Here is a 134516-nt window from a genome sequence, read left to right as displayed (position 1 = left end):
ACTTTATGCATTCAACTTACAGGTATTTTTATTTTAAACACCTGCTATATTCCAAATACTATTTGAGACACCTTGTACCGCTTTGAATTTTTGCTTTCATTCTGTGTTAAGGCACCAGTGTGCAGACCTGTGATTAAGAGCTCGAGTGCCAGAGCCAGAATACTTCGTTCAAATCCTAGCATTACTGCTGACTCCAGGACAAAGATTTCCCAGCTAAAAGCAGAGCTTATGGGTAGAAAGATGGCTGGGGCCTGGGTCCCCACCTCCTTGTCCTTCCATCTCTGGGCAGTGGCCCTTGAGGGGTTGTTACAGAACCCGGGTTTCTGGAAAGATCAGTTTGTAAACAACTACATCACCCCCTTTGCTTGTTCACAGGAGGAGTATGTGGCCTATTGAAGATTGGTGACATACCCAAGATCATACAACAAAGGCCCAGCTGGACTGTAAAACTGGGTCTCTTCACATCCAGGGGAATATTTGTTCCAGTGGGTCACAGCTTCCATGGAGCGAAGCAAGGAGGGAGAAAGGATCTAAACTATCCTTTAGTGAACTGAGCAGAGTTCACTAGCAGTGAACTTGCTCCTTCATTCACTTGTTGCATGTATGTAACAGTTCCTAAGATGTAAGTGTGGTGCTGGGTACTGGGGATGCAGCAGTGGCAACACACATGATCCCTGCTTACAGTCTAGTGTGGAGATGGAAGATAAACAATTATTCACTCATGCATATATGTTTACATAGACTGGGGTAAGTCTTTTGAAGAACAGGAACAGGGCGAGGGGTGAGGACACCTGCCATGACCCTGCTGCCCTCTTCTTCCCTCTTGTGGGAGGTGCTCTGTACTCAGTGGCTCTGGGGATGGTGCTGGGGCTGGGGTGGGGTTGGGAACCACTCGCGGCTACCAAGAACATGAGCACCAGGCCCGAAGGAGTGCAGAGGAGAAGCCACCAGCTCACACTCCACTCAGGTCTGGGTGGTGGAACAAGGTGGAATCTAAGAAAGAAAGGTATAGGACACAACCATCATACACATTCAGGGACATGTCACCAGAAAGCTAATTTTGAGCTCCAATATAGGAATTTCATGAGCTCTATGGTGACTGTATGATTTCAGGTCCATAATTAATTACTCCATATGCAGGGCAGTCCTGAGAATTTGGGCCAGGCCTGGATATGAGCAAGGCAGTTGGGAGCGTTGACAGTGGCATGGGCAGAAATCAGGGGATGCAGAAGGAAGCTGGTACCAGAGAGAGGCCCTGTGGTCTCTTTGAAGGGTCTACGATGCAGCAGGTGCCAGAAGAGACTCCGTGTGTACAAAGGGTTGGCAGAGATGATGTTCTCCAGGATCTCCACCCTAGAAGGATACACAGTGAGGACTTTTTGCTGGAGAGTGGTAGACTTCCACCTAATATCTGACCTTTGGCTTTGCCTTCTGATTATGGCAACTGCCAAGTTCAGAGGCTTCAGGTTTTCTTCTGATCTCCCAGCCTTACCTTAAAGCTAAAAATGGAGGTCAATGTCTTCATTCACAGATTTTCTTTTCTTTTTTCTTTTCTTTTCTCTTCTTTTTAAAAAGGTTTTATTTATTTACTCATGAGAGGCACAGAGAGAGAGACAGAGACAGATACATAGGCAGAGGGAGAAGCAGGCTCCCCGCAGGGAACGTGATGTGGGACTCAATCCTAGGACCCTGGGATCATGCCCTGAGCGGAAGGCAGGCAGTCAACCCCTGAGCCACCCAGGTGCCCCTCTAGATTTTATTTTTTATGGATAACTATTGAGCAACTACTTGGCACCCAGCCAGGCAATGGACATACAAAGATGGGGTCCCTGTCCTTGAGAATGTTCCTACTCAGTGAGGGGACAAAAGGCACCCTGACATTTTCTGTTTGGGGCAACAAAGGGGTTGCAGTGAAGAAGCAAGTGAGTCATCCAAGGCCTAAGAAATACCATGGGTCTGGGAGCCCTTTTAAATACACTCTTTTTAAGTTGTTAATTCACCCCATGACAGGGGTAACCAAACTCTTAGTTTCTTTGCTTTGGCTGCAATTAAATCATAAATGAGGGATGTCAGATGCTTAGATTGGCTGTTGATTACATCCTAGGCATTTTGGGAATATGATTAGCAGACCAAACACATGATAGTTATGGGTCCCAGAGTGAGCATATCTGATTGGAGGTCACACACATACACATACACACACACATGCGCATGCACACACACAACCTTGATGAAGAAGAAGTGGGGAAATGTATTTGTTATTGCTCAACAAGTGCAGTTTGTTTGTTAGACGAAATCTTTCAAAACATGAAGTCCAAAGGGAAAAATTATGAAAGGGTCCCTTGAGAGTAAAAAGTGTGGGAATTGCGGTAGTCGTCTGCTAACAAATGATTCTTCATATCTTCACCAAGTGATTGGTCTCTGCTTGCCTCTCTCCAAGTGACATGGAGCTCACTACTCTCTGAAGCAGGGCAGATGTCTCACCTGAGCTCAGGCCCCCAGTCTCACCACCCCCACTACCCACCCCCACCCCATTTTGCGTTCCCAGTTTCCTTCCCAGCCCTGTTGCTAAATGGCTGTGTGCTTTAGGCTACTTAGTCCCATGTTTTGATTAGAAAAATCATCATCTTCATGATGAAGGGATTAGACCATGTTGGGGTGTGGTGGAGAATGCTAAAGTTCACTGACATCCAGTTTCCTTCTCCTCTCTGGCACATGAATAAGCCACACTTCCCACCCTCTTTCACATCTAAGGGTTGCCATATGACTTATTTTGCCTCATGGAGCGTAGGTGGAAGTGATCTATGACATTTCCAGGCCTGGCTGTTTACACTAGAAAACATCCTGCAGCATTGATCTTCCAGGCTTTCCTCATCTCTCAGGGCTGGAAGATTCCGGGTTGACTTGGAAGACACATAATGGTGGCAACACAATATGGAAGCAAACCGGGTCCCCAAGTTCCCCTTGTATGGCAGAGTCGCTTGACCAGAAACACCATCATTGTACTTTGTGAAATGAGAAATATCACTTTTGTAGTGGTAAGATGGTGAGATTTGGGGGTCATTCATAACAGCTGTCAGCCTTAATTATCCCGAGGAGCCCCAAATAACTTATTCCTTCACTTCTTGATCTCTGAATGCAGAACCAAAAGACAGATGGAGATAAAAATATGGATTTTTCTACAGATAAAAGTGAGCTTGAAAGATGTGGCATGGGTATGTGATCATAGTGAATGAAATTCATATGCTGCTTCCCAGAGTTACACAGACTTGATCACCCCATCAATGGATACTCTGGACATCTCAGGGTTCCCTCTCATGATCCTACTGGTAGACTTTAAGGCAAATCCTAAAGAAAGAGAACCTGGAAGTGCTTATCTGTTTCTTTTCTCAAATTCATTGATCAGATTAGTGGCTCCACCTCTCATGAGGAGTGAGCCTTGTGGGGAAATGAGGCAGGAAGTGTTACGCTGGATAAGATCCCTCCACATGGAAATATGAGGCCAGGAAACCAAGGTTGTTTGTGAGAACCTGTGAGTGTAAGCTCTTTGAGGACAGTAGCCACATTTTTGTCCTCACTGTGCCTCCCCACACAGTCCACACGGCTCCTGGCACCATGCTGGCTCAGACGTGAGGCTGAGATAATGCTTGATGATTGACCGGTGACAGCTCACGAACATCTGTGACATTTCCCCCACTGGATCACTCCAGAAGGAGTAGAAGTTGCTGTGGTTTGACCCCTCACACTGCCAGTCCTTGCCTAACCCAATAATTTGGGAGTGTGAAAGCCAAGCTGATGACCCAATCCTTCCTTGGGGAGATACCAGTGCTCTCCTTCTGCCCACCAAATCCCACACCGGGCAAAACACTTGACTCTGGTCAGCCTCTTGCCCTGAGGGTCACTGAGTGTGTCTGAAATCCATTGTTGGTAGTACGTTTCTGGAGTCACAGACTCAATTGTACTTAGAGTATCGGTTAAGTTCAGCGGGTAGTAACTGAAAGAAGTCAGTGAGGTAAGAAGATACGCCTAGAATGACAGGTGCATGACATCACTGATGTCCTAGTTTCCTTTTATCTGTTTATTTTACCATCTTTAGCTCATGGCTCCTATCCTTAAGATTGACTTATGGTTGTAAAATGGCCATGGCAGTCCCAGCTCTTATGTCCACTATCCAGATAGCAAGAAAGAGAAGGAAGAAAGAAATCCCAACTAAATCTACTCATCCTCCAACTAAGGTCCTCCAACTAAGTCTACTCATCCTTTTTAGGTATTTTCCTGGAAGCAAGAGAAAACAAAAAATTCCTATCCTACAAGAGGCCAGAATATAGCCAAATGATCATCTCTCTCTATAAGGATACCTGGGAAATGGAGGTTTTTAGCTGGTCCCACTGCTTCCCCTAAAAAATCAGGATTGTGTTATTAAGGGAGAAAGGAAGGGTAGATAATAGGAGGCAATCCAAAATCTCTGTCTCATCTATCTCCATCCCCTGCAGCACTGACCTTGCAGCAGGCATGTACACGTTTCATTCATTCACTCACTCATTAATTCATTCTTTCAAAAAATATTCAAAATCTATTCAGGTATCTCTCTATATACCTGAAGGGAGGAGGATAAACAATACAAAATAAGCTAATAAAAGTATAATATAATGTTAGGTAAAGATACACTCTAAGAAGCAAGATAAAGCAGGGCAGGGGTTAGGATGGAGAACAATGTTAGATTGGGTGGTCACAGGTGGCCTTACAGCTGAATCAATCAGAATGAAGCAAGGAAGTAAGGCATGCAGGGTCCTGGGGGAAGGATGCTCCCAGAAGAAGACCTGGTGTGGAACATGCTTGGTAGGTTCTAGAGCAGATGGTGAGGCTGGAGATGTAGTTGGGATCTAGATCATGTTTGACTTTGTAGGCCGTGATAGGAACTTTGTAATTTCCCCACAAATGAGAGACATTATTGAAGATTTTGAGCAAGGGGTTGATGTGGTCAAATACAACTGCTTTCTTAATCTCTTTCATTGCTTCTTGTGGCCACCAAATTAGACACACGTTAGACCCCTCGTTCTATCTACCATGTCTGTTTGTTTCTCTTGGAAGTGCAGCCTGGTTAATTTCTTTAGATTTGTTTTCACTAATTTTCCCTTTAGATGTGTCAATATTTTGTTTAAGTAGTCCACTGGGCTTCTAATTTTAATTATTACCCCTTCTTACTTCTAGAAGTTCTATTCGGTTCTTTTTCAAAAATGCCTACTTGGTTTCTAAAACCTTTATTGTGTGTTCGGTTCTTTCTGTTATTTCCTTACCTGCATTAAGCATGATTGATTTACATGTTGTATCTGTCAATTCCAATATGTGCAGAGTTTATAAGGTTGATGCCATACTTTGTTGATCCTGCTTCCTCTCGCTTAGGAGGATTTGTTTATTTGTGTGCTTATGATTCTCAATTGTGAGCTTATCCCTGGAACAATATTGTGGTAAGTCTTTGAGGCTTAGCTTTAAAATGTACACCTCCAGGGAATACTTGCAGTATTTTTACTAGGTGCTAGGTCTATTTGGATTGTTTTAGGCCACATAGGAGATGTAAATAATGACCCCAAACACTGAATTTGGACTTGTGGTTAGGTGTTTCTAGGAAATAGTCTTTTCTTTTTCTTTGTGTAGACTTCATTCAGAGCTGAAGCCTAGACCAGCAAGTTTTGTTCTGTGGAGTGAGTCTTGGTTCTTTATTCATCCACCAAGGTTGCCATTTTATTATTATTTTTGCAAGAACCTGTCCTATTTTATGTTTATTTTTTAATTTAAATTTAATTTGCCAACATGTGGTATAACACCCAGTGCTCATTTCATCATGTGGCCTCCTTAATGCCTGTCACCCAGTTACCCTACCATTTACATTGACGTAGAGGTTGCCATTTTTGAGGATACTTTTTAATGGGAATCTCCAATTTAACCTCCCACCTTGCTAGGGTCCCAGGCCTTGTCTCTTGTTCCCCACCATACCTTCTCCTACCCCTGTGTATAAGATCCATTATGATTTCCTTTCTGCCTGGGGATCATGCATGCCTCAGGCACACGTCAACCCCACTGTTTGCTCACCGCTATGGATTCAAGCTTCCTTGTTGTTTCTGGCCTTTAAGAGATTACCTTTTCTGTCTATTAGCTCAGGCATTTATTAAGGAATTATATATATATATATATATATATTTTTTTTTTTTAACCCATTTCTCCCTTTCACCTTCCCTCTGATAATCATCAATTTGTTCTCTAAGAGTCTGCTTCTTGATTTCTTTCTCTCTTTCTTTTTCCCTTTGCTCATTTGTTTGGTTTCTTAAATTCCACATGAGTGAAATCATATGGTATTTGTCTTTCCCTGACTGACTTATTTCACTTAGCATAATACTCTCTGGCTCCATCCATGTTGTTGCAAATAGCAAGATTTCATTCTTTTTATGGCTAAGTAATATTCATATGTATAATATACTATGCCTGTGTATAGTATATATATACTATATGTATATCTATACATGTATATATGTATATAGTATATATATATATATGTATATACACATTTTCTTTATCCATTCATTAGTTGATGGACACTTGGGCTGATTCCATGTCTTGGCTATTGTAGATAATACTGCTATAAACATAGGGGTGCATGTATCCCTTTGAATTAGTGTTTTTGTATTCTTTGGCTGAATACCCAGTAGTGCAATTGCTGGATTCTAGGGAGTTCTGTTTTTAACTTTTTGAAAAATCTCCATACTGATTTCCAGAGTGGTTGTGCCAGCTTGCATTCCCACCAACAGTGTAAGAGGGTTGCCCTTTCTCGGCATCCTTGCTAACACCTATTCTTTCTTGTGTTGTTGACTTTAGCCATTCTGACAGATGTGAGGTGATATTCATTGCAATTTTGATTTGCAGTTCCCCGTTGTTAAGTGATGATGAACATCTTTTCATTGGTCTGTTGGCCACCTGGAAGTCTTCTTTGGAGAAACATCTGTTCATGTCTTCTGCCCATTTTAAGTCAGATTATTTGTTTTTTTTGGGTATTGAGTTGTGTAAGTTCTTTATATATTTTGGATACTAAACTTTAATCAGATATATCATTTGCAAATATCTTCTCCCATTCTGTAGGTTGCTTTTTATTTTTGTGGATTGTTTCCTTAGCCACACAGAAGACTTTTATTTTGATGTAGTCCCAATAGTTTATTTTTGCTTCAGTTTTCCTTGCCTCAGGAAACATATCTAGAAAAAAGTTTTTTCGGCCGATGTCAAAGAAGTTACTGGCTGTGTTCTCTTCTAGGATTTTCATGGTTTCAGGTCTTATATTTAGGCATTTAAGCCATTTTGAATTTATTGTTGTGTCTGGTGTAAGAAAGTGGTCTAGTTCCTCTTTTGCATGTTGCTGTCCAGTTTTTCCAACCCTATTTGTTGAAGACGCTGTCTTTTTCTCATTGGATATTTTTTCCTGCTTTGTCAAATTTTAATTGATCATATAGTTGTGGGTTTATTTCTGGAATAGGTTTTAAAAAAAACTCATCCATCACTTTTATTGTGTTAACCCAGGCAAGTTTTGCCATATTCTAGGAAACTCACATGACTACATTTACATTTTAGAAGGACATTCTGGCTCTGGGGAGAAGAAAGATTGTAAGAAGGAAAATCTCATACCAGGAGATAGATCATTTAGGACACTGTTGCCATAGCCCTGGCACAAGATATAGTGGCTTGGGCTAGGGTGGTAGTGGTGCAGTGAAAGAAGGTTGGGTTGAGTTGTAGTTTGAAGTGGCTGATGACAAGATTTGCTGATGCTTGGATATGGGAAGTAAAAGAAAGAGAGGAGTTGGAGGTAACTCCGGAGTTTTTGGTCAGAGTATCTGAGTTCAGGGTATATCTCAGCAAGTGAGGGAATGAACAAAGATGGTGGCCATGAATGTAGGTGGATGGATTGTCTTTTCTAGGGTCTGGTCATTCCCAGGTATGTTGAACAATGGGTTTCTAGACCCTCAGAGAAGACAATCAAATCTTGAAGTGTAGGGAGGCTTCCCAGGCCTGAAAAATCATTCTCCATCATATTACCATGTTCCTCCTCAGTTAAGTCTGCTCTTTTCTTGTCATCCAGGATTAAATAGAAACCATAGGATAAAGTCCTGGGGAGGATAGGGAGTGAGTACCCCATTACTTAAGCATGTGCACACACAGGATCAGTGGTGCTAGGTTTTTGGATTATGGTGACATGTAAAATTAAACCAAGCACCATCAATAGATGAATGGATAAACAAAATGTGGCATATCCATACAGTGTAATATTATTCAGTCTTGAAAAGAAGGGGAATTCCAACACATGCTAAAATATGAATGAAACTTGAGGAAATTAGGTCAAATGAAATAAACCAATACAAAAGAACAAATACTATTTGATTCTACTTATAGCAGTATTTACAGTAGACAAATTCTTAGTGACAGAAGGTAGAATGAGGTTACCAGGGGCTGAGGGTGGGGGAGTCATTGTTTAATGTAAACAAAGTTTCAGCTTGAGATGATGGAAAAGTTCTGGACATTCATAGTGGTGAAGGTTGCAAACAGTGTGAATGTACTTAATACCACTGACCTGGGGGCGCCTGGGTGGCTCAGTGGTTGAGCACCTGCCTTTGGCTCAGGGCATGATCCCCGGGTCCTGGGAGTGAGTTCTGCATCAGGGTCCCTGTAGGGAGCCTGCTTCTCCCTCTGTCTATGTCTCTGTCTCTGTCTTTCTCTCTGTGTCTCTCATGAATAAATAAATAAAATCTTTAAAAAAGAAACACTGATCTGTATACTAAAAAATGGTTTTAAAAAAAAAAGCCAACGAAACTAACATCGTAAAGTCGTCACCTTTTAATTTTGTCCACTGAAGGCATTAAAAGTTAAACTTCAATTTGTCATAGCCTTCATGTAATCCGAAAAAATAATATTTTTAAACTTTAAGAAAGCAAGAAAGACATGTTCTCAAGGCACAGGCCCTAATTCTTCAAATGGATAGTATTGGTTTCACAAAAAGCCAAATAATAAAAATGCATTGCTCTAATTTCTTTTACATTCCCTAGTGGACAGTGTGATCAGTGTCTGTTAAACCCTGAAGTGGCTCAGTGACCCTTTGTTGGGGAGAATGAAGAGGACTCAAGGATCCTACAGTAAAGTTGGATTCCAATTCTTTGAACATATTTGCTCTGGGCGCTGGGTGGGTGGTTGGAAGGCGGGCTACAGCTAGGGTGACACACGAGACATTTGTACTTGGTGCTCATTGCAATTATTAATAATGCACCTGGCCATGCTTAGCATGGCTCCGCTTTGGATGCTGGATGGTATGGTCACGCTGCCTCTTGCCTCCTGTGCAAGACAAGCACCTGGGCAGGGGCCGCTCTGCCGGGAACATCTGCTTTGTGAGAATCTCAGTGTGACACTGTGTTTGTAAAGAGCTTTCCTAGGACTTGGCAAGTAGCGGGTTCTTAATAAATGGCAGTTATTTTTATCCAGGCTGTCTAGAAAAAGCACTGGCTTCTGAGTCTTCAGATTTTGGATCGAATCCCTGTTTACTAGGGCTTTGACCTTCAGTGAGTTACTTAATTTTCTGAGTTTCAGTTTCTTATCTATAAAGTGGAGTCAATGAAACCTTTCTCACAGGGTGGTTTGGAGCAGCAATTAAATATGACAGTAGTTAATAATGTGTGTAAAGGAGGTAGTTTGGTGCCAGGCACATAGTAGGTGCTTGAAAAATATCCACCCTTCCTTCTTAATTTCCTTTTTTCCATCTTCCATTTTTTCCGCAGCCCCATCCTTTCCTTCTTTCTGTTCTGCCTTTCTGCCATCTACAGATAAATAGCATGTCTGAGCTTCTATGCCTGATCCCAATCTCTTAAGTGTCTCCCCAGACGCAGCGAGGGGGAACCATCTAGACTGTCCAGGAGAGATTCAGCTCTGTCCAGGTGTCTACCCTTCCTGTTTAGAATGGCTTCTGTGTGGGCTGCTATAGCAAAATGTCATAGATTGAGTAGTTTATAAAAAACATTTATTTCTCATAGTTCTGGAAGCTGGGGAGCCCAAGGTCATGGTGCCAGCAGATTCTGTGAGGTGGTTATTGAGGGATCACTTCCTGATTCATGGATGGGGCCTCTTGCTGTGTCTTCCCATGGTAGAAGGGACTGGGTATTATTCTGGGCCTCTTTTATAAGGCACTGATTCCATTCACGAGCATTCCACCCTCATGACCTAAGCATCTCCCAGAGGCCTACCTCCAATACGATCAACTTTGGGAGTTAGGATTTCAACATTTGGATTTTGAGGAGACACAACATTCAGACTATAGCAAGTATATTCTGTGCTATAGATGGCCCTGCTGAGAAGTTAAGTATGAGCATCGTGGTGGAGATGTGTGGCTACCCAGACTCAGAAAACACAAACCCTCTCTTCTCAAGGGCCTTGGAGCTAGCTTGCCTGGGTTCAAACACTGGCTCACACTTGAAGCAATCCGCGATCCTTTTCAACTGGCATTCTCAGGGAGGATAAACTTTCTCTTCATCCCTAATGCTATCTCTAGTTTCCTATGAACTTCTAAATATGACCAGTTGGGCACCCAACTGAGGACAGGAACACTGCTTCTCTTCTTGGAGCCTAGTACCAGCTGGGGGAGTCTCTTAGGGCTCTTACCTCCTCTAAGCTACTCTTGGCCCTCTACAAATGACTTTTGGTTGGTTTAATGAAAAGAGCAAACTAAGGTCATGGGTCCAGAGGAGATGGTGAGTTAAGGACTGGTGGAAATCGGAAAATGGTTCCTTCCAGGACAGACTTCTGAGCTGGCATTTGAAAGGCTGGCAGGCAGGAGGGTGGGAACAGAGCTGGGCTGGAATCCCCCTGCATCTGGCGCACTGTCCCTGGCCAGCTTTGGCGTTCTTCCCGGGGCCCAGCAGGCGCTTCACAAACACGAGCGAAGCAGAGCTCACTCTTCAAGGCCTGGCTCACAGTTCACCTCTTCGGAATCCTCCTGGGATTGTCCAGACAGAACAGTCACTCCTCCTCCCGGCTCCCGGAACTCTGGCGTTGTGGCATCTGTTATACTGTATTATAATTCTCTGTGGGCTCTGGGGAGAGCAGTCCTTGAGGGCAGAGGCCGTGTCACTGCACTTCTTGCCCAGGCTCCTGCTAGTCACAGGGGCTCAGCACATGCCGAGTGGCTGAGAAACACGGGTCAGCCTGTCTGGCACTGGGAATGGTCAGGAGGGTCCTGAGGATTTAGGGGCTGGCTGCCTACCAAGGGCCACTGAGTATCAGGCTCCAGAGCTATGATCTGCTTGGCAATAACTCTATTCCACATTTTCCAGAGATTGTTCTCGTAATACACAGGCAGCATGCCCAAGCCAGGCTCTGACTAGTTCCTAAAACAAGTTAAATCTTTCCTTTTGGGACAATTCCATCAGCGGGCAGATGAGCATGCTTCTCTGACAACTGTGGCTTTCACGGTCCCGACTGTTGGGCCATTTCCCACTGGGTTCCTCACGGCCCCTAGCAGCAGCCTATTATGCTTGGCTGGGCTTCTGGCTGGTGAGGAGATGAGCTCTGTCTTCCAGATCTTGGGGTGGAAGAGAATTACATCCACACCCCCACCCACAGCCGCCTGTGCATGGCTGTGATGGAAATTGGCTCCTCATCCAACAGATCTCAGTGGAGATTGGAAGTGCTCGTTGGAGGAGGGTGTTGTGTCATTGTTGGTACATGGAGGGAAGCCAGGCTACAAATGAGACCATAGTCTTCCTATCACCCTTACTTTCCACTCCCGTGGAAGGACAATGCCAGCTGCAGAGAGCCTGGGCACTATCAACCTCAGATGGCCAAGTTTCATCAGATGAGGGTCATGGAAGTAGGGTGGCCAGATAGTGGAAGGTGGGAATATCTGTGGAGAAGTCATACTCCTGGGCAGTTCCCATCTGCAAGATGGTGCATATTAACCCTTCAAGTCCCACTCAACATAGCTGGGGTGTGAGCATGATTTCTGGCATGTGCATCTGTAAATTAGCTTCAACCTGAGTCATATCAACAATCTCCACCCTGCACATGTTCCGCAAGAGCCTGAGATTTGAACCTTGAGAGTCCTTTCTGTTGAATCCTTTAATGAGGCGACATACAAGGGTCTTCCTGTAATATGTATGTTTGAAGGGATTGCACAGATAATTTTTATCTCTCCCTGAAAACAGAAACACAGATTTATTTTAAGCAGGTTAGAGGGGTGTGGAAGGATCACTGGATCAGGGGTCAGTTCCAACTAACATCTATCCAGTTCTGTGGAACTTGGGCCAGTCATATCTCTGTCTTCTGCTTTGTTTCTAAAATTCATTTAACAATGAATAATATAGTATTTAAATAAGTGTAATGAATTATTTTATGTGCTTTACAAACACTAACTCATTTAATCTTTGTAATAGTCTATGATGTAGGTATAATAATTAAACTCACTTTATAGATGAGGAAAGTGAAGGACAAAAATGTTAGGTAATTTGCCCAAGGTCACAGCTTGTAAGTGGTGGAGTAAGTCTGAGCTCTCCTGGATCTCAGAATCATAATCTTTTTTTTTAAATAAATTAATTTTTATTGGTGTTCAATTTACCAACATACAGAAAAACACCCAGTGCTCATCCCGTCAAGTGTCCCCCTCAGTGCCCGTCACCCATTCCCCCCCACCCCCTGCCCTCCTCCCCTTCCACCACCCCTAGTTCGTTTCCCAGAGTTAGGAGTCTTTATGTTCTGTCTCCCTTCCTGATATTTCCCACACGTTTCTTCTCCCTTCCCTTATATTCCCTTTCACTATTATTTATATTCCCCAAATGAATGAGAACATACACTGTCCTTTTCCAATTGACTTACTTCACTCAGCATTATACCCTCCAGTTCCATCCATGTTGAAGCAAATGGTGGGTATTTGTCGTTTCTAATGGCTGAGGAATATTCCATTGTATACATAGACCACATCTTCTTTATCCATTCATCTTTCGATGGACACCGAGGCTCCTTCCACAGTTTGGCTATTGTGGACATTGCTGCTAGAAACATCGGGGTGCAGGTGTCCCGGCGTTTCATTGCATCTGAGTCTTTGGGGTAAATCTCCAACAGTGGAACTGCTGGGTCTAGGGCAGGTCTATTTTTAACTCTTTGAGGAACCTCCACACAGTTTTCCAGAGTGGCTGCACCAGTTCACATTCCCACCAACAGTGTAAGAGGGTTCCCTTTTCTCTGCATCAGAATCATAATCTATAATGGTGATAAACTGTTACCTCGACCATCTCAACATTTAGTTCTTTTATGTTTCCACAGAGCTTCACGTGCACCTCTGTGATCATTGGAATAAAATAAAATAGCCTTAAGATGTAAGTAGGATGAGGGCTTGGTTCACTAGCACAAATGGGTGGCACGGTCCCTGATGTGTGTAGTGGGCACTCAATAGGTATCAGATGAATGAACAATTGACCCCATTCTTCATGCTGTGCTGAAAGGGGACCCAGCTCATCCCAAAACATGGTTTTCTGATGGCACGGACTGTGTCTTATTTGTCTCTGGGTCTTTAGACTGTTCCTGGGGGATAGATGCTCACACTGAATGAAGGAAGCCACATTACTGCCCTTTGCCTTAGGTAGTTAGTCATCCCTAATCACAAAGGTATGAGCACACTTAAATGCCATAAGCCAATGGACATTGACACCTGTGAGTTATGGAGTAATCTTTGGTGGTGAAGAAAAGATAAGGTGGAGGAAATGGGGTTCTTTCAATTGCCATGTAACAAATTACTCCAACGTGTAGTGGTTTAAAATAACAAGGATTTATTATTCCTCCCCCAGGTTGGGCAGTTTTCTGTTCCATGTGAAGTAGCCAGGGATAGTCAAGTAGCTGCACTTGGCTGGGAGCTTGCCAGGGCCGGGACATCCAAGATGGGTTCTCATTCGGACCTTTCTTCTCCATGTGGTTCACCGTCATTTGTGGTCTAGCAGCTGGCTCCTAAGAAACTGGAGATGGGGCTCTGCACTCTCTTAAGGCCATGCTCAGGTGTCACAGGACATCATTGCTACCACACTGGTTGGGCAAAGTAAATCACAAAGCCAGATCAGATTCAAGGGTAGAGAAAATAGACTCTAGCTCCTGCTGGGAGGGGCAGGATGTACGAACCGAAATGGGAGAAACCATTGGCAGCCCTATTGGACACTCTACCCCAGGGGTGGACGAGGACTCATGACAGGAACCTCGGATTATCTGCGTGCAAATGAAAAGCTGGTGAGAGTTAGGCTGTGGTTTGCCTGCCAGAAAGTTACTGGTCTTCCACTCAGGTGATCCCCTAGGATGTTCAAGCTTCTCACCTGTCCTGGGAGGTCTGAGCTGAGCAGGTTCTTGGAAAATATCAAGTTTTTTTCTTCCTCTTTTCCAGGTGAAGAAACAGAAGCATCAAGAGAAGTGATATGTGAGCATCATACTGCAAGTCAGGGTAGGGTGAGGGCTGCTATTGCCACGTGGTTAAGAGTGTGGATGTTGGGTTCAAATGTTGGTTTTGCCGCCAAAATGACTGAATGACTCATATAATCTGCCGGACCTCTACCTCTTCATTTATTTGGTGTGGATAATAATGTTTACTTTATAGGGCAGGATAGATGGTGGTAAAGAGCATGGGTTCTTGGGCAGCCCAGGTGGCTCAGTGGTTTAGTGCCGCCTTCAGCCCAGGGTGTGATCCTGGAGTTCCGGGATCGAGTCCCACATCGGGCTCCCTGCATGGAGCCTGCTTCTCTCACTGCCTGTGTCTCTGCCCCTCTCTCTTTCTTTCTCTCTCTCTGTGTCCCTTATGAATAAATAAATTAAATCTAAAAAAAAAAAAAAAAAAAGAAGAGCATGAGTTCTTGAGCCAGACTGCCAGAGTTCAAATCCAGGGTCTTCCATTTGTCACCCATATGATCTTTGGCTAAATCCTTAATTGTCCTATGCCTCAGTCTCCTTTTCTGTAAAATGGGGATAATAATACTACTTATTGTATAGAGTTGCTATAAGCATCCAATGAATTTAAACATATAGAAGCATCTAGAACAATGCCTGGCACGTGATTCACAATCGGTGGATATTATCGGTGATTATGAGAGTATTTCTTTTTTTTTAATACTAAATTTATTTTTTATTGGTGTTCAATTTACCAACATACAGAATAACACCCAGTGCTCATCCTGTCAAGTGCCCCCCTCAGTGCCCGTCACCCATTTCTCTGAAAATTACAAGGAGTTACAGCTTACAGAAGCCTTGGATATGCCGTGCCCATGATGAGAGGGACGTGAGCCTTTCAATCCATTCCGCGTCTTACCATGCTCACATTTGGGGAAGTTTAGAGCAAATAATCCCAATTTCTCTCTAATTGTTGTGCAAGCAGCCAGTGTCTTATTTCATTTGTTACAGTTTGCTGTTCCCCGTGCTGCTGTTTCCTAGTGGACACGGAGACTCTGCCTCTTATCAAATAGGAAAAAGCGAGTCATTCCTCCCTGCCTGTGCTCACTTCCTGCCTACATGGGGAAGTCCACTCCAGAAGAGTCCTCCCGCTGGAGGAGGCATATCTTTCTCCCTCTCTGTCCCAGCCTCACCTCTGACCCGGTAGATAAGTCCCAGATAAATTTGGGATTCAACCCCTGCTTCAACCATTACTGGTTTGTCATTATTGGATCTCAAGTGTCCTGAGTTCTAGGGGCTGTAATGAACCCATTCTCTCCCTATCTTCTACCAAAGTAACAGCTGCTCCTTGGCCTCACACAACCCTTTGGGATGCCCTTTTTGGGATTCCTTTATCTCTTTCAGCCTGCTCGGGCTGTTTCTCTCCGTTTGGCCTCCTGGATAGTCATCCTTGGCAGGCTCCCCAGGCCATTCTCCCCAGAGAATGCTAGAGCACCCTACAGTTGTCTAGCTTTGGGCCCCCTCACCACTCTGCCTCGTTTCCCTCTGCTGGAAAACGCTGTTCTCACTGCTTTGCTCGGTGTCGTGGGATTAAACAGGATCATATGTGTCAAAGTGCCTGGCAGACAGTAGGCCCTTCCCAAACATAATTACTATCCTCTGGCTATGCCCTGAGATTTACTGCACATGTCACAGGTGTGCTAATAGGAGGTGCCCTGCTGGAGATTTAACTGGGGTTTTTGTTCTCTACTTTCATGAGAAGGTTACCAGTCACATCAGGGTGCAGGCAGGAGAAGAAAGGAACCAAGGCCAGCTTCCCAGAGACGGGCAGGTGCAGAGCAAGTAGCCCTCACACTCTGCAGAGAAGGATACGAAAAGGTGTTTCTCACTCCGGATATTTAAAAGCGTGTTCCCTGTCAGCGCTCACAGGCCAGGGAAAAGGGATTTGTCTGGGGTGGAAAGTAGAATCGGTCCTGCTTGTGGGCTCCTGCTGTGGTCTTGTGCCCTGGGAAATAACGAAGTATGAGAAAATGAATGAGAAGAGTCATGCTTTCAGAGCTCTGCACGGGGCCCCTGGCTGCCAGGCAGGGGCTTGGTTTCCTCCTTTCTATGGATCCAAGAAATTGTGCAGGCATGAGTTTCAACAGTGACACTGTGTGGTAGCAGGAATTCGTGGCAGAGAGAATCCTTGGCAGTTCTAAACCGAACAGACTCCAGTTCCTCTCTGCCTGGTATGTGCGAGGCTCATTTTTGTTTTTACTTGGCCTGTCCCCAGGGCTTTGGGACAATTTGTTGGAAGGGAGGGGAACCTCCAGAGGGAGATGCTGGACTTTCTGCTTTTAATGTAGATGTGTGCTTAAGAGATTAATTGGAAAAATAAGTGGAATGTGACCATATTTGTGCTCTGACTTTACGAAGCAGTTCATACCAGTTATATTAATTATCCCAGAGGGCATTGTGAAATGCTAAGAGAGATTTGGTCTTAATTAACTTTTGTTTTTGGGATTGCGAGATGAATAGTTCTTTTGAGGGCAGAAGAGAGTCTGTTTCCTGGGCATGGAAATGGTGGAGAAAAAGGTATGTTTGGGATCCAGTCAGAGTCTAGTAAGTCTGGGTGTTGGTGTCTGTCAAAGAGAGTAGTTGGAGAAGATGGAAATGCAGGTTACTTCTGGACTGTGGAAGGCCCCGGGTCTGGAGTAGCCCTTGGCACTTTGGAAGGAGTAGTTCCATCTGGCTATAACCCTAAGGGTCTTGAGGACTGAAAACCTGTCCCCTGAGGGCTGATGGCCACCCACCAAGGAGTCCTAGCGCCCTCAGCCCTCAAACTCCTTATCCACAGTCCATGCTCAGAAAACAGCCAACGCGGCAGCTCCGGGTGGCCAGGATTGCGACACCAATGTGTTTGTTCCCCGTGTTTGTGAAATACCTCAGAGGCACTGTTCCAGTCCCACCTGACTAGTTTTCTTATTGCCACATGGCCCTGGCTCTATCTGCCAATACTCAACCAGGGCTGACTAGTCAGAGATTTTGAGATGTTTATGGGTTCAGAACTTAAGACACCTCATTTCTCTCTGCCTGAGTGAAGAGACTTTACTTTCCAGATGCTTCTGAATATCTAGGACTCTGGAGTGAGTAGGGTGACCTTGGGCCAGTCACTTGACCTCTCCAAGCTTTTGTCCCTTTAAATGCATGATGAGGATAATTATTCCTATTTTTTGCAAGATCATGACCCACAGGTATACCACCAGATGGAAGGTCAGGTACCAGGTCACTTCCTAGGCTTCCTTTCCTTAAAGGTCACTGAAAGCAAAGTTGGCCTCGAATTTCTGAGTCATTAAAATTCAGTCTTGCATTTAATTCTTGCAAATGAATTGCTGTCAATCTTTGACTGAAATCAGAGAGAAGAGGCCTAGCTAATATATAACATAATGGGAACTCAGAAGCCTCTGGAAATTGGCTTAAGAATATGGTCAGTGGTCTGAAACCATAAAAATTAGAAGAGAACACAGGTAGTAATTTCTCTGACATCAGCCATGGCAACATTTTTCTAGATAGGTCTCTTGAGGCAAGAGAAACAAAACCAAAAACAAACTATTGGGACGACATCAAAATAAAAAGCTCTTGCACGGCGAAGAAAATAATCAACAAAACTAAGAGGCAACCTGCAGAATGGGAGAGATATTTGCAAATGGCATATCTGATAAAGGGTTAGTATCCAAAATATATAAGGAACTTACACAACTCAACACCCAAAAAACAAATAATCTGATTTAAAAATGGGCAGAGGACATGAACAGACATTTCTCCAAAGAAGACATCCACATGGCCACCAGACACATGAAAAGATGTCCATCATCACTTAACAACAGGGAAATGCAAATCAAAATTACAATGAGGTATCACCTCACACCTGTTAGAATGGCTAAAATGAACAACACAAGAAACAACATGTGTTGGCCAGGAGGTGGAGGAAAAAGAACCCTCTTGCACTGTTGGTGGGAATGCAAACTGGTGCAACCACTCTGGAAATCAGTATAGAGGTTTTTCAAAAAGTTAAAAACAGAACTCCCCTAGAATCCAGCAATTGCACTACTGGATATTTAGCCAAAGAATACAAAAACACTAATTCAAAGGGATACATGCACCCCTATGTTTATAGCAGCATTATTTACAGTAGCCAAATTATGAAATCAGCCTAAGTGTCCATCAATAGATGAAAGGATAAGGAAAATGTTGCTGCCATATATACATATATAATGGAATATTACACAGCCATAAAAAGTATGAAATCTTGCCATTTGCAAGAGCATGGACAGAGCTAGAGAGTATAATGTGAAGTGAAATAAGTCAGAGAAAGACCAATACCATATCATTTCACTCATGTGGAATTCAAGAAAACAAAACAAAGGGGAAAAAAAGAGACAAACCAACAAACAGATTCTTAACTATAGAGAACAAGCAGATGGTCACCTGAGGGGAGGTCCGTGGGGGGATGGGGAGCATAGATGATGGGGGTTAAGAGTACACTTACCATGAGGAGCACTGGGTCATGTACAGTATTGCTGAATCACTGTATCGTACACCTGAAACTAGTATAACACTGTATGTTAACTGTACTGGAATTAAAATTTAAAAATAAAAAGGAATATGGTCAGTGGAATTCAGCCCAAGGATGGCAGCTGTAGGAGACGTGATCTTATGCCTCATTTCCTTCATCAACCTCTTTCTACTCAAGGGTATAAAAACGGAATTTGGGGAGGTGTAGGGCTAACGCTTATTGGGCTTCTATTACGTGTCAAGCATCGAGAGTATGAGGGTAGTTATGCATGTGTTTTCTCATTTTGTCGTTTCCTCAACCCAAAGAAATGGGCAGCATTATCCTTAAATAACAATTGCTCATTGAATCAATACTTATCGAGTGATTATTACATACCAGGCATGGCTTTGGGAGTTAGGATAAGTGAGAAAATAGGCCCAGTGTGATGAGGTGCCTTGCTCAAGGTCATCCAGCTGGTAAGCAGCGGATCAGGATAAGATCCCTCCTTTACTGAGGCTTGATTCCAGAGCTGTTCTCAATCTGAGATGCTGCACAAGCAGACAAATATGCACACATGTGCACACTTGCATGCACTCTCACACGCAAACGTACATACCATGCAAATGCACACATTATCACATATGCACTTGTGCACCCCCACAAACACACACACGCACAAATACACCCACAGGTGCGCACACACGCACCATTCTAGCACACACTCAGGGTATGTATCTGCTTGCTTCACACACATCAATCTATTCAATGGGGAAATTTTTTCAAACGGCTGGAAGCTCTGGATATTTCAGATCAGAAACATTACAGATACCATCTCCAAGGTTTCATTCTGTTGGCTTCCCTCCCTTCCCGCCTCCCTCCTCACCTCCGTTTTCCTCTGCTCCCTCCCCGCTCTGTGAGCAGAACTCTCTTCCTGATTTTCCTGGCAGTGACGTCTTAGGGAATTATTAGGACTACCAGGCTCAGGCTGGAATACTCAACTAGAAAGGAAAGACTCTCTAATGTCACCAAAGGCTGAATCTATTGGCCAAATTTGGTCTCGGTTGGGCTTTCCCCCAGGCAGCTACGCTAATCTCCCGAAGTCCCCTTCCCGCCCCATCCTCTGCCTCTCCACCACTGGGCACGGTATGCTCAAGTTCAAGTGCAGCCAGGGTGTCCTCAGCCCCAGCACCCACCTCCCTTGCTCTCTCAGGCATGTGCCAAATGCCTGTGAAGGCCTCTTCCAAGTGTTTCATCACGCCTCGGGGTGGGGATGCATCTAGTTTTGTTTCAACACTGTGCTTCCACCTGGCATTTCGTTTGCTAACTAATAAGTGAAGGACCTCCTCCCCCATGCTGGCTGGTGGCCCTGGAGGAGGGGAGCTGTGCTCTGGTCTGTGAAGTGCCAGTGGGGGCACCACGGGTCCCACCCATCATCCTTTGTGATCACCTTCGAGGTAGGTTGGGGTGCTGGGTTTAGCTCAGCTCACCAGTATAAGCAATTCAGACTCTTCAGAGTATTTCATCATCCAGGCAGCTCAAGGTGGGGGTGATAGGATCTGAGAAGCTTTGGCAACTTTCGTGTCTCAGTCCCCGAGGAGTGCCAAGAGCCACCTTACCCGACTCATCTATCGCCCTACGGTTTCAGGGATCTCTCTTCATATATATGCCTAAAGCACCTTTGCCTTCACCATTAAAGGATCTTGAAAGTGTGCTTACAAACTCCAAATACTCATTGAAACCTTTGGACTCCAGGGGTGAGCATTTACCCTCCCCATTGGCCGTTTGGCCACATTGCCCAACTGGGTGAACTTGCTGGAGGCAAGCTGTTGAGTGCAAGCACTCATAAATAATTCCAAGGCACGGGAGGCAGCGAATTCTGCAGACAGCTCAGGATTGGTTTTGGCAACATGCACTTGGTCTGGGGCAGGCTCACTGTAACTCTCTCTCTCCACCAGAGGAGATAAAAAACGAAAAATGCAAATAGGAGATCCAGCGGGGACGTGAACACCTCTCAGTGAGAAAGGGAACCGAACACCCAGGTGCTCATGGGCGTGGGGCCAGATTTGGGGATTATTCCCTGATAAAGACGTGGAGTTCCGGAGGTGGGGTTCTCTTGGCACTTAGCTGATAGTCTTCTATGGTGATTGCTTGTGATCAGGTCTTATGTTGCAACGCGATCATAAGGTCTTAGCACCCCGGGATCGGAGCGTCAGCTTCTTTCCTGTGTAGGGAGTGTTTGATCAGTGCAGAAAAGGAAAGCAGGCGAGGCTACATTTATAGGATGCGATGTCATGTTCAAAACCCTTTACAGTGAGTCATCCCCTTCTGGTGGCTGAGCTCACTTTCAGGCATGTGCACCCCTCACCTCCCTTCTCTGCTGCCCATTTTTGTGTATAGCAGCGTCGGGACTTGGTGAGCTGGCTTGTATCGGGGTGGGGGCAGGTTTTCACAGAGCAGAGCGTGATCATGAGGATTTTCTGCAGCCTCGGGATATTCAGACAATGTGTCCTACGGTGGACATTTAAGAGGAGCCTCCCCTTGTGTTATAGATCCCAAGGACACCTTCTCGAAGCTGGTGGGGCCAAGGCGGGCTGTGGGCAAGAAGGGAGGGGATGGTCCAGGCAAGAGGAATCTACAAGCTAAAGTACGACGCAGGGTTTGCACACGCTTTCATTTGCTCAGTCGTTCTCTTGTTTACTCACTCATTCACCCCCAAAATGACTTCATGAGCCCCACTCCGTGCCAGGCACTGTTTCAGCCTTGGGGAGCAGAGCGGGGAACAAATCCGGCTTCGGCAGCTGTGAGGAGCCAGATCACGACCAGATTATTAGCAAGAAAAGCATCGGCTGGGGAAGACCAGAGTGTCATGGGAGTGGGGGACAGGCAGGGGGGCGGCAGGAGGGTCAGCGAGGGCTGAACCCTAAAGGATAAGGAGGGGGTGGTCACAAGAAAAGAGAGCCAGGCGCCGGTGAGACACTCAGTCAAGTCCTGTGTGGCCAGAGTATAAGAAGTCAGGGTGCGGAGGGGAGCAGAGCACGGAGCGAGTCAATGAGACAGGGGTGGGGAGGTGAGGAGCAGACCCAGAACCTTCTGAGCCAGGAGAGGCATTTTGGACCTCATCTAACGCCATCTCAGCAAGGGATGCTACTGACTTGCTTGAGGGCGCTGGAAGCCTAACGGGGTGGCAGCCTGGCAAATTATGCAGGAGGGGAACCCGAAGATTTCCTTTTTCCCGTGAGGTTGTTCCCAGCTTGGCCCTTTGCGATGCACTCTGTGCTGGGCTGGGCTGCCTGTGGGGGCTTTGGCTCTCCCTGGGGGGCGGCCTGCTCCCCGCAGTGGGGAGGGGCACCCACCTATTGCAGCCTTATCCCCCATTGCCCTCTCCAAGTGGTTGATGCACCCCATTCACCTCGGGTCCCCCAGTTACCCCATCACTTTACCCCAAGGAGCCTGTGGCTCCTCCTCCCCTCTGACTAAGTTCCCCTTCTAGCCTCAAAAAAAGTTCTTATATGGCATTAAACCCTAGGGTGCCTGTGAGCCTGCTTTTCCCCCTCCTTGCTGGGCAGCCTGTGTGTCCCTGACCCCAGGGGTCTTCAGTAGAGAGAGGGTGGTAACAGGGCCTCCTAGGTGGGGCGGCCCTGAGGGTTTACAAAGCTGTTACTGGGAAAGCGCCTTGCCCTGGCCTGGCTCACTGAGGGTTCTGGAAATGCTGCCGGTTGGTATCCTCATGGTAGACCAGGCCCTTCTGGATCACCACTCCACGTCAGCATCGTTTCTCTCCCTTCCTCCCAAGTGCCTCACCTCCCCGGCCACAGTGGACTCCCCCCGACCCCAGCCTGCCCCAGAACACTGATTTCTTTCTTGCTCATGCTTTTCCCTCAGCCGGCAATGCCCTTCCTTCTCTAAGTACCCTGAGGCCTAGCTCCTGTCTTGTTCCCTCTGGAGGACCTTCCTGGGCATGCTCCTGCCAGTCCTATTCTAAGGCAGATTGAAGTCTTCTGTTGAGTCTCCCCAGCTCTTGGGGGCATTGCTTCACTACAGCACACGTTGGTAGAGATTTCTGTGGTTGTTTGGAGGGTCTGTCTCCCCTCATAGGTGAGTTTCCTTGGGTGGGGACATGTGTCATTCACCTGCCTTTCCCAGAGCCCAAGGCTCAGAGCCAACTGGGTGAATGAATGAATGGGCCCAGTGCACTTACCTACTTCAGCAGCAGGACTGTGTCTAACTGATCGTTGCCCGCCCCCCCCCCCCCGCCCCAATGCCTGGCACCCAGTGGTTCACTCATTCTCCTTGCCCACTAAGCAGTCGGGCAGGTGTGGGTAAATGTGGGAAGCAGAGACAGGTGTGGAGGGCCGAGAGGAAGGGCAGTTTGGGGGATAGGATCGGGGACCAAGAGATGGTTCCAAACTTCTTTGAGGAAGACCTGGGGCTGAGGAGCTGGAGTGGGAAGGGAGGCTCGGCCTCTTTCCCCTGGGCTGGACCCTTGCCTAGCCCTGTGGGAGGGATGACACCCCACCCAAGCCAAAGGGGAGTATTCACATGTCAGAATGACTCGCAGAATATTTCCCGGTCTTATCTGTTAATAATAAAAATGAAATTATATTAAAAAATATAACCATGTGTGGGTTGCAGAACGAGTTAATGATTCCTCATGTAGTTAGATGCGTACCCCTTTAATTGAGGCAGGTAATGACCGTGGTAATAATACCCTGGATCTGTTTATGGGTTCTTTCTTCCGAGAGGCTCAAAGCACTTTCTCTTCCTATCTCATCTCTCTCCCCAACTTCCCAGGGAAGTGTATCTTATTATCCCCATCGCTTAGGTGTCTGTGTGCTGTGACTCACTCTGTGGCTCTGAAGCTCACCTCCTTGTCCCCCAGCCTGGGTGGGGCCCCCGTGCCTCTCTCCTCCCTGGTTCTGGGCCTGGAGCACCCCATTTCCAGGACAACCAAGAAGGCTGGGCTCGCTGTGCGGGGCCAAGGGGGATGCTGAGGCACCAAAGGGAGCAGAGAGATGGGGACTGGGGAAGAGGGAGGGAGGACCTGAGGGATTTCTGGCAGAGAAAATGGGAGATTCAGAGAAGGCAACGTGCTGACTCCCAGCATCGTGAGGGCAAGGACCGTGTCCTATGTATCTTTCTTTCTTCTGGATCAGACGTAGAACTTGGCACATGGTGTGATAGGTACCAGTACCTATGGTATCATTCAAAACCTAGCTCAATCGTCACCTCTTCCGAGAAGCTTTCCTCGGTTGCCCCCCCTCCCCGTGTCCCCATCACACACTGCTGGGCTCTCATAGCCCTTGGAACCTCTGTTTATCCTTCTCAGGCAGCTTTGTGCGTAAGTTAACTGCTTATGTATCAGCCACCCCCACTCAGGTGTGAGCTCCTAGACCAGGCACGGGTCTGACTCATCCTCTTCCCCTGGGCTCTGGTAGCGCAGGGCTCTCACACAGTAGGACTGCACATAAAGGGTGCAGGCAAGTGTGGGCTTTGAGATCAGAAAGACCGGATTCAAACCCTGGTTCTGCTTCGCACCAACTGGGTGTCTCGGGAAGCCCCTTGACCTCTTGAAGCTTTCCCTTCCTTTCAGAAAGTGGAGTTGAGAAAGCCCACTTTGCTGAGTTGTGGCAAAATTAGCCACAGTGACACGGCTTGGCACCTAGTAGGTGCTCATTATTCATTTCCTATGATTAATTTTAGATTTGGTGGTTCCCAGTCCTGGCTCTACATCGGAACCACCCTTCTCAGGAAGAGACATGCTTGGAAGCCCCCTGGGAAATTCTTAGCCTGTGGGTCTGGGGTGGGGCCAAGGCAACCGCCTTTCAAAAAAGCTTCTTTGGTTCTTCTGCTGTCCAGGGTCTTAATGCTTGTCAAGTGGAACATATGATTCAAGGTAAATAGTATAGGAGTCGTTGACTTCTCTGATGTCCAGGGTCCAGAGAAGGGATAGTAAGCGGCAAAAATGGGACCACAGGTGGGTTGCCTGTGGAGGCAGGTAGGGTGCAGGGGCGAAGGTCACCCTGACTTTACTTCACACTAGCTCTGTGTGTGACCCCAGTAAGCTGTTCATCTTCTCTGAACTTTATCCTGCTGCTTTTTGGGGGGTGGAGTCCCAAGGGCTGATTTCTTCAGCTAGTATTATTCTCCTTGGCTTTATATCTGTGGACAGGATCTGGTGCACAAGAGAACCCTGGAGGTGCCATGACCATCAGTCAGTGGGGTCATGAGGTATTGTGTGGTCTTTGCTAAACTTTGCCAAGTGTGTGAATTAGAGGTGGAAATAAAAGTCCATAACCACTTATAGCTGGTTAGCAGCGGAGAGACCCCTAAGGGACTTTTGTGCAGCCTGGGCAGCGGCGCCGGAGGGGGAGGGGCAGCTGAACCTTCTCTCTGAACGGGGGCCTGGTACATTCTAGCCCTGGGAGATGATGACCCTGTAAAGGACAGGGGTCAATGCTGCAGAGAAAGCCCACGCTCTCAGCCCTCGAGACATGAGCCAACAATGAGAAAGTCTATCTCTGGGGCTTATAATCCTGAGAAAGAATTTGACGTAAAGGCAAAAGACATTTGTCCCAGGGATGATGGATGAAATGCCGGCAATGGAAGTCCGGAAAGACCTACCCCTGATGGTTCAAGGCAGGAGTCAAGGGGCACTGGGGATGCCAGTGGGCGTGAGGCTCATGGGAGGCTGCAGGATCACGTGATGAAGTGGCAGCTGAAGATGGGCAATGGGGTTTGGACAGAGTGCCAGGCATTTTCTAGGTGCTGATTTCTCCAGGTTTTTTTTTTTTATTTCTCCAATTTTCATACAATCCTGAGAGGCGTTACTGCGTCCGTATTCAGCACTCCTGATAACCAGCTCTGTTTTACAGATGAGAACACAGAGGCTCAAGCAACTTGGTGGTGTCAGAATTTGAAGCCACATCTGTTCGACTCTGATATCCGTTCGTTTTTCCCCACCACACCTTACTATGGGGATGGTAACCCCCACAGCATTTGGGTTTATGTAGATACTCTAAATAAACTGGGGAAACATCTGGGGAACCATTCCAGAGAGTATCTAAATCAACCCATCCTGGGAACAGGCCACTCTCAGGGCTGGGAAGGTGGCGAGGCATTTGGTGAAAGCCATCACCATGCAGGCTTCCTGTCATTATGGGTGGGAGGTGGGGCTGGTCCTCAGGATCTGGGGTGGGGACTGAAAGCATCTCTCTGCAGGCAAGACCTGGGGGAAGGCCCAGGGCACCGATTGCTGAGCAGGACCCCGGACAGGTTTGAAGTCTTAAAAAGGCACACATTTCCAGACTGGGTATCACCCAGGAGACCCCAAGGACAGGGGTGCACAAAGTTGACCTTGATCTGGGCCCAGAAAATAAGAAAGTCTGTGTCTTTTCCGTGAAAGGTGAATGAATCACTTTTCTGAGAAGCCAACCCATCCTTGGTCCACCGCGCCCCTCACGCAGGTCCAGAGTGGTACCCTACGGGGGCAGGGTGGAGCTGGGAAGATGGGGAGGTGCCAGTGCTATCAGGCCTATCCTCCGTTTTCCCTTTCTCCACTGAGAGCAAGGAGGTCAGAGGATGGGACTGGGAATGGACCCCTTGTGGTGGCTGAAATTCCCACCCCTGACGTCTCCTGCTGTCGAGCGTGGCTGGGGGGTGGGGAGCTAGGCTGAAAGTGCAAAAAACGGGGAGGGGGGGCGGTGCATAAAAGCCACAGAAGCCCTGGCACAACTGAAGGGCAGAGAAAAGCCTCTGTCCCCCAATCCCGTCTTCCCTGCCTGTTGTCAACAGGCTGCGAAGTCAGAAACCTCACTTTGAATCCTTGCTCTCCCCTTACATTCCCTCCTCTGCTGCCCTCAGATCTCACAAATTACACAGCAACCTCGAGCAAGTCATTCTGACTTTCCTGAGTCTTAGCTTTCTCGTCTGTGTAATGGGGATAACACTGCCTGCTTTGCAGAGTTGAGAAAATTAAGCAGAAGGAGTGGCCTGGGTGTAAATCATAATCTGGGCCTCAGGCCTGACTCTCTGGGCAATCCTTACTCTCTCCAACGCTCAAGCTGCAAATCCATAAAATACAGCCCTGCCGGGAGTTGTTTTAAGGATCAAACGGGACAACGCTCCTGGCATATACAAGGTGCCCGGGAAAAGTATTCGTTGTCTTCTCCTTCCATGCTCATTCTTTCATAATTTTGCCAAGAAGCGATATTTGGATCTGAAGATGTCAAATTATTCCAGGAGTCGATCTTTTCTGGGTCCCTCATTCATAAAGTGAGATAGGAATAGGGCATGTCTCATAGAGCTGTTGTAGGGCCGAGGTGATGAAAGTACCATGCTAGAACAGCTCCGTCTACACAGGAAGTAGCCCATAAAGGTCAGCTTCGTGGCTGGCTCTAGATCATTCTTCCTGCTAGTGTTGGAACCCTGGCTGGTGCCTTGGTCTCAGCGGTCAGGTAGGGCAGAGCTGACTCAACCGGAAGTGACAGGTTCGGGCAGTGACAGCCCAGCCTGGTTGAGTGGGAGCAGCTGGGCTCCTCAGTGAGCCCCCAGGAACAACTCAGCTATTATTTTGTAATAGAGATTGCCTTTGGCCTTGACCAGTCCTAGAGATGGTGGGAAAGAGGGATGGCCATGACCATTGGAGGCTTCTACATTTTCTCATGGCTAAGGAAGCAGATGAGGGCAGTGGCAGGGTGGGCTGTGATCTTTTTACTGGATGCTGACCTGGTAGGAGGCCACACAACTGACGGCAGTTGGAGGGGCACCCTTCCATGTATGGGGCAGTGAGTACTGGCCAGGGTCCCAGAACCTGTTTCTGACCAAGTCAGACAAGATGTGTTTCTTTCTCAGGAGCTTGGAGGAGGTAGGCTGGGTGGTTTTTTAGGCTTTCAGCCCATGTTTCTAGACTCTAAGTCCAGTGCTCTTTCCATGGTATTGTATATGTCCAGTATCACAGACCCTGACCCTGAGAGCTCAGCCATGGATTTGTGGCAGATGGCCAGCTGGATGCTCAGGGAGCAGAGAAGAAGAACAGAGATTCAGAGAAAGTTTGTGGAGGAGGTGACATTTGAGCCAGACTTTTTAGGGGGAGATGAGGGAGAAAGCAGTGGCCTTACTTCCTCATCTCCCACTCATTTCTCCAGCTCTACCCATTGCAATCTGGCTTCTCCCATAACATGGAACTGCTCTCACCGAGGTCATCAGTGACCTTCTTGTGGCAAATCCAGTGGATGTCTCATAGCCCTTCTCCTAACTAATGTGGGGGTCACATTAGACACTGAGCTCACTTCTCCTTTGACTTGTGGTTCTCCTCCTACCTCCCTTGCTGTCGCTTCCCAGTTTCTCTTGTGATCTCATCTTCCTTTGCAACCTATCTGCCATCCATCCAAACTATCTATCCATCATCCAACCATCCATCCATCCATCCATCCATCCATCCATCCATCCACCCATCCACCCATCCACCCATCTACTCCCCCACTCGTCCCTCCACCCACTCACCCATTCATCTAACTCATCCATTCATCTACCCATCCACTTATCTATCTGTCTATCTATCTATCTATCTATCTATCTATCTATCTATCTATCACCCCTCCATCCAGTCCATCCATCTCTCATCCATCCAATCTATCCATGTATCCATCATCTATCTATCTATCTATCTATCTATCTATCTATCTATCTATCATCTATCTATCTATCATCTATCTATCATCTATCTATCTATCATCTATCTATCTATCTATCTATCTATCTATCTATCTATCTATCACCTGATTAAGGAGAGTATTATGAAGGCATTCTTTAAAAAGTATGGAAGAATTAAGAGAATGTACCAGGAAATGGTGCAGCACTCTAGCATGAATAATATCAGGGAGCCATTACCCACTCTAGGCCCAATGGGAAGGCCAAGTGGTTATCGGAACCCAGAGAGTGTAGCTACAGGAGGGGCACGGCCAACCAGGGGCATAAATACCCCTGACTCTCCTCCTGCCCTCTGATGCAGTTCACACGGGCCAGCTTCCCATACTCTTTATCCTCTGATGTCAACCTGCTTTGCTGCATGAGCCCCTTCCCCCTTTCTCTGTGTCCTCACTCTGAGGACTCCTCTGCTTCACTGGCTGATGCCCCTAAATTGCTGTCGCCTGACCACCTGGTCACCCAATGTCTACCTCCTAGACATCTCTAGGTATCCTTCTGGCATCACAGACTCAGCATGACTGCAGAGGACCTCATCACCTTCTCCTAAACTGTTTACCTTCTCATATTTTCTTCCTGCATGGATGGCATCTCCACTCACCTCACCATCCAAGTCAGGGCCTGGGATTCATTTCTGACTCCTGCCCTTCCTTTCCTCTCTACACCCCTCTCCAAGTTCTGCCAAATCCATACCCAGGCGTTTGGCATGCACAGTTCCTCTTCATCCACCCCTGCCGTTCCCCTTGCTTGGATCCTCCTCATCTCTCCCTGGATTATGACAACTGCTTCTGAATTAACCTCCTGGCTCTGCCTCATATCCTTGTGACAGGGGCTGATGGCTGCCTCTCAAGGTCCATTCTCTCTCCCTTCTTAGCTATAGGGTGCCTACTTTTAGTTAGATACATGGCCAATGAGCTAAAAGACAACATTTGCCAGCCTCTCTTGCAGCTAGGAATGACTCTGTGCCTAAGCTCTGGCCAAGAAGATATAAGTGAAGTGTCATGTGGACGTGCTAGACAGTTTCCTTAAAATGCAGAGCACGCATTCCTCTTTCTCCTGGCTCTATTCTGCTTCCTGGAACTTGGTTCTGATGGTTGGTGCTCTAGCAGCTACCTTGGGCCATTTGGAGAATGGCCTTTGGAGAATGCCCTTCAGGAAGTACACCAGCCATAAGCCACTATTTCTGGACGTCTTTAATGCAAGGATGAATTAAAAATCTAACTTGATTCAGCTACTATTGATTTTGTTTTTCTGTTAATTGCAACAGAAGGTAATTGTCACGGATGTATCTTATACTCAAGGGGATAGTTGCAGATGTTTCTGTGTCCCCCACACCTTCCTTAGACCACCTGACCTCAGCACAGCAGTGAGGATGGTTTCATGCACACTGTAACTGTCCTATTTCACACATGCTGGGCTTGTTCAAAACCACAGTCAGTGGAAAGCCAGTCAGTGTCTGTGCTTGGAAGAGCAATGTGTGGAGAGAGAATGAGTGTCTCCTGAGGCAGCCTTTAAATGGCAGGGAATGGGGATGCCTAGCTGGCTCAGTGGTTGAGTGTCTGCCTTTAGCTCAGGGTATGATCCTGTGGTCCTGGGATTGAGTCTGCTTCTACCTCTGCCTAAGTCTCTGCCTTTCTCTCTGTGTCTCTCATGAATAAATAGATAACATCTTTAAAAAAAATAAATGGTGGGAACTGAAAGTTGGAGACAATGTCAAGGTCATTCATTAATGGTTTCTCAGAGGGTCCCCAATGGGACTGAGTTCTGCTGTTCACAGGAGTAACCAGTTCAGTAACCCCACCCCTTCTAGTCTTACCCCCATCCCCAATTCACTCTCCTCATTCTGTCACTGCTGCTTCCTGGGGTCACCTCACAAACCACTGCCAGTCACTTTCGTGTCTCAGGCTCTGATGTGGCGGAACCAACAGGGTTTGCTCTAAAATGTAGCTCTGTTTGTGCCCTTCCCCTCCCAAAGTCCATCTCTGGAGCCCATTAGCTCCTGAATAATAGTACAATTCCTTGTCCTGCTCCACAGGGCCCCACCAGCTCTGGCTACTTCCTCCCCCAAAGCCCTATCCCTTGCCTCTTGGCCTCTATATGCCCTTTGCTCCAGCCATGCCAGGCTACATTTCACGCTCTGGTGCCTACTCACAGACTGGAACATTCCTCACCTTACCCTATTGCGAAGGCTCAGGTGCCCTTCATCACTGTGCTCACATGTCCCATCTTCTGGAAAGCCCTCCCTGACCTCCCGTGTTCAGCTGGAGCTGCTCCATGTCCAGGGTCTCATTCTTTCTTTACACCACTCTCGAAGCGGCTCATTAGTTGCCCCCTCTCCCTCTCAACTTTGTGCTTGCTTCTAGAGCAGAGACTATGTATATCCTATCCAGTTTTGTATCCCGGGCCTAGTGCTGAGCTGGAACAGAGTCAAAACGTGGCAGCGTGAGCTGCCAGGACAGGACCAGAATAAGCAAGGCCCAGCGAGGGGCACATGCATGGTGCATTCCTGGACTAAGTGCTCTGCATCCCTGAGGCCTGTTTCCCCAGCATCCCACTTCGCCAAGATTTGGTCTCTTGTCCTTTCAGCCTCTGGTTCTACAACCTCCCCTTCTGCTCAGAGCCTTAGCCACACCCAGTATCTGCCCAACACCATGGGCTCTTCAGCCACCCTGACCCTACTCATGATTCTCCCTTTACTTGGATTTCTACAGAGCTTCCCCTATGCCCCAGGAATTTCTCCCTAACCTTCAAGGCCCTTATCAAGTTCACCTGTAACCATGAGCCTTTCCTGCCAGGAACTGTGCTTTACACATCGCAGGTTCTTGAGAACGCTTGTCGTTGTTGTGTTGGGTGTGTTGGGTAGAGTGGAGAGCACGTATATATGAATTTAACAAATACTTACGTAGGACTTAATATATGCAGGCACTACTCTGTGTGCTGTACACATATGAGTGAATTTAATATACAAAATTCTATAAGGAAAGTCTTGCTATCACACCACCACCAACCCCCAGAGAGGCTATTTAACTTTTGTGCAATTGCATAGCTAGAAGAGGCTAGAGAAAGTATTTGAACCCAAGCAGTTGGGGGAGGACCAACTTTCTTTTGCAGGCATGTGAAACTGTGGAGGCCTTTGGGTTGTCCCAGTGTAGAAGCACTGAGGGTTGCTCTGAAGAGGCCTGGACTAGACAGACGTGAGCTGCCCTGGCCTGGCCTCTGCAAGCTTAAAGTGGATATAGGACAAGGGGTGCAGGTGCTGCTCCACAGGCCTCCAGGGCAATGGCGGTGGCTCTCAGGTCCTGGGAGGCATGTGGGGTGGCAAGAGGGCCCTTTAAGTGGACACTCTCTGAACTGGAAGGAGAAAAATCAAATGCTTGATATTTTAATCAAATACCCCTTCTGGGAGCTCTGAGGTCAAGTTGAGTGACCAGGGCATTTTGTGCACCCCTCACAGGTGGCTGGGAGCAACTTTAGAAACTTGGCCTTCACTGAGCAGGACCAGGGAGGAGAGTGACTGGCAGGAAATCTGCTCCTGTCTCCCATCAGCCTACCTTCTGCTCTGCAGGTGAGAGGGGTTCTCAAAACAGCAAAAATGGTGTTTATAAATGGGTGTGGGGGTCACAGGAAGACTCGTGGGCCAGTAGTCGGAAGCTTTGACATAATTTGCTGGATGATTTTAGTGGCAAGCTATTTTCCCTCTATAAGGTTCAGTGTTCCCATTTGTGAAATGCAAAGTTTGGGCTGGAAGCCCATGAAGGGCTCTTCCAGACTGATCTTAAATGATTCTAGCTGCATGTAGGTTACCTTGGGAAGCAGGAAGGAGGGAAATTGAGGTCTGTTATGGCCTGAATTGTGTCCCACCCCACCCCCCAATCCAGATGTTGAAGTCTTAACTTCAGAATGTGACTGTTTTTGAAGATAGGGCCTTTAAAGAGGTCATTAAAGTAAAATGAAGTCATCAGGATGGGTCCCAATCCAACCTGACTAATGTCCTTATATGAAGAGGAGTCTAGGACACAGACACACACAGAAGGAAAACCATGGAGACACCAGAAGATGGCATCTAAAGCCAAGGAGGGAGGCCTCAGAGGAAACCCTCCTGCCAACACCTTGATCTTGGACTTCTAACCTCTAGAAGTGTGAGAAAATAAATTTCTGTTGCTTACGCCATCCAGTCTGTGATCCTTTGTTGTGACAGTCCTGGTAAACTGATACAGGGTGACACCATTGGTGGATGCAATGGCCATGTCTCCCAGCCATGGTATCTGGGCTCCTCTGGGGTTAGGCTAACCCCAATATGCAAGAAGTGCAGGCAGGACAAGGGGAGGGATTCAGAGTAGGCCACCTTGGACAGCGTGTATTAAGCCTGCTGTGTTGTCAGGATTAAATGAGTAAGCCCTAGCTCTGCCCTCAGGGAGTTTCTAGTCCCATGGGGGAGACAAACACACAGTGCAGTGCTTGTTCAATGGGAGGCTTGCAATGATGAGACATACATGCTACGCAGATGTAGGAAGCCCAGGATGACTTCACAGAGGGGATATCTTGAAGGGTCAGTTCCAGTACTCGCCAATCAGGATCTTAGAGAGGTCAGAATATACAAGGGTGCAGAGGCACACATGATCCCATGAAGAGGGGGAGACATGATGCCGGCAAGCAGGGCTGGACTTCCTCCTGATTGTGCTGGGGAGCCTGTGAAGGGTTAGGAGGAGGCTGACCATGCATTTCAGCATAAGGGGTCTGGAGCCAGACCGCCTGGGTCTCAGCGGTGCCACTTTCCAGCTGGTCAACCCTGAGCAGGATGAATGACATTCATCCTCTTGGAACCTCTGCCCTCACCTACAGAATGATGATAATAGCACATACCTTATGGGTTCGCCACAAAGATTAAGTAGGTGCTCGCCTACCGCAGGCTTTCAACAGTGCCTGGCATGTTGATGGCTCTTAAGATGCTCTGGCTGTCAGCTCAGCCTTGGTTTTCACACCTGCTCCGCCACATTGGGGCTGAAATGATGATTTCATCAACCCTTTCCATTTGGTGAAGTGGAGAATGAGGTCAGTGTAGGAAATCAGTCGTCACAAAGTAGAACCAGGAACTGAGAGGTACAGGGGCTTCTGGAAATGCAAGGAGAACTTGCTAGGACGCATTTCTGTATGGTTCTAGGAGTCTTGGGCCCCAACGGGGCATCGTCTGAGGCCTTATAGGTTTGTGACGCACGTGGGGGAAGGAACTGAAAAGGGGACCTGAAAGATGTGTTTTCTCAGAAACAGGCAAAGGGGGCAATGGAGTTGATGTGGGGCCTGGGGGCAGAGTTGCTGCCCATCAGGACCGAGAGGTGCCCAGAGGTTATCTGGTCTGCGGAGGCTAAAATGCCAGCCACTGGATTAGCCCTGGCTTGAAGACCCGCTGTGTTTAACTTTATGGTGTTTGAAAGTTTGAAATAGTTATCTTTTTTAAAAAAATACATAATTTAAAAATAATTTAAGTTGTTGCTGTGTTTTTTTTTTTTTAAACAAAAATTCCAGATGTCTAGCTTCTGTTGAAAATCAGAAAACCTGGTAAAAGTAAGTCCATGTTCCCATCTGGCACTGTCAGCAGCAACTGAATGGTAGACACTTTGACATTAGGTTCCCTTGGCTCATTTTTATTTTATACTCGCCCCATTCCTTTAGGCATTTGCTGGGAAGATCGGCTAGTAGTATCATTTTACAGATGAGGAAACTGAGACCCAGGGTGGGGTTAGGAGCCATCCAATTTTACACAAATCAGTGATCGGGTTCAGAAAGGACCCCAGGTCTCAGCACACTCAGCCACTTTCCACATTCTGGATTTTCTCCTTTGCCTCAGTACTCTGGGGGAAGTGTTGGGGAGCAAGGGGACACAGTCTACTTTTAGCTTTAATCAACAATAATCTTCATAATAATAGTAGCCATCTACTAATGGCCTTCAGAATATCAGGGGCTTCATACGCATTTAATCCTCATAACAAACCTGGAAAATAAATGTTGTTCTCCATGTTTTTCAGATAAGGAAGCTGAGGCTCAGAAAGCTACAAAAAGCTTGCCTCGGGTCACCAGACCACTGTGTGGTGGAGCTGGCACTTGACACTAAACACACCTTCATTGCAGACCTATTATTGAGTGCTAGGTTAGGCTCCGGAAGATGCAAATCTTGGAAAGCTCCGGAAGCCACAGTCTGAATGGTTTACCAGTGGGCAATTTGGACAACTGAGGGCATGTCACAGGAGGTTTTCAGTTGCTGGGTGTCCCATGAGCTTCATAAGGCAGGGGTGACCTTATCCCCACCTCCCTGGGTCTGTCCACCTCTGTCCTCTCAAGAGGTCCTCATCCTGGGGAGGGGGGGCCTGGAAAGGAATGAGGGCACCTGGCTGGGGCTTCTGTTTGTGAATATAGAAATCCTGCTTGTCTTCGAGAGTCCCAACGTCCCTATGCTGGGTTAATAGTCCCAGCTGAGGGCTCCCCAGCACTGTGAGCTGACCTTGAACATGGCAGTTGTCTCTTGATGTGAAGGTTTCCTGTAGTCTGTCTGTCTCCTTCTTTATATTTGATCTTAGACAAGAGGCCAAGAAGGGATTGTCTCCCTCTTTAGATGGTCTTCTCCCTCTGGCCAAGGGCCCCATCCTATTTATGTCTATATCTCCACCGCATAGCACGGGCCAGGATTCACGATGGGCACAACTCTGTGCTTCTAGAGTGAGCGAATGAATGAATGAACAATGAGGGAACTGTTTCTTCTTTTCAGGCTTAATCTTGAGGATTTTTTAAAAATAATTTTTAAAAAAGATTTTATTTATTTATTCATGATAGAGAAAGAGAGAGGCAGAGACACAGGCAGAGGGAACAGCAGGCTCCATGCAGGGAGCCCGACATGGGACTCGATCCCGGGACTCCAGGATCATACCCTGGGCTGAAGGTGGCGCTAAACCGCTGAGCCACCCCGGGCTCCCCAGTCTTGGGGATTTGTATCTTGTCTCTACACTTACTAAGTGACTTGGATAAATTATCTAACCTCTCTGGACCTCAGTCTCTACATTCCTAGAATGAACATGATAATCATGCTTAGCTCATTGCTCTTTGTTAGTATTAATTTATTACCCCTCAAGTACTTAGCACAATACCTTGTACTGTGCCGTCTAATACAGCACCCTCTGGTCGCATGTGGCTATTTAAATGAACTTAAACTAAAAAATTCAGTTCATCAGTCGCACTAGCCACATTGCAAATGCACACATGGGGCTAGTGGCTGGTGTATTGGACAGCACAGATTATACGATGTTTCCAGCATCACGGAAAACTCTATTGGATGGAGCTGGTCTAGAACATAGTAAGTTACTATTGTCCTCACTGTTGCTGTTACTCTCTCAGCTCAAGATGGAGCAGAGCCCCAGGGCTCTCTTTTGCACTAAGTGGGGAGATTCGCCCTCACGCCGGAGCAGGCCAAGACTGGACCTTGCGTGCATCCTCTTCCTGGAGGGCCTCCTCCCCGACCATCCCCTGGTGATGTTCTACTGGTGCCAATGCTTGGGCGTCAGGCTTTAAGAAGTCTTCTAAAGGGAGGGGCTAGGCTCCTCTATGAGGCTAGGCTCCCTTCAAGGGCAGAGATGGGTCTCATTCATGCCTGTGTCTCCAGTGCTCGGCTTTCCAGCAAGCAGTCAAGATAAGCTCACCAGGGAAATGGACTGGCTGTGCCTGCAGGTTCCCAGGGATCTAAGGTTTGCTCAGCTTTGTGACTGTGTCAAAGAGTTTCCAAAACCATCTGCCTGACCGTATAGAAGAGAGCGGGCTAGACAGCGGGCTGGCTCGGTGGATGGGAAGCCAGAGCCTGGGAAATCCCAGCAGCGTGAGGAGCCCTCGATGGAGGCCACTAGGGATGTGACCGGGGCACAAGGTGAGTGGCAAAGGGAAGGTGAATGACATGAGTGGATGAAGGGGAGCACTGTCTTGTGCACAGGAAGCGTGCCAAGGCCTCCTTGAATCTGAGAGTGGGGGGACGGAGGCTTCGACTGGCCCTGGTGGGGTCTAGTTTCCAGACCATGACTGTGACCCCATTGGTCTTCACTTTGGTCCTGCCTGATGGGGCTCAGGGAAATGAAAGTTAACCAGATACACAGATTTTCTAGTCTGCAATCATATAGACTCTTTAGTTTGGCTTCTCTCATCACCGGAGCTGGTTTCTTTTATGGGCGTGTTTTCTCTGCCAAGTCTGTATTGTTTCAAGGAGAAGCGGGACATCTGAGGTAAACTGTTATATTTAACTTATGGTGGTCAGGCCCAGTTTTCTGTAATCAACCCACAGATCTAGAGGCCCAGCTTAGGGGTAGAGATGTGTCTTTTGCTCCCTGCGGTCACTGGAAGCCACCACTGCCTGCAGGTCCTCTCCTGCTCACATCTGCCCCTGGTCCTCCCTGCCTTAAAGGCCCCTCGTGCCTCCCTGGATTTATTTCCCTTTGACCTCAGGATAAGCCTCAACTCTGCACGGGGGCAGGAGGGCACATGGCCCTGTGGCATCCGGCCCCGCTGTCTGTCCACCTTCACCGCTCACCCTCTCCTCACACCCCGCCTGCCACACCAGCCTCACTCAACTTTCTGTTTTCCCAACCATCCTGTTCTCCATCATTACTGGGACTTTGTATGTGCTCTTGCTGTTTGGTTCACTCTGCCCCTGCCTCGTCATCTGGCTAACTCCTGCTCATTTGTGAGAGCTCAGCATAGGTTTCATTTCTCTAGACCTTGCCCTCTGCATCCTGGGACTCCTATAGCAGGCTGGCCCACACCTGCCACCTGCCACTTGCCATCCATATTGCAATTATCACTTGGGGCCTGAGTGTCATCCAGATGGTAAGCTCTGAGCAGGCAAGGCCCTGACTGTCTTACTAATGATTGTCTACTCAGTGTCCAGCCAAAGGCATAGAGGGTGCTTGGTAATACCTGTTGAATGAGTCAGGAAGATGAATTAATCAATGTCGCCGTCAATTTCATAAGCCACTCTCTGGTTACCGGTTCTGACAGTCTTGACGATGCCTTTCAAGTTGAATGGCGAAATGACTTACTCATCACAAGAGCTTACTCATTTACTTACCCCCAAAAGAAAATAAAATCATACCAATGGTTTTATGTCCCTTTGCGTTTACAGCTTAGATGTTAATGGCATGGACTTTGGGGCCAGACTGCCTGGATTTGAATTCCAGCCCTGCCCCTCAGAAGCTGTGGGACGTCCTGCAAATGACTCAATTTTTCTGTGCTTCAGTTTCCCCATCTGTCACATGGGGATCGTAATAATACTTATCTAACATGGTTGTTTGGGAGGATTAAATGAGTTTACATATGTAAAGACACAGCCCCTCCTGACCCAGAAATGTGTTATATAAAATTTGTTAGATAATATAAATAAAGATAAATCCCAGACACAGTATGGAGGTCTCTTTGATGATAACCTCCTTTCAGAGTAAATCTCTGGCATGGTCCCAGCACAGAGTAAATTCATGACAGAGGTGAAGTTCATTTTCAGTGTGTGACAATCCTGTTCCTACCCCTTTCCCACCCTTTGGTATTTTGCTCCACTTGTAACTCCCAGAAGTCTTGTTCTTTCCACCTTCTCCATCTAGCAACTGCTTTCAGATCTGTTAAAAAAAAAAAGGCCAATTCATCCTCCAGTGTAAATGACTTCTAGGGTTGAAGGTATCTCCTCTCCAAAATATTGACTTAACATAAAGTGTCCTAATTCCAGGAATCCAGGAGGGTAGAAAACCCATGTTATACACACGAAACACATCTAAGGGCGGCAGACTTTGGCCAACTTTATTTATAACATCTCCCAGAATAAGGAATTGAGAGTGGGAGGAGGGTTATACCCATGGAGCTTAACATTGAGAATCTTGGAGACTCATTGGGAAGAAAGAGAAAAATGTACCACTGGGCATAGAATAACAACGGATGAGTTTAAAATAGAAAATCTGAGTTCTAGCTGGCCCGTACTTCACTTCAAGGCTACGGAGCCCTCAGATGCCACGTGACCCAACCTCAGAGGAGAGCTGCGGTTTCAGGGTCAGAATGGCAGCAGCCAATGATTTGGACAGCAGAGCTCACCATGGGACCCATGGCGGGAGGCCGCCTGGAGCCTGTAAATGACGCCATTGTTTGAAGTTGCATGCAATCAAAGAAAAAAAAATCAAGAAAAAGAAAGAAAAAAATCAAACCACTTAAAATTTTTGGGAAACATCCCTTGCCAAACTTTTTTTTTTTTTTTTTTTTTTAAAGAAAAAAACCAACCTGAAGCCAGTGAAGCGAAAAGGAAAGTGGCGTCTGGGCTTGGTCTGAAGGCAGATGCAGCCTCTTGAGTTTCAACGTGAGTCGATCACTGCACAAACAAGCTGGCCTCTGGGCAAGGGTGGTCCACTCCACTGGAGCTAGCCCCTCATTGAGCGCTGAGCTTTTGGTGTCATGTTCATTCAGCTGGAAGTGCTTTGTCCCATAGCCCTTTCGACTTAGGCATTGCTGGGTAACTTGCCATGTGTGGTCATGTTGGTCTTATTCCCTGTGATGATCTGTTAGGGTGGCATGAATTATCAGACCCATTTTATGGAAAGAGTAATCACTGAGTTCCAGAAAGGTGACCTTGCTTGTTCAAGGTCAAGGGGTGAAGAAGTAGCAGAGGCAAGCATGGGACATGGGTCTCTCTTTTGCCATTTGGCCAGGCACACACAGACAGGAAGGGAAGAGGAAGGCGTGCCTGACCTTGGGGAGCCCTGAGAGCCTTAATAGTAATCTCCCCTGGAGTTTGTTGAGCGTGCCGAGTAATAACAAGCATAGGCTCTGGAACAAAAGAGGGAACTCAAATTCCAGATCCATGTCCTGCTAGCTGTGCAAACTTGGGCAAGTTATTAAATATTTCTGAGCTTCTGCTTCCTCATCTGTAAACTGGGGATAATAGCAGTGCCTGACTTCTGAGGTCATGGTGGGGAGTGGATGAGCTGTACAGCATGTAAAATGTGTCCCAACACACCATGAGTGGCAGGTCTCATTACAACATCCTTTACATAAACTCTTTGATTTTGAGTTTTATATTTATGATAAGAGGGAGTTATTTGTTTTTATTTCTATCTTGTGGATGATGAAATGAGGCATGGAAAGGTTAAGCTATCTGTAAAGTAAGGAGGCAGAGCTGGGTGTTGATTTCAATGCTAATGCCATGTTGCTTCTGGCTGGCCATGTGGGTTCTCTGTAAGTTCTTGAACTTTCCTACCACTGTTGATCTCAGGTGTCCTGATAGGACCTGCACCAGGTCCAAACACTGAGCAGAGTCATGACTAGAGCACCAGCATCCTCAAACTTCCTTTTCTGCCCTATTTCCCTGTATTAATAGAGGCCTCCAACTCTCCCTCCCAAGTGCTTGGTGTTCTTCTGCACTTGCCTTGTTTTCTGGCTCCAATGGATATAAACTCTTTCCCAATGTCTAGTAAATGTTAACCATCTCTCCCTACCCCCAGCAGTCAGAGTCAGGAGGCAGTGGCAGTGGGCCAGGTGGGAGCTGACAATACCTTGGACCAGAGGGGAGGTGATGACAGAGATGGATGGGTTTGAGGGCTCTTAAGGTGAAATAGATGTGTTCCAAGCCCTGTGATACAAACTGGAAACACAAAGATGAATAAGATATGGAAACCCATCTCTAAGGGGCCTATAGTCCAAAGAGAGGGAGACATGTATATAACACATACAGGTGCACCTATGGTTGAAATAGTCACAATTCCTTGGTTCATGCTGTAGTCACACTCTTGGTGATGTGAGTTTCTAGTTTCTCCTCTTAAGAAGCTGAAGCTATTTTCTTACCCCTGGGACCTGGGCTTGTCTTGTGATATGCTTTGTCAAATGAAATGTGGTGGAAGTAGTGGTGTGCCAATTCTGAACTTAGGCCTCAACTGACCTTGTGTGCTTCCCCCATCTCTAGGGATTTTGCAGAGCTTCTAGGAGGACAAACCCAGGATAGCTTCCTTGATGACAAGAGACTCATGGCTCAGTCATCTCTATTACCTTTGCTGATAGCAGGCCAACTACCAGGTATGCATATGAGCATCTAAACCAACTAACCCCCTGGGCATCTGGACAGCTGAACACAGATGCATGATGAGCTCAGGCAAGATCAGCTGAGCCTGGCCCAAATGAGTAGATTGGTTTGGCCAACTCATAGACTCATGAACAATGATAAACACTTATTGCTCAAAGCATGGATTAGCCAGTTATGGCTTGTGGCCCAGCAAGCTACCACTTTTTGTAAAAAAGTTTTATTAGAATATAGATGTACCCATTTAGTTATGTATTGTTTACAGTTTCTTTGAGCTATAAAGACAGCTGAGTAGTTGTGACAAGAGACTAAGGCTTTGAAGAAAATGTTTTCTGATCCCTGATTTGAAGCCATTGAGTTTGGGAATGGTTTGTTACACAGTGATAGCTGACTGATGCGTAGGTGCTGGGACAGAGATGCTGGTGGGAGCACAAAGGAAGGATTGGTTAGCTGTCAACTATAACATGGAGTGGTCAGGAGCAGTTCTACAGAGGAGGTGATGTTAAATGTGCCTTGAGCTAAGTGTACACTTACAGGGAAATGATGAGGAAATCAAGAACCAGAGTGATTATGACCAGGCCAAAGTCACATGGCATTTCTCCTGGTTCCTGTTTGGAGAATTTTTCTCTTATTCAATTAGGAAATTCAACTCTTTGGGTAACAGAAAGGGCCATGTGGCCAAGCAGAATTGAGTTTGGATTCTACTTCTACAATTTCTGAGATGTGTGATCTTGGGCAACTTAATTTTTCTCTACTTAAATTTCCTTATTCATCAAATGGGGACAATGATACTGATCTCATAGAGTTGATATGAAATTAATTGGATGATGGACACAGGTCCTGCTGGAATAGAACCTTTATGATTATAAAGAAAGCTGTAGAAATAAAGATAACTTAGAAGTACTTGCCCTAGGGCTTTCCTGGAACCACCCATGAAACCTCAACCACACAGGGTCACCTGCTTCCCTCCTGGAATCATCTTGCCCTGGGGAGTCCCACCACTGACAGCTTCTTGAGGCCCCCATCTGGGCTGCTTGCTCTCTGTTTCTCACCCAACACCTGGGGGGGTTAGGGAACTCAGTCACTTTGTACTTATCTCTAGGCTCCTGTTTTCTCTGAGCCCAGGTTGTTCCAATTCACGTGCCCATTTAGAGGATGAAGGTGAATGAAGGGTATTGAGCCAGCTTCTACAAAGTACTCCTCTGTGCACCGATAATACACCCTTCCCTGTGCTGGGCTCTGGGCATCAGGATGAAACCAGACGTGGTTCCTCTGTCTTCCCAGAACTCAGAACTAAGAGGTAGACCAGAGGGCAGATGTTCTCAACACAAGGTGGTGAAGGTCAGGGCAGAGGGAAGCTTGGAGGTTCCAAGGGGGTGCTGTGTAGCTTGGGGCTTGGGAAATGATGCTCAGTGTGAGTGTAGCATAAGGAGGATCTTACTGGATAAAACCTGAGGGAGAAAGGTATCCCAGAAATAGAAAATACTGTGAGCCAAAGGTAGAACAGCCTACGGAAAGCATAGCAGGAGCCTGGTGCTGCCCAACATAGAGTCTGAGTGCAGGAGCATCAGGCGAGGCTAGCAGAGTAAGCAGGAGCTCATACCCTGTGATTACCGAAAGGATGGAAGCCCAGGGGGGCCTGGTAGATTGGTGATGGGCAAATTCTCATGCAGCCTAAGGCATCAGAGGGAACCCTGCTGCTGGGCAGCCATAAGGGGTGACAGTTTCGGCTTTCTTGGTCTCCAAGGGCAGGGAGTAAGGAAGTGTCCAGCTTCAGCATGTTCCCGTTCAGTTCTGAAGCCCATTAAGGTTTCACCATCGGGTTACATTCTATTTCTTACCAAATCTAACAGGAGATTTTATCATGTTGCTTCATAACGTATGGTGGGATGTGGAGGGTGCTGATAAACTGTGCAGGGTGCGTGAGTAGGGGTCAGGGGAGAGGAAGAGGAGGTGGAGACATCCCATCTTGTGCCACACGGTTGTAAAAAGTGACAGGGTCTGGGGACAGGCCAGTCTTTGGTGCTCGGAAGAGACATTCTGTAAGCATTTGGAAATCCTCTCTGCTCTTCCAGATGAATGAAGAAGTGAATCCAAACCTAGAAGTGGAAATTAAAAAAAAAAAAGTCCCATCATCACTTTGGGAGCTGAGATGTCCAAGTGTCACAAAAGAGAATTTCTCAATGAGGAACTGGCCAGCAAAGGAGAAAAATACCCTTTAAAAATACTTCCTGCTAGAAGTCAAATGGTAGGCAAACAAGAGTTGCACCATCAAGGCAGTGTTCTTTCTGGGTTCATTTTCTGAATTTGGAGTAGGTGGGTTTCCACAAATCCTGCGCTCTGCCTGGGTTGCCAGTCTCCCTCCAAGGTGCGGACACAGAAGTAAAGCACTTGCCGCTGATGAGCTTGTGCGGCCCCGGGTAGGTGCTGACGGGCTCCCCCCGGCTCAGCACGCAGTCACCGTGACCCAGGGCAGCAGGAGGCCTGTTCTCCACTCCTCAGCCCTCCCACAGGCTTGTCTCAGGGCAATCCCATTTTACCCTGAGTGATTCTGGATTGGAGACACAGGGTGTTCAGAGCCAGGCTCCTAACCATTGACCCCCACGTGGAGACGCAGGGCGAGTTCCCTGTGTGGCCTCTAGTCACTGACCTCTCCGCCCTGCAAACCTGAGCTGGGCTCAGACACCCGAGCACCATGTCTGTTGGGAGGCAGGGGGTTTGCATTCGGCTCTGCCCCTCACGACTTGAGTTCTCTTGGGAAAAGCTGTCAACCTTTCGGGGTCTCATTTTTCATATCTGAAGAACAGGGACACCCATGCCCACTTCATGGGGAGACAGTGACACCATGAGTGTAAAGGCCCTCAGATGTGCGCAGCACATAGTGGGCGCTCAGGAGGAGCGGCCTCCCGTGCCACCCCCATCATTGCACTCACATGCCAAGTTCGTATTAACACATCCAACAATAACGAGCCGCGGCCCCTGCCCTCGGGTTGCTCCCAGTCTGGGGAGAGAGAGACAAGGGCGAGGTTACTCATGGGGTGTTCTGAGAACGTAGTGAACACAGGCTATGAGCCCACGCTCAGCTGTGTGGGTCTGTTTGTGGAGGTGTGGATGTGTCTCGTGTGTGAGGATGCATACAGATGTGCATGTCTGTGCATTTGTGTGTCTGTGTGTGTGAAGGTGCACATGTGTTGTGTGACCATGTGAGAGTGTGCGTAGTAGGTGTGTGAATGTTCATGTGTATCTGTGAGGGTGCGCCCCTGAGCACGAGTGTGTGTCATATGCGTGCGTGAGACTGAGCATATACGCGTGTATAGGTGTGTGTGCGCGTGTGAGTGTGTCGGTGTACGTGTGAGAGTTGTGTATGTGCTGTATGTGTGTGTGCGTGAGAGTTGCACAGGAGCTTGTGTATGTGTGGATGAAGGCTTTTCTTTTTCTTTTTTTAAAATTTTTTATTTTTATTTTATTTTTGATGAAAGCTTTTCCTACGCATACCAAGGCTTTGGTGCTTGTGGGGAGCATTGGAGACTGAGAAGTTTGCAGAGGATGCTGGGTGTTGGGCTGGGGACACCTGGCAACCTTCAGCGAATAGGGACCGAGGGCCTTGTCTGTGGCCTGCTCCCCGCCAAGGGCTGCCCCTTCTCCGCGGTTCACAGAGTATGTCCCTGACCGCCTCCGTGCCCTACCGGCTGACCCTGCCGACCGCGTCCCCTGCTCCCTTGTCCTGGCTTCTGGTGGAGCTCAGCCACAGAGGGTCCTGGCAGGGACCAGTGGGCAGGAGAGGCTCGCCTCTTTGGCTCTGCTCCTCCATGGACTCTTCCCATCACCCTTTCAGTGTCTCCTCCCCGTGTTCCAGGAGCTTCGGCAGCAGCCCCCCCATCTCTAAGCGGCCCTGTCTTCATTTACACCCTCTGGGGTAAACCCCATAAGTCCATAAGGGTGAGTACACCCACTGTTCTGCTTATCATCAATACCCTGGTAGGCCCGAGTTTCCTTTCCTTGGGATGAACTTCTCGTCCCCTCCTTTGTTTCATCTTTTTTGTCCTAAATAAAGCAGCGGGTCAGCAAACCAAGACTCGAGGGTTTGCTTCAACCCTGAAGACTCTAGGTTTGGCTTTCAGTTCTCTTAGCCAGCTCTGGGGCTGGGCTCAGCTCTCGGTGGCTCTGGGGTACTCTTGCACTTTGGGGAGGAGAAGGGGGAAGATGAGCATATGCACCCAGCTGTGCCCTGCTAGGGGCACCCACGGGCAGCTGTCAGCAGCCCGGGCAGTTCCTCCTTCAGAATGGCTCTGCTCCCCCTCTGCTCCCCTTCCCACTTTGCCCAGCTTGCTGCTTTCTCTGCCCGGGATGCAGAGGAGCCGAGGAGATCATTCTCTGGTGCAACAAATATGCACAGAGCGCCTACTGTGTGCCTGGCCCCATTCTCAGCAGTGGGGCTCCAGCAGCAAATGCTCATATTCCAAGGGAAAGAGACAAGACGATAAGCCAAGTGATGCATCATCCTGATTGGTCAGGTGGGGGTGCTTGTTTAGACGGGCAATCGAACCGGATGAGGACACAGAATGTGCTATCTTATAAAGGGTGGTCGTGGAGGAGCGTGAGACTAGAGCAGAGACTGGGAGGAGGCGAGGAAGGGGTCCCTGCTGATGTATGGGGGACAGTGCACTGCACAGACAGGAGAGCAAGAGCAAAGGCCCTGAGGTGGGAGCTCACGGGTGGATCCCAGGAGAGGAGGCTGGAGCCTTGTGGCCAACGAGGCGGCTGAGCTGGTCTTATACGGCATTGAGGGCCTCAGAATTGGCTTTGGATTTTCTCTGAGGGAAACTGGAAGCATGGGGAAGTGCACAGGGGTGATCAAGATTTAAGGATTACTCTGGCTATTGAAAGGGACCACGGCGATGACAATCAAGCCCAGTCCAGTGCCACCACTAGCACATCCGAGACACAGGACAGCTTATAGAATTTGCCCAAGGGCCACACGGGGAGTTGCTTGCTATAGTTCTCAGCAGTAGCGGCGGCAGCAGCAGCATGACCCCACCAGCTGTGCAAGCTAATAGGAATAGGGTTTTTGCCTGAGGTTCAGTTCCTCATTTCTAAAATGGGGACCACACTATCTACCTTTTAAGGCTGTTGTGAGGATTGTATCATCCTCATAGAGAGTGAATAGATAAACAGGACTATCATCCCATGTCAGGGAGGCAGAAACAGAGACTCAGATGCTTAACTGAGGCTGTAACCTACCCACCTGATTCTAAACACTTAGGCCTGGGAAAAGGAACAGCCTCAAATCTTGGGCCTAAGGTAGGGATGCCTCAGGTCTGTACCACGTGCCCCCTTGGGGCCGAGGTGACCTCATAACCTTATTCTCCTTGTCCAATGAGATTCTAGGCTCCTCCGCCCTCAAGCCAATGAAATCCCGGGTTCCCATTCTCCTTGACTGCCACACGTCATAAGTCTTTCTTATTGGCTCTGAGGTAGTGCTCATCACATCCAGAGGGCCGATCCGCCTTCCCTGTGGTCTGTTCTTCCAATGGGCGTCATGGTGTAGGAGTAGCCTGTGTAATGATAGCTTCTATTCCATGTTTCCTGGGTGTCAGGCACAATGCAAGGGCTTTTATATCATTCAAATCCCCCACAACCCTATAGGATTACCACTCTCATCTGTACAGGTGGAGAAAGGTAGAGTGATTTTCCCAAGATCGTGTCTTCATGGGAGAACCAGAGCTTGAATCCAATGCTTCATAGCTTCAAAGTCTGTGCTCTTTCCATCGATCTCCTCTGTTTATTATTCTACGGAGTAGCCTGACTTGGTCAGACTCTTCGTACATGGATTAGTTAATTAATCAGTTAATTAGTGAAGGTGTTCAGTTGCATGCATAAACTTTGCTGACTTGGTGTCACTCTTGGGAGAATGGAATAGAGCCAGGAGTGAATGCCAGATGGAAATGAGCTAGGGCTGGCAGGGATCGGGGCTCCTGTACCTGTTAGCGACGGGGTCCCAGGCAAAGGTGGCCGCCAGGAGGAAGGCCTGCCAAGACGACCACCCTTAAATCCCTGGAACCTGTGAGGGTATTACCCTATGTGGGGAAAGGGACAGGATTGCAGACACGATCAAGACTATGACATTTGAGATGAGGAGACTACCCTGGATTATCCTGATGGGCCCAATCTCTCCATATGAGCTCTTAAAAGTGAAAGACCTTTCCCGGCTGTGGCTGGAGGGAGAGCTGTCAAGAGAGAAGAAGGATCAGAGATGTGCAATGTGAGAAGGATCTGGCTTTGGACCTGGAGGAAGGGGCCATGAGCCAAGGAATGGGAAAGCCACAAGCAGCTGGAAAAGGGTGAGAAGACGGATTCTCCCCTGGAGCCTCCAGAAAGGATTGCAGCTCTGCTGACACCTCGAATTTAACTCCATGAGATCCGGGTTGCTCTTCCCCTGAGCGGCCTGAGGTGACCTCTGGAGATGGTTCGCTACTTGCTGGACCCAGAAAACCCTACAAAATCACGCAAGTCGAGAGGTCCAAATCTTCGTGTTCACTTTAAGAACACGCGTGAAACTTCCCAGGCCATCAAGGGTATGCATATCCGAAGAGCCACCAAGTATCTGAAAGATGTCACTTTGCAGAAGCAGCGTGTGCCATTCCATCGCTACAATGGTGGAGTTGGTAGGTGTGCGCAGGCCAAACAGTGGGGCTGGACGCAGGGTCGGTGGCCCAAGAAGAGTGCTGAATTTTTACTACACGTGCTTAAAAATGCGGAGAGTAATGCTGAACATAAGGGTTTAGATGTAGATTCTCTGGTCACTGAGCACATCCAGGTGGTCAAAGCCCCCAAGATGCGACATAGAACCTATAGGGCTCATGGCCGGATTAATCCACACATGAGCTCTCCCTGCCACAGCGAGATGATTCTTACTGAAAAAGAGCAGATTGTTCCTAAACCAGAAGGGGAGGTTACACAGAAGAAAAAGATATCCCAGAAGAAACTGAAGAAACAAAAACTTATGGCCCGGTAGTAAATTCTGCATAGAATAAATGCAAAAAATAAAAATTAAAAAAAAAAATAAAAAGAGCCGGGTCAGACTTTTGGATCTACAAAATGATAAGATAATAGAATTTATGTGCTGTAAGCTACCGAGGTTGTGGTACTTTCTAAAGGCCACAAGAGAAAACACATACGGCCCCTTATTTCAGGCCTCAGAGCTTCTGTTCTCTCCTTGGCAATAGGAGGACCACAGACCCTGCACCCTTGCCTGGTTGTAGGGATCATGGGAGTCTGAGTGTGGAAGTTATCTGACACGGAGCCGGGCACACAGTAGGCGCATAGGGACTGCTACCTAAACCGCAGTTTGAACCACGAGAGGATGAGACAGACGCTGAGCCTTTCTGGAACCAGCCGGTGATTGACAGGTGCCCATGAGGACACGGACAGCAAGCCCTAGAGTTGCCCAGAGAAGCTGGGAGGGCTCAATGGACAGGCTGGTCAGAGAAGGTCCCTCAGAGGGGGTGAGATGGAGACACAAGCTGCAGGGACATCGCAGGAGGACTGTCCTGCGGCTTGGAAGACTGTTCAAATCTGTGTTAAATCCAAGTATTAGAGCTAAGGTCTCCCACATGTGGGGTGGGTGGCACTGGGTCAGCAGTGGGAGTCAGGCATCACTGCCTTTGGGTCCTCACCGAGCTACTTACCAGCTTGTCCTTACCTTCTCTGAAAAGTCTTTAAAAATAAGGAAAGCAGCACCTACCATAGGATAAAATCAGGCGAGCTGTTGATGATAAATGTGCTTCAGGGGCAGGACTGCAAGGTGCATGAGCCAATCACAGTTATTTTTTTCCCCATTTGCTCATGGACAGGCATCTTGCACTGCCGTGACCATTAGCAGTGTTCATGGGGTCGTTTGATTTGGGATCATTTTTCCCACCGGCTGGCTCTCCTCTGCTCTCCGGAAATCGGAATGCCTGCCCACTTCCTGCCATTCCCACGCCTCTGTCTAGAGACCCACTTCCTCCCCGGGAGCCTGTGCAATCAGAGAAGGGTGCAGTCAGAGAAGGGTTACCCATTTTTTTTCTGCACCTCACAGAGTGAAGTTTGTTCCTTCCTTTCACCTCTCACTTGCCATGCGACCTAAGGAAAAGGACTTTTTCCCCCACCCGGGCCTCGTTTCTTTGTCAGCAAAATAAAGATATTCCTGTGGACCCTTTTCAAACTCTAAGAGCTGATGAGGCTATGTGTTTCCACAAAAACAAAAACTGAACTAAACTAAAAAAAAAAAAAACAAAAAAAACAAAAAAACAACCCAAAACTAAACTAAACTAAAAAAAAAAAAACTAAACTAAAAGCAAAAACACAGACATCACCGTTGTAAGACTAGAATGATCAGGGCTAAACTGTACTTGCTAGAAGCTGGACATGGTTCACCTAACTGTTCATGTAATCCTCACAAGAATTCTAGAAGGTTGGTGGTGCTGTTCTTATTCGCAGGCACAGAGAGGTGAGGTGTCTTGTCTCAGACCCCAAGCATGCACCAGGTGTGACTGGGCTTTGCCCTCAGTGGTTCTCCTGCACCGGCTGTGCTAGAAACCAAGAGCCTTGGACCACTTCCATTCTCTTCTCCACTGTTTTGGGGTCATCATGAATCACTACCTAGATCTGGTCATGTCTTCCTTACACCCCATCTTTTCTTGTCTGGGTTTTCCTAGTATAGTTAGATTATATTTTGCTGTCCCCCCAGAAATTTGGGGCTAATCAAGAACAATGTTCTGAGATGTTTAATAACCGAGTCTTCGTGCTGTTGGATAATATGTGAGCCTTACCTTCTAAATAATGGATATTTATTGGGCCCCTACTGTATATAGAGATCCGTTCCAAGGATTTTATGTATTTTAAGTTCTCACATCCGCCCTATTGAGGTAGGTCCTCTTATCATCCACATTTTCCAGATGAGGAAATGAAAGCACAGAGCATGGGTAGAGTGGCGTGCTTATGTCACACAGAGAGTGAGGGGCACTGCTGGGATCCAGACCCAGGCTGTCTGGCCGCAGACACCAGGCTCTTACCCACTTCACTTTATTTAGTCTTTCTCAAGCTCACCTCCTCTGGAAAGGAATTCTATAGTCTGTTTTTAGAAATTCTGTAATAATAGGATTATATAAAATGAAACAAGCTTGCTTTACTTCTGGATTCCTCACAGTCTTAAATAACCAGGATCTTTAAAGGCAGGACAGAGCAAGTATACTTGTTAAATTCTTTTAATTATGGGGACTCTTTACTTCTGGTGGATCAGCTCAAGGCCCATAGTTTGTGAAAATCAGCTCAGGAGGCATTGCAGATGGTTTTTTGGGGGAGGAGTCAAGTTCTACATTCTCAGTAGCCCTCCCTATTCCGTTTCTCCCCAAATATTCCATCTTCACTCCACCTCACTGACTTTGTAGTGCACCTGACATGTGTTCTGGGAAAAACAAACTTATGTATCGAGTTTCTGAAAATTAAGGTGCACTTTCAATGTTCCATGTTGGTAATTTGCCAATTAAAGAGTCTTTTTTTTTTTTTTTTAAAGTAAATGATTTCTGGTAAAGTAAATCATTACTCCTAACTGATTTATACTCTTGGTAAACCTGGATTTTTATGAAATAAGTTGTAAAGCAAGGCACATTTGGCTTTCCCTGTGGATGGGAGGAAAAAGTTGAATGGGGAGAGAAGGACAGAAGAGGGTGTGGAAGCCATAGGAGTCAAAGCTGTGGTTTTCCCCAAAAGTTGCACAAGATAATAATATGACTTCTGTTTTTCATCTACTCTGGATGACAACTGGGGAATCCGGCAACTGGGGAATCTTGCTTGAGAGGACACAGCTAGTTAAGTTGAAGGGCAGTCTAATTGTTAAATCTTAGAAGGTCTGGTTGTCTAACCTGTTGGCCTTTCTTCGAAGCACCTGCTGACGTCTCGTCAACGTGCTTCCACTCTGGGATGCAAGAGTTTCTCTTCACACTGCCATTTTGTTAACTTCCACATTCAATTCCATTCTGTCCGTAGTTGCCGAGCACCCACTAAGGCTTGCTATGAGCCAGGCACAAGGGGTTTAGTACCCCTTTAATCCACACATGAACTCCAGGCCCTGGAGATAGAAAGTTGACCAAAGCATCATCTCTGCTTTGGAGGAAAACTCATTAAACCAATAAGCCAAACACACAGCCCATTATAACTTTTGGCAGAACCCAAGGGTCAACAGAGATGGCCAAACAGAAGTTTGAAAGATCATAGCTAGGTGGTGTGTGTGTGTGGTGGTGGTGGGGGATTCTGGAAAGTTCTCTTGCTGGGGCAGCAGTGGAGCTGGACTTTGAAAGACAGATAGGTTGTAGCTACACAGAGAAGTTGGTGGGAAAGAACTTCTCAGGGAGACAACAGCTTAAACATGGAGAAGAATTCGTCCAGGGGGTGTTATTAGCTTGCCAGCAGCAAAGTGACACTGGATTTGAGTTCTTTTGCTGTTTCTATGACAACTGCTGACTGCTCACCTGTCAGATGCCCCCCAGGGCTGAGGGGCGGCGGGGGGGGGGGGGGGCGGATGATGGAAAGCTTTCCCGATGGTTTCTGCAGGGACCAGGTAAGTTATTTCACTCTTGGTACTCCCGTATGTTTTCATCAGCAGAATGGGTATAAAGTTATCACCTCGTGAGGTTAGTTTAAGGTAAAGATGAAGAGGAAACGATGCGCACAAAGCTTTGGAACTGTGGGTGGCACCTAATAACTGCTCATAAAAATAATAGAATTTATTATTATTATCGAATGCTTGAATTTTTCCACAAATAGCTTTACCATGAGATCTCTGGGGGCAAGCACATTTAATTACTTCTGTCTTTGCTGCATTTACCAGTTTGTGAGCTGGGGATAATGCCTTCCAGATAACTTGAACGGTTGAATGAAGAAATATGAGAAAAATACCCCTTTTCCTGAGATGAATAACATACCATTTGCCTCTCACCCTTGAGGCTCCAGACGCCAGACCCCAGCCTGGGTGGGAAGACACCCCCCCCCCCCCCCACTCCCAGGCCAGCGCTTTCTCTTCATGTGCATCTTCTGTGAGTTACTCTGGGGTAAAGAAAAACATTTGACCCCAGTTTAGAAAGATTGCCTTTCACAATCTCCCAGTTCCCTAGATGGGAATTGCTGAGCTGTTAGAATGTACAGAGAAGATCTAACTATTTTTAGGATGAGCTAGAAAGATTAGAACTTTGCTCTCTCCTCGAGTATCAAACCTGCAATCGGTAGGAATCCAAACAGGAATTATTGGGGCGTTGGATAAAGGGAGCTATCCATTGCACTCTCACGGCTTCAAATTCCTACAGAAAACATGCTACGGGGCCGTTGATATTGGAGCGCCTGCCTTGTGTCCCGCACCATGTAGCACGTGGTTGAGTTCTGATAGCAACCTCCTGAGATTGACTGACTTCTTCCTATCTTGCAGATAGGAAAACTGAGGCATAGCGATGTAAGGTATCTGGAGCAAAGCCACAGAGAGAGGGTTCGTGGGGCTGAAATTCCATCCCTGGTCTGTCCGGCTTCCCGACCCATGATCTCTAGGAGGACGAAGATAACAACCACACAGATCAGAGCAGAGAGGAGAAAATGAGCTGGTGTTGCAGGCTGAAGGATGAAGTCACTCCAGTTGGGGTGGATTTGGTGAGCACATCATTTGGCTGGGAAGAGGGGCAGATTCACAGATGGGAAAGTCAGGGGATTCGGTACTTCTGGGGAGCTCACACCCTAATAGGGGAATCGTAAGAGGACTGTTAGTCATCTGCCCAGACAGACCCTGCATTTCCTTTTTGGGGTCCCCCCTTCCCTCACTGCATGCCACACTGGGGCCTTGCATGTCAAGTCTCCTGCATTCTCCCCTTCAAGGGGTGGCTGTTTGTCTCAAACTGGAAAACGGGACATTGGGAAATGAATTGTGACCCAAGAACTAAAAGTGGCAGGAGCTGAGTGATTCAGGGAGCAGCACCTGATGGTAACTGCCTGTTAGTTCCTGCCATCTGGCTACTCAGCTTTTCCTTCTTTCTGAGGGATTCTGGGGGGTAGGTACTCTAGGTTAGTTCACTCAACACACATGCCAACGCTCTTCAGGCTGTGCTTTCTCTATTCTAGGAAGCAGAAGGCTCAGAGCTTACCTGCCAGACTCCTTTGCAGTTAGGGTGGCCATGTGGCTTAGCCAATGAGATGTGAGTGTCCACCTGCCGCAGGTCTCTCTCCTTTCTCCCCCTTCCTGCTGGGATGTGGACGTGATGGTTGGGGCTGTGGCAGAAACCTTGTGGGCATGAGGAAAAGTTTAAAAGCACTTGGGACGCTTGGGTGGCTTAGCAGGTGAGCGTGTACCTTTGGCCCAGGACGTGATCCCGGATTCCCCGGTTCGAGTCCCACATCGGGCTCCCTGCATGGAGCCTGCTTCTCCTTCTGCCTGTGTCTCTGCCTCTCTCTCTCTCTCTCTCTCTCTGTGTGTGTGTGTCTCTCATGAATAAATAAATAAAATGTTTTTTAAAAATGAAAGCACTGTGCAGATGTCAGCCCTGCTTGGTGACATCAAGCAGCAGCTTCCCTTTGGACTTCTCGCTCAGAATCCTTTATGCTTTAAACTGCTTTGTTGGGAAGTTCCCTTACTTGCAACCAAATGCGCCTCTTCATTGCTACCCAATCTATTTCTTTCCTTTGCACTTTTTTCTTATAGGGAGGGTGCTTGAGGAAAGCAGAATTTCTTTATGCAACCCAAACACCATCCTCATAGATGCAAGGAAGAGAGGAAGGCACACAGCGAACCACCAATGTCAACCAGAACGAAACATGCTCCTGCAGGGAAGAGCAGTCACGATACAGATTTGTGTTGACATAGTCTGTTACGTTTTTCCAAGGGTTTTCTCACGCACTGTTTCCTTTGGCTCTCTCAGCCACCTTGTAAAGTAAGAATTATTATTATTATACCTGTCTTATAGGTAAAAACAAAATGAAACAAAACAACTTGGTGTTTGACTACTATGGAAGTGAAGGAAAGGAAGTGATTCATTCTAGCTGGAGAAACTGTGGCAGCCTCATGAAAGCGGTGGCTTTGAATGGGGGTTTGAAGGATGAACGGCCTTTTAATTAGTAGAAGAGGCAGCGGGAAATGTGTTCCTGGCTAAAGCAGGAACTATAAAGCCTAGATGCATGAGAGGGCTGGATGACTGTGGCAAAGGTGACTGGTGCTTGGGGTTGGGGCCTGGGGGACTTGGGAAGCATATGGAAGAGATAGGGTTGGAAAAGTCAGCAGGGGCCAGATTGTAAAAAGGTCCGATGTGTTGGCAGCCTCTTTGGGCTGCAGGGGTGTTCAGGTAACTTCAACTAATGAAGTAATTGTGAGGATACGCGTGGGAATAAAAGAGCTCCCAGAATCAGGGCCAAGCTTCTTGGAGATCCAGTCATATACCATAACAAGCATCGCAGGATGAAAGAGATCCTCGGGACAGTCAGGCCTCATGGAGGTTGGAAGGTACTTTGACAACATATAATTGTTCAGGATGGAACCTAATTTTTTTAAAAGATTTTATTTATTTGTTTATTTGTTTGTTTATTTATTTATTTATTTGATAGAGAGAGAGCAAGAGAGCATGAGCCAGGGTAGGGAGGAGTAAGGGGAGAGGGAGAAGCAGGCTCCCCACTGAGCAGAGAGCCCCACATGGGACTCAATCCCAGGACCCAAGGATCATGACCTGAGCCAAAGGCAGATGCTTAACTGACTTGGCCACCCAGGCACCCCGAACCTACTTTTTGTAACTGAATTATTTCATCTTCTGCAGCAAAACTCATTGGTTGCCAACCTAGAGCTTTGACATTACCATGATACCCTCTTGTGCATCTTCAGTCAAATTCCTGAGGGCGTATTGGTTAGGATCCGTTAGGCTCTGCTGTGCTAACAGATAGTCCTCGAAGCCCTGGTGGCTTTATACAATTACACAAAGTGTCCCCTGGAACATGTGGCCTCCAGAGTCTCTCATGGCAAGGGAGAGAGGGACAAAGGAGGCCCACTAGTTCTTAATCTTCTTGCTGCTTGTCTTCACAATCCATTGGTCAGAAGTAGCCAGATGGCCCCACCTAACTGCCAGGGAGGTTGGGAGAAGTAGGCGAGTGCCCAGATGAACTGCCCCCCCCCCCCGGAGGGTCTGATGGATCTGGGTGCTCACCTTCATCTCCATTGACAAAGTACTCATGCCAGGTGTCTTAGTTATGGCCGCTGTAACAAAAGGACCTCAGACTGGAGGCTTAAACAGCAAGCATGTATTTCTCAGTTTGGAGCCTGGGGTGTCTAAGATCAGGGTAGTAGTAGACCTGGTGTCTGGTGAAGGGCTTTCTGGTTCTCAACCATTTTCTCCCACATGAGGGAGGGCAGGAGAGCAAAGGCCCCACTTCCAGAAGCCATCACACTGGGGGTGAGAATTTCAATATGGGAGTTCTGGGGGGTCCACACACCACAGTCACTTGGGAGGCCCCTTTCCAGCGATGGATTGGCTGTTCTGTGGTCAGGTGCCTTCCCGTGGTGCCATGAGCTGGTGGGGAAGAGGAGGCCATGGTCTCTCTGGTGTAAGCAGGATAGTCCATGTAAGGACTTACTGGATGGAGCCACTTCAGTATATTATGTGAAGGCTGAGAGCTTATTTTGAGGCCCTGGGGAGCCCCTGAGGGTGTGAACAGGGCCGTGAGAGATTGTTGCCCATTTGCATTTTGCACAGGTCCCTCTGGGGCTGCATTGAGCATGATGATAGCAGGCACCGGATGGATTGGAGGGAGAGAGACTGGCTGTGCAGCTGCTGGGCTCGTCCAAAGAAGACACCTGATAGGAGAGTGGAGTTGAAGCAGACGATAAATCGAAAACTCTGCAGACAGGAAGTTAGAGTCCCAGGATAACACACAGAGTATCTCACATGCATTGTGGGAGAAGTAAATGAGATCCTGTCTGTAGAATTCTTAGCACAGATTTAGCACCTGCTATTATTCTTCTCTACTCAGAATGTTTGGAGAGGGCCAGTCAGCCTCTGCTTGAATGCTTCCAGAGATGGGAAGCTCACCACTTTCACAGGCAAATAACACTCACCTGGCTCGATATAGCAGCTGAGACATGGCCTAGGAAGGAGCTTTATTACCATAAACAGCTAAATCATTATATCATGCTTCACAACTAGCAGAGGGTAGGATCAGGAATCTTTTGGTTGAAAGTAGTAAAACCTAGTTCAAGCTGACCTCTACATAATAAAGAAAATTTATTGGTTTATATAAATAAAAAAGTCTAGAATGTGTGCTTCAGGCCATGCTTGATCCAGCAGCTCAAAGATGCCTCTGAGGACTTGGTTTTTCTCTGTTTCTTCACTCGGCCTCCTATGATGTCAACGTCATTTAAAGCTGGTTCTCTTGTGGGTTGTGAGGCGGCTTCCTGCACTTCCTTGGTTATGTACTTTGTTGATATCCAGAAAGTGACAGAAAATGATTTCTCTCCTATGTTTTCAGCAAACACCCTGAAATTCACTCCCGTCTTGGACCAATCACTGTTTGCAGATAGATGGACCTCAGTGATGGGCTTAGCCAAGGTCCCATTGCTGGAGCGGGAGGTAGTCAGCTTCTTCGGAACCCGGCAGATGGAAATCAGCAGGAAGGAATGCAGGAATGAGCACTGAGGGCCACCACGCTTGCCCTTGTCCTGCCTTCCCTCATCGTCCTCTTATTCCTTTGTCTTCTATGCCTGCTTTGATAATGAGAAATCTCAAGGTGTTGGGGTGGGACCCTGAAAGCTTGATCTTTGTTCCGTTAAAGAAGGGCTCCGAAGAATTGTTCTTTTGGAGGCCTGCTCGGCTCTGGGGGACCAAGGCTGGACTTATACCCTGTAGAAGCAGAGTGTCAGCTAGAAGGGACTTAACAGTGGCATTGTCCTAGGGTGGGAACTGAGCTCGGAGAGGAGAGTCCCTGGTCCTGAGCCACAGAGTCACGGAGCCCAATTTCTTTGATGCATGCGTTGACATCCCTGTCCAGCATTTATCCTCTCGAGGACTCTGCCTGTCTGTCTGTCTGTCTGTCTGTCTTTGGAAAACAAAGTGCCTTCTTTGGCTCCGTGTTCTGTGGTGAAGCAAGCATGAGTTAGCCAGAGAGCTTGTCCCAAACACACTGCCCTGCTCACTTGGACACTCTGACGTGACTGAAGGAAAGCACGGGGGGTGTATGCATGTTGAACGAGCTTCTCAGTTAATGCTGAACCCTGGCCTCTTGCTTTGCGTCAGGTGCCTCCCACTCTGGCCCCAAGACCTCTGAACTTGGCCTCAGTCTGAGGGCCCCAGGACTAAGAGAAAGGGAAAGGCAATGGATGACCCCAGGGGAACCTGCCTCCTTTGACTCACACATAGAGGGAAGACAAGAGGCTTGGGTGTGCTGGAGGCCGAAGGCCAGTCCAAGAACTCACAAGGGTGCCGCTGGCTGGGCCTTGCTGTTCTGCTGCCCCAGGCAATGCCGTCATGCCACGAGGCCTCAGGCCTGCCAGCGCCCTTTGGCTGACCGGGGAGTCTGCAAGGCAAGGGGCATTGTGTTCCTGCCCTCCAACGCTCCCCCCACCCCCTTAGAGGGCTCAGGTTACTGGATGTTTCTAGAAAGAAAGGCTTTTAGAAGGAGGGCTGGAGGTAGAGTGACAACCCTCAGGTGCTTCTTGGGTGCTCTGTGGCCCCCAGCACCCGTGGGCTAAGGGCCTCTGTCCACCTTCTTCCCTAAGACACGAGATCGGAAAAGCAGGGAAGCCATGTAGCGAAAGGAGCAGGTGCACAGTGCACCTGTTGGAAGATCGGAGCACCTGTTGTTCGAGAGAACAGTCCGCTCCGACGTTGGAACCAGAGGCTCCTGTGGAAGCAGCGGCCGCCAGGTAGCCACTGCGTTCAGATCAAGCCGAAGACGCAGGATGCAGAGGGGAAGAGCCACTCCTGAAGGCTTCTGCCTGTGGCATCTTTGTCACCTCCCCCACCCCCCCACCCCCCTGCAAGTCCTGCAGGGAATCTGGGAGGCTTCCAACCCGGTAGGAGAATTTATACCACCGAGGCACCTGTCGTCACCTCCAGAGAGATAGTGACCAGAGGTGGGGAGAGCAGAGGGTGCCTAGAGGCGGTGGCTGTCCTCCCGCCCCCGCCTTACCTGTGCTCCTCCTCTCCCTCCTCCTCTTCCTCCTCCTTGCAGGGGACTCTCATCAGCTCTCTGCTCCTCAGTCTCCTGATTGCCTTTTTTTTTTTTTCCTAAGATTTTATTTATTTATTCATGAGGCACAGAGAACGAGGCAGAGACACAGGCAGAGGGAGAAGCAGGCTCCATGCAGGGAGCCTGATGTGGGACTCGATCTCGGGACCCCAGGATCACACCCTGAGTCAAAGGCAGACGCTCAACTGCTGAGCCACCCAGGTGTCCCCGTCTCCTGATTTCCTGACGCTCAAGTGCTTCCGCACCACGTTGGCCCCCTACATCTCCCATCTGTAAGCTGGCTTTCTGGATGTTCGAGATGAAGTCAACCCCCCTTTTTTTTCATCCTTAAATCAATGTCTTTAACAGGAATGGGGTCATAAACGTAAACCCAACTCCCTTGTGACATAAGGCAAACTGCTGTAAGTGTAAGGGCACAGTGATTAAGGTAATAAAGGGCACATCCTGACACAAGTGATCTCAGGCCCTTCCAGTGGTTTCTGCATTGGACAGTGGAGAGCTCTGAGGCAGCAGAGGCCATCATGCGTTGGGAGCATGTGCGGGTGTCGAGTCCTGCACAGAGTGTTAATGTTCGTGGGCCAGTTGACTCCGATTTAACCTCAGCCGTGGGGCCATTTTGCAGATGAAGCAGCCAAGGAACAGGAACCCATCAAGGGACTTCCCCAAGGTTCTCAGGCAGGAAACGGTAGGATTGGGGACCAAAGTGCACCCATGGACCCTAATCCCGACATATTTGGCATTTTCGACAGCATTTAGCACAATGCTTGACACAGAAATGACTGAGAGGGAGCCTTTGAATGAGGGAGGTAATGTCAGGGAGGTGGGGTGCTATAGTTGAATGGACAAAGGATTTGAACATAGACCTAGATGTTCTAGAATGTTTGTTTGGATCCGCAGTTCTCCATCAGTGCTCGTAATCCCTCTCCTTCCCTCTTGAGGGTAGGTTGAGGAGCTGAGCTTGTGGGTGTTCAGTTTTTCTACTTTTCCTTCATCAAGAGCAGGTCCTTTTCATATTATGATTTTGAGTTTGATTTCATTAGGGGAAAGAAAGAAAAAACAGATTCCTTTGCTAAAAACAGGTTGAAGAGGGACACCTGGGTGGCTCAGTGCCTGAGCATCTCCCAGAGGCTCAGGTCGTGATACCGGGGTCCTGGGATCAAGTTCTATATCAGCCTCCCTGCAGGGAGCCTGCTTCTCTGCCTCTCTCTCATGAATAAATAGAAAAATCTTAAAAAAATAAAAATAAAAACAGGTTGAAGAATTCTGTTTCAGGTGGCCTTTGAGGTCTTCTCAAAACCTCATTATCTCTGATTTTAAGATTTGAGTGTGGGCTCTGCTGCTTCCTGATTGTGTGGTGGTGGATAAGTTCGCATCTTCGTCTTTAAAATGAGCGTAAGGAGAGAAACGCTGCGGAGTCCTCAGGGTTATCATGTGGAGGAAGCGTGTGGCTGGGCCCTGAGATGAGCCGAGGACCCTGCAGGAGTACGGAATTGGTGACGTTGTGCAATCATCAAACATTTCTTGGGTGGCAGCTCTGGGCTGCCCAATGGATAAATGCTGGAGATGTGAAGAGCCATCGGGCAGAGGAGAGCTGGGAATCGACAGACACGGGTGCACAGTCTCCTGGCGGATAGGTAAATAAGCAGGCAGTTTCAGTCCAAAGTGATGCATGCCTGGAGGTAAGCATGGCGAAGGGTCACCCAGCCCAGCTTAGCCTGGGGATGGAGGTGACAGCAAGGGGGTGGGGGCGGTAGGAAAATGACATCTAGCCTACGTCTCAAAGTGGAAGCAAAAACCAATAATGATAGTGGGTGGGCATGCTACATCTCATTCACACAGGATTTTAGTCACATCGCATTGAGTCTTCTGAGGTTTCACTTCTCCTTTGTGCAAAGATCTTACAGAGACAAAAGCAAACGTAAAGAATACCATTGGGCCAATGTTACAAACTCTGTGGAGTTTTGCTCCACCTTTTTTTTTTTTTCTGCAAAAAAACTATTATAACCAACAAATGTGCTAGACCCTGTCTTCTTCTTTTTTTTAATCTCTTTTTTAAAAGATTTTATTTATTCATAGAGACACAGTGAGAGAGAGGGGCAGAGGAACAGGCAGAGGGAGAAGCAGGCTCCATGCAGGGAGCCCGATGTGGGACTCGATCCAGGGTCCCCAGGATCACACCACAGGCTGCAGGCAGTGCTAAACCGCTGAGCCACCGGGGCTGCCCTAGACCCTGTCTTCTTGAGAAAACTCGACATCCCTTCAGGACCATCATCTGTGAGAGCCCAGGGTGCCCTCTGAGCATCCCCTGTCCGGCAGCATGTTTGTACCAATGAGAAAGCTGGAACCCAGATTGGTGAGGTGTCTTCACCACGGCCGGGAAGTACAGCAGTCAAGTTTAGATGTGGCTTCCTCGGGTACCACAAGTTCTGATGGCTCTGGAATGGGAGCAGCAGTGTGTCGAGGGGACACATCCAGGTTTGTGGTCTGAGGGCCAGAGGTGGAGTTCACCCCGCCTTTAACCAACAGTGTTTGTGTGTGTATGTCAGCGAGTGAGCTGTGCCCTAGTGTACAGAAATGAGCAACCCATTCTCCTTGCTTTAAAGAGCTCACAGGTCAAAGATACTTCAAGTGTCAATGAAAACCCATGATGCGAACGGACAGCTGCGTGGCTCAGTCGGTTAAGTGTCTGACTTTTGATTTTGAGTCAGGTCATGGTCTCAGAGACCCTGTGTTGGGCTCTGCCTGGGTATGGAATCTGCTTGATTCTCTCTTTCTTTCTGCCCCTCTTCCCCCATCCCCACTTGCACGTGTGCTCTCTCTCTCTCTCTCTCTGAAGAAAAGGAAAAGAAAAAAAACAAATCCACTATATAAGTGCCAGTGGAGAAAGGTGCACGGTGCTCTGAGAGCGGTATTTGCATAGGATGCATTGGAAGATGTAAGCACTGAAGCCGTGCACACTTGGGCTCAGTTTCCAGTGCTGCCCCTCACTGTGTGATCTTGAGCAAGCTAGTTAACCTTTCTGAGCCTCAGTTTCTCCATCTAGAAAATGGGGAGACTAATACCCTTCCTGTTGGCACCTACGAATGAAATGTATACCCCCGAGATACGGCTGGCAAAGTGCCTGGCCCAATAAGCATCATCGTGGTAAGAACGGGGGCAAGACACTCAATTTCTCCAAGCCTCCGGGAGCTTCATTTGTCCTCCTCTGTACACCAGGAGATGGAAGTGAAGTGTACTTTGTACAACTGTGACGTGTTTAAAAAAATGGTAGTGATTTCTCTTGGGATTCTTAGCCGGCCCTAATTAGGATGATGAAGGCACTGTAGTGGGGTGCTTTGTCAAATTCCAGAGAGTGACTGGAGGTCAGAAGCCAGGGCAGCCTCTCCGACCTCATGCCCCCCTCTCCCGCTGCCCTCCAGAGTCTCCATATACTTTCCTCCCGTCATCTGCACTAAATGTGCTCTGGACCAGGACCTGCAGATCTTGAGCCTGGTTTCTTTGTCTATCAGCAAAGTCCTGCAGGGAGGGAGGACTTGCCATCAGGCCTGAGAACGAAGTCAGGCGTGCTTGGAATGCAATTGCAAAAGAGGTTACAAGAGCCTGGCGAGAATGCTGAAATCAAGTGATGTCGAGAGGTTTTGTTATTTTTGAAAAAATGACTCATTCTGAGAAACCCTAACGGGCCTCCCAGAACGTTCACCTAGTTGCCTGTATGTCTAACCCAGAGCCCACTGCAGAGAAAAACAAACCTTGTAGTCACAGCTGAAGGAGGGGGGTGGCGGGGTGCCAGGGGGGTGCCAGGGGGGTGCTGCGAGGGTTGGTGGGGGAAAACAGGGATGACAACTGGATGCAGGAAGAGCTTCAAGATAACTCCTGCCCTCTGGGTGGACTGCTTTAATTTCCCCGTCCCTTTCTCCAGCTGTCACAAAAACATCCCCTTGGAAGTAACGTGTCCTCGGGATTGACCTGAGCTGGCCAGGGGAGGCAGGGTCATTTCCGTGACATGCAAGTCAAATAGGGGCCGAGAGAGTATGAGCTATTTCCCCCGGATGAGAGAGAGAAGGGAGCATCAGAGAAGTGGGGAAGGACAGAGAGAGAGAAAGGAGGAGGAGGAGGAGGAGGAGGAGGAGGAGGAGGAGGAGGAGGAGGAGTGAACAAGAGAGGAGCAGAGAAGAGAAGCCCCGTGAATGAGAACCAAAGGTAGAACCATGCTTGTCTTGAGAAGCACCTCGAAAGGCTGCTTTCAGCGACGGCACCTGCTGGCCTCCTCCCCCTGAAATGCCCTTAGCCAAATGTCTGATTTTGGGGGAATTACCTTCCTTCACCAAGTCTCCATGGGGATGGAGGAGTAGAACAGATTCATAGCTTCTCAAATTTAGTAGGCATAAGAATATTCTGGAAGACTTGTTACAGTACGGATTGCTGGGTCCTGTCCCTGGAATTCCATTTCTGAAGGTCTGGGGAGGGCCCCTGGAATCTGCATTTCTAACCAGCTCCCTGGTGAGGCTGCCGCTGCCGATTGGTCATAGACCCCCCCTCCCGTCCCCCCACTTTGAGCGTCCTGGGGTGGCTGATCTGGAATGTTCCTGCCGCTCCTGCCATCTGTGATTTGAGAAAACTCAACAGCTCCTGCTCACGGAGCACTGTGGCGGGGAGCTAGGAGTATAAAGTTGCACACAAGGCAGGAGTCCTGCCTTTTGGGTCTAACAGTCTAGGTGAGGAAGCAGGCTCTACAGGGAACCCCATTACCCCACAGGATACCCGGAGGACACACTGAGGAGGGAGGGGGCCACTGCCTGTGTGCAAGTCAGGAGGGGCTCCAAGGAGAGCGGTGCTGGGTGGGCCTGTGGGCCTCAGTTGTCCCTAACCAGGAGGTCATGTGAGGGGATGACTTCCGGGCAGAGGGCAGTATAGGCTGTTTGCAGTGGTCCACAGAGAAGGCTTCCGCTCAGTGCTTACTGCATGAGGTGTGGCGTTAGCGCTGCTCAGGGGGACGTTCCAGCTCTGGCATCCTGGAGCTGCCAAGCATAGCCGTAGCTGTTCCCCATCTCCTGGGGAGCCCAGTGGAGGGAGCTCGGGTGGCTGGCCTCCCTGGGGACCACAGTCAAGTGTCATACACACACACACACACACACACACACACACACGGTATTGTATGTACGTGCAATAGGTACATATGTACACACACGTGCACATAGTGGAAACTCATTATTTGTGGTTTCTGCATTTGTAAATTTGCCCCTGTTGGCTAATATTTGCTTGTAACCTCCAAATCAATACTCGGTGGCCCTTTTAACCATTCAAGGACACACGCAGAGCGGTGACAAAATTTGACTCCCCTGACACGTCCCGGGTGGGATGATGCTCCGACTTCTCGTTTCAGCTCCTGTCCTGTCAACAAGGGTCCATTTTGTAACCTGTCAGTACCATGTTTTGAGTATCTTGGTGCCTTTTTTTTTTTTTTTCCTCTCTCTCCCTGTGATTTCACTGTTTAAAATGGCTCCCCAGCCACTGCCTTTGGTGCTGTGTTCCTGGGCACAGGGGCAGGGATGTGCCTTCTGGAGAAAACAGGTGTGTGAGATAAGCTTCATTCAGATCGTGAGATAACAGTGCTGTTGGCAACGAGTTCAGGGCTGATAAATCAGCAATATGTATTGAATAGGATGCCTTTAAACAGAGACACACACACACAACACAAGGTTATGTATTGATGAGTTGATGAAAATGTTGTGGCCAGAGGCCCCCAGACCCTAACCTTCCATCTCGCCTAGGAGCGATGATACAGCATTCACTAATTCAGTGTTCAGGGCAACTTTATAGAACACAATTACCATGAATAATGAGAATTGGTGTGTGTGTGTGTGTGTGTGTGTGTGTGTGTTTGCTTGCGTGTAACATTAAGCCCCTGCCAAGTATTTCTGTTGCTCAATATTACAAGTTATTATATTTAACAAGATAATTCAGAGTTGCAGCAAGAGTTTAGTAAAATCCAAGCCTAGATAGGTGAACTCTGGGAGCTCTCTTCCTAATCCTATCAGATGGCAATCCTTATCCAATTTAACCATTTCCTCTTGGGCCGAGATCTGAGCAAAAGGCATTTTTCTACTCGGCCTGAAGTCGCTGCCATGGCCACTTGGATTCACAACATCTCACCAGTTAGATACAAATGGTGAGTCGTGGTGTCCCAGTGCCCAAGTCCCATGACTTTGGTATGGATTATTATAGGAGGATTTAAAACTGGAGATCACTTTGCTTTCATCACTAGGATTCTGACACCAGTTTGGATGTGTGGTACTTTCCGACACCGTCAAGCAATTCTCTGCGACACCAGGGTGTCCTAGAATCTAAATTCTCATACTGTCTACTGCTACCTGAGGTGGCATCTGACTGCACAGACCAAGGGGCTGAGTACCTAAGACTGTCTCCACTTCAGGTGTCCATCACAAGGGCAGGTTGTCTCTGTGCTTCTGACCTGCTGGTGATAAATCAGAGGTTCCCATAATCCCCTCCTCGGGTTCCATAAATTTGCTAAGGCAGCTCACACGACTCAGGAAACCAGGTTACCCATCGGCTTGCTGGTTCATCACGAAGGATATTAAAGGATATGAATTAACGGGCGGATGAAGAGGTATAGGGCGAGGTCCCAAATGCAGGAAATTGTGTCCGCCTGGGTTTGGGGGCCAGCAGTGTGTCAAGTGTTGTGGTTCGCCAATCTGGAAGCTGTCCCACACCCTTCTTTTTGGGGTTTTTATGGAGGCTTCATTATATAGGCACAATCAATTCAATCATTGGCCATTGGCCACAGAAGTCAACCTCCAGGCCTGTTCTTCTCTCAGGAGGTCAGAGGGTGGAGCTGAAGTTTCCAACCCTGGCAGCCAGCCCTCAGCCTTAGGTGACTTAGGGGCTTTCCAAAAGTTACCTCATTTAACATAACAAAGGACACCTCGCTCACCCCCTCACTTAGGAAATTCCAAGGGTTTTAGGAGACCTGTGCCAGGAACAGCGAAGAGGGAGATAAAAGTCTATTTTTTTCTTATGAATCGCGATCACCTTTGTGATTATTGCATCTGGTAGACTGAATTTTGGCACTGAGGGAGAGCCGGTGCACAGGCCGAAGGGTGCTCTGGGACCCGCGTGGGCAGGGTGATAGGGTGCAGTGGCTGCAGCTGCTGAAGCAGCTGGGGACCGAGCTGGAGCCCCCGCAGCCTCAGGCAGCAGCCCTGCCGGCCAGGCCCCCGCCACCCCGCCTCTCCCGTCTGGGTCCTGCCCTCAGCCCTGTCCCCTAGGCCACGTCAGACCTCTCTGGCTTGTTTCTGAGAAATGTGCTGAGAACACACAAGGCCCCATCAGGCCTCAGCGGCTTGGACGTGATTTCCCTGGGAACCAGGGCTGGGGGTGCTCCGCAGCCTTCCTGGACTGGGAAATCTCTGCCTCCCCAGGGGCGGGTCATGCTGGAGGGAGTCTTTGGGTGCTCCCGGGCCTCCTCCCCCTGGGTCCGGGGGGACCTCACTGGCCAGTGGAGCGAGAGGAAGCACTGGGGCTGAAGGAGCAAGGCGGCTGGCTGCCATCCCACATAAACACGCTCCGTCACTGTAAATTATTTACGCACCATATGGAGGCTGGACAGGCTCCTTGACGGGGTGTGTTAATTGGAAGCCTGTGGATCCTGCCTTGGCCCCAGTTCTGGGGGCCGGGGGTGGGGGCATCAGAGGAGTGGAGGTGGGGGTGCTGTTTCTTTTGCTCAGCATCTCCCTGATTAGAAGCTTCAGCGATTCTGGCTTTTCCAGCAACAAGTCTGAATGCCATAGGTCGGCGTTCAAGGCCTCTTTCCCGCCGGAGCTCCCACGCTTGCCCTCCGCTTCTGGCATGACAACTTTTCGTTGTTCTCTATAAATGACGGTACCATTCCCACCACTAGACCTCGCATCCTGTGCTGCCAGCATCCTTTAAATCACAGATCCTTTATTTAAATTTTTTTTAAAAAAATATTTTATTTATTTATTTAACAGAGGGAGAGGGAGAAGCAGACTCCCTGCTGAGTAGGGAGCCCGCCGTGGGACTCAATCCCAGGACCCCGGGATCATGACCTGAGCCGAAGGCAGGTGCTTAATCAACTGAACCACCCAGGTGTCCCAAATCACAGACCCTTTAAATATCGTGTCCTCTGCGTGGCCTCCACATTCACCCACCGGAGCACGAGCTTGTTCCTCCTTGTGCCGCGTTCCTCCTCTGCACACCGCGGGAGAAGTGTAGAAGTACGGCCTCTGGTTTGAACCAGGACACCAGCTGCATCCCTTGATGAGGGACCTTGGTTCCTTAAGTAGAACCTAGAACCTGGGGCATCTCCCTAAAGCTCTGGGGGTGGTGGTGGAGGGTAGGATATATGCTAGTTTTCCATGGTACCGGGCACCCAGAAATCCCACCACAGACACTAGCGCTTCCTTATTATTAATTTATTTCCCCCTGCTATAAACCCTTTTGTAAGCCTCACTCTTTCTAGACTGACCCACCGGAGGGCTGGGGCTTGGTCTTACTCATCACTGAACCTTGTGCTTCTAGCCCAGTGCCTGGCGCTTCATAAGCATCACATGAGGAGGGTGTCCTCGACAGCAGCGCACACGGGTGGTATCCAGCGTCTACTCAGCGCTTACTCTTTGCCAGGCTGTGTCCTCAGCCCTTTACATGATCGAACTCATTTAAGACGATGGTCTTACAGGATCGCTCTTCTCACTTAACAGACGAGGAAACTGGTCACAGAGAAATAACTTGTGCAAGGTGGCATTTGAACACTGGAGTTGATGTGTAAGCCCAGAGAGGTTCGAACCTCAGGTGTTCCACTGAGAGTGGGAGTTCTGGTGGCTGGTGCCAGGCACACCATTTAGTGCATGGTGACTACGTGCTTGGGACCGGACTACAAGCCGGCAAGTCACACAGATCAGCTGCTAAAAGAGGGTGGAAACTCCTATGGGAGACACTTTGTCTCTAGAAAATGCTATTCTAGAGGCCTGCTTTAGATTCAGCTCTTGACTTTCCAGAGAGGAGGAGCAGCCTGTGTTTCCTGGACTGGCTCTGTGTCACTTCCTTGTCGCCGTCTTTTCCTTGGGCTGCGACATCTCTTCCTTCTGTCTAGAACGTTTCCTTTTCCCTCTCTTCTGTGCCTTCCTCACTGCCACCGTGATCCCATCTGGAGAACTCCTCCTGTCTTTCAAGGCCCGGTTCATGCCTACTGTCTTCTGGGGACTCTTGCCCAGCTGTCATCCCCACTCACTTGCTCTCCCAAACTGAACTCATGTCTAAATTGCATGTACACGACAAAGTCATGACTGGCATGGGCTCTTGCACCAGACACCTGGCTCTCAGTCTGGCTCTGCCACCCTGTGTGAGTCTCCCTCCCAGGGCCTTCATTCCCTCACCTGTGAAATGGTGCAGTCAGAGCCCCTACGTTGCACGGTTTTGTGAGGTATTAGTGGAAGAGCACGTATCAAGAGCACCCAGTCATGAGATGTGAACATAGTATGTGACCCTGTACTTTTATTCTTCTAGGAGGGGCCTTCCATGCATCTTTCCATCTCCAGCGCTCACCAAAATGCCTGGCACACAGCAGGTGCTCACTAAATGAAAATGCAGTTCGAGTTCAACAAAGTAAGCATTCATTGGGCACCCAATAAATGTACCAAGTGCAAGATATGCAAAGATGGGTGGCAGCTAAAAGTCAGGATGCATGTATACAAGCACAGCCGATAAGAGACTTGGAAAGAAGACGCATGCGGCACTTCCATTGGTTCATTTGTTCATCAAGGCATTTGTTGTGCTAAGCTCTGGGAAGACAGAGATGAATAAAATGCACTCCTGGGTCTTCAAAGAGACATGACCTGGTACATAATTCATATAACTGGGCAGATGACTGCTGTCCTCGGGTGTGCCTCAGGGCTCTGAGGACAGAGCCACTGGATTGTGGGTCAGTTTGTAAGGGATGGGGGAGGGGAAGCTGGATGAGATGGGCAGGGCCTTTGCACTTGCTGGTTCTTTTCTCCGGGTCACCTTTTTTCTCATCCTTCCTGTCTCAGATGGCGTGTCCTCTCCTCCAGCAGCCCCTTCGGAAAGCTGCCTCCTCATGGCTCTATCACCGTTCCCTGTTCAGTTCTTCTCAAACCCTGACCATGGACTCTGGTGAATGAAAAGAGGGCAAGGAAACGGAACTAGCATTTTTTGGAATACCCCCTATATGCCAGACACAGTGCTCTTTAACTGCTGAACGCTATTTCATTAATTTCCCCCAAAGTTCCCGGGGTGGTGGTATTCTTACCCTCACTGGGCAGACTACAAAGGGCCCCTGCCCCCTCTTGGAAGGCAAATGCCTTTGCCCAAGGTCACCGGCCGGATGTAGAGGAATAGACTTGGAATCCAGGGCCAGCTGCCTCCCCACACCCATGGTGCTTTCATGGCACCGGGAGAGGCCAAGTGCAAGAAAGGAAATGGAATGACTCGTTTACTGCTTCAGGCATTTTCAGCAACAAGTAAGTGATTTCCCTAATTCCCATTCTGCTGTTAATACAGAAACTTGGCAGCTGGGAACCAGGCTGCAGAAAAACAGGTTTCCTTCTTAACTCAGCAGCACCCCCTGCAGGAGACGAGGGAACACAGCAGAAGTGATGGGGGCCGGAGGGCTCCTCTCTGCGGGAGGGGATCCAGCAGGCACTGGAGACAGCTTCCAGGCCCTTCCTTACTAAAAAGGAGCACATTGAGGCTGAGAAAGGAATTTGCCCAAAGTCACACTGTTAGTGATGGCAGATGTGAAGCCGGCTTCTGATTCCCCGTTCAGTGCCCTCTCCCCACCCACTCCCTCCCTCTCTCCGCCTCTCTCCTTCAATAAGCATTAATTTAGCACCTACTATGCCTTGGCTATATTTCTTCTTGTGGATTATAAATATCAATGGCTAAAATTTGTCTTTTGGGATTATTGTTGTATTGATTCATCGCCACTAACAACATACTTCATCACTACAGCTAAGAGGTATGGACCATTGCCACGTGTCAGGCACTATGCTAAGGCAAGAGCTCATTTGATCCTCACAGGGGAGGAAATTAAGGCTTAGGGAGGTTTAGAAATGTGCCTGGGATGGTTTAGTAAGCTGTGGAGCTAGGATTCGATTCCCAGATCCTTCTGACTCTGGAACCGGATCTTAACCACGTATGTCATAGTTATTCTTTCAAGTATCTAAGGTTAGTTCAAGGAGCCTCCCTACTCTAATTAGGATTTTGCTTCCATTTCAAATAATTACTTTTTTTTTTTTTTTTGTCTAAGACTGGGGCTGACTCTCTCCTCGAATTTGTTGCTTTTTTTTTTTAAGGTTCTATTTATTCATGAGAGACACACAAAGAGAGAGGCAGAGACATAGGCAGAGGGAGAAGCAGGCTCCCTACAGAGAGCCTGATGCCAGACTCGATCCCAGGACCCCGGGATCACGACCTGAGCTGAAGGCAGACGCTCAACCACTGAGCCACCTCGGTGCCTCTTGAATTTGTTGCTTCTTAAATCTCTAGGAGTTTATATTGAGGTTCTACTCCGCACCAGGCACTGTTGTAGGTGCCAGGGATACAGAAGTGACCGCAACTCAGCTAAAAGGTCCTGGCTTTGTGGGTGTCAGCCTCAATACAAGGCAACTGGCAAGCTTTGTTCTAATAGTAGCACAGTACAACTCCAGGGGGCACCATCCACACTGCAGTGGGTAAAAAACGGCACCTTTTGACTTGTGCAGTGCACTGCCAGTGTGGCCATATCCGGTGGCCCTGACCTAGTGAGATGAGAACAAGGGGCCGGGGCAAGGGGTGAAGGATGGGGAACAGTCATTTCCGCCTCTGCAGACTGAGGAAGCTTCACAGCAAAGGGCACTGGCTTGTGAGTGCTGCCAAAGCCGTACAAACTTTGATTTCCTGTCCTCTTCAGTGGGGAGGTGGTGTCAAGGTTTGAGGAAATATATCTCTGCCTTTCAACCAGCGGAGCAGAAAATCTTTTTCAGTTTCCATTTTTCCATTAGCTACAAGTTGCATTTCATTTTAAGTTCCCAGGAATTTTGCCCTTGGTCTAATTTTCGGCAGAATGCCCAGTTCCTCTCTTTCGGGTGGTTGGCTCCTGGAACTGGAGCTCACCAGCTGCAGGTGACATGTGTCAGACCAGAGCATCAAATGTGGGCAACCTGACAACCGTCCGAGGAAATCTCTGCCCCCCTCCCCTGGAGGGGAATGAGCTCATGGCAGCCCCTGAGAAAGGAGGAAGACAGCACTCTCACCTCGCCAGCTGTCCCTCGCACCCTCACCATCCGCAAGCCCTGTCACATTTATTCTCTCAAGTGTCTAAGGTTAGCTCAAGAAGCATCCCTACTCTAATTAGGATTTTGCTGAATTTGTGCCTTTGCACACATGTGACTTTAGCTTAGAGTATGAGAATGCAAGGAATTGTTTTGCATTTTCTAAATATAGAATTATTCTAGAAGGACTATGCTTTTCCCAAATCCCCTTCCTGATGATGTTCATTTAGACCCTACTAGGGAGGACATGGTTGTGGGTGAGGAAGGCAGGATGGGGTTGGCCTCAAGGGTTCCAAGGTGTAAGGGACAAAAGAGAAAAAAAAGAAGAAAGAAAGACGTTCTTTCAGCCTTCCAGAAGCTCCTGGTCCCATTGTTGCTGGCCTTGCAACCATAGGAGCAAACGGGGGGGAAAGGACCTGGTGGTGAAGGAAGACTTTCTCACCAGGCAGACTGTGAGGAGGAGCCCCCCACCCATCTCCCTTTAATTGCAGAGCAAGGAGAAGCATCAACCGGTGTGGCAGAGGGAGATGGGGGAGGATCCTCTCTTCTGTTCTGCCCTGGGCTGGGCCTGGGGGCCTGGGGGTGGAAGGCATGAGAAGGATGTCCATCAGCTTCTGGATTTCTCATTACTCTGGAGTAGGAAGCTTCCTTTCCTTCCCATGTTGCGAGTTAAATAGGCATTTGACAGCCAGTCGGGAAACCTAATCAGCCAACATAACCTTGTTTCTGTGGGAAAATTAATTCTATGGTCCACACAACAGTCTTAGAAATGAACTCTTGGAGCACATCTCTTCATCGAATTGAACTGCCTCTGCTGTTTGTCATTGTAAAGTTTCGTGTTGTGAAAAAGAGCTGTGACTTCGGATGTTTGGGTTCCAGGCTGCCCCATGCCAGCTGTGTCATGTTCTTGGTCAAGTCACATCATTTTCTTCTTTGGGGTCTTGCCTGGAGAATGAGGGCTTGGACCAGATGAATTCCCATGCACTCCTGGGGTCTGAGGCTTCGGGACTTTGAGTCTCTCCATTATGTTACTCTCATTTCTAGCATGCTGTGGCATTTCTCACTGAATAGAAGTGAAAGAAGCTTCCTTGACTCTGGATCCCACCATGGTTAGAGGGTGACCCCAGGACTTGGTCTCCTATACCCCTGCCTCCTCCTCTGTCCCTCCAGCTAAGGGGCAGTAGCAGCTTTCTGCTATTATTCACTTCTGGGTTGCCTCATTATTTTCTGGTGGGTTTTTCAGCCCTTGTGTCAATATAACCCATTCCCCGCACTGTATAACCCATTCCCCGCACTAATTTCCTCCTGTTCCAAATACGTAGAGTGGTTTCTGTTTACTTGGTTGGACTTTAACTGGGATACTCAAACTTTTGTTGGTTTTACCTTAGAACAGCCAGCAATAAAGATGATAATGATAATGTTGATGATTATAACCCCTTACTCAGTGTATAACCTCACATATTACAAAGCTTTTACTCGGGTTCTATAATTTTAGTTTCATAATAACAGTGTGATGTAAGAAAGGCATTTATCATTAATTCCACTTTACAGAAGAGGAAATGATCTCACTGAGTATCACAGCTGATAGATCTTGGGACAGCTGGGACTAAAACCCAAGGCTTTGGTTTGTCAGCTAATTCCCCTCACCCAAGTTGTCCTGCTTTTTTCATCATTATCCCACCTACCCACCTTGGAATGGTGTCTTAATGCTGCTCCTTTAGGTATGACACACAAGCATTAGGAGAGGGCGTATTAGTTATCTCTTGCTGTGTAACAAATTACCCGAACACTTAATGGTTTAGAACAGTATCATTTATTATTTTGGAAATGGTTCATGCAGGCATTAATGCTCTCCTCTATCCCACATTTTCTGGGTTGATTGTTCCGCCAGAACTGGAAGAGTGGGTTCAGTCTGGGAGGACTTTGAGGTTATACTTTTCAACAATCTGAGCTGGAGTCCGGCTGCGAAGTGATGAGGGGGAAGGTGGCTGGCTGATGTTTGCACGGGGCACCACTGGACATACGTATAGGCTTCTGCCCCTGACAAACCCTGCAAATGAAGCAGCCTCTAGCCAAGGGACAAGGCCAAGGGGGTGATGCAGAAATCTGTATTAAAATCATTAAATGAGAAACACTACTGTGTCTTTCTCTCCGTCTGTATTCTTCACCGAGTGTCCAGCATACATCACACTAGATGGCAAGGGAATGGCTGCACTCTGGGACTTACAAACCATCAGAAAGAAAAAATATTGTGTAGTCTTGGGTCCCCAGGGACCCCAGCCTATGGGGAGGATTAGGGTCTCCATAGCCACCACACCCTCTGTGTTGTCAATAGCCAATAAATATTTATGTTTACCTTATGCTCACCTTGTGTCGGTCTCTTACCCCACTGTCTAGGGTTCCCTGCCAAGGACCTCACCTCGGTTATTTCTGGAAGTCCCAGGATCTGGTTCCTGTGTACATGTGAACTCTGTCCTTCTGGCTCCAGCCTTTTGTTTACTCTCCTTCTTCTCAGCTGTAGCTTTCTGCTCTGATGTTCACAGCCAAGTTTTGGAGGTCCTTGCCAAGGCCACGGTGCTTGGTATCTGTGGTGGGGCTACTGTCTCTCCCCGGCACCACCGTGTTCCATGCTGACCCAAGGAGAATGCCCATCTCTGTTTACATCTTATCTGCTCACATATGCCCCAAGCAAGGCCACCTTGCCTCCCGGTAGCTCAGTGATATTTTAAGGATATAATTCTATTTTTTGCTTTGTTTTGTTTTCTTCTGTTTCAGTTTCCCCCCTCACAGCTTCTTATCTAAGCTCCAAGGCTGATGTAAAGAGGCAGATTGGGAAGCTTCTGAGCCACTCACTCAAGCCACTCTCCATTACCCCACCTGTCCCACTGGAACAGCACCTAACCCTATTCCCTTAGAATTATATTTTCTAGGTGCAGGGCATAAACCATTGTTCAGGGGTGTACTAGCTGTCTATTGCTGTGCAACAAATTACCCCAAAACTGACTGGCTTCAAACAGCACCATTTAGTATCTGACAGTTTTTCTGGGTCAGCAATCCAGGAGAGGTTTAACAGATTTCTCTGGCTCTAGGTCTCTCAGATGGCTGGAGTCGTGTTAAGAGCTCGGCTGCGAGCTTGCTTTCTAGCTTACTCATACAGCTGTTGGCAGGATTCAGTTCCTTGTTAGCTCTTGTGCTGGGGTCCTCAGTGCCCCAGGAACCGTTGGCTGGAGGCCCTCCTTGGTGCCCTGCCACATGGGCCCCTCCATAGAGTATCTCACAACAAGTACTGGCTTCATCATAGTGAGAAAGTGAAAAATCAAGATAGAACACACACGAGATAGAAGTCACAATCTTTTGTGACCTTATCCTGGAAGTGACATCCATCAGTTTTGCCAACGTTTATTAATTAGAAACACATAGCTAGATACAGTCCATACTTAGGAAGGGATTACACGAGGGTTGAATAGCAGGGGATGAGAAGCACTGGGGACCATCTCAGAGGCTGTGTACCACTGATGACGGGGGTACGGTGAAATTAATTTTGATGTTGAGCAAATTATGATTAAAAACAATCAGGCATTAGCCATTTACTTTAAAGTGCCGTAAGAATATGTTACTGGATGTTATTGCCAAAGAAGAGGCTAAGAAAGAGGGGGGACTCAATTCAGAGAAAAATATGAAGTACAGGTGGTTTTCAAATGTGATTGCCAGCAGGAACTGTGATTTGCTCCTAAGTAAGAGGATATGGCAATAGGGATGGGATGTCACTCTTATGATTAGGTCGTATAAGACTGTCATATCAGAGATTCTCCCTGTGGGCTCAATGAAGTAGATAAGCCTACCTGGCAAGGAGCTAAAGTTGGTCCCAAGGATCTGAGCATAGGCTCTTGCTGACAGCCAGCAAAAAGCCAGGGTCCTCAGGGAGAGAGTCACAGGAAATGAATCCTGCCAACGACCTATATGAAATTGGAAGTTGATTCTTTCCCACTTGAGCCTCCGGATGAGAAGGCAGCCCAACTGGCATGTGTATTGCAATCCAGTGAGACCCTCAGCACAGAAGCCGGTTAAGCTATGCCTGAACTTCTGGCTTGTGGAAACCATGACAACACAGGTGTGTGTTGTTTTAAGCCTCTACATTTGTGGTGTTGTGTTTCACAGCAATAGAAAACTAATGCACCCACTCTAAGACACATGCAAAAATCTAAAAACGATTTCAGGGCATGGTAAGTTTAACTATGTAATTTTGTTTCAAATTGCCACCAGGTTCCAAATACTTATGAAATCTTCTGAAGGACAAAGCCCCTAAGGCCAAGTTTAACAAGTCTTGGTGGAAAAGAGAGACCTGTGAGCAACATCTGTGGAGCAGAGGGAAGAGCACTTTTCTGATGGGGGTGCCAGAGACAACCAGGAGAAGGTGGCCAATCCAGAGTCATTGAGAAGACACTTTGCATCAGCTGAGTGAAGACTTTCTGAGGGTTGGGCCAGAAAAGGATTAGAGGGCATATTTATTTTTCCCTTTTCCGTTTGTGATCTGGAAAAAAAGGATGAAAGAGAATGATGGGAAGTTGATGTTGAGTGAATAAAAAAGCAGCCGTCTTTCAGCCGTGGGAAGTCTAATTAATTTACTTGTGAGTGCTTAGCTTGGGCTGGCCACAGGCTCTGGGAGCATTCACATCACATCCACAACTGGGACGAATTTGACCAGAGAGTGGGGCCCTGACCTTCAGTTAACTAGTAGCTGGTATTAGAGGAGTCTCTGGAGACAAAGCACCATGTCGAAATTAGGGACTTTCTTCTCAGACTTGCTCCATATCCTATGTCAGTGCCAATGTCTATTTAATGTGGTAGTAATAGCTAAATAATTGTGTTATTTATTTTATTTTTATTTTTAAAAATATTTAATTTATTTATTCATGAGAGACACACAGAGGCAGAGATATAGGCAGAGGGAGAGGCAAGCTCCCTGCAGGGAGCCCAATGCAGGACTCGATCCCAGGACCCTGGGCTCACAACCTGAGCCAAAGGCAGATACTCAACCACAGAGCCACTCGGGTGCCCCAATTTGTGTTATTATAATGTAAATGCTATTTTTCATTGAAGAATTTGTCTTGGTTTGAGTTCCTCCAAAGCAGACTCCAGGCAGGGATTTGGATGACAGTAGTTAATGTGGAGGTGATCCGAGGAAACTGCATTAGGGGTGATGAAGTGAGCCAAGGAAGGGAGGAAGCCAGTGAAAGTGCATGAGTGAGTCTCTTGCCACTGTGGGCACCTGCAACTTTAAGAGACAGTTTTGGCTTATGTAAGAATCACCCCACTGAGGGGTGAGACGACTGGGGTATTTATTTACTAATTCTCGTCCTGTATTAGTTGAGGGTTATTCTTGGAAGCTCCAGCTCCCTGGCCTGCCCTGAGAGGGGACCAAATGCACTGTCGTGGCAGAGAAAGAGCACAGATCAAGAGAAGTAAGAATCTGGAGTATGAAGGCAGAGGAGTGTATGTGAACTGTCACCACACTGCAGGTGACCTGTGGGATGAGCTGATGGGGTGAAGGCAGGACACTGGTGTGTATGAAGTGTAACCATAATACCCAAGGGAGTAACAACCGATAATAGGACATGCTTTCTCAAACACGTTGAACAACTGGGGCTCATTTGGAGAGAGAGTCTTCTAGGTCACAAGACACTATAAAACTGACTCAAACAAAGATGCTGTTGGAGCCAGGCACCACAGAAACACACATGTCTCCTTGCATCAACACATGGGCCTTGGGCCTCTCTTTGTGGGTTGCCTTTAATTGGTTGGAGCTGGGCCCATTAATGGCTAGGTAACAATGGCAAGAGCAAGGAGGTATAAGGCAGGACCCCAGAGAGAATTTTGAAGCCATGGAAAGCTGGACCCACCTCTGTGAGTCTTAAAATATTCTCACTGTAGCAAGTATCCTTTGTATTAAGAGTTGTAAGTCACCTCTCATTTAAAACATAGCAGATAGTTAAGATTATTAAGAGTCTAAATGAACTGCCTTGGTCCAGAAGGGGGGTATTGGCCAAATACTAAGATTTGGACTCAAATCCTTAATATCCAGAAGATGAACAGCTAGAGAACAAATAACTTTTCGAACTCAAGTCACTCTTATGATCAATGCTATAGGAACTGTCAACATTTATTGAATGGTTCCTCCATGCTGGGGTCTGGGCTGTGTTCTTTATATGCCTGACCTCACCGAATCCTCACAACTACCCAGTTAGAGAGATATTCTGAAATCTCCAGTTCATAGGTTTGGGAAGGAGACTTAGATTAAGGAACTTGCTCAGGTCCTGAGAATAGCAGGCGCAGACCTGGGATTGGAGGCCAGGCGTGACTCTAGGAACTTGGAAGAAGTTCCCTAAGAAGGCTGCTAAGATCATGTGTGTCCTCTGAGATGGTTTACGTCTTGGTGGGCCGCAGACTAACCGGGTTCTTATTGTTAGATCGGGGCCCCGGGTTTATAAAATGCTAATGTGAGAAGACTGTCAAACATCTGATGTTGCACATGACAGATGCCAAGTGACTGTGTGTGGTGGGAAGTACCTGTGCGTGCTGAGTTGGGATGGCACCTGTGAACCGCGTGCCACACTCTAACACTCAAGTGTGAAACTTCCCAGAAACAGTCTGTCTTCCACAGGATGGGAGGCTCTGCAGCACCAGTGTCCTCGGAGTAGGGTGATCAAGACGCTTATTTTGAGTTCCACCCTTTGCTGGCTTTTTGACTTCGGGCAAGGGACTTAGTCACCAGGGAACCTACTTTTCTCATCTGTAAAATGAGGATAATGAGACCTGACTCCTGCCTTCCTCGCAGGGAGGGCAGGAAGCTTCCTGAGATCACCTCATCAGAGCCTTTTGATCTGCTTGAAAGAATCCTCCTTAATTGCCCGGCCAGGCACTTGAGCAGCTGGGCGAAAGTTTTATGACCCAAGATTCCCACAGCCCATAATCCACATGCTCCCAGAAGCCCTCGGAGGTTTTCAATGATAGATTCGGCTGGCGAACGTTTTGCCAGACCATCAGCCTAGATTTCTCAGGGACTGACTCATCTACTAGGCGGTTTCCCAGGGGTGTCCTTGCCAATGCTTCCACTTATTTGTGTCATATTTCTTAAGAGTTCCTTTGTGCACGTGACAATTTCTCACCCTCCCCTGACTTGTCCACACAGTCCCCTCTGGCATCACCAAGAGCGCTGCTAACCCCCAAGGACCCGTCTTGGCTGTTCAGCTATAGCCTTGGATGTGCACTTTGCCCTCTGGGTCCCGTTTTGAAAAGGCTTCTTCAAGTGAGTAGCATGTCCACCTTCTCATTTCTTGTCGGGACCATCACAAAAGCTTCCTAAGGGGCCTCCCAGGTCCTGCTCTTCTTTGCATCTGTCACATTGCAATCTGATCCATAGGACAGGCCACTTCCCCTCCTCGGGGGCCCATCAATGCTTCCCCCTTGTCCACCCAGGAAAAATGCAAGAAATTAAACTGGCATTGAAAGCTCTGCCCACACCCCTAACTCAAAACCTGGCCCACATTTTCTTCCTTGTTTCATTTCTCAGTTCTTCCCCGGTTGGATCATTCAGTTAACCATTCTGCTTTATCTGCTGATGGCCTCCTGTGTGCCAGGTGGTCACTCTGGAGGACAAAGTAAGGCCTCCGAGCTCACTGAGCTCACAGCCTCATGGCAGATAGAGACACACACACTGGCGAGTGCCATGCAGCTTGCTAAGCACCTTAATATGGAAGTGGAGGGTCTCTAAGAACCTGCTCAGGGGAAGCCTAACTCTGCCTGGGGTGAGGATACCATGTCTAGCACTCAAAGATGAATAAGGGTGGCTGCTGGGAGTGGAAATATGTCTCATCAAGAACGACTTAGGTGTGAAAGAGGGTGTGGGGCGTTCCGGAGACTGACACCACAAGGGCGATTCATGACTTAGCAGGAAGCCCAGTTCTTGAAGGTCCTGGTGAACCTTGTCCAGAGGCCTGGACCATACTCATGAAGGAAAGGGATGAGCAGCAGGGAGGTGATGTGGTCACCACCCTCTTGACTTGGCAACCTCTCAGGTGCTCTCAGACTCCTGGGCCTTCACCAGGTCTCCTCTTTCTTCCTGATGCTCCTCCCTCTCCACCCTCCTCTCTCCATTCTCCTCCTGCTACGGACCTACCCATCTTTCATGGTCCCCTTCAAATGCCATCTGTTCTTCAAAGACTTCCTGGATCCTGGGCTCAGAATTCATTGTTCCTTCCTTTGGCACCTGGAGTCCATTACTTGTATGTTGCCGTTTCTCACATTCTACTTGTGTTTCATGTTAGTTGCACCTGTTTGTCTCCCCCCTGGACCAAAAGCTCCTTAAAGGTGTATTTACCTCAGAATATTTATTTCTGCACTTGCCATAGCCCTTACTGTGCTTTGACCCAGGCCTCTCCCAAGCTCTAGTTCCATCGTTTATTAGCAACGTGGTCTTGGACAAGTCACTTTATCTCTGAGACCTGGAGTTGTCTCATCCATAAAATGGGGTAATGATTTTTATTGCATAGGATAATTGTGAGGATTAAGTAAAGTACCTAGTTAGCACTCAATAAACATTAGTTGCCTTCCTCCCTCTTCTGGTCTCTGGTTCAGAAAGGTTGTTGCAACATCGTGGGAGAGCATCACGGAGGGAGGAGTGCTGTACTTTTCCCATGGGTCCAGAGGAATTGTTGGGTGCATGTGGGAGATCCCATCCACACTGGCTTGCTGCATGCCCAGGCAGAGAGGCAGGATATTGGCGTTATTGCGTGGAGCCTTGGGTGTCATTGGTAGTCACTGCCACTTGCTCCTATCGGAGCATCTTTGACAACTTCCATGGAGTACTCATCCTTAATGTAATCAAAAACGAAAATGCTGCAAATGATTTGCAGAAAAGAAATTCAGTAGTATGAGTATCCTTGTCTAGGATTATGCCCTAAACCAAGGTGTGCTTGCAGGGGGAGGAAAAACAGTGATCTGCCAATGAGTCTCTTCCTTTCACACCTGGTCACTGCTCATTGTGTGCACAGAATCTGTAGTATGAGAATACAAGGGTCACGGTCATGGCTGTGGTCACCCTGGTCATCATCATCGGCGGCAGCCTCCTCCTCTTCCCCCCTATCAGGGTACATCCCCACCTCCTCACCTCCCATGCTGTTCTAGTAGACCCTGTGTGCATGCCTAGCCTTGCAGGTCACTGTGCTGCTTTTATCCTTCCTTGATTCTTACAACAACCCCGCAAGGCAGGTAGGGCAACTGCCATCATTTTAGTTGGCAAGGAGTTAGGGTGCAGAGGGCCTGGATGACTTGCTCAGGTCAGAGCCCAGGCTGGGAACAGAGGAGGGATGTGCAGGGCTGGGGGGCTGAGACTCTGGTGGTTTGAAGCCTTCAGAGGACTGTCTGACAGAGAAGACAGCCTTGTTTCTTGGCAGAATGTCACCGTGAAGTCAGGAATTTTTACCTCACTGGTGGAAGTCAATCCCTTTTTCTACTTCTCTACTTCCTTTAGGTTCTTGAAATACCTACTGTGTGCCTGGGCACGTTCATGTTGGTTGCATAAATAAAGATTATAGGAACACGTGGAGAGTAATAATGAGATTTCCCTCAAGTTTATGGGGCTGGTGTGATTTCTGGAATATTCCACAGATGCCCCCCCACCCCCTGCTTCCTTGCCTTGGCATACAGATGTGTAAAATTGCAGGAACATATATATTTGTCCACTGTGGAAGTGCTAGGGGCAGATCTTCTTTGTGTCTACGGTTTTACTCATATTTTCATGGGAAAGGCAGAAATGTCATTGTACTGGGGATACCGGGAAGGACTGGTGTTCGTTGGGTCACATTTGTCTGTTGAGCAGGGCTAACATTCTGAGCCTTCGTGTCGCTTGCTTTTTTCTGGACCCGCCTCGATTCTGACCTGGTTCCTTGCACTTTTACTTTTTCATGTTTTAACTACCCTCTCTCTCTCTGTGTTTGGGATCATTTTTGGCCCAAGAACAGAGGTGTTTTCCTTTTCTGTGCCAGCCTCTTGATGAATTAAAAAAAAAAAAAAAAAAGCTAGCTTTCACTAGCTAGGGGTGAAAGCTTTAGAATTCCAAGAGACATATATCAGCAAATGGATTTTTCAACAAGACCCCTTCCATTGTCTACTCAAGATAATATTGGGATACAATCAGGCATCACTGGCATTGCATTCTCTGTTCTCTGCTGCAGAGATTTCTTTCTTGGGATTGTTTCAAACAATTCTGGACAGTGAAAACCACCCCCTCCCCGCTTCCTCATTCCTACCACCCCTACCTTAGGAGGGGAGATGAGGACATTCTTTCATGGTCAAGGTCCTGAGACATCCTTGGTCACTGTTCGCCGAGGGACAAGGTGACCTGACTTCCTCTTTTATACTTGAGACGTTTCTACTCTGACAACAGTGGCATTCAATTGCTATTTCTTATTTCACATCTGGGGCCCTGGGAGCCAGGTTTCCTCTAATCTCTAATGGGTTTATTACAGAGTAGAAGGCACAGGAAAAAATTCTCATGATTTACAGCAAGATATAGAGACTTTGAAGAACATCTCATCTTGCATTCCCTTCTCTTTATTGTAGCAAATTATCTCTTGGGAAAGGAGGAGCCCCAAGGCTTGAGGTACTGTGTTCTCCTAGATAGAGTTTATCAAATCCACGTTTTTCTCTCTTGAGAAAAAGAGAGTGGAAAGTCACATGGTAGGCAGTCATGGTGCTTGGCCGTCAAGGACAGAACTTCTAAGTCTGGGTGCTTGTTGGGACCCCACCAATGTTATCACTCTGATCTGAGACTGCTATGTGGGTAGGGGTCCCTTTGCTGGGAGGTAGGAGGTGCTGGAGCTATGGTGCTTGAGCCCAGCTGCATATCATAGTCCCCCTGACCCTTGAGTCAGAATCCCTTGTGGTGGGTCCAGACATTGGGATTTTTTTTTTAAAAAAAGCTTCCCATATCCAAAATATGGATATGATTGCACATCCATATTCTAGTATGTAACATGAACCACTGCCCTTGGGCAGACTCCAGTTCCATAGAGTGTCACAAAACATTTAAATAAAGTGAATCTTTTTGTCTCTACAGTTTCTTCTATCCTTTATCCTAGTAGAAGAAGAACCTAATGGGACAAGTACCTAGTACCCACCAGAAGTATCTGGTACCTTGTGGGAGAAGTACCCAGTACCTAGCAGAAGTACCTAGTACCTTGTGGAAGAAGTACCTGACATCTAGAAGGAGAAGAATGAGTGAGCATTGGCACTCCTAGCTCCAGCACCTTCTGAGATCCTGGGGTTTATATACCTTTGCCATGTAATCCTTGCACCAAGTCTTCAAAGCAGGTGCCGCCGTTCCAATGGAATTCAGAGGAAGTTTAGGGACATGCCAGAGGTTTGCATGGAGCTAAAGGTAGAACTAGGATTTGACTGCAGACCTGCTTAGTGCCCAAGTCCAATTTATTTGCTCCCGAGCTGGATAGCACCCAGCAGGTCAGGTCCTCTACTCCTCCTATAGTCCCTATGATGGCAGTTAAGAGTCCTTCCTTTTCTGAAGCCTTGAACCACAAGATCTGTGATAACCGCACCCTCCAGATTGCCTCAGGAGCCCAGAGGCCAAAAGTGCTTTCCTTCCCATTCAAAGGACTGCCAATACTTCCCCTGTTCCTCAATGTCAGCCTCCAAAGGAATCCCCCCAGTGGGCCTCGCACAGAAGCAGCGTGCAGTTTTAAAAAATCTCTATCCTGATTTTAAGCCTGGAAAGAACAGTCCCCAGAACTACAGCTCCCCCTGAACTGTCATTTCTCAGAATCCTTCCAAAAATGTGGGACTTTGATATGCAAGAGACAGAGAACTGTGGATATTTGCAATGCTTTCTGTTTTTCCCAGGTTGTCCTATTCTCTTCAGCTGGGTGACAGTGTCAAGGGGCATGACAGCCTAAGGAGGAAATGTAACAGGGCTTCTTGATCTCCATTAAAAGCCAATTATACAGAAACTGTATAAAAAGGTGGGCTCAGCACAAGCCTGGGTTTCAAGTCACAGGCGACACCATATGTATCAACAGTATGATCTGACCTCCCTCTCTCCACGCACACTGGCGGTGAGTCTAGGTGCATTCCCCTAGGTGGTCCTGTTCTGCTGAAAGTCAGTTCCATCTGGGAATCATGATCAATCCTGAGTATGGGCTTAGAGAAGGCAGAGCACAGATTGGCAGGTGTTCAGAAGATGACAGCCAGCAGGGTAGAGGGACTTGAAATGATGTATGACAATGGAAAGAAACAAAACTGGGGCACTTCACATAACTTCCCCCCCACTTGGGAGGGAGCAGCAGGTGCCTTCTTATGGCCTCCAGGGTGCTTACCGTGCATCAGGCTAGGCCAGGCTGTGTCACAGGCACTAAAGAAGCCACACAGGTTGCAGTGGCTTAATAAATACCATAGCTTATCTTGCGAGTTTGCTTTAATTTTGTGGTAACACCATCTGGCACATAGAACCTTGGTGACAGGTGCCATAAGGGCAGAGACCGAGGGAGGAGGGTAACGGCTTCAAATTCCTTCAGTCTGGATGTGACAAAGCCATATGACCAGTGAAGCCAAAAACATTTACTATCTGGCACTTTGGAGACAAAATTGGCCAGCCTGACACAGAAAACTCAGCCGGCTTCTGAAATTTTTCCTTTTCTTTATTTAACATGATTTCTGTAACACCATATGGCAAACACTGTTTTCAGTGTTTTATGAATATAAACTCCTCAAATTCTTATAATAACTCCATGAGGTGGATATCATTATCCCCATTTTTCAGATCAGCAAATTGATGCCTAGACACGTTAAATGAGTTGTCCAAAGTCACGTAATTAGTGTGTGGTCGACTCAGGATTCAGAACCAGGCACTGGGGTTCCAGAATCTTTGCTCTAACTACATTGCCCTCTGCATGCCATGAAAGATTGCTACAAACACACAGGCCTGGGGTGCTCGGGGGTGGTGAAAGGTTGGAACACATTAGGGACCAACAGCTCTTGGGCTAGCAGAGCTGGGCAAGTCTCAGAGAGTACTGGAGCCAATGCCCTCCTCTATCACGGGACGTGGCCGGGAAGTGAGGTGTTCAAACTTTCCCAGCAAGCTCTGGTTGCTCTAGCAGGTTAAGGGCTAGGCTGAGAGGTGGCTGGACCAAAGCTCCTCAGTGACAACAACAAAGGTTTTCTTATTATGGAAATTGCCGAGCCTACACAAAAGTAGAGGAAATAGCTTAGCAGACCCCAAAGTCCCTCCTGCAGGTCCCGGGGTTCGGCCAAGCTCCTTCCACCCATCACCTGCCATCAATTTTAAGCAGGGAGTGGAATTTTAAAAATAAATCCCAGACATCCTGTGGTTTTACACATGCATCCCTCAGTGTCCAAATGCTTTTTGGTGGAGGCTTTGGGAGACAAAGTGAAGCATAGGTCGGTGCTGGGGGTAGAGTCAGTCCCCGTGATGGTGGAGGGCACTGATGCTTTCCCAGGTTGTCCGAGGAAGGTTGGCACTCACTCCTCTCTGGCCCTCACTTCCCTCCCCTGTGAGTGATGCCAATGCCTGCCAGACTCCAGGCTCCTGGTGGAAAAAAAAAAAAATACCACGTGGAATGCTGTCAGCAATCAGGACGAGAAGAAAGGATCTTGGGTGGTTCCCTTATTCACAACCATTCTCTTTTACCAAAAGCAGCCTCCTGCCGGAGTGGGGCCTGCGAGCCCCGCTGGGTGGGTGTCTGTGTCAGCTGGGCCACAAGTGTCTTTCCTATTATCTTATTTAGCTGAGTTTGTCCTTTCGCAGCAGTGCGACTCACCCCTTGAAGGGGAAACAGAGAGCCTGGAAAGAGGAGCCCGTCATCAAACCCTCACGGACCCTCCTTTGGAAAGTAAAATCTTTCCCATTGAGCTCCCATCTGAGCACCCAATAGAGGGAGCATGGCAGGTGGAGGGGCATTTGGTCTCTTGGAAGGACCACGGGGCAGGTAGCCTTGCAGAATTCTGGGAGCCTTGCCCCCACTCCCTAACCTGCCTGGGGGGTCTTCCCAGAGGATGTGTCCTTCTCTATCACTCTGGATGGGGCTCTTCTACAGCCCAGGACAGAAAGCTCCCTATCCATCACCCAAGGGTGCTCCTTTGGAGCAGCCCATGCTTTGCTCACCCTAGGCTTGATAATAACAGCCACCCATATACACAGTTGGCCCCCTGCGCCAGGCACGGGTGCTGTACTTGTCCCCTGTGAACATATGAGTTTGGAACAGGGAGCCAGGGAATCTATTTATGTCATCTCTGGGCCAGAACAGATGCTAGACCTCCCACTGCCTCAGTAGCCCTCCACGTCCCTGTCACCTCTTCCTTAGGTACATTTTCATGTTGATTTTTAGTTTAACAAGTGTTCATATGGCACTATTCTGACAGGCACTATTTAAGTACTTTATAGCTATTAGCTTATTCTAACTTTCATGCTAACCCTTGGAGGCAGATAGCATTATCCCCATTTTACAGCTAAGGAAACTCAGGCACAGACAGGTAATTGCCCAAAGTCTACAGCTAGTATCATAGAGGTGAGAGTCTACTAGCCTAGCCACAGATTCGGGGTCAGAATCACTAGGCTGTGTCATCTCATTGAAGTCCTACAGCCACCATGTGCTCAGGACGCTGAGCCTCAGAGAAGTTAATTTTGCTCAAGGTCGCACAGATATAAGTGATAGGGTGGCAGGTGCAATTTGCTCTTTTTTAAAAATTTAAATTCAATTTGCCAACATATGGTATAACATGATAAGCGCATTTCATCACATGCCTTCCTTAGTGCCCATCACCCAGTTACCTTATCCCCCCGCCCACCTCCCCTTCAGCAACCCTTTACTGGTTCCCCAGAGTTAGAGTCCCTCATGGTTTGTCCTCCTCTCTGATTTCTTCCCCTCTCAGTCCACCCCCCGTTCCTTTATGGTCCCTTGCACTATTATATTCCACATGAGTGAAACCATATGATGATAATTGTCTTTCTCCGATTGACTTATGTTACTCAGCATACCTTCCAGTTCCATCCGTGCCAATGTAAATGGCAGGTACTCATCCTTTCTGATGGTTGAGTAATATTCCATTGTATATACACATATACTGCTTCTTCTTTATTCATTCATCTGTCAACAGACATTTCGGCTCCTTCTGCAGTTTGGCTATTGTGGACATTGCTGCTATGATCATTGGGATGCAGGTGCCCTTTTGTTTCACTACATCTGTATCTTTGGGGCAAATACCCAGTAATCCAATTGTTGGGTCATGGGGTAGCTCTATTTTTAACTTCTTGAGGACCCTCCACCCTGTTTTCCAGAGTGGCTGTACCAGCCTGCATTCCTACCAATAGTGCAACAAGAGTTGTCCATGAGCCCATTCTCCACATCCTCACCAACATTTGTTGTTTCCCATCTTATTAATTTTAGGCCATTCACACTGGTGTAAAGTGGTATCTCATTGTGGTTTTGATTTGTATTGCCCTGATGACAAGTGATGTGGAGCATTTTTCATGTGCTTGTTGGCCGTGTGTAGGTCTTCTTTAGAGAAATGTCTGTTCGTGTCTTCTGCCCATTTCTTGACTGGGTTGTTTGTTTTTTTGGGTGTTGAGTTTGATAAGTTCTTTATAGATCTTAGATACTAACCATTTATCTGATATGTTATTTGCAAATATCTTCTCCCATTCTGTAGGTTGCCTTTTAGTTTTGTTGACTACTTCCTTTGCCTTTCTGCTTCCTTCTGCTGTGCAGAAGCTTTTTATCTTGATGAAGTCCCAATAGTTCATTTTTGCCTTTGTTCTCTTTGCTTTTAGTGATGTGTCTTGCAAGAAGTTGCTGTGGCCAAGGTCAAAGAGGTTGCTGCTTGTGTTCTCTAGGATTTTGATGGATTTCTGTATCACATTTAGGTCTTTCATCCATTTTGAGTTTATCTTTGTGTATGGTGTAAGAGAACAGTCCAGTTTCATTCTTCTGCATGTGGCTGTCCAATTTCCCCAGCACCATTTATTGAAGATAGAATTCACTTTTGTCTGACTCCAAGGTGACACAGATTGTGCTAACTGCTCAGACTGTGGAGGAAGAATGTTCTCCCTCTTTGGGTATGTATAGCATGAGTGTTTTCCTTAAATCCCCTATAGCCAGTCAGAAGCACCCCTCACAGCCCCCACCCATTACCTGAATTCTTCTTTCTTTTGCATTTTCTCCCTGGCACAGTGTTCAGACCCTGTAGCTTAATGTTGAATGGCAGTGCTGATAATATGGGCATATTTTATTGTCTTTGACTATAATGGGAGTGCTGCTAATGTTTTTTTCCTTTCTTTACTAAGGACAGTAGTTTATTGCGGCTTTTTGGTGTCCAAGTAGAGCTCTGCATGGAGAGGAAGATGGTAGAGCTGACTATGACCTTGCCTCTTGCTTCCAAAAGAACTTGGACAAGTTACATAACTTTTCTGATCTTCAGTGTTAACACATAGAGCTGGACAAGATTTAGGGTTGGCTGATCAAATTTTTAAATTTGTTATATATATATTTTTAGCTGCAAAATATTTTGTTCTAAGAAATCCTAACAGTACCTCCAAATACACAATACTTGTTAATACTTGTACCATACTTGTTAATGTCAGCAACCAGGACAGCCACAGAGGGCTCTGTAGAACTTCAGTTTGGAAATCATTGGATTAGGTAATAACAAACTGTGCGATGTGAAGCCAAGAGGATCAGTATATTAGTTTCCTAGGTAAAAAAATTACCACGCATTTGGTGGCTTAAAATGACAGAAATGGATTCTCTTACGGCTCTGAAGACCAGAAGTTCAAAATCAAAGTGTTGGCAGAGCTGTACTCACTCCAAATCCCTCCTTGCTTCTTCCTGAATTTCTGCTGGCTCTGGCAGTCCTTGGCTTCTGGCTGCATCACTCCAATCTCTGCCTCTATCTTCACATGGCCTTCTCCTCTGTGTTCTGTGTCTTCTCTTCTGTCTCTTACAAGGACACTTGTCACTGAATTTAGGGTCCACCTGGGTAATCCAGGATGTTCTCAACTCAAGATCCTTAACTTACATGTGCAATGACCCTTTTCCCAATAGGATCATAGTCACAGGTTCTAGGGATTTGGATGTGGACATATCTTTTGGGGCCACCCTCAATCCACTCTAATCAGCAATAATTTTAAGTATCTACTGTGTGCCTGACACTGTGCTAAGCATGCCAGACCACAGAGATAATTAAGACAAAAATTCTACTCCTTGAAAGCCTCTAGGCTCATTAGAGAATATCTATTTAATTTCAGGTCTCAGCATCTAGGCTTGCCTGCCTGCCTTCTTTCTTCCCCCTCTTCCTTTTAAAACTAGGTTTGTGGAGATAAAATTTATATATAGGAACCCTCATACTCTTTAGGTATACAGCTCATGAAACAGGCCTAGAGAGATAAAATAATTTTCTCCAGTCTACACAGTGAAGAAGTGGCAGAGGCTGGAATTTGAACCCATGTTCCCTATCACCAGGCCCTGCATGCCAAGCCATCAGTCCACATGGCCTCTATTCCTCTCTGGTGCCTCCAACTCCTCATCTGTCAGGTGAAGAGGCTGGCAAGATGCTTTCTAGAAGATCTTACAGCTCCGACATTGGAAACCGTGATGGTGAAGTGCAGGGAAGCACTCACAGAGGAACTCTTCAATGTGAAGAGAATCTTCCCAAAATGGAAATTTGTATGGCTCCTATAAGCATTTAGCTGATTTGTGTCTATGTGCCCGTCAAATGGATTTACAGCCCATGATACCTCATTTCAACTTATCTAATCCTTATCAAATGGACAAGTGACTTAAATGAGTCCATGAAGGAACTGTAAGCTGAAGATAATATTAATGAGGCAAACCCAAGGGGAGAGCAGGAGAATGGCTGGCTTGCTACTTCTGCAAGTCCTAGTGCTTGCTGCTTTTCAGCTAATGACTGGATAAAAATAATGGCAGGCTAATCACATCAATCACAGAGTTGGTCCAAAGACTTAAAAAATTATGAAGAAGACTCTTTGAAATATGATCTTTCATCCACTGTGGTTAATGATGAGTTTCTCCTTGTGTCTTGGCATAATCGATGAGGGTGTGAAGCCATTGCAATTAGGAAGACATTCAGAGTTTTTTTTTTTTTCCAACCAGTTAATGTCATGATATACTCAATCCAGCCCTTTACAACTTTTAGTGAAATTTGATAATTTTGAATTTATTACTTAAGAGTGTAACTGAGAAGCCATAATACATTGGTCAAATGCTTGCACCTCTTGCTATGGTAATAATGGCTAAAGAAATATCTGAACACTACCTAGTGATACATCCAAATGGACTCCTTGCTCATCATGGTTGGAAGATGCATAGCATCTGTGGCCAAAAAGTTGAAGGAACATTAAACAAATAATTCAGCGTGACAGATTTGCTACGCAATTGGTGGGAAATATAGATACTTACAACACATTTCAGCTTAAGCTGTTTCTTGATTGTGCTTTTCAATAATGAAATACATTGGAGGACACTTTCTTGCAAACTCTTAAAGGAAAGATGTACCAGAAAAAAATTACATTCTTAACAGTAAGTGAGTTTCTTAACAAAAGCAATATTTTGGGTATTTATGTTGACTGGAGTGAAAAAGAAACAGACAAATTTCATGAGCTAGCGCCTTAAGTGAAATTTATTTGCTCCATGGTCCATCGCAAGCTATTTAAGCCAGGAAGTTAAAGCCACAAAAGCACAGAACACAGTAGGATCTCTCTGATGTGGATCATTATACAGAGCAAGAAGTTTAAAATATAGCAGTCTTTATAATACTTTCTAATTAGATAGGGAGTACGCCTGGAAATACTTTATTCAAGCAGAGATTCCCTCATTCTCTTCTGGCCGAGTATTTGAAATAGTGAGTGAATCAAATCAAGGGTTCAAATTATTTGATCTTTTCCAGGCTGGCAAGTGGCTGTCAGGAATAAACTATAGCAGATACAGGAAAAAACCCACAAATGTGCACTTAAGTTGTCCCCTCAGGGTAAACGCCACAGCTTAATAATGAGAGAGTAACTGTCTTTCAAAGAAATTGGTAAACCACAATGAGATACCATCATAAATGCACCAAAATAGTTAAAATGAAAAAAGACAGACAATACCAAGAGGGGGCGAGAATGCAGGGCACCCAGAACTCCCACAGTGCTGAGAATGTAAATGTATGGAACCAGTCTGTTTGGCAGTGTCTAAAAAGCAGAGCATAAGCAAACCCAGTGACCCAGCAATTCCACTCTAGGGATTTTCCCAGATAGAAATGCAAACATGTTGTCCATAAGACAGGCATTGAAATGCACATAGCAACACAGTTGCTAATATATGAACACTGGGATTTATCCGAACACCCATCAAAAGCAAAATGGATACACTTGTTGTTTATTCACAGAAGATAATTTTTTTTTTAAGATTTTATTTATTTATTCATGACAGACACACGCAGAGAGAGAGAGACAGAGACACAGGCAGAGGGAGAAGCAGGCTCCATGCAGGGAGCCCAATGTGGGACTCGATCCCGGGTCTCCAGGATCAGGCCCTGGGCTGAAGGCAGCACTAAACCCCTGGGCCACCGGGGCTGCCCAGAAGACAATATTCTATGCAGTGAGAATAAGCAATCCACGAGAACCTCAACGATATGGATGAATTTCACAAATGAGATTTTGAGCAAAATGAGCCAGACACACAAAAAAGGTGCCTCCTGTATGATTTTACTTACATGAAGTTTTAAAAAAACAAACAGGCAAAACGAATCTGAAAACAAGGATAATGGTTATGTGGGGCGGGGGTGGGGGGAATGTGGTGGTGGTGGTGGAAATAACTGGAAAAGGCACAAGGGGGCTTTTGATAATGCGGCTGCAGATGATGTTCAGTTTCTTTTTCTGTGTCTTCAACTGGGTGTGCTCAGTTAAAACGCAAATACACTTAATCTATACCCTTATGTTGTGTATATTTTCCTGTATGCATATTACTCTTGAATACAAACGGAAAAACGATACTTTTCCCCTGAAGACTGAGCACTGACGATTTGAAATCTTTCCAGTGTTAACGCTGTTAAAAATGATGTCTGGGGGATCCCTGGGTGGCTCAGCAGTTTAGGGCCTTCCTTCAGTCGAGGGCGTGATCCTGGAGTCCTGGGATCAACTGTCACGTCGGGCTCCCTGCATGGAGCCTGCTTTTCCCTCTGCCTGTGTCTCTGCCTCTCTCTCTCTCTGTGTGTCTCTCATGAATGAATAAATAAAAATCTTAAAAAAAAAAAAATGATGCCTGTAAGGGAGATCTCTATTCTCGGGAAGACTGAAACAGAACACTCTAGCCTGTTTTAAGTTTGCAAATGTAAAGTTACTGGATGTTGAACCCGTTTTGTTTTTTGATTTCAATAAATTGTGGAGAAAATCGATTATTATCAGGGAGCTTGGGAATTTACTAGCTAAATTTCACCAAGAATCTTTGCATAATTGGTAGATGGAATTGAAAAATGAGCATTATGACTGGGTAAGGAAACAACGCTGCATTTCTTTCATCTGAATTTATGCATCTTTGTAAGGCATCTTTTCCAGCAATGACATGCACTAAAAGCAAGTGTCAGAACAAACTGAATTTAGAACCAAACCATTAATCACTACATCATACAGCCTAATCCAAGGTTAAAAAAACTTAGAAAAGCCTTTCAAAATCACATTGGTCTCACTGAAAGAATTTTTATTGTATCGATAACTTTTTTAAAAAGCAGAAAATATTCATTAGTGTTGTTAAATAGAATTAAAATTACTAAGAATTGCTTAATTCATCTTGATTTCAACCTTTTAAATAGCCATTTTATGTATATTTTATAATATTGATAACATACTAGAATGGTAATATGTGTATATACACATTAAAAATATATACGCATACACTGAAGGTCTGTGCTTGAAATTTCTTTGTTGATAGATGCTCTATCAAAAAAAGCTCAGAGACTGCTGGTCTACACCAGCATTTAGCTTTTAGAAACAGGTTATTTTAGTTGATGTGGATCAGGAACCAGGGAGATGAAGTTTTGAATCTTAACCGTGCCCCTTAATAAATGTGGAATTTTGAGCAATAAGTCAATGTATCTGGATCTGAGTGTTCTTGTTACTAGAATGAGAAGTTAGTACCTGTCTGGAATGGTTTGTTGCAATAATTAAATGAGTCAATATATGTAAAGTTCTTAGTACCTTGAGAGGCTTCTGAAGGTTTAGTCAATAGTCACTACTACTGTCATATAGTCATTTACTGGTGTTGCAAACTTGCCTCATGATAAGGATCTCCTGGGTGCTTAGGAAGATGTTTGGGTCTCACCGCAGATTTTCTAAATTAGAGTCTTCATGGGTAGAACCTTGGAAGTTGTATCTTTAAAAGGTCATTCTTATGACCAAGCAAGTTTGAGAAAGACTAATTTACAAGATGCTGAAGCCCTTTTCCCTTTAGTGATCAGCTCCGTGTATGAGTCTTACCTCCTAAGAGCCAGGAACTCCCATAGGACCATTTCTGTCTTGCATAACTTCCAGCAGGGAACTCTATAAGCCTTTGGGTGGAGAAGGCCAAAGTGAAAGCTCCGTGTCTGGGATGATAAGCAAAAAATGGGTCCTAGTTGGCGGAGCATAGCAATGGAGAGACTGGAGAAGCAACAGGCTGAGATCTCTGCAGGAAGAGGGTCAGTGTGAAGAGGCAGGAGAAATTTCCCCCCTTAGGCTTGGGCTCAGAAGCAGGACTAGCTCCTTGGGGGGCTACATGGGAGCTACTGAAGGCAAAGCATGGGACCCAGGATCACTGGGAAGGTTCTGTGTCCTAAGTCCCATGTCCAAGGTGGGAGCTGACTACAACTGACCAATAAAATTACACAGGTCCAGGATAAGACAGACGTGGCTTTGCCATTTGATTTGCTTGACAAAGATCCATACATCTGGTTCCCATTGACTTAGGAGGGATTGGTCTCTGAGTTGGGGGCTTGTCCTGCGCATGAGGAGAAAGCAGGCTGGAAACCTAGGAGGTACCTGCTTATTCAGGTTTACATTCAGTGTGCAGTTGGGTAATCACACTGAATCTTGCCATTTTGTCTCCTGTGTACCCACTTCTTTCCCCAATTCCTCTCCTCTCTGGAAGGAAGATTGCCCTGTTGGGCAGCACTGAGTAGGTGCCCTTCCCTAGCACAGATTCTCTGCTGTGTCCTGACAGCCCTGAGTTGCCCTCGGTTTGAAGGTGTGGATAATTAAGCTAATGAACACTTTTCCACTGGCTGCTGAAAGCCTCATTAATCTACACACATGTTGCCACAGGCAAATTATGGCGTCAAGGGTGGGAGGATCAACAAAAATAACTTCAGAAATTCATTAATCAGACTTAGTCAAGCATGCTGTTCGGAACTGGGAGTTCTTATCCAGGAGTGGCCAGAGGATTAGATTTTTTTTTTTTTCCAGCTACATGAAAGGGACTTCTTAAGCAGTATTTTGGAACATCTAGGTTATTGTACCGGTATTTATGACTCTAGTGGTTGCTGCTAATGAAATCTGTCCAAAGACTTCCGTATGGAGGAGGATTCTAGAAATCCTGAGTGGATGATCAGGTTTGCAAGCACACAAGAGGGAAAATATGATCATGGGATCACACGCAGAAACATAACCCGACTATGGCAGAAGTGGTTCGTGTCACCAAATATTTTCTCCCCAACGTTTCACAGGGGTCCTTGGAGTCAGTTTGGAGCTACACGCGTCTTTCCGGGTAATGGATGGTGAGTGGGGGCAGGAGCTGGCAGGCCTCCAGTAGCCCCTTTCCTGCCAGGGCAGCCTCAGAGGCCACTGTTCCAAATGGCAAAATAACAAGGTGGAAGACAGCTGATTGACCCACATTGGATTCACATTGGATTCACATGCATAAAGAATAAAGTATATGATAACCCATGGAGATTTCCTGCTTATCTGCTAGCGAAGAAGAATCTGTTGCCTTATGGCCACCACCTAGAGTTAAAGGCTGTTTTCTGGAATACGGTGATGAGATTAGGTGTCTCATAATATCCTCAGGAGCAGAATTGTCTGGATTTCAGTATGGCCTTCAATGGGATCTTTTTGTGGATAAGTTGGGGTCTTTTTCAGACAAGTTGGGGTCATGGGTGCTGGATGATAAAATAGTTAGATGGATTCTAATTTGCCCAAATAATGATCTACCCTAAAAGTGCTCATTAGCAAATTAACACAAGTCTTGGGAGAGGACATGAAGAGCATAATCCCTACCCGATGTTGTTCAACAGTTTAGTCGGTGGCTTGGGCGAAGGCAGAGATCCCCTGCTTTTTAGGTTTGTGGATGCCACAGAGAATGTAGCCCCCCTGAGGATCTTGGCTGATCCTCAGAACTCAAACTCTGGCAATCTAGAACAATGGGCTTCAGATGACAGGATGGGGGGAAAGCATGAGTGTGTGACATGCGATTTGAACTACAGAATCACAGGAGAGGCAGGACAAGGTGACGAGGTCATAGAACATTTTGAAAATAGCTGTAAGTGGGTCAGTAACCAGGGCTAGAGACTGGCTACGTGTCCTCTAAGCTCTAATAATCTCTTATCCCCCAACACTCTCGCTACTTACAGACCTATTGAAGAGGCTGGGGAGTGGGGGGAGTGGGTAGAGAAGAGGGAAAAGCACACGGTCTGGATTCAGCTGAAAACTCTCCAAATTCATTTTTTTTTAAAAGACTATTTATTTAGTCATTAGAGACACAGAGAGAGGCAGAGACCCAGGCAGAGGGAGAAGCAGGCTCTTCTCAGAGAGCCCGATGTGGGACTTGATCCCCGGACCCAGGATCACTCCCTGAGCTGAAGGCTCAACCTCCCAGCCACCCAGGTGTCCTTCCAAATCCTTTAATAAATTTGAAGCCAGGTCCTTCAAAGTTGGCAAAAGAAGGAGAATCTTTGTGAAGCATCTTTATGCTTGTCCTCAGATGACATGGGTTTGATCTGTTAAGATGGCCAGGAGCTCCTCCTACTGATGAGGTAATGCAAGACCACAAGCCCAAAGTTACTTTTTGGGGATTTAGGAGATCGCCTGTGTACATAGAAAGTACACCAGCCCAGAGGCCCTGTAAACATGAGGAGGATCTGAGTTCATTGGAGGTCTTGATCCTGGTTGCAGTTTCTGGTGGCCTTCCTCAGACACACTTAGTGACACTCTGTCTTGCACAACGACAACAACAATAAACAAGTAAAGACTCAGTCTTTTTTTCCTTAGAATTTTAAAGGTCACATTTCCCTCTTCCATGCTCTTAAAGTCTTTGATGCTGTGGTGGACACGGCCCATTTGGAAGAAAGCGTGGTCTTAGAAAAGGTGTGAAGAATCAAGAACCAAAGCACAGCCTACCAGCCATAGCTTGGGTGTGCTCCTGTCTCCCTGGCTCCACAACCAGGGCCAGAGACTAAGCGTGTGCACAGGTTTAAACAGTGAGCCTGGAGGGGGACAGAGAAATTCTAGATCAAAAATATAACAACCTGTAACACAACCGGATACCTCCAAAAAATCATTAGCCTACAAAACATCAAGGCACTGAGCCTCTAAGTCAGAGATGGTGATGGGTAATTGTCCTAATTTTTCGGAGAAATTTGGGATCACTACTAGAGTCCCAGAGTAAAAGCAACACTTTCAGGATAATTTTGAAGGACCACTGGTTCCCTATTTTTGCTCAAGTGATGGCCATTGATGGAACAAAGGTGTTTCCTCTTTTCCTGGAGATCCTTGGCAAAATTCTCTAATAAGTAGAGCCCATGGTAATGTGTTGGGATGGTTGGGATGTATTTTTCCTTCTTGGGGATCCCACCTGAGATGAGGGATTGTGGCCGTTGCTCTGCAGCCAGGCATGTCAAGTCTATAGCACCATTTCCTGAAGGTGGGCTGTGTCCCCACACCAGGGGCCAGTGAGCACCTTTATGGGAGCCCTGGCTTGAGGCCCTTCTGTTCAAGAATCGTGCTTGATGTGTGTAATTCCATAAGTAGATTGAAGCAAAAACATCTCTTTGTTTTCCAATGAGATGAAAGAAAATTATAATTGGATTTTTCATGGGCCCACAACTTATGCTTTGGGAAAGTGACTAAATCATTATGCCATCCTTCTCCTCCATCCTCCTACCTCCTACCCTGTGCCTTTGCTGGAGCATGCCCAGTAATTCCTGTATGTCCTCCTCTGCAAGCTGCAGGCAGGCCCTATCCCCCACCCTGGGGTGGCCCAGAGTCAGGTATCGCTGGGGCTCAGAACCACTCAGGCTTTGAGTATCCTGCCTTTAGCAAGAGGGCTGGAAGCAGTGTGGGAAATGGTAAGTACTACATCTGAGAGGGAGCAAAGGGCATGTGACATATGTGATTGGTATCTTTTCCTTGGTGTCCTATTATTTTCATTTCCGAGTTTGGAGACCTTACAAGACTCCTTCAACAGATAAAGAGAACACTCTGAATGCCACGCCTGCCAGCAGAGGCTACTATCCACACCACAGAACAAGGGATTGTCATCATGCCCTTCACCTCTGGTCTTTAGTGGGGTCGGTGTGATGTACTCGTCGTGCTTGTGTTCTTATTTCAGTTATGCCACTTCCCAGCGGTAACTCTGGACATTATTGATTTTAGACTTACTTTCCTTACCTGTAAAATGGGAATGCTATCAAGGGGGAAGGTGTTGAGAAGGTGTTGATCCCAGGGCCCTGAGATCGAGTCCTGCATTGTCTGTTATGCATATAAAGCTTCTGGCGTGGTCCTTGCACATGGTTGACACTGCCTTTCTCTTACTCCCAGTTCTGAAGTTCTGGTTTATCCAGATCCGGAAAATGTATAGGGTTTAAATTTGATGAAATTTAAGGCAAGTTAGGGAAGTCCAACCTCCTTTTATACCCAGAGAAATTGAGGTCAGAGCAGTTAAGCCATTTTCCCAATCTCATGGCACTGAGGTCTTGACTTCTTAAATGTCCAGTGATTTGTTTTATGGTTTGGTACATCCGTTGAGATCATGGAAGCCACTAACACATGGGTATTTATGAGCAAGACAATTTTACAAAGTAGAAAAGAGCAATCAAAAGTATTTGTCCATGTTCAAGCATAGCTATGCGCATGCCCAGTGGGGTTGGGGGGTCAGGTGGGTTATCAGTAAATTAATGTTTCAGAGGCATGACTCCCTGGGGTCACAAGTGGACAGGGAACTTTCTGAGCATTCTTTAGGGCTTAACAATATCTATGTTTAGCGCAGAATAATTGTGAAGACACAAAGGATATTTGCTAGGCGGTTAAGAGTTGCACAGGGGCTTTCTACAGGAAGATGAAGCTCCTGGTTCTGCACAAATGTGTGTCAGCGGTTGAATATGGGTAATGTCCTTCAAAGTAATAACCCATAGGCTCCACCACCCACCACCAGTGGCTCTCTCGTGTTAATCCCATTGAGTCTGGAATGGATGGGATTTTTCAGCTAATGAAGACATCCTGAGTCGCTGAGAGTCACCCTCAACATAAGTGCTTATGCATTTCCAAGAATTCCACTCCCGATTTGGTATTTCTTGGACTATCCAGAAGGTCTTCCAGGAGCTAAAATGTATCTCTAAGGTTGCAACTGTGAACACTTGTTCCCAGTGGGTGGACGATCCAGGGAGTAGATATACGTGGATGGGCAGAGCTTACCGAGGGTGGGCTTTGACCCTGTTCACTGGGTCAAGGTCTAGGATGCTATATATGACAACCACGACTTGAGCATGCTTTTCTTACAAACCACGCAACTGTGGGATCGTCAAGGCATGCACCATTTTTCCCATCTGAAGTGAGGAATCTGAGGTGAAGCGCTTTGCTCCAGTGTGTGGAGTGGGTAAGGAGCTCATCTGGGACAACCAACTGGATCTCTTGACTCCTGATTCAGGGTTCACTCTCCTGCGCTGTGATGCTTTTCATAAATGCAGAGGGCTGAAAGCACCTTGGCTATTTGGAGCCCATGAAGTATCCAGGCAACAAATACAACCTACTCCTTTAAATCTGTGGATCTGTTTTAGAACTCCACAGCCACCCCCCAAGTAGAGCGAGTCTCTAACTAAAAGCCCAACAATATTCACAGTAAAGGTGAAAAAACTTAACATTTTGAAATTACATAATACAGACTTATCGTTGAAATTGTAGTAAATGCGTGTTATACAAAAACAGATTTTCAAAATTCAAATCGCACATGATTCTATCACCCCAATCATCCACATGCTTTTAGTGGTATTTCTTTCTAATTTTTTCTTAAGTGTAGAACTCTGTTTCCTTTTATGTCTTTATGATCGTGTTTATTATTCAGTGTTCTGAAGTTTCACTTATTTATATGTTCTTTTCTTCATATAATTAAATATCCTTAATATATTTTTAACGACTGCATAGTGTAGGTATGCCATAACCTCTTTATAATCAATTCCCAATTTTGAATGTTTAGATGACCTATAATTTTTGTGAGTAAAAATTAGACTGTTGCAAACAATGTCACTTATGGATAGTTTCACACGATTTTATAGAAATCTTTACATAACTGTCCTATTACTTGCTTTGGACAAATTTCTGAAACAAACATTTTGAAGATTCTTTCTACATCTTCCTGGAGTAAGTTTTGAACCTCGTCTGTAGCTTCTGAGCTATCTTTTTTTTTTTTTTCTTTAAAGATTTTATTATTGGGATACCTGGGGGCGCAGTGGTTGAGCATCTGCCTTGGCTTAGGTTATGATCCCAGGGCCCTGAGATGGAGTCCTGCATCAGGTTCCCTGCAGGGGAGCCTGCTTCTCCTTCTGGGTATGTCTCTGCCTCCTTTTCTGTGTCTTTCATGAATAAATAAAATCTTTTAAAAATTATTATTTATTTTATTTGAGAGGGAGAAAGATAGAGTAAGCATGAGCAGGGCTAGAGGGTGGGGAGAGGGAGAAGCAGACTCCCCACTGAGCAGGGGCCCTGACATGGGGCTTGATCCCAGGACCCAGGGACCATGACCTGAGCAGAAGGCAGAGGCTTCACCCACTGAGCCCCCCAGGCGCCCTGCTCCTGGGCTCTCTTGCCCTTCATCTTGTTCCTTGGACCTGATGCCTGCCATGCTCTGGGCTTTCCTTAATGGTCACGACCTTTGTCAGTCTGGGTCACAACCCTCAGCCAAATCCACCCTGTTCTCTGGACCCTCCTGACTTTACCTTCTCTTTCTGGTGGAGAACTAGATGGGAAGGGGAAGTTGGACTCCTTCTGGAAAACCTCTCTGCCCATGAATCCAGTGACACTTTTTGCTCCACCCATGGCTAGGCCACCTCTTGTAACACTCTCCAGAAACCCGGTCCTGTTCTTAGCCCGCCACACAGACAGGACAGCAAAGGGCACCTCCTGCCTCCTGTGCATCTCCGTCCAGGGCAAGCACCCGGGCTGCCCCCCTTCAGGAGTCATTACTCTCCTTCTTGCCACAGCCCCTGGTTTGCTCAACAGGCCTTAATAGCACAGCCACTTAATAGCCCTTTCTATCAATTTCCCCATCTGCAGAATGGGGACTGTGATTCTGGGCTGACGGGCTGGTGTTGTGAGCAGTAATGAATGTTTTGAGGCACGTTGAGATCTGTAGATAAGCACGGAGTGCTAATGAGGCTGCTATTGGGCAACCTGCTTTGTTTCCCACAGAGGGATCAGCTCCTAATCCCCGGGCAGACGGTGTCTCCAGGCTGCTTCTCCAGGAACCCAAACAGTGGATTCCCAAGGAAATTTATCCTAGTGGTATGCAAGCTCTCAGCTTAACTGGCAAACTCAAAATTCCATCTGAAGCAACTCCAAAATACACCCCCTCCCCAGTCTGTCTGTCCAGTGATGGCAGCACTGGGTTGGGCCACTCGGCACCTTCCAGAGTAATGTTTGCCTGAGCAGGGAATGTGCACGGCCTGGGATACTTGGATGACTTCAGATGGTTTATGGATGAACTTTCAGTTACTTCTCACAGTTGTGCATGTATTTTGGTGCTTATTTTTTATTTGTAGCAAGGGGTACTTTGAAAAAAAAATTAGTCATAATAAGAATAACTATAGGGGTGGCTTGGTCAGTTTAAGCATCTCCCTTTGGCTCAGGTCATGATCCCAGGGTCCTGGGATCGTGGCCCTCATCGGGCTCCCTGCTCAGTGAGGAGTCTGCATCTCCCTCTCCCTCGGCCTCTGCCTTCCCCTACCTTGGGCTCTCTCTCTCTCAAATAAATAAATAAAAACAATTTTTTTAAAAGAATATCTACATGTTATAGGTGCTTATGATGTACCAGGCACTGGGGTAAGTGCTTTACAGGAAGTCAGAGAGTTCATCATCACAATAGCCTTGTGATGTAGTTACGCTTATTACCCGCTTTGGACACATGGTGTATGGAGACACAGAGACTTTAAATAGCCTGTCTAAACTTACACAGCCGGGAAGCAGCAGGGATGGGATTTCAATCAGGCAGTTTCGGCTCCGGGGCCCACGCTCCTGTTAACCGCCTGTCATATTTCCTTTCAATACATTTGCGTTTAAGGTACTCATGTGAAATAGGTCTTAAAAATAGATTTGTTTAGTTATGAAAGCATGTTGACGGGAAGAAAAATGATGACTAAAAAAAAAATAAGCTAAAAATAGTGAGACGGTATGAGGAGTAGATGGACACTGAGAATGGAATAAGGTGACCCCGGGGCGGTGTCCCTCAGAGGGTGGTCTGGTGACCACCTGTCTCGTCGTGCCCTATAAGCTGGTTTAAAAATAAAATCCAGATTTACTGAATCTGAATCTCTATGGGTGGAATCCAAGAATCTCTATTTCTAACCAATTCCTCAGAGCATCCTTATATATCACGATGCATTCCTATGTAGCACCCACACCCCACATCCCTACCTATCAACAACAGTAACAACCAAGCCTTGATGTCTGGCTGTTCCATGGGCTGTCACTCTTTTGGCCTAACGTTGGGAACAGCCATAGGGGAAGGGACAGAGCTACTACTGGACAGGAAGCATCTACTGTGCTTGGGCTCATGCTGGGTTGGTACTTAATCTTCACAGCTGACTCTGAGGTATAAATATGTTCATTTTCCAGTTAAGGAAGTTGAAGCTGACCCAGGTTAAGTGAGTTGGTAAGTGGTGGGGCTAAGAGTCAGGCCTGGGAACATGGGGTCTTTCAGTTGTGCCTTTTCCATCACACAAGCCCACAGAGGCCAGACCTTTAGAGTCAGTGCATCCCACAGACCAGCTGGAAGATACCAAGTCAAGAAAATGGGCTTGTATTTGGATAATTGCACTCACTGGTATAACCAGCACTTAGTTCTAGGGTTTTAAGTAAAAAAAGAGGTGGCATCTAAATCAAGGTCATGTGTCTGCTCCTAGGTGTACCCAGTGTTGGGCGAGAGGCTCATGCCTACAGGAGAGAGGGGAGTAGATGCTACTTATTAGCTGTTGGTTTTGACAAGCAACTCAAACCTCTAACACCCATTGTCCTCACAGGGACCCCAACAGATCGAATCTCTGATGGTTACATTCAGCATTAAATAGGTTTGTGCATGTGGATTGCCTGACACTCAACAAATGGTTGTTGCTGGAGGACCAGGATGTGAACCCAGGGAGACTGGACAGCAGCAGCCACAGCTAAGGTCAGCCCTGGACAGCACCACCAGCATGTTGCCACTGGCACTGTGGACAACCCATCCGACTTCATGCTGTTGCTGGACTCTTGACACCACTACTTTCTTGAAAAGAGACTAAACCCTTTCTGCCTCTTTGTTCTGGCATCAGGGTTCCAGACAGACGGACTATCTCGTAGGTTCTTACCAATGTTCTAGATTCAAGGCGCAGATGAAGTATTATCTTTTTTAATGGGCTTCCAAAGTGTGAGGTGACTATGGGAAATCCTAATCCCATGGAATTCTCCTCAAAAGGCAAGGAAGGCAGAGTTGATTGTTGGGAAGAGAGGGGAAGAGAGGTAAGGAGAGAGAGAGAGAGAGAGAGAGAGAGATCCCCTGCATTTCATAAAGCTCGAAAAATCCTTTTTTGTTGTCCAAATTTGCATAATGGAATTGAGGGTGAAGACTGGTAGGAAGTGCCCAAGCCAGCTCATAGTGAGGATCTGGGTGTAGAGTGTTTGAGGGACTAGATATATTAATTTACTTTATTTTCTCCTTTATTTACTGATCATCTATTGAGTTCACCATATTTGGGGTTCTAGCTCTGCTCCAAGAACATGATGGTGAATATGACCAGGTTCTTGTCCTAAAGGAGGTCTTAGACTAGTGACATTCAAGCATGCAATCCTAAGGGGCAGGAACAAGATTGAAGAGAGCGGAGAGCCTGAGTCTGAGAATTGCACCAGGACAGGAATTGACAGATGATGTTTTGGCCCCAATCTCCAGGGTCTAAGATGACCCACTCAAGTTCTACTAGTCAATCATTGATCAGGGACTCTGGCCAAAGCCTTCAAGCTCATGTGCTGATGATTTTTTTTCACTCTGGGTGCAGCTCTATGCAAGGTGGAGGGGCAGATAGTAGCTTAGAGCAAGGGGTGGGGGCTGGTAAGCTTGGGGTCCTCCCTATTCTACTTGCTAGCTAGGTGACACTCATGGGTCTAGAGTCATGTGATTCCAAGACTTACTCTTCTGTCTATACAATGTGGGTGATATGATTTCCTTCCCCAAATTACTGTGAAGACGAAATTGACAACAAACTTAAAGAATGAAAGTGCCCTTGATGATGGTAGACACCCTGCGTGCGTAATAGATGGCAGCTACACAGGAAGAAGCTGAGGTAGGGTGATCGCCTTCAAGGAACTGACTCTTTACCTGGAAGGTGGTAGGGAAGGTGGTAGGGTGGGGATAGGATGGGACAGTGGAATGTAGCCGAGTATGAGAGAGAAGAAATGAGTACAAATCTCTTCATTGGACTGGCTGTAAGTAAGATCAGAATTTGGAGAAGAGGGAGCACAGCGTAGCCACAAGCGAAGGGCTTTCTGGAAAGATCAGTGGGGGTGGCCAGGGTACTGCTATTGTTCTATAATCAGACTCCATGGGTTCATATCCTGAGTTACAACCCCCCCCCCCCCCATTAGATCTGTGCTCTTGGGCAAGGGAAGTTATTTAATTTCCTTAAGCCTCAGTCTCTTTTGCAGTAAAATGGGTGTAACAGTAGCACCTACTTACTGGGTAGTTCTCGGAATTAAATGAGCTAATCCCCATAAAGTGCTTAGCGCAGTGCCTGGCACTTAGTAATCATGCCATGAATATTATCCCTGCTGAACTGAGCCTTGAACAATATACAAAACTTGGCTCATCATAGCTGTTGCAAGGATTAAGGAAGACAATGTAGGTTAGGCGCCCAGCGGAATGCCGGGTACACAGCAGGCCCTCCTTACCAGACGTGCCCTTGCCCTCAAGGGGAAGGGCAAAGCCTCAGAGCTCCTTGTGTCTCACGTGACCCCTAACACAAGCCTCTGGCCTGAGGTTAGTTTGCAGACGAGGAGGTGGGCTGGGAAGTCACCCTATGTTCAGGGAGTTTTAGGTCATTTCAGTCCCCTTGGACTCCCCCTGGTGGCCACCCGCAGCACACGCGGTGCACTTCCCCGGGTGGGGAGTCCGCCTCTGAAAGGAGAAGTGTCCACCCCGCCTCACCTGGAGGTCCCCAGACCTTGTGCTTTGGCAGTGATTCAGCCCTGCAGAGTGATTCATGATCTGTCTCGACGGCACTGACTTGCTGGTTGGTGACATTTCCCAAGGAATGACAAACAGTCACGGAAGAACCGGCCCCGAAACTTAAGAAAGAGCTGTTATTTAATCTCTTCTCACTTTATCCACCCAAATCCTTTTGGGACTCTGCCCTTTGACCTCTCCTTCAGGAACTAGAGTGTCAGGTAGTCTCCTTTTCCCCCGTGCCCTTTTGGGCAATTAATCATGTAACGATGGCAACAATATTTTGGATGCTTTCTCTATGGCAGGTGGGGCTCTAAACTCTCAACATTTAGCTCATTCAATCTCACGGATAACCCCATAGGTTTCTACTATTTTGTCCCAGAAATTCCACATGAGGAGACAGGCACAGGGAGGTATGTGACTTGCCAGAGGAGATGCAGCTTATATCCAGCAGAGCCAGCTTTCAAACCCAAGCGATCTGGCTGCCTAGGCCATGCACCCAACAGCTCTGCCATCAGCCTCCCGTGTCACATGTACCCCCGGTGACAAATCCTGGCCTGTTGTCTAGTATTCACTAGGGTTTTGGGGGCATGAAAGCCTTGATTCTCCAACTCGGGGTTTGCTGACATAGGACAGGTTCTCACAGTTCCGCAACCATAATATCATGGAGAGACATGGTTTTCTTGGATCTTTGACGAATCACTTTTAACTTCCGTGTGTCTTTGCTTCCTTGTCTGCAGAATAGGCACAGCAACCTTAACCTCCCTGGAGTTGTTATAGGGATTAAATACGTGATTCATGCTAGACGTCCAGCACAGTGCTTGATCCACAGCACCCATTTCTTAAATGAGCTTGCCCTACAAGGTAAGGGCAGTACTTCATGTTTCTTTGTATCTCTGTGGCCCCCAGGATGGGCCAGACAATGTTGTCAGCTGGAGGTGGACAGTGAGTCTCTTTACTCATACATACCATGCAAAAATGGGGTGTTTGGGACCAGGAATGGACACCTCCTCCTCGGGAAGGCAGTAACGGGGGACACTGACTTGCTACAAGCCCTGGTACAATTAGGTCAAACCTGTTTCTCCCCTGAGCAGGGTGGATCAACACGCCTTGCACAAGGATTGCTGAAAGAATCCTCACATAGGATTTTACATGAGGCAGGCACGCTTTCCCCCCAAAGTCATCCTTCTTATTACCTGGACTCTTTCTACATGGAGGCTTTTGCTGAATTCCAGGCAGGCCAGGGGCTGAGTGTGTGATCAGGTCCAAGAAGATGTGAGTTGTGTCCTCGATTTCTGGAAGGCAGCTCTGGCAGGGTGGTGGGGCAGGGCAGGGATGGCTCTCAGAGACTGCAAAGCCACGTCCAAATATTCTCCAGAGGGTGGAACTTCAGTTCTGATGTAGAAGAAAAGTCAGGAACATGTGGGGAGGCGCTATGGACATTCCACTTGACCTTTGGGTTGACATAGCTGTGGGATTGAGATCCTCCATTCCTTCTGAGGGGCGGACAAGGAGGCAGCGAGACCGGCCCCTGCGCTGTCTCTAAAAATGGAATTAATAACACTCATTTCTCTTTTGCTTGGCCCACGTATCCCTCTTCCCGCTTTGAGCACTCTGATATATTCTCACTTTCTTTCTGTAAAGACTTTCTGTCTCATTACTCATCAGCAAGAACTCTAAATGCAGAAGCTGCCCCTATGAGAAACCACTGGGGAGCCCACAGCCATCCTATGTCATCCTCTGAGTCACCGTGGAAAGTGAAACCTGGGCTTGCCGCTCTGTCTTGGAGGCTGGCGGGGTTCTCCTGGGGTGATGATTCCCCCCAGGTGTTGCTCTGTGGTTTGCAGTGGGTGGGCTCTGCTGGATCCCCTGCGCTGGGTTTCGACCCACACCTTCTTGCCTCTGCACTTTGTGCTTTTGTTGGGATACTTTCTCTACTCTTCTTTTTCTGGATAGCTCTCATCTACCCATTAATATCAAGCTCAAAAGTCTCCTCTATGAAACCTTCCCTGGTTTTCCTTTAGTCTCCTACCAGAGATACCATATATCTCTACTCCCATGTTTCTGTAACACCTCAAACATTTCTGTTATAACCCAGATCCCACAGCGGTGCTATTAGTGGTCCTCACCAGGCCGTGAGCCACTTGAGGGCAGGGACCACGTCTTAGCTCCTCTATAGTCCCAGCACCTGGCCCATGGTAGGTGTTTTGGGAATATAGTTTGCATGAATTATTCATGATATGGTTGATTATTGTCAGGGATCCTTCCGTGCACATTGGTCTCATGCCCATTGGACTACCGGTCCTTGGAATCTTGCTGGTGTAAGATTCGGTTCTATAACTTAACAGAAGTTCATACAATAATTTTTTGAGTATTATTTGTGACAGGAGTTGACTTTCTTACTCATCCATTCCATTCTACTGTACAATGCCCATTGTCAGAAAGGCCATTCTAAATATAGAAAACTATATTTATATCAGCTAGAATCAGGTTAAGCTGTGAATGATAGAACACTCGAAATGACAGTGGCTTAAATAGATTCTTATTTTTCTCTCATGTAAGCATTCATAGGCGATCCCATTCAGGGCAGCTGTGATAGCTCTTTCCACAAAGTTCTTGGGACTGTGGCCATTCTAACTTTCCACTCCACTCTCCACTCCACTCTTCCTGGCCCATGACAGAGCTTCCTTAGTCATATCTACATTGTAAACAGAGCATGAGGGAAGGTGGGAAGAAGGGGCAAAGTGGGTGGGGTGAGTGTCTCCAAGGAACTTTTCCAGAATCTACCGGAATCTGTCCCACGACACTTTGTTCACATCCCAGTGGCGGAACTTAGTCACATGACCACACTTCACAGCAAGCAAGTCTGGGAAGTGTAGCCTTGATTTTGACCAGCCATGTGCTCACCTCTGGAAAAACAGAGACATAATATTGAGAAATAGTAGAAGTCTTTATCACAATATTTGCTTGGTGCTTTGCTGCTTAGATATAAGTTTTATTTTCATTTACTGCCTGGGTAAGTACTCATATGGTAGATGACATAAGTGGTTTGTCCGAGGACACAGAGCATGTATGTGGTAGAGTCAGAGGGGAGTTGAGAGGGTTTTTTTTTTTTTAAAGATTTTATTCATATATTTGCGAGAGAGAGAGAGAGAGAGAGAGAGAGAGAGCGCGCACACCAGCAAGGGGAGGGGCAGAGGGAGAAACAGACTCCCCACTGAGCAGGGAACCCAATGCGGAGCTCAAGGCTTGAGCTGAAGGCAGAGGCTCAATCAACTGAGCCACCCAGGTGCCCCCTGGGAGGTGTTCTAATGCTCTATCCTTGCTGATGCACCAGGTTGCTTCCCCTGTTAAGCTGGAGGTGGCCTTATTTTGCAGATACGCATTGGTCTTTGTTGTGTTAGTTTAAGAGAAGGGGAAGGAGTACAGTATTCCTGCTGAGTGAGGACTGCCTGTAGCCCAGGGCCACTGAGGAATTCTGAATACCGCTCCCCCACTCACCCCCCACTGGGCATGGTGCCTGGAACACAGAAGCACTCAATAAACTGCGGAACTGATGAGTCTTTGTGGAACACCCACTCTTGTCTAAAAATGATAACAATGCACATTCTTCTAGCACATGACAGTTGGTTTTTCCATCTCTGTGGTTTCCAACTGGCTTCACAATTTATGGAGGCATTTGCAGTGCTCAGGGCCATCTTGTTCACGAAGCACTTCCTCTGGCGCATGCAAACGACATGGTATTGGATGAGGCGTATTCAAGTGTGATGCCCCCTTCGTTCTCACTGAGGTTTCCCGAGTTTGGGATGATGATCCTTATGAGAGAGGTGAGGGAAGTAGCGCTAATTTATTTATTTATTTAAAAAAAATTATTTTTAAAAATTTATTCACAAGAGACACACAGAGAGAGGCAGAGACATAGGCAGAGGGAGAAGTAGGCCCCATGCAGGGAGCTCGATGTGGGACTTGATCCCAGCACCGTGGGATCACGCCCTGGGCCTAAGGCAGGTGCTCAACCGCTGAGCCACCGAGGCATCCCGGAAGTAGCATTTAAAGAGGCAAAAATCACTTTCTACGAAGAGCAGAGCTGCACCCTGACCCTGCCTGCCTGACTCTGAACAGCTGTGGTCTTGGGAATCCTCCACTGAATCACCCCTGGACATCAGTGAGTCACCAGCAAGGTGTGCAAAGTGCTATTTGGGAGGCAGGAAGCAGGATTAGCCATGGGACACCTGTTGTTTTTGGGGACTTGGGAACAGCTAACTGCTGTTAGCTAGCACCAGTGCTAGTGAGAGAGAGAGAAGAGAGAGAGGGAGAGAGAAAGAGAGGGAGAGAGATTGTGTGTGTGTGTGTGTGTGTGTGAAGAGCATGGCCTGCCTGTAGGCTGAGGGTCTGAGCTTTTCCTCACCCCAGCAGGCACGGGGGAACCAGAAGGTGTGGCTGTGGAAGGCATATGGGGGAGTGTGGGGAATAGTGGGAAGGACCCTCTTTCTGGCTGAGGTCTGCTTCAGTTGTTGAATCTCCTATCCCTGGGGACATTCAGAAAGCAAGCTATTAAAAAAAAATCTGTCCTCGGAGACGGGGCCTGATCCTGTTAGACTCTCAGGAGGGGAGGTGAAATCTGATGAAAATGCCCTTCCTTCTCTATCACTTGTGAGGGATAGGACAACAGCACCGCTAGGTGGGCATCACTTGGGATTCAGTCATCAGACTCAGGCTCAAATCTGGTTTCTCTTCTGAGTGTGGCACTTGGGTGGGACTCAACCTGTCCGTGAGTTTCTTTATCTGTGACATGAGGAGGATGACACAGCTTCTCCGATGACGTGGTTGAGGGAGCTGCACAAGGTTTTGTACCTGGGTGAGCTTTGCAAACTGTGACTCATTCTATGTACTGGAAACACGTCCTCTCTGTTTGCTTTGGTTAAGCCTAGTATACGACATGGGGACAGACTAGAAGGCAGGTCCATGGGGGCTCCAATCTTGGCTGTGCCATCTACTTCCTGCGCGAGTCACTTCCCCCTCTGCTTTCATTTCCTAATCTCTAAAATGTGGAGAGCAACAGAACCCAACAAACATGGTTGTCATGAAGATTTAATGAGATTATATACCTAGATAGTAAGTTCTTACCGAGTGTTAGCTGTGATATTCATGACAAAGATTTTAGAATTAATTGTGCTATGATGATTAAGGCACTTAGCAGGGGAACATAGTGGGTACCTAAATGGTATTTTATTTTTATTTTTTAATTTAATTTTATTTTTTTTAAAACTTAAAAAAAAACTTATTTATTTATTCATTCATGAGACACACACACACACACACACACACACACACAGAGAGGCAGAGACACAGGCAGAGGGAGAAACTGGCTTCATGCAGGGACCCTGATGTGGGATTCGATCCCAGGTCTCCAGGATCAGGCTCTGGGCTGAAGGCGGCGCTAAACCGCTGCGCCACCGGGGCTGCCCTAAATGGTATTTTAAAGGATTATTTTCAAATACACCATTATTTGTATTTTACCATTAGTTTTATTAGTGGTAGAATTTTCACAGTTGTTGAAACTGCGGGAATCAAGGCAGATATTTCTCATTTTACCCAGCAGATGGCACTCATGTTGTGTTTAAATTCTGAAAAAGCTTTAAAAATACATACATATTCATATTTTCTATTTTTACCAGAAAGAGTAAGAAAAAAAAAATCTTAAGAAAGGCCATTGTCTGTGCCATGGGGAGATAATTAGGGTATGTAAAACAGCTGATACAGTAATTAATAAGAGCAGTGACTGGAGAGTCTTGAAAAGCTTTACCGTAAAACTGCGGGAGAGTAATTGACCTCACCGACATAAGAAAAAACATCACGAGCTCACACACAGCAGGGAAAGGCTGTGTTCTTACTTCTGTGGATTTAGAACCAAACCAGGGAATCCTGGAGCTGCGCATCTGAGCCACACCTGGGAAGGCTTTGAAGTCGTTAGTTCCAAGAGGGCAGGGTCTCCAGTGCCTGTTCTCATCCATATTCCAGGGCAAAGGCAATGATTGACACCTAGTAGATGCTCAAGAAACACGCACACCACACCACAAGCAGACTCTCAAAATCCAGGCGTCCGCTTTCTCATGGTAATTATCCAGGATAGATTTGGAAATTCTAGGGTCTTATCGCCATTTGATTGTGTGGCCCTGGGCATGGCCCTCCTCTTGTCTGGGTGGCATTGACCTTCTATGAGAAACGAGGAGGTGGAAATAGACATTGTGACCCTACATGGATTCTACATGGACACATCCTCCATGCGGGGAGGGAACAGTTAAAGCATGGGTAGGAGCAGTCAGGTTCGTGCTGTTTTGGTTGGAGAATCTGCATAAGTCTCCTGGGAAGGACATAGTGACAGCGTAGGGGTTACATGAACACTGAATTCTAGGTCTGCCAGACTTGCTCTATGATCATCAGTGAGTGGCTTCCCTTTATGGCTCCTTGTCTCTGATGGAGCAGCAGTCCCTTCATATTTGCTTGGATGGTAATGAGAGTGCCATGGTTTTCAAGTGTGTCATAGAAATAGAAATATATTCTAGATGTTGAGTCTATTACATATGTTAGAGGTGGCCAGTAAGAGCTACATGGGACATATGCTTGGATTTTATTTCTTTTTTTTTTTTTTGATTTTATTTCTAATTTACTTCTCATCTGCCTCCCTTTCCATGTCTACCTGGGTCCCACAGAGCACAGGTCTTTTCTACTAACCTTCCCAATATGGTGGCCGTGGAGACCTGTCTCTCAGATTTCCTTCAAGAAACCAGAAGGAAGCAGATTTATCCCAGGATCCAGGTGATGGGAGCATCACCGACCAACAGCCTCCCATATGCTGCCATCCCATGAGCACTGAGGTTCTGCTTTCTCCAGGCTGTTCCCAGCCAGTGACTGGGCCTGGTAGGGGAACGTGCTTACTGAGGGCTGCTCCTAACAAGCAGCCCTGGCATTGAGACTCCTCATCACCCTGGTTGTCCATCCTGAGCCGCAGTCCGAGACATTTTCCTCCTTACTCCTTCTGTTGCTGTCTCCTCCACAGGTTTCAGACCTGCCTCCCTGTCCGGAAGCCTTCCCAGGCTTCTCCATTCCTGCCCTTTCTATCTTTCACTGTAATAAACCCCTTGCACATTGAATCCCATTGCGGCATCTGCTTCCTGCCAGGCCTGACCTGGCATACCAGACTACTGTGGGATCAAGTCCTGCTCTCTGTTTTGACCCATCGCTGACCTGCAGAGTATGGGGTTGTCTTTTCCTCTTTATGGATTTGAAGAAAGCAAAAAGTAAAGTTCCAAACATCCACTATTTAAACAAAAGAGGATTACTACCTTTAACCAATAGGGTAAGGTTATAGCAGACTGTATCCCTCCCACTGGGGTCCATGTTAGTCAGCTTTTGCTTGGTTTTGCTACAGTTTCAAACCTCAAATCTTAACGGCTTACAAACCCAGAGGGAATAGTTTCTCGCTTACATTACAGGTCGGCTGACATCCATGTGTCTTCTTTATCCCAGGCAGAAGGAGCAACCTCATTTGGGACATGCTGTTCTCTTGGAAGAGGAAAAAGAGCAAGAAAATGGGTAAAACCATGGGATGACTTTAGAGGTTCTTCTGGGATTGGCATATATCATTACTACTTGCATTTCATTGGCCAAAGTGAGTCATACGGCCTGACTTGATGACAAAAGGACAGACCATATACTCCCTCCCACCCCGGGGGAGGCACTGCAAGGCACATGGTGGGGGGCAAGGATGCCTTACCTTGAGGACAGTGAATAATTAGGAGGAATAATACAATATACAGCTGATCTTCATTATTGACAGATTCTGCATTTTCAGATTCATTCACTTGCTAAAATTTATTTGCAACCCTCCAAATCAATACTTTTGGCAATTTTGCAGTCATTTTTGGACATGAACAGAGCAGCAAAAAGTCAGAGTTATTTGATGCAAACCTTCCCCCTTGAAGTGGCACAAGGCACCACGCAGCCTTTGTGTTTGAGCTCTGGTGCAGAGGTGAGCAGAGGATGGAGACAGGATGGAGAGAGGCAGTGCAAGAAGCCCTGACACAGGCCAGGTGGACCGATTTAAATCCCAACTCTGGTCCCTGTTAGTGCAGAGGCCCCAGGCAAGTCACTTAACATTTCTGAACTTCATTTTCTCTTTTGTAGAATATAAAATCAATGAATCTACCAGGATGAGTTGTTTTTAGGATTTAAGCTTATAATCTATGTGAGGGGTGTGTGTGTTTTCCCTAGGAGCAAGAGTTCAGTATTTGCTAATTCAGTGTTTGCAATGACTTTATGGCACATAACTATCACCTAAGTACCATGAATAATGAGATCAGGGTTATTGGGAGGCCCCTCAATAGTACCTCTCTTCACCACCCACGTTCTGCACCAATTGAAAAATCATAAAATGACTTAAGATATGGAGACTGAAATGCCACTTTTCCTACTGATGATTAGTAGAGGGTCTATTAAGAGCCAAATGGGCATGTGTACTCCCTGTCCATGGTCTAGTTTACCTAAGACAAATTTTGCAATTGCAGAGTAAAAGTGTATTTAGACTTTATTTTTTCCTTTTTTTCTTAAGATTAATTTATTTGAGAGAGAGAGAGGGAGCAAGTGTGGGGTTGAGGGGCAGAGGGAGAGGGAGAGAAAGTCTTAAGCAGACTCTGTGCTTACAGACTCTCAGTCTGTAAGCACAGAGCCTGACACAGGGCTTGATCTCAACCCTGAGATCATAACCTGAACTGAAACCAAGAGTTGGACGCTCAAACAAATGCACCACCCAAGTGCCCCCAGACACACTTTCTCAGGTCACGGATACCCATCGGTCTGGGTAGAAAGGGAGAGAGAGACCAGACCCCCTGATGGATTGACTGCTTCCTATTGAGAAATATGGACCAATGACTATTGTTCATGGACCAGGAAACTAATTCCACCTTGGTAGGGAGAGATAGTGGTCAAGGGGCTGGAAGTGTTTGGGAAAGAATGGCTCCTCATGGTCAGCAGGTATAGGGAAAGTGTGTTCTCCTCTGACACATCAGAACATGCAGAGCCAGCTGTGGCTCTGCCTGGTGGATGAGTTGGGGCTTCCCTCCATCACTGCTATGTGTTGACTGTTGTTCTAGTCTCTGGTCTTAACGTGCAATCATAGAAGGGAAATCACAGTCTGGTACCCTGCTGGAAAGGTGATATGTGGCCACCCTGATCCAAGACATCTAGTTAGGTTCTACTTATGGGTCATTTGAATCGAGTCTGCTTATGTAGGGCTGGAAATAGGAGTCATTCTTCGGTCAGTTTGATGATGGAATTGTTTCCCCTGTGATTTGGAGCAAGGAAGAGGGCAAGCCAGATGTTGTTTGGACCTTGAGCAGTAGGGAAAGCTGGGGTTGGCTGGTGCAGCTACAGTCTTGGTTGGCATCATATGCAGGCAAGGAACTGGGACATTAAGATTGACAAGTATCATCCAAGGAGCAGGCAGTTCAAGAAGAACAATTCATCTTTGTTCTTTATCTTTGGCTGAGAAATCTCCCTGGTAGCTTTTTAAGGCTAAGTACTAGGGCTGTTTCCTTGGTTACAAAAGCTCACTTACTAGGGCAAAGGTGTGGTGCATATATTGTGGGCAAAGTATTCAAAGTGGCAAATTGCAAGTGTGTGTGTGCAGTAGTGTCTTAGAGCTGTCATAACAAAGCACCACCAACGAGGTAGCTTAAAACAGCAGAAATTGTCTCACAGTTCTGGAAGACTGAGATCCAAAATCAAAGTGTGGCCTGGGTCATGTTCTCCCTGAAGGCTTTAGAAGAGGACCTTTATCTGCTTCTTCCTAGCTTCTGGGGGCTTTCCAGCAGCCTTTGGCATTACTTAGCCTCTAGATGTGTCACTCCGCTCTCTGCCTCTGTTCCTCTGGGTCTCTGTCCAAATTTCCTTCTTTTTACAAATGTACCAATCACTGGATTAGGGCCCACTCCAATTCAGCATGACCTCATCTTAACTTTTTTTTTTTTTTTTTAAGATTTTATTTATTTATTCATGAGAGACACACAGAGAGAGGCAGAAACACAGGTAGAGGGAGAAGCAGGCTCCATGCAGGGAGCCCAATCCCGGGACTCCAGGATCACGCCCTGGGCCAAAGGCAGGCGCTGAGCCACCCAGGGATCCCCTCATCTTAACTTTTGGCCACATCTACAAAGACCCTATTTCCAAATAAGATCACACTCAGAGATTCCAGGTGGATGTGAATTTTGGGGAAACACTATCCAACACAGTACAACGCCAATGTATGGATGTGTTTGTGAAATTCATCTTGAACAGACTTTGCACACTGTCGTGACTTTCTGCTTCCCTGTTGCTGCCTTAACTCATACCCCATGAATTCTCCAGCGCTTTAAGATTTTATAAAATACTCCCATATTCCTTATTTCATCTGATCCTATCAATAACTTGAAAATGTATTATTTTTCCAATTGTCAGAAAGGAACTAAAACTCTGAAAGGTTAAGTCACTTTCTGAAGATCACACAGGTAGTGAGTGTCAGGAAGAGGTCTACCTGGCTCTGTGTGCTTATTCCATGCAGCTGCCCATAACTTTTTGCTGTAAAAAGCAGTATGACTCTTCTATTATTTCCCAAACCTCTTTCCCAATGAAGGAAAAGCCATTCCTTTTTTGCAAATTAAAGTTGCGTGGCAATATTCCCCTTTCAGAGACCCATCAATCAATAAAAAAATCCAATCGATCAAACACTATTGAGCACCTACTATATTTGAAGAAGCATTCCTAAGCCTGGAGAGCAGAGAGGTAGAGAAAGTCTATAGTCTAGCAGTGAATGAGACAGATATGCCAACAAATACACAGATCAAAAGATACCTAGAAATTGTGATTGTTATTATTCAGGGAGAGAATGGGAAGGGTCAGTGATCTTCCGATTGGGAGGAATCAGTGAGAACTCTGGGAGGGTGACATTAGAACAAAGATCTGAAGCGTGAGGCTTAGCCAGCTGAAGAAGGGGTGTGGAATGTTCTAGGCAGGGCAAACTGCCAAGTTTGAAAGGAGCTTGGTGGGCTTGAGGGGATGAGGGGAAGTTGGTGCAGCTGATAGGGCAAGAAGGAATCAGGGAGATAGGTGAGCTTACAAGTACTGTGGAGAGGTGGGGCAGCTTAGGTTTTGGGAGCAAGATGGTGAGAAAGAGTAGAGTTTGGGAGAGATTTTGGAGAGGGAACCAAAGAGTTGAAGGTTCCATACTGGCTCCTTGCACAGATAGGTGGGCTTCTGACTTGACATAATAAATTTCCTTTCTATCAATGACCCACATTCAATGACTTAAGGATGATGACTCATGTTCACATCTACAGGCAAGGAATGACAAGTAGCATCAGAAAGGAGTGCCCTGGGTCCTGACCACAGATTTGGGAACCTGTTCACCATCGTGCAGCAGCCCCCGCAGTCTACCGACTGAGGTCACTGTCCGTTTTTCCTGTCAGGTCTCATGGGATTGCTGTCAAATGAAACCAGCCAGAGCCACAACCTACAAGCCCAGCACAGTCCATCCACATTACCCATTTCTTTCTTTCTTTTATAAAAAAATATTTTATTTATTTATTTGAGAGAGAGAGAAGGAGAGAAAGCCCACATGTGCGTGAGTGTGGTGGAAGAGCAGAGGGAGAAGCAGACTCCCCGCTAAGCTTGGAGCCCAGTACAGGGCTGGATCCCAGCACCTTGGGATCATGACCTGAGCTGAAGACAGATGCTCAACTGACTGAGCCACTCAGGTGCCCCTCCCCACTAATTTTTCAACACAAGCAGATTTTAGAACATTTTTTTTTTTAATAAGGGAAAATTTAAAAAAAAATTTGTTTATTCATGAGAGACAGGGAGAGAGAGAGAGAGAGAGAGAGAGAGAGAGAGAGATACGCAGAGAGAAAAGCAGGTTCCAGGCAGGGAGCCCGATGTGGGACTCGATCAGGGACTCCAGGACCACGCCCTGGGCCGAAGGCAGGTGATCAACCACTGAGCCACCCATGCATCCCAGAACATTGTTTTAACTCAGGTTGAAAAGTTCCTCAATCCTGGTGAGAGAAAGAAAGTGCTGGAAATGAAGCCATCTGTTTCTTAGCCATGTACCTCAGGATGTAGAGCATTTACTCCAGTGGGACTTTTCGGGGGCCCTTTGGGCTGCCGCCGAGCACCATGTAGCAGAGGAGATCTTTGCTTCCTCTGACTGACTTTAGGCCTTTGGAGATAGGTGGGCATGGGGACCTAGATACTTTTTTTTTTTTTTTAACCTAGATACTTTTAGAAATGAGAGAACATGACCACAGGCACCTTTTAAGTTTAATATATATTTTCTCCTGCTGTCTTAATCCAAGAAGCTATGACTAGTACTGTGTGTGGTGTGGTGTTTATGTGTGTCTGAGTGTATGTGCTTATGTGTAAACAGGGACAGAGACAATATGAGAAGTTGCCACTTGTGGGGCTTGCCTTGAATATTTGTGTTGAGAATCAGATTTGAATACCACTTACTGGGCACCTACTATGCCCCAGACACTCTGTGGAACATGCCCATGTATGCTATCTTTTGGGTAAGAAATATGATTCCCGGTGGACTGTGGGCTGCCGGGGTTGGTGAAGGATCTCAAGATGGCTGGGCAAAAACTTGCTCTAAAAACCATTGACTGGGTAGCTTTTGGGGATATCACACCCCGAAACCAGAAGGCCATTGCCAACTCTCTGAAATCCTGGAATGAGATGCTTACCTCCAGGTTGGTTTCTCTTCCTGAGAAACCACCTGCTATCGACTGGGCTTACTACAAGGCCAATGTGGCAAAGGCTGGCTTGGTAGATGACTTTGAGAAGAAGTTTAATACCCTGAAGGCTCCTGTGCCAGAGGATAAATACACTGTCCAAGTGGATGCTGAGGAAAAAGAAGATGTGGAAAGCTGTGCTGAGTTTTTGTCCCTCTCAAAGGCCAGGATTGAAGAATATGAAAAAGAGCTCGAGAAGATGAAGAACATAATTCCATTTGATCAGATGGCCATTGAGGACCTGAATAAAGTCTTCCCAGACACCAAATTAGACAAGAAGAAGTATTCTTATTGGCCTCACAAGCCAATTGAAAATTTATAAATTTGAGTTGAAGAGAAAGCCCCGGCTCTCATATTATAAACGTTGGACATTAAAAATAATGATACGGCTAAAAAAAAAAAAGAAATATGATTTCCATTTTATAGAAGATAAAACTGAGGCTTGAAGAATTGAACGGGCTGCATCCTATGTTTACCTCTCTCATGGCTCCCTTGCTGTGTTGTAACACCTGTCCTGTTTGCTCACCTGACTTCTGGAAGGGGCTTCCAGCCCTAGAGGGATCTACTGTCTCTTTGTGCTCCCAATCCCTCTGACCCTGTACATGGGACATAGTAGGTGCTCATTGCAGTTTTTTCAGTAGGCTTTGTGTTGAAGTTTAACAAATACAGAAAAGTGTGCAAATGCAATGAATCGGTGAATTTTCAGCTTGGTGAATTTTCACAAAGGGAACACACCCTGTGGTCAGAATCAAGAAGCAGAGCTCTGTGATCCCAGGAGCCTCCCTAGGGCCCCATTCCAGTCACCAACTCCTCTCCTCATCCTCACCAATGGTAACCACTATCCTGAACCTAACACAACAGCTTAGTTTTGCCTTTTCCTGAACTTGGATGGATGAAGTCATAGATGCCTCCCATATTATGGACACCCGTTTATTCTCACTGCTACAGAGACTTCCATTGTATGGCATAATTTATTTGTCCTTTTTTTCCACAAGAAGACGTTAGGTTGTTTCTAGGTTCCGGTGATTACAACAGGGCTGGCCTAAATATCCTGATATAAGCCTTTAGGTGAAAGTGCTCAGTAAATATTTGATGAAAGAATAATTACTTGCTGCAGAAGAAATCACTCATTTTATAAAGAATTTTATAAGTGAAGCCTCTATATCCATTACACAGGGGGAAGCTCATGGGAGATTGGGGGAGAAGTTGGGAGGATTCCTGAGAAAGCAGTCCTTCAGGAACGAAGGAAGAGATGTTATAACAATGGAGTCCACAGAAAGGCCTAGAGGAAAGGATGGGAGCAGGAGAGAATGTGAGTGGGTGAGTGGGGAGCCACAGGCTTGAATGGCCAACAATGCTTGGTCTTCATCTGAGAGGCAGCAGGGAGTTGTGGATGGCTTTGGAGCTTGAGAGCGCAGTTAGGTTGCCCTTCCTTCCTTCCTTCCTTCCTTCCTTCCTTCCTTCCTTCCTTCCTTCCTTCCTTCCTTCCTTTCAAAGATTTTATTTATTTATTTGAGAGAGAGAGAGAGAAAGAGAGCGAGCGAGCAGGGGTAGGGGCAGAGGGGGAGGGAGAAGGAGAAGCAGACTCCTCACTGAGTGCTGAGCCTGATGTGGGGCTGGATCTCATGACCTTGAGATCAAGACCTGAGCCAAAATCAAGTCAGATGCTTAACCCACTGAACCACCCAGGTGCCCCTCTTTCTCCCTTTTCAAGGGAAATTAAATTGTCCATGGTTGCCATGGTGAGTTGGGGGGGAAAAAAACCCAACAGCCAGGAGTCAGGAAGCCAGGGTAAGAGGCTGCTGCGCTCGTTCAGTTGTGTATTAATGACGTTGGTGGTGGTGTGGAGAAGACCTGGTGGGAGAAACACAGAGCAGGACTAAGGTGAACCGCGAGTGGGAGGTCATATTTCAGCATGGTTGTGAGGGTTTGGGCTGGTGCCAGGATGCGTCCAGGCCAGGCCCGTTAGTGAAGTCAGGGAAGTGAGAGGGCTGCCACCCAATGGTTTCTTTTTTTATAAATTTATTTTTTATTGGTGTTCAATTTGCCAACATATAGAATAACACCCAGTGCTCCTCCTGTCAAGTGCCCACCTCAGTGCCCGTCACCCAGTCACCCCCTTTTTCCTCAACGACAGTCCACAGTCGAGGTGAGGTTATGTGTCAGGGAGGGGGATGTTCATTGGAGCAGGAGAATCCAAGAGAGAAACCCGGTACAAAATAGGGGATTCTGAATAAGACACAAAGAGTATCTGGGTGGAAAACTGCAAACCTCCAGAATAAACCCTAATTATTTTCAATCAGTCGTTAGCAAAACACTAGCTTCCTTTCTAACTTTTCAAAGCTGTCATTTCTAGCATTTTTAATGTGAAATCTCTCAGTTCCTTTCCACCCGGCCTGTTTGAAGTGTGGGTATCATTTGGTTTTCCTGCTGTGTCTGTTTTATTGTTTTTCTCAATAGTCAACTTTTGGCTTTCCTTTTCTTCTATGATATACTTTTGTTTCCAATTTATTAACTTCTCCTCTTGTCTTTGATTTTTATTCTGTTGTCCTATCCCTAAATATTTATAAGCTTAGCTCATTAATTTCCAATATTTCTTCTTTTCTAATATAATATTTAAAGCTGTAATGTGGGGTGCCTGGGTAGCTCAGTGGTTGAGTGTCTGCCTTCAGCTCAGGTCGTGATCCTGGGGTCCTGGGATGGAGTCCACGTTGGGCTCCCCGTGGAGAGCCTGCTTCTCCCTCTGCCTCTCTCTCTCTGTGTGTGTCTCTCATGAATAGATAAATAAAATCTTAAAAAAAAATAAAGCTGTAATGTCCCTTGAAGTTCCATGTTTGGTAAAATTCCACAAGTTTGGTGTATAGTGTTTTTGTTATCAAGTAGTTATAAATATTTTCTCATTCCCATTTGATTCCTTCTTTGATCTTTGAGATTTTTCAAAGTGTATTTTTAAATTTCTGACTATAATTTTCTTTTGCCATTTTTAAAATATATTTTTTTATTGGAGTTTGATCTGCCAACATATAGTATAACATCTAGTGCTCATCCTGTCGAGTGCCCCCCTCAGTGCCCATCACCCAATCACCCCATCTCCCTGCCACCTCCCCTTCCTTCCACCACCCCCTGTTCATTTCCCAGAGTTAGGAGTATCTCATGTTTTGTCACTCTCTCTAATTTTTCACACTCATTTTCCCTCTTTTCCCCCTATAATCCCTTTCACTATTTCTTATATTCCACGTATGAGTAGAACTGTATAATTGACTTTTGCCATTTTTCTTCAATGAACTGCACTGTGCTTGAATACACAGTCAGTAGACTGTCCCTCTTTTTACGGATGTTAGCAAACACTGATGATCACGAGCTAGGTCAGGGGTCAACACACTACGGTGACTGCCATGAGCCGAATTCTGACTGCCCCTGTTTTCATAATTAAAGTATTAGTGGAATGCAGCCATACCTATTCCTTTATGTACTATCTAGATCTGCTTTTAAGCTACACCAGCAGGATTGAGTAGTTGTGGCAAAAGTTCTATGACCCGTGAAGCCTAAAATACTAGTTGGCCTTCTAAGAGAAAGTTTGCCAACCCTCGAACTAGATCCGTTATTTTAGTAGAGTTGCAAAATGGTGATTCTCTATTCCTTTTTATAATTTTATTTTTTAAAAATATTTTATTTATTTGAGAGAGAGAGAGAGAGAGAGAGAGAGAGAGAAAGTGCACTAGCAGGAGGGAGGGGTAGAGAGAGAGAGAGGGAGACATAGACTCCCCACTGAGCAGGGAGCCTGATGCAGGACTCCATCCCAGGATCCTGGGATCATGACCTAAGCCAAAGGCAGACGCCTAACCAACTAAGCCACCCAGGAGCCCTGTATTCCTTTTACTTCCTTTTAAAAGTAATTCTGGTTCCACAGCCTTTTTCCCTTTATGAGCTGGGGTTCCTCCATTAAAAGAAATCTCCCTATTCCATTGTTCGGTCACCCTGAGAGATTGTTTATACAGGAAAGGCAGGATAAATGCTTGATTTTTTCCCTTTTATTTACTAAATTAACAGATTAATTTATTTCCTTAGATATGACCATTTAAAAGTTATCACTAGGATATATTTGATGTATTTCCCTCCATTGCAATTATTACCTGATATATGTGCTATTATATCTGATGTGTTTTGATATTGCAAATATATTTTCTGTGTTTTACTCAACAGCAGTTATTAATCTTACTGATGCTTAAATTGTCCCATCTCTGACCAATGGGAGCCTCTTGGCGGGGGCTCCTGAACCCTTTGGATGTGACTCCTGTCATCTTTGATAACTTCTTTGCTCTCTGGTATGACAATATGCCTCAGACTTATCTTACATGCTTCCTGCTCCAGACCTGATAACCATTTTTACCTTTACTGGAGAGCTTAGTCTTTTATTTATTTTGGTCACATATATTTGGACTCAGTCCTATCACTTTATTTTGTGCTTTCCATTTGACATTACGTATGCTTCTTCCTTTCATCCCTTTTTCTGTGTTTTAGTTTACATGGGGTTTCTTTTGGTCTCCCTTAAGTTTAACATACATTGTAACTAAACAAGTCTGAAGTTAAAATATGTTTCTAAACTGAAAAGGGATGCCTGGGTGGCTCAACGGTTGGGTGCCTGCCTTCAGCTCAGGTCCTGATCCCAGGATCCCGGATCAAGTCCCGCATCCGGCTCCCTGTGAGGAGCCTGCTTCTCCCTCTGCCTGTGTCTCTGCCTCTCTGTCTGAGTCTGTGTCTCTCATGAATAAATAAATAAATCTTAAAAAAAGAGAAAACTCCTGAAAAATGCAAGGACCTTGGATTACTGTATCACTGTTGTCTCTCCTTTGACCTCACATGTTACTCTTGTTTGTTATTCATATTCAACCTTGTTTTTGTCTCAAATTAATCACCGGGGTTTAATTGAATAATTGACTTATTGACTTGCAAATGCCGGCTTAGATTTGTGCACTTTTTTTTTTTAAGACCCATTTCCTTGTTTACTATTCTTTCTAGAATCTTCTTTCTGATTTCAATTTCCTTCCAGAGGAAACAGGCACGTTAGTAACTTTTTTCAGTGACAGTTTGTTAATGATAAGCTCAGGTTTGCCTCCCTTTATGTAGAAAGTCATTAGCTTGCCCTTAGGTCTCTGCCTCCCTGAGCTCCACTCCCTTCTGTTGTCTGGTTCTTGGGGACCCTCAGCACATGATGGCCAAGGTATTGCCATGCTTGCTTTGTCATTACAGCCAGTGATCCATCCCAGAGACCCAGGAGCATCTGCTTCCTGACTGTTTTCCTAACAGGTCTTTGATTTTCCTGGCTATGATCATGAGCTTCTCTCTGAACTCATTGCTCAGCCTGAGGCTGAAATGTCCTGCTTGGCCAGGCAAAGGGGACCTGCCCTCTGGAAACCCTGGGGACAGTGTCACTGGAATGGCAATGTCAAGTATGAGAGAGGTGGCTCTCCAAGGAGGTGCCAGTGGGGGTGGGGGTGGGACCATAGCATCAGTTCACCATGATCATCATATTGGATCTAGTTACCATTATGGGGCAACAATTTTGTTACATGTGCCTTTCCTAAAAGTACATGAATAGTTTAGTATTCCTTCAGGCCAGCTTTAGGATCCATACAAAGGAACAACACAGTGTGGATTTGGTGTACCTTCCCTGTGTAGCCTCCCCAAGTGTCCATGCAAGGGAAGGAGCCCTGTGAGGGCTTGAGGCAGCCAGCTATGTGTATGCTTAAATAACCTTTCGGGAGAGAACAGCCGTGAGCAGTGAGGTCAGCTGATGCTGGCAGGGTCCCCAGGATCCACCACAGCGCCCTAGCAGAAGCCCGAACTGAGTGTGGTCAGGACTCCGAGGGCTGCCCTGTCTGACCAGGGCTGGACCTTTCTCCAGGCCGGCTTCACACTGGAGCTCCCCACTGGGCTGGGCGAAAAGTTCTGAGCTGCACTGCAGTGGGAGGCTCTTCCATCCAATTTTCTCTCTTCTCTCCTCTCCCTTTACCATTGTCGAAGCAGCATCATGGTCTGGGGCCTTTCTCTGCCTACTCCTGCTCCCTCTACCTTTGGCGTCCACAACCGTTCCCTCCACCGGAGTGTCTCACACTGCTGACTTCATGTTTCCTGGAGGAGCTGCACTGAGTCAGGACCTGTTTGGCCACCGGTTGCTTTCTTGCTTTCTGTTGAAAAATCCTTTCCTGTCCCTCATTTTCTAATGCCGCATCTACTTAAAATGGAACAATAGATCTTATGAGAAGACAAAGGGGCATTTCAACCCTTGCTCAGAAGTTTCCTCTTGGAAGCTGTATTAGTCTACAGAAACAGAACCAGTAGGCTGTGTGTGTGTGTGTGTGTGTGTGTGTGTGTGTGTGTGTGTAAATATAGACATACACACATTCTATTGGTTAAGTATATAAAATTCTAGAGCAGGCCAGTAGGCTGGAGATCTAAGGATGGGCTGATACTGAAGATCCAGTTTGAAGGCACTCTGCTGGCAGATTTCCCACTTCCCCAGGGGAATCTCAGTCTGTTTTCACCTAAGGCCTTCAACTGATTGGACAAGGCCCACCCACATTAGGAGGGTGAGGTGCTTGACTCAGTCTCCTGAATTAAATATTAATCTTTTTTAAAAAAGATTTTTTTATTTGTTAATGAGACACACACACACACAGACACACACACACACACACACACACAGCACAGCAGAGGGAGAAGCAGGCTCCATGCAGGGAGCCCAACGTAGGACTCAATCCCAAGTCCGCAGGATCAGGCCCTAGGCTGAAGGTGGCACTAAACCACTGAGCCTCCCAGGCTGCCCTAATCTTTTAAATTTTTTAAAAAGATTTATTTATTTATTTATTTATTTATTTATTTATTTATTTATTCATGAGAGACACACAGAGAGAGGCAGAGACACAGGCAGAGGAAGAAGCAGGCTCCCCGCAGGGAACCCGATGAGGGACTTGATCTCAGACCCCGATATCACGCCCTGAGTGAAAGACAGACACTCAACCACTGAGCCACCCAGGTGTCCCGCTAAATGTTAATCTTATCTAAAAAAATACCTTTTAACTTATTTAGATGGATGTTGACCAGATACCTGGATACCCTCAACTAGCCAAGTTGATACATAAAATTAACCATCACAAGTATATCTGGTCTGAGTTTGAATGCTTTCAGATAACCTGGTAGTGAGCCTGTAGGAGGGTAGCTAATCTGCTCTGACTTCTAATCTTTGGTAGCTTCTGAGCTAGTATTATTTACCAAAGTGAACCTCACAGTCATGCATTCCTAAGTCTTCAGAAAACAAATGTTTGAGCCTTTCTACTGTCTCTGTTCTTACTACTCAGCTATGCCACTGTATGTGAGAGTAGCCGTGGACTCCAGGTTAACAAATGAGTATAGTCTGTTCCAACAGAACCTTGCTGATGGAAATGGAAACGTGTATTGTATGTCATTCTCACTTGTTGTGAAATTGTATTTTTCTTTGGATTCCTCCTCTTGCCTCCCCTCTCAATCATCTGAGAAGGTCAGGCACTTTCTTGCTTTTAGGCCACCCAAAGCAGGTGGTGGGAAACTGGCTTGCCAACCTTGCTCTCTACCATTGCTGTCTCCATGAAAATTTACCTGTCCTCTCACATACTCAGCATACTGCTTCTTTCTAGGTGTCAATTCGAGTCTTTAAAAGATATTTTATTTATTTATTTATTTGAGAGAGCATAAGCAGGGGAAGGAGCAGAGGGAGAGGGAGAGAGAGAATCTCAAGCAGACTCTCTGCTGAGCAGGGAGTCTGACATGGGGCTCGATCCCAGCATCCTGAGATCATGACCTGAGCTGAAGGCAGATGCTTAGCTGATTGAGCCACCCAGGCATCCCTCAGTTCAAATATTTTAAAAAAAACAATCTTCTTTGGGAGCTCAAGACATCAACTTCGTCTACAAATGCACCTTTTCACTGAGGCTTCTGGGAAGGATTTCTTCCTCAAAGAAGGCTATAGTGGTAAAATTTCTTTTTAGGGTGTTGGGAGATTCTTTTGCTTAGGAGAAAGCTTTGTTATCATACCATAGCATTGTGGACAGGTTGAATAGTACAATTAGAAGATGCTTTAGATTGTCTCCTGTTTGAATCATTTATTTATTCATCCACTCAACATCCATGAAGTGATCTAGCAGATAGATGACTCTGCTCATAATAGAAAATTTTTAGCAAATGACAGAGTCTTACCTTTGGTGTTTTCTGAAACAAAGCTTCTATCTTGCAGCAGCCTATCACTCCTCCAACCCTAGGAAATGCTATTTATCCTTCTAAACTCAGCACAGGAGTCAGTCCCTTGGGAGAACTGACTTTTCCCTCCTCCCGAGAAAATGAGCAAGTTCTTCCTCTGAATTGCCCTTGATCCCATCGTCCTTCCATATCTTCCCCTGTTTCATTGATCAATGAACTGCATATTCCCTTATTTGTCTCTCCTGCTAGACACTGAGCATCTTGAGGAACTGTTGTGTTTGTTTCTGTGTCCCAGAGCCTGAGACATAGTAGCTGCTCAATAAGCACGTGCTGAAGTCATTTACTTGTTCAACAGATACTTTTGAGCCCCTGCAATGTGCCAGGTCCTGTTCTGAACAGTGAACAAAGCAAACAAAATCCCTGCCTCCTAGAGCTTCCACTGTAATGGAGGAGGAGGTGGGAGACAGGCAAACTTAAGTGGGCAAGTGGCATAGCATGTTAGAAGATGGTAAGTACTCTGGAGAAAAGTGAAGAGGAAGAAGAGGCAGGAAGTGCCAGGGAGTTGGGGTGGGGATGATCAACAGAGACTTAAAGGCCAGGTGTAGAGAGACACCTTGCTATCCGGGAGAAAGAAAGCCAGCATCAAAGTCCTGAGGTGTGTCCCTGGAATGTCCTAGAAACAGCACAAAGTGCTGTAGCCAGAGTGTAGCCAGAGCTGAGTGAACAAGGGGAAGAAATAAATTTTACTGCATAGATTTGAAAGATGAAGAGAACGTAGATGTTTTCTGGAGATCTGGAGATGAAAAGGGAAACAGGCCCAGGGAAGTGGATGATTTTTTTTTCAGGATCATATAATACAGCTGGTCAGTGTCAGAGCCGGGGACCTGGGGCCCCCATCTTTGCCACAGAGGACATCGCAGAGCTCTGCCCACAGGGAGACCAGCAACTGGTCAACAGAGACCAAAGACTGCTCTGTCTTGCAGGGATCTTGTCCTTATGCCCTATTTCAAACAACAGAGGAGAATAAGATTCAACCAGACGCTGTGTCCAGGGAGACAGTGGCAGTCAGGGTCTCACTGCTGCCAGCAATTTTGAAGTTGCCCATATTTCTCTCACCTGGGATGTTTTCTTGCTCTGAAAACTTTTAGCAGATGACAAGGTATTGTCCTGGGTGTATTCCAGAACACAGGTCTTTGCTAAAGTAGTTAGGCAGCCACTTCCCTTCAAAGCCAGGGACTGCCCCCAGGGATGAAACCATTCAGAGAGCATTCTATATTTGCAAAAACATTGTTCTGACATGTTATCATGTATTTCTTTCCACTGATCAGTGAGATTGGAGATCTTTCCCCGATGACCTGTACACCTGGGAGAAAGATGAGGGCCGAGAGGGCTGCTGATTCAGGGGTGGTCACTCTCATGGAGTGACATGATTAGTTATGGTTTTGAGGAAGACCACTCCAATGGCAGCACACAGAACTGCCCTTTTCCTCCTTCTCTCATTTTTGTTTGTGGCAAGGGATGGAAAAGCATAAAGCATGGCTCCTGCCTGCAGGAAATTTATGATCTAGTTGGGAAGACAAGTTCATTTATCCATCCAGCTGCATATTCATTCAAAATCGCCTCCATTCTGTAAGCTTTTATTGAGCACCTGTTATTTTCCCAGTAATTATCAGAAATCTGAATATCTCCTCCTTGCCGCAAGGCAGTTGTTAGGAGAAGGCTTTACAGAGGAGAGAAACTTTGCTTAGTTTTAAAGGATGGGAAGGATTGTTTATGGGAGGCAGAAATAAGAAAAAAAAGAGAATGTTTAGTTTGGGCTGAGGGAACAGCAAGTGCAAAGAAAGAAAAAGAGGCAAGAAAGGGCGTGCGTGTTCAGGGAAGGCTGGCGAGCCTGGCATGTTTGGAACACAGGAGAGTGGCTGGGGCGGGTGAAGGTGAGGTGCACTGGGCAAGACTGGGGTCACACCCACATGCCATGCTGAGCTGAAGGGCGCCTTTTCCTCTGGATGACTGGGAGCAGGGGAGTGACGGGATCAGATATGGTTTTTGGGAAGACAGCTCTGACTGCAGCACAGAGGAGGAGCAGAGAAGAGGGGCAGGTCAGAGTGGTCCCCCTGGAAGCAACACGGAGCAGGATGCATGAGGTGTGCAGTGTGATGGAGACGCACACCTAGACACGCAGCTTGAGAACAGTGCGCTGGGAGGTAAGAGTTGGCAGGGGCTGGAGCCTGCTTCGGTGTCATAAAGCTGAGTGGATCAGTCTAATTCTGGGCCGCAGGATGAGGAATTCCACTTGGTCAGATTTGTAATATATATTCTCCAATGTCAGTTTTTATCAGTAAAAGGATTATATATTGATTTTCTAAAAGTTATTTCTCAATTAATTCAGAACTGGGCAGGGAAGAGCGTGTTATCATGGGGCCTCCTCAGAGAGTCCAGAGAACAGCCTTGCTGCTGGCCTTGACATTCTCGAGCCACCGAACGAAGGCCAGCAACCACTTACCTCCAGATTACTCGATATGTGAGCAAGGTTAAGCCCTGCTCATTTAGTTCAGGGGTGTACCTCAGGCTTTCTGATAAATTGAGTCAATGTATTCCCAATTGATAGAGGAAAACCATGACACCAATAAATCTAGACCCACAGAGAGGACAGGGCTGGGGGTCGCGGGTTTGGGAGCGTTCCGTGTTTAGATGAAAGTGGAATCCATGACGAGGGATTATGGGAGCACAGAGGGTCACATAACCAACCCTGGGAATCAAAGGAGGCTTCCTGGGGGAATGGTCATCTAAGCCAAATTGAAGGATGAGAAGACAACACATATGCTGGAGTAAGGGTGAGGACCTGGCGGGGTAGGATGGGGTGGGTGGGCAGAGCAGAGGTGAGTGTGAAGGAATACAGCCAGGACAGTGTAAGTGCACGCTGGTGGTGCTTATAAGCGGCAGCATCAGTGAAGGCAAATCAGGATAGAGAGGTAGCTGGGGGCCAGAGGACAAAGGGACTCCCGGATGTCATCAACGTTATCCCATGAGGAATGACAAGACCTTGAGTGATACCCTAATAGACGAGACAAAACCAAGAGACTCGATTTGAGAGGAACTTAGTAGGAAACGGAGACCCTGGTAACCACCTAGATGGTGAAGTGAAGGTGAGGTGAGGTCTGAAGATGTTTATTACAGATCTCGGGGGACAGCGTGGCACTGACCCTCTGCGACAGTAGCGGGGCCCGTGGTCCTAGCTAAGAGCACCTCCACGGTGCCTGGCACACCCAGCAGTGCGGGCGGCCCTACCCCCCGGGCCTGAACCCGCCCGGTGCTCCGGGCAGCATCCTGCGTCTCCGGATAAGATGCCCCGTCCAGCGGCCAGTGCTCCTTCCCTGCTTCTTACGGCCTTGTGCTCAGTGGCTTCTCGAAACCTCGGAGTGCTAAGCGGGAGCAAAAGGCAAGAGGACAGCCTTGCTGCTCGCCTTGACATTATTGAGTTATTGAATAAATGCCAGCAACCACTTAGCTCCGGATTACCTGATAGGGGAGCAAGATAAAGGCCTGGCTGCTTAGTTCCAGGGTGCCCGCCAGGCTTTCTGATAAATCGAGCGCCTGCATCCTTAACTGACACAGGAAGGCGGCTGCCACGGGCATCGTCCGGCCTGCAGCTGTGGGTCTGCCAGGAGGCCCCAGGACCGTGGCACCAGAGAACCTGAGCCGTAGGCCCGACACAGGGGACCCCCGGGCCAGCTACAGTCTCCCTCGCGGAGCGGGGACGCTGGTAACGGCCGTCGCCCCGCTACCTGGCACAGTGATCGTGCGGGCATTACGTCCCACCTCCGATTGCTCTGTAAGGAACCCAACAGGATTGCTTTCTGGAGCTTTCTGTGGGACTCTTCAATGACAAGCTTGGAGTCTCAGATTCAAGCTTCAGCCTTGCCGCCAGCAATCCGTTGGACCCTGTGTAAGCCGCCTGGCCTCTCAGGGCCTCAGTTTCCCTTTTTGTCAACTGAAAGACTTGACCCAGTGAATGACTTCTGAAGCTCCTGCTGGTTTGAGCTGCTGGGCAGCTGGGCTGCTCAACGCTGCTTTCAAATCCCGCGGCCTGACGGAACATGAAGACTCCCAACTCTGGGAAAAGAACTAGGGGTGGTGGAAGGGGAGGAGGGCCGGGGGGAGGACTGGGTGACGGGCACTGAGGGGGGCACTTGACGGGATGAGCACTGGGTGTTATTCTGTATGTTGGCAAATTGAACACCAATAAAAAATAAATTTATTATTAAAAACAAAAACCAAAAAAACCAACAAATCCCGCGGCCTGTAGGTTTTCTTCTTGCCAGGAGGTGATGCTGTTGAGTCCTTGTGCTCCCAGGACTTACTCCGGTTTAGCTGCAAGGTTTCCCTTCCTGAGGTCTTTCTTGTCACCGGCCATCAGCCACCTCCAGGGAGCGGAGGGTCCTCCCTCCGACCAGTCCTCAGATCAGTAGCAGCCTGACGCTGTGTGGCAGGGCCTGCGTCATTTCCATCGCTTCCTCTCATCACGTAGGCATTTTATCATCTCCCGCGGGCTCAGCAAGGTTGAGTACAGGACAAAAAGATTTTGAAAGAGGGCGACCACATTCACGTCAGTTTTATGACGGTAGATTGTTATAATTGTTCTATTTTATTATTAGCTACCGTTGTTAACCTCTTACTGAGCCTAACTTCTACATTACGCTCCATCGTAGGTATGTGCGCATAGGAGGAAATAATCTGTGTAAGATTTGGTACTTCCTGCAGTTTCAGGCATGCGTGGGGTCTTGGAACACATCACCCCCCAGGGTTAAGGGGGGACTGCTCTGTTAGAAACAGCTCTCCATTTGCTTCAAGTTCTGGGAGACGCAAGCTGGCCCTCCTTCGATGCTCTGAGCGTGAACTCTTGGTTGCAGGGGTCTCTGTAGGTCCTGGTGTTTCTTTGCCTCCTTCCCAGCCCTGTGGGGAAGGCTGCAGTCTGGTTCAGTTCTCTTCAAGCCTCAGAGCACTGGTCAGTACTGTCCCAGTTTCACTGGCTTCCAGTTTAGGGCCACAGAAGGGAGGCGGGGTGCCTTTGGGCTATTTCAGGATGTGGGGATAACAGAGATCTGAGGGGTGGCTCCCTAGACTGGCTGGAGCAGGTTGACGCCTGAGACCAGACTGGCTGAGGGCCTTGGCAGAAACAGCGTGTTCGGTTTGACCAGGACTCACAACACCATTTCTTACCCCTTAGCTCAGAGCTGCCATGTTCCCAAGTTCCTTCCAACCCTGGCCCGCTGGAGCTACTCCTCATTATTGGAATAGGGAGCCAGGTCTGGCTTTCCAGATCCAACTGGAAGCATCAGGCTTCAGCGGTGGCCAAGAGTCCTCAGCTCACTTGAGTTTGGGTGGGGTTGATGCTTTGGGTGTCACTGAGGACAGCACTGACCTGTCTTAACTGTTGGTACCCAGGAGCCAGCCCCAGGAGGCGGTCTTGGTGTCCTGTCACAACAACCAGAGGGCTGAGCCCTTGATGGTGTAGACTGTCACCATCGATAGCAATCAGTGTCCCCTTTTCTCAGACACGTAATATTGATAAGGATGGAGCTTTCCCACAAAGGCAAGGGCATACGAACAGTTTCGATCAGATCAGGAAGTGCTTCTGACTCAGGTACCAGTTCCCAGGTGTGTCTGTTCCCGGGACCCTTCAGCTTCCCTCAACTTCAGGTGCTGCCTCCAACCACTGCATCCCCTGACTCGTGGGTGCCTTCTTCTCCCCTCGAGCCCAGCTGAGGAACCTACTATGGTCAAACCAACCTGTGCTTCCTACTGGGACGCATCACAGGGCTTTTGGGTTTTAGGGTTTTGCTGTGGGTCACTAAGTAGAACCAGACAGCCAGTGTCTTCACGACAGCCAACAAGGCGGAGTGCAAAGAGGGTAAGTTCTGGAAACACAGGGCCTGGATGAGGCTCCCAAGTCCATCACCACTGCCTCGCGCAAGAGCACCTATGAGTCATTTAATTTCCCCCTGTATACACACAGATGTATATGTGCACATATATGTCGTATATGAATGTGCACACAAACACAGGTCTGGGTGCTTGGCTTTAGGCCATGACAGTTTGTTGTATGTATATGATGTTACGTGCTGTCGCCGGTATATTTATTGTACTTTAGGAAATATAGGATATTCGTTAAATTTCTCCTTGAAAGGACCCTTTTGTGGTCAGTGATTTCCTGAGTTCTGGCGATATGGTCTTTAGTTTTAGTTTCAATTGCCTTAGTTTGGTAGACCTCTTTAAAACGCACCCAATGGGATGCCTGGGTGGCTTAGCAGTTGAGTGCCTGCCTTTGGCCCAGGGCGAGATCCTGGAGTCCCGGGATCGAGTCCCACGTCGGGCTCCCTGCATGGAGCCTACTTCTCCCTCTGCCTGTGTCTCTGCCTCTCTCTCTCTCTCTCTCTCTCTCTCTGTTTCTCATGAATAAATAAATAAAAACTTAAAAAAATAAAACACACCCACTATTTCCCCAGTTCTAAGACAATAATTCCCTTTTCATTCTGGAATACTTGCGTCAACCACTTACGAACATTTGAGGTACCAACCTTCTGACCATGTCAAAGCAGTAACAGGAGAACATTCTCAGGTCTTAGGGCCTCAGGTAATGCGACAAATCTGCTCTTTTTTCTTACTCTATGGAAACTCCTGGGAAATGGGTACCTACTGTACCTGCTCCTCTGAAAAGCCTGAGCAACAATAGTTTTATTCAGAAATCACAGAGTGATAATTTGAATGGTGGGAGAATGATTTTTATTTTGAAGGAATAATAATATTAATATTTTTTATATGTGTAATATTTTTTTAAAGTGATTTCATATGTATTCTTACTGTGACATCCCCAAAGTCCAGGAATATGATATATTGAATATTATTTATCTACATTTCTTAGATAAGAAACCCAGAGCCTTGAGAGGTTATGTAATAATTGTAAAAACCTCTACCAATCACATGCTTGTTTAGCACATCAACCTTATGAGGAGGGCGTTCTTTTAACCATTTTTCAAGTAATAAAACTGAGCTTGAGAGAAGTTGAATAACTTATTTAAGATCACACAGCTAGTAAGGAGAACTGGGATCCAAACATTTGCATAAAAAACCTCATAGTTTCTGCTTGTTTTGCTGTAACATGACGCTCTTCCCCTGAAGGTGGTGGCCAAGTGGGCAAGGCACTGACCTGGGAGTCACAAAGCCGCTGGTTCTGTTTGCATCTGACCCTAACCTATGAGGCATCTTGGGGAAGTCATTTCCCTTCCTTTTCCTTTTGTTATGTGAAGCATGGAGTGTGGAAATGAGGCACCTTCTAGCTCAAGGACTCAGGCATAGTCGACTGACCCCCTGGAATACAAAGCTGGGGTAACTGACATGGGCACTAATGCCCCGTCTACACCTCTTAGCTCTGTTCATGTCTTTCATGTCTGAGTGAGAATTTCCCTCCAAGAAGAACTCACTGATGTAGGCACAGTTGATAACTGTGCTGAGATGAGTGTTGGAGAAGGCATGGCAGGACCAAGAGCTGGCGTGTCAGTGGGAAGCCTACCTCCACCTTTGGCTTGGTAGGGATGTAGGAGTTTTATGTAAACTACGTGTTAACTGAAGGAGAAGGTAGCTGAGCGTGATCTGCTGTGCTGTCTTGGGGTCCCCCAAAGCGGAGTCTACGAGGACTCACATGCAGGTCATTTATTTTGGGAAGTAATCCTGGAGCTCAAGAGCAGAGGCACTGGGAAAAATGACACAGGGGGAGGAAAAGCCAATCCTAATGGTGCATTCTTGAGTTGGTTACTGCTAAGGACAGCTGGGTCTTGGTCCTGTGGGGATCCTGCCTTGGGATTGTCACAAGAGTCATGGAAAACCAGGTAAGTCTTCCCACCAGTCATGTAATTTCCGGGTAGTGTTAATTCTCTTGTACTTCCAGTTCAAGAATGAGTATGCCAGAGTAACCGAGCAGATTCCAGCACACAACACCTACAGGGAGGGGCCCCAGCAGAAAACTTGGAGCAGCAGAAGAGAGATGCTAAAGCTTGTGGCTTCAGCCTCAGCCAGGGCGAAATTCTGGCCGAAGGGATTAGAGATGGGGCATCAGAGATGCCTGGCACAATCGTGTTGCTGGTACCCAGCCCCTGTGGGCTCTGGGGTGGGTTGTGGGGTGAGATATGAGTGTGGGTATGGAGGGACTGAAAGAGATTGTTCCACAGTGCATCTGCCACACTAGGAAGCTGTGTGATGGAGAGACCCTCTAGGTTGTCTCATGTGTGCTTTATGAGACAGCCAGCATCTGGACGCCAACCACACAGTGCTCATAGGTGACCTGAAGAGCACCTGCCTAGGAAGGAGGCTTTCTTCCTCTTCTCTGTAATCCCCTATATTCCTCTGGAGGGGCCAGGAGTGGACATAGATGAGATAGGGAAAATACCTCCTCCTCCCCACCAAGTCCCTTAGGCCGGTAGGCTGAGCACTGATGGGGGGGGGGGGGGCTCCAGAAGGGAGGGTGAGAATGCCAAATTAGACATGACACTTGTGTTCCATTGCACTGGCTAAATTTTTCGTATCTAAAAATGACCAAAAAGCTATGGGGCATCACTGTGGGGTGGAGAAGGAGATGTGACACAGCAGCATTGTTGGCGGTGCCTACAGGGAATAAAAGGTTCCAAATTTGCACTTCACCAGGCTTAGATGTTCAACCACTGCCCGCCATTATATTTAGCTAGTTATCACATGGGGCGGCAGGATTGGCAACGCTTCCTTTTCTCAGTAGTGGCCTCCTCGGCCTAGATGGTGGCATGTATGTATGTTACCTACCTGCCATGTTTAGGATAAAGTGTACTTTGTGATGGTGGTTTCAGCCTCTAGTGGCATCAGGGACCAGAGAAATAGTGTAAGTGAGGGCAGTAGGCTGCTTGGGACCAATGAACCAGAGCGCTCACGTCCAGCTTCCGGGGGGCAGGCAGTGTTGAGCTCTAGGCAGCTGTCCTGCAGAAACAGCAGGATAAGGAGTTTGGATCTTGGGTCATGGCTTTCAAATACCTGGATGGATTGGTACCACCATACTGCCCCTTGGTCCCCACGGTAGACTATCCTCATGCCCCTAATGCCTTACCCCTTGCTGTATCCAGCCCCTCTTCTAAGTGACCTAATGGTGTCTTCCCATTGTCATGGGGGACACTTTCCTGTCTCTGGGCTCATCTCATTCTTGTTTAGGCCAAAGGCATGTTAGCAGCTGAGACACATGGTGGCCTGAGTGAGTGTGGTTGTTGCCCTCTTGCACCTCTGCCATCGCCATGAGGAGGACGTGCCTGTAGTCACTGCTGAACCCCTGGGGGGAGTGAGAGCAAGCAGGGGGTTGAACCACAGCAGCCGCCCCCCTCATCAACCTGCTGACCTGCAGATTGTAAAAGTTGATGCTGGTGGTTTTAAGTCCCTGGGTCTGGGACTTCTGTTATGTGGTGATCTTGTCTTAGCAAATAGCCCAGTGGTAAAATACCCAGGACGCAGGTAGCACAGCACTCTTCCTGCTGAGCCTCTAGGTGGCCTCGGGTTCTTCGGGACACAGCCACCCAGGCAATCCGTGGTATTCCGTGGGAAGGAGCAGACCAGGTGGACTGTGTGCCAGACTCCAGGTGACAGAGAGTCTCTGAAGACTGCCCTGGTGTTTCGGTGTCTTCACGGCACCACTGGGTGTCCCCCCTTCCTTTGCTTTCTTCTGTCTGTCCTGGTCCTGGGAGAGCTGGTGGCCCAGCCTCTGTGACCTAAAGAGCACTCAGGGGCTATCTGACTTAGTCTGTTGGCCCCTCTCCTTAGTATTCGGGCTTTTTACAACTTCAAAGAGCTTCTCACTCATATTCGCTAATTAATTCATTACTACAGCAAGTAAAACCTGAAGCAGCGACAGGAGAATGTCATTAGCAAGAATACCAGAGGCTCATTAGTTGGAGTAGGTTGCCCAGAGCCAGGCTTCCTGCACTGGGACCGTTAACCCCTTCCCTGGTGGACAGGGACTCCTCAGGCAAGTGTGTGCCTGGATCTGAGTCTGCTAGACACTCAGCATTCACCAAGCACCTACTGTGTGCTCAGCTGGCTAGGCCAAGGTGCCAGGGGGATACAAGAAGCTCGAAACGTAGTTTCTGGCTTCAAGGGCGTTCAGTCTAGCAAGAGCCCTGGAGGCAGGTAGACCCGAGTTTGAATCCTGGCAATTCATGAGCCCTGTGACTTGGGGCCAAGTAGCCTATTTCTTCATCTCTAAAATGAGATGCTAACATCTCTTGGAGGGTAAAGTGAGGATAAGCAACGTTATGCAATTAAAAGTCCTGGCACACAGTGAGGGCCGCATAAGCTTCATATTTGCTAATTCACCTGGACAAGAGCCTTCACATGCATCTCTCATCTCGAGCCTGGCCAGACCCATGGGGCAGTGTG

General features: G+C 47.1%; 2 long non-coding RNA genes and 1 pseudogene across 6 annotated transcripts; 2 read left to right on the top strand and 1 right to left on the bottom strand.

Moving 5' to 3' along the window:
• Positions 1-12888: 12888 nt before the first annotated feature.
• On the bottom strand, positions 12889-20258 carry LOC112916055 (uncharacterized). Its single transcript, XR_011996513.1, has 3 exons — positions 20164-20258; positions 18965-19022; positions 12889-14088 (listed from the first exon to the last, which is right to left on the bottom strand). It is a non-coding gene; the product is annotated as an uncharacterized lncRNA (long non-coding RNA).
• A 16-nt stretch (positions 20259-20274) lies between these two features.
• Positions 20275-74866, top strand: LOC140595132 (uncharacterized). 5 transcript variants are annotated; one of them, XR_011996510.1, is made up of 6 exons: positions 20275-20424; positions 32127-32237; positions 38948-39035; positions 65999-66091; positions 67533-67631; positions 74561-74866. It is a non-coding gene; the product is annotated as an uncharacterized lncRNA (long non-coding RNA). The 5 variants fall into 5 exon arrangements; XR_011996511.1 differs by lacking the exon at positions 74561-74866 and adding an exon at positions 68057-68902; XR_011996512.1 differs by lacking the exon at positions 38948-39035 and having other exon boundaries at positions 20276-20424.
• A 40792-nt stretch (positions 74867-115658) lies between these two features.
• On the top strand, positions 115659-116163 carry LOC140595047 (ATP synthase subunit d, mitochondrial pseudogene; annotated as a pseudogene).
• Positions 116164-134516: the final 18353 nt, after the last annotated feature.

This window comes from Vulpes vulpes, chromosome 13 (genome assembly GCF_048418805.1).
Source record: "Vulpes vulpes isolate BD-2025 chromosome 13, VulVul3, whole genome shotgun sequence".
Taxonomy (NCBI): domain Eukaryota; kingdom Metazoa; phylum Chordata; class Mammalia; order Carnivora; family Canidae; genus Vulpes; species Vulpes vulpes.
Note: the sequence above shows the minus strand (reverse complement) of the source record. Positions and strands in the feature narration are given on the sequence as shown.